General features: G+C 43.8%; 1 protein-coding gene and 2 long non-coding RNA genes across 7 annotated transcripts in view; 1 reads left to right on the top strand and 2 right to left on the bottom strand.

The window, feature by feature from the left end:
• Nucleotides 1-36179, bottom strand: part of LOC150054890 (uncharacterized) — a 38951-nt gene extending 2772 nt beyond the window's left edge. The window contains exons 1-3 of the long non-coding RNA XR_016537670.1: nucleotides 36090-36179; nucleotides 3856-3941; nucleotides 2672-2842 (exon numbers count right to left, since the gene is read on the bottom strand). This is a non-coding gene — a long non-coding RNA (uncharacterized LOC150054890). The remainder of the gene's footprint in view (nucleotides 1-2671; nucleotides 2843-3855; nucleotides 3942-36089) is intronic.
• On the top strand, nucleotides 15702-19078 carry LOC150054891 (uncharacterized). The gene is made up of 3 exons (XR_016537669.1): nucleotides 15702-16082; nucleotides 16560-16692; nucleotides 18810-19078. It is a non-coding gene; the product is annotated as an uncharacterized LOC150054891 (long non-coding RNA).
• A 39691-nt stretch (nucleotides 36180-75870) lies between the features above and the next one.
• Papola (poly(A) polymerase alpha) lies at nucleotides 75871-137891 on the bottom strand. Of its 5 annotated transcripts, XR_016537602.1 has the most exons (23): nucleotides 137664-137891; nucleotides 126659-126832; nucleotides 125598-125664; nucleotides 123444-123525; nucleotides 122683-122792; nucleotides 122112-122165; nucleotides 118335-118446; nucleotides 117629-117718; nucleotides 117401-117539; nucleotides 115702-115774; nucleotides 114510-114630; nucleotides 112556-112640; nucleotides 106958-107011; nucleotides 106362-106481; nucleotides 104589-104698; nucleotides 98491-98612; nucleotides 92254-92396; nucleotides 89787-89887; nucleotides 89294-89514; nucleotides 83980-84042; nucleotides 82046-82120; nucleotides 79570-79829; nucleotides 75871-76652 (listed from the first exon to the last, which is right to left on the bottom strand). XR_016537602.1 is itself a non-coding variant. In XM_090344797.1 (22 exons), exons 1-22 carry the CDS (start codon nucleotides 137669-137671, stop codon nucleotides 79734-79736), a joined length of 2220 nt encoding a protein of 739 aa, XP_090200923.1. In that variant the 5' UTR covers nucleotides 137672-137891; the 3' UTR covers nucleotides 79371-79733. The 5 variants fall into 5 exon arrangements, 4 of the variants coding, with proteins under 4 accessions (XP_090200923.1, XP_090200924.1, XP_090200925.1 ...); XM_090344797.1 differs by lacking the exon at nucleotides 75871-76652 and having other exon boundaries at nucleotides 79371-79829; XM_090344798.1 differs by lacking the exon at nucleotides 75871-76652 and having other exon boundaries at nucleotides 79371-79829; nucleotides 89787-89884.
• Between the last annotated feature and the right edge of the window lie 688 nt (nucleotides 137892-138579).

Genomic DNA, 138579 nt, shown 5'->3' with positions numbered 1-138579 from the left:
TGATGTGTAGAATAATTTAGATTCTCTAGCTGTGTGCATACATCATCCCCAACAGTATGGGAAGGAAGGTGGCTGAACTGGGTGATGTTACGCTTGGCACAGGACAGAGGATCTGGGAGCTGGAATCCCAAGCCCTTCGGGTCTGGCTGGCCTGGATAGCATGCTGATCACCCCTAAAAGAACCTCTGGACAGAGCTATCCTCCATTCTCAGCACCTCTACCTCCACCTCCCCTTCTTAAAGGGTGGCTTTCTGGAAAATCCCAACATGTTTGATAAATTTATTCCAGTGGGGAATCCCCTCCCCCTTCCCCATTGAAAGGAAACTACTTCTGGGGTGCACCTATTTAGCAGGCATTATAGGAGGCTAGGCTGGTTCCTGTCTTTAAACCCCCCACCAGGAGAGGGTTTGAAGAATTGCTTGTATCATGGATACCGGAGAGGGGAATTTTAAGTAGGCAGAATGTAATCACCCAAATTGGAATTCAGCCAGGACACTGCCAGGGCAATTACTCCTCTTCGTGTGCTAAATACCAGGGGAGTATAAATGACCCGCACTTCTGCACCCCATGCAAGCTGGGGGACCCTGGGGAACCAGGAGCCCAGAGCCTAGCACAGACAAGCAGCTCCTCCCATGTCGCCTCTAGCACAGCCCCATCTCCAACCGGTTCTGCACAGGTTTCAGTAACTCAGTGCATTTAATGCTGAAGTCAGAAATGAATTTGTGTGTGTGTGTGTGTGTGTGTGTGTGTGTGTGTGTGTGCCTGTGTGTGTGTGTGCCCGTGTGTGCATGTACTAGGTTTTGAACTCAGGTCTGGGCACTGTCTCTGAACTTTTGGGCTCAAGGCTACTTAGTAGTCTACCAATTGAGCCACAGCTCCACTTCCAGACTACTGGTAGTTAATTGGAGATGAGAATCTCAAGGTCTCTCCTGCCTGGGCTGGATTCAAACTCAGTCTTCAGATTTCAGCCTACTGAGCAGCTAGAAAATACAGGTGTGAGCCACTGGCTGTATCACACCAGAAATGCATTCTTCAAATGACAGCCTGGACAGCCTGCACCCATGCCTGGCCCAGGCTCAAGAGCTCCCTGGGTTTTGCATAACAGATCTAGCCAGGCTCCTGAAGTCTCCTAAAGGCAACTTTTTTCTGACTCAAACCCCAAGCTCTCCTCCAGTCCCCAACACTGTCAGGGCTCAGCCTCCCCATCCTGTCTGCTGGAAACACCTGGACTAGAATCCACCCAAGCATTTTCTCTTTGTGGGTTTCTCTCTCCTTGGCAGCGAGGACTTACTGTTTTAGACTTTTCAGTATTGTAAGAAGAACAGCAGTAAACACCTCTGTTATATTTTGTCTTTGCCTACTTTTCTGCTTATGTCCTTGCAATAATTTCCTAGCAATGGAATTGGTGGTTCTAAGGGAATGTACACATTACAGAAGGGTTTATCATCCAGGGTTCCTCTGCACACACCACTGATTGGTTTTGACCTGACCTGACAGTATGGCTCCTCTTCTAAACATTAGCCTCAACCCTACAGACTACACACATCAATGAAAGAAGAGACACCTGAGCGGAGCACTGACGGCTCACGCCTGTGATCCTAGCTACTCAGGAGGTTGAGATCTGAGGATGATAGTTCAAAGCCAGTAGGGGCAGACAAATCCAAGAAATTCTTACCTCCAGTGAACTAGCAACAAAACTGGGAAGTAGAAGTGGAAAGCAGAGGAGTATCTCCAGTGGTAGAGCATCAGACTTGAAAGGAAAAAAAAAATCTAAGCAAGACTATGAGGCCCTGAGTTCAAGCCCAGTCCTTCAAAGGAAGGAAAGGCAGAGAAGAAAGGAAGGAAGGAGGGAAGTGGAGAGGAAAGGAGGGAGAGTGAGAGGAAAAAAGGATGCTAAACTTTGAGAATGGCATGAGCACCTATGATTCCACAGTTGGGTGATCAGAATAATCACCTTCCCTCATGATCTATGATTGAGGCACAGCTGAATCTTGCTTCCAATGTCAGATGGCTATGGCCAAGGGGAAGGAGAAGGAGGAGTTGGGATACCGTGGGGAGGGTGGGGGAGACTTTGCCTTTTGCTCTAATTATGTATTTGCACAAAATACATCAGTAGTACAATTATGTCTGTCTACTGAGATAAGTAACCAGAATAAGAGGGTGAGGGCTTGGGCTCTGGACCGTGTCATCCTCACGTGACCATGAGTCATAGACAGCCTCTTATCTGGGCTCCTTCATCTCCTAATCCATCCAGTGGGGAAGTTGGACAATGGAATTCTTCGAACTCGTTCTGCACAGATTCCTCAGGTCTCTGAGATGTTGTGAGCCAAGACTATTTCTTTCCATTCTCTAGCTGGTCCTTGAAGGCCTCAGGAAGGCCAACACGTTTGTTTCATTTTCAAAGCAAAAAAACAAAAAACAAAAAAATGCCCCCAAACACAAAACCAGAAACACTGAAAATGTCTCTCCTCAGCTGACTGCTGGCCCACCTGCTTCCTATGGCCCCATGTGTCTCTTCTGCCAGGACCCCTCTGACCCCACATCGTGTTAGCCCATAGATGAAGAGAGCTCACGAGACTTTGAGAGGGATTGTTTTTTGAGTGCCCTGTTCAGTAATAGCCAGAAAGTGTTTATTAAACATGATATGCAGCCATTGCTAAGAGAATCTCACCTGTGTACGGAAGCAACATCCAAGCAAACTGAGCGCCAAGGTTGTGACCTTTGATTTCGCTGTGAGTCTTGATCTTCTGATGGAGATGATCTGGCTGAACTTTACTCATAAGCAGCACTGAGAGCCCGATGGTGAGCGCCTTTCAAATTGCCTCGCAAATCTTGCTGTCACCTTTGGCAAGTAGTAGAGCCACATGGAAAGCTTTCCTTGTAATACAGATCACTATAAAGGTAAGGTGCTTCCCAAATACCCTCATGAGTGAAATACAACGTAAGCAAGGGCCAGGGTCACAGCACGGAGGAAATCTGGGAGGAGTAGCTGGGGAACATGACATCGAGGAAAATCTCATTACAGAACAGATTTCATTTCTCTGCCTATGCATTGAAGAACTAGCCAGGAAGAGCTGGGTCTTGAGTACTCTGTGATTTCTACGAGCTCCAGTGGGTGATGGAGAGGGAGAGACAAGCTGGTGGAGGGGGAAATCGGAACAAATACAAAGCCTAATTTTCCATAGGGAGAAAGAAGCAGGATGCAGAGGCTGCCGGAAGCAGCCAAAATGCAAAGGCCATTTCCTGCATGTTGGGTCTAAGATGCCTCTGTGCATTCATGCAAGGGTCCCCCAGGGGCCTGAAGAACAACACTACACACAAGTGATCAAGCAATCAATCAATCCCCGTGGGTCTGAATGGTGCAGCCCTCGCTGCTGGAGGCCCTTCCTCTGCCTCTGTCACCTGCCTTCTTGTCTGCAGGGACCAAATGATCACAGATCTACCACTCTGCCTGAGGCCCAGGTCAGAGAGAAAAGCTGGTACCCAGCAAGTCCTGGGAAACTCATAACATTCTCACCACAATTATACTCGTCTATGACAGATAGATATTGTTATATACTTATTTATCTATCATGTATATGATCTACAGATATAGATATATAGTGATATGGATATACATAGCTGTGTGTGTGTGTCCAGTATATAACCATCATTACAATATCCCAGGTTTCTCTGTCCCTTCCTTCACTGCATGTGTTCATTTTTCAGCTTCTCCATTTCCTTGTTCCTTGTTAGAAGTGCGAAGTCCGCCCTTCTACCCCTCCACCTCCTTGATTCCACCTGCCTGTGTGTTGATGGGTGTGTAGGGGCCAGGATTCCCACCCATTCGAAGGAAGAGTGTGGTTCAAAGCTCACCTGGGCAAAAAAGTGAGACCTCCCATCTCAGCAAATACCAGGGTACTTGGCAGATGCAGGTAGAAAGACTGAAGTCCAAGCCAGATCTACAGAAGAAGAAAAAAGGAAGATGGGGAGCGCGGCAGGGCAGGCTCTCAGGCATACACCCCAAAGACCTATGACCTCCCACTAAGCCCCACTTCTTTTCCTGATTGTCATTTAATATGTTTTCTTGACATAAATATGATGAAACACAAGAATACTAATGCGTTAATCTAGACTTGAGTTTTGTAAACAACAAAACCGCAAGTAAAATGGTTTCCATAAAGAGAACCTGGATTTGATTACCAGTGGGAAGTTGGGAGTCCATTTGCATAAATGTAGTTGGGTTCCGGACTTCAAACAGGAAATGGAGACCCTTCAGTGATTTTTCTCTCATGGATGAACACCACAGCCTCTCTCAGGCTCTTCATTCATTGCTTCCAAGAGTAGGAGGAGTGATCCTTCACAGACTTTGTGCACATTGGCCAGTGGGGACTCACAGCTATAAGCCCCACCTTTTAAAGGGGCCATCAGTTTCTATTAGCACCATGGTCTGGGGACCAGGCATTTAACACACAGGATCTGGAGACCTTCTAGATCCAAACCATATCAATACCATCTAAATCTGGTCTGTTTGGAAAGTTAGGCTGTTCTCTCTCCTGATTTCACCAAAGGTCACTTAACAACTTGGCTTTGTCTGGCTGGCTTGAAGCCTGCACATGTGTGAAAGTCTGTTTTGATGTTCAGGCTGGCATCGGGCCTGGTACAGGAGCCTCATCTGAAGTGCTGGCCTTCCTGGTAACTCTATTGTGTCCCCTGTACAGGCATGTGACTAAGTGAGCACACAAGGACTCAGAGCAGAGCCTGGGTCCAGGCTACTTACTAAGAACAAGCAACCCACTATGCGATGAGAAGTCAACACCATTCTGTCTGCACTGTGGACAGGGGACAGGACTGACCTTCCCTATGCCAGGAGCGGATCTGCGCCTAGCTGACACATTACATAGCTTCCCCTGACTTTTGTAGGTCTAGAACTGACAAAAATACCCAGTGCAAAAGTACTAGGTGCTCAAGAACTGCAGATCTGTGAGTTGAGGAGTCAGAGAACAATGCAGGACCATGTTATTATCACTATTATTAATTATGATCATTGCCAGTACCAGGGCTTGACCTCAAGACCTCACATTTACTCAGCTTGCAAATATAGTTGATACCTGGCCACTTTGAACCACGCCTCCAGTTTGGAATGTTGCTGGTTTATTGGAGATGTAATCTGGAGGAACTTTGTTGAGGAATAGTCTGGCTGCAAAACTCAACCCTCCAAATCTCAGAATCACCCATAGCTAGGATAATAGATGCGCGCCACAGAGCCTGGCAGTACAGGGTACTCTGCTCTGTCATGCATACCACAGAGGGAGAAACTCTGAAATGTACATGGCCCCACTGGCTATAAAAGACCTCCCATGGTCTGCAGGCTGACACACAGTGGCTTAGCCTTGATAGCTACCACACCACACTGGACCCTGGACACCTGTGGGCAGGAAGGAGGGAGACCCAGCCCAGCCCTGCCCCAGTGCCATCTTTACAGCCTCTGCTCCAGCAGATGCTGCCTCCCGGGGCTCAAGGCCCACCGGCCCCTCTCCCCGCACCCCAGATGCCCACTTGCCTCATTCATGTATTATTTATTTAATTACCTTACTGTGGAAGTTGGTGTTTATAATTTGCTACTTTATGTAATGGCCTTCTAATGTGCACACTGCTAAATAATTTAAGCATGTCTTGCCACCGCCTCTCAGGAGCCCCATTCCTTCAGCCTGCTAACTAGGTCAACTACTTAAGTCCAGTCTGGGCACAGGTCCTACTCTTCACAGCCTTGCAGCAGCAGGAGGGTCACCAAGAGGGTGTTCAGAGTCGGGGTCATGGGGTTTGGACTTGACCCGAGGCCAGGGTCTTGAAAGATTGTCTCCAAAGATGCCACATATGGATCCCAAGAATCTGAACATCTCACCTCCGAGGGCAAGAGGGACTTCACAGATGTGACTTGAAATCGAGAGTGGAAGTCGTCCTAGATTATCTGAGTGGACCCCACGGTCCAGGAGCTCTTAGAAGGACCCAGTCCTGTTGACCTTGGTCTTTCTGACTCCCAAAAGTGACAGCAAGTGTTTAAAACCACCAGATTGGCAGTGGTCGGGTATATATCGCCAAGAGAAGACCAGATCACCACGCCTTTTCCCCACACTGGGCTGGGCAACTGCTGCATGAGGGGGGCTTGGGAGTCCACTCCCTGGGCTGGGCCTGTAATGAATGCTGAGCAAGGACAACAGACTCTGATTAGAGACTCATGGTGGCTCTAATCAGACTAACCTGGCAGGTAAATGGGAGAACAGCGTATCTCCACCACTGTGTGGAAAATCCCCACTCCTCTCACCAAGTTCTGGCCAGTAGTGTGTGCATGATCACAAGATCATGCTGCCCCCAGGATCGCCAGCCCACAATCCAGAAAGCAGAGCTGGGGAGGAGGAAGCCTTACGTAGGCTCTTAGAGCAGGAAGACAGCAGCCCCTCAACTTGCAGCTCCGCAACAGGGAGCGCCATGGTGCTCCTTATCTCTTTCTGGGTGCTCTGTATCCCAAAAGTCCCAAAACAGAGAAACAAAGGCCATGAGAGCTCTGGCTCATTCTCACCTTGTTTTGGGTGACAAGGGAGAAAGTATAAGTGAAGACAACATGGTCTACAAAGGACTGAGCTAGATCTTCCCCTGCATCTCCATGCTGCAGTCCCAGTAAGTAGAAACAGGTAAGGGGCACAGTCTCCTGAAGTCTGAAGGAGTTTTGCAGTGACAGTTGGGCCCCTAAGGGCCACTTCCAGGGGTCACTTCTGAGGACTTTATAAGGAGGGTGGGTCCCAGCCCAGTACAGAAGTCTTGTAATCCACAGGTGTTGTGTAGCAAAAGCAAAGCTCACCTTCTTTTTTATTATTTTAATTATCTTTTGGTAGTTGTACAAAGGGGATTGGATTCAACATGTCAGTGTGTGAGAACACTGTGTCTTGATCAGGATCACCACTTTTATCTTCCCCCCTATAACTCACCATCTTTAAACTCACTAATGTAGGGGCCTTCATCTTTGTCACTCTGAAAATGGAACTTTTTCTTGGTCTTCAAACAGCATCCACCCTCCTGTGTGCCGCATGCACACATGCGCGTGCACACACACACACACACACACACACACACACACACACACACTCACTCACTCACTCATGCCCAAATAGACAGTTTTTCAGAAATGAGGATGCAGATGAGAGACTCAAGGACAGGACTTACTTGCCCTCTGTCAATTGACAAGAGAATTTATTCCACATATTCATCCATGAATATTTAGCAAGGCAACAATAACATCCAATGACACCCAGGAGATGCAGAGCACCAAGTGCCTCTGCCAGGAACCTGCACCATGCCGATGTCACTGTTTTTAACTGCTCGGGAGTGTTTGAAATGCCAGAATTTGCTTACAATAATCCTCCCTTCCCCTCTGTCTCTTTCTCTCTTTTTTATATGTGTACCCAGACATCCCTCCCATTTTCAATGCAAACTACCCAACAAACTCATTAAAATAACAAAGTAATCCAAGAAGGGGGAGGCAGGGGGCAGCTACCACAGATTTGAGCAATGCTAATGGTACAAACTAATTTCCAGACATGTCATTCTTTCTCCTCCCACCCTCAGGAAAACAAAATAGATTCCTGAACCATGTTAGGCAAGGCTGTTCTGGGACTGACCAGCAAGGTTTAGCTGGCCAGTAGAAGTCTCTGGGGTGCGTGGGGGGGGGGCATGGTGCAAATATCATGACCCTTATATTAACAAGGGGATTCAGCAGATATGGTAAAGGTGAGGACCTTGAGGTGGGGCAATGCCCTCAGATAATTTAGGTGACCCCTGAGGAAAACCACAGGTGTCTCTATAGGATAACTAGGAAGACTTGGCTAAACCATTCTGAGTGATGGCAGAAGCTGTATGTCCTTTGAAGCTGGAGGAAGATCAATGAGACAAGAATTATCAGCAGCCATCAGAACATGAAAAAGAGAGAAAATAGGTTCAGACTCTCATTGGGAAAGTCCTACCAGAACCTTGACTCTAGTTTCTACTTTTTGTAGCTATCAGTGTGTCAGGGTAAGTTATAAAGGAAAGGTGTTATTTTGGGTCCATGGTTCTGGATGGTGCATCTGGCAAGGGTCTCCTATAACATATATATTATGAGATAATGGAAAGCAGGAAGGAAGAGGAAGGCAAATGAGAGACACGCACAAGGACAGACTCACTCTGTCTCTCTAGTGAGAACAAACCAAGTGCAGGGAGAAAGGCATAAATCCCTGTCCACAACTTAAGTTTTTCTCAGCAGAGTCATAGTGGCAGTGAAGTTTCAAAGGAGATTAGCCATGTTCAAACCATAGTACCTTGTAGCCTCTGGAACTGGAAGAAAAATACATCTGTGTGGTCTTTCGTAATTGAATATGTGATCACTTGTTATAGCATCAATAAGAAATGCATTTAGCTTCTGTGAAGCTACACAGAGCTAGCTCGTGGACTCTGCTTTTGGTGAGACCATTAGAAACCAGCCACATACTCTGTGTGTGTGCGGTCACATATGTACATGTGCACAAATGTGTATATATGTATGTGTTAAAAAAAAACCTCTTGTTCTGGGGGGAGGGAAAGTGGAAGAAACACATGGGAAGGAGTATCAATGTTCAAGAAGTAATGTACCCACTACCTGATGAAATGTAACCGTAACCCCTCTATACATCACCCAGGCAATAAAATATAATTTTAAAAATCTTGTTCTATTAAGAAAGTCAGGACAGACTCTCTTGGGAACTCAAGATCTAAAGAGAAGTGGTGAGAATGAGAACAGAAAAACTATAAAACCAAGCAAACATGATAATCACCTTTCATCTTACTGTTACTTGTATGTTGCTTTGATGAAATTGCTGGTATAAGAACTTAAGAAAAGAAGGCTGTGTTTTGCTCATGGTTTCAAAAGACTTGATTCTTGGTGGCTCAGCCTTATGCTTGGGCAGAATATTGTGGACAGCACAGCAGGTCATGGAGGACCTTCATCACCTTATGGTGGACAGGAAGTGTCAAAAGGCAGGAAGTGCAGAGAGATAGGAAGTGTAGGGACAGGAAGTGTAGAAAGTAGAAAGGAAGTAGCCAAGAAGAAGACACTACCAAGGCATTGTTCCCAGTGAAGAACTTCCTTGAGACAAGTCCCACGTCTTACATTTCCAGAAGCTCTCAATATAGGAAAGCCAGCTGGGGACCAAGTATTCAACACATGAGCCTATGGAGATATTTCAATTCAAACCTGAACGTGTACCCTCCAGAAGTGACCTTCTTAATAGCATGGATCACAAGTTGTAATTGTGGGTATCTTCAGTGATTGTCTTGTTACTGTTGTTGCACTGTCTACCCCTTCCCCAGACCCTGGAGCAAGGAACCCACTTTATTCTGCCTACCTCATCTCAGTGTTATGACTTTACGATGCAATACTGCCACCACCCCTCATCTCATCTCAGCAAATTGTACTATTCTGGGAAGATTGTAGAAACGTTGAAAAAAGTACATTAATGGGGGGCAAGCCCTGGGAGGCATCTTGTCTTTTATCCCCCTTCCCAGTTTCTCTTTCTCCATCAACCATGAGGTGAAGAACCTCTTTCACCACCACAACCTACCACCATGATCTTCTGCCCAAATGAATGAGGTCAAGCAAAACCAAAGACTGAACATCCTGAAGCCATGAGTCAGTGAAGTTCTTCCTCCTCTAAGTTATGCAAAACACAGCTATGCAAGAGCCATCAATAGACCCAGGCTGGTATGTCTGATGTGGAGTGAATTATTATCAATCACATCATTGTGGTTACTGAATGAATGGCCTTTGCTGACAGTTTGGAACATTGGATAGTTTTCTTTCCAGTTTTTTTTTCTGTGAAGGCTACATTTTTTCTATACATTTGAAACTCTTTATACATTTTTGTTCCATTTTCTTCACTTGATACTGTATCATGAGCATATTCTAATGTGTTACAAATCAACACTGGATCAGTGGTGATCTCATAGCTCAGCCAGTGGCTGCTCCTTGTTAGATAACTTTCTTCCTCTTTTTCTTTTCTTGTTCTCTATTATGCAGGCATAAATCTTGGAGGAGGGGTTTTGAAATCCTGGGGCATGAATTCAGGGCCTGTATGCTGTCCCTGAGCCTTTGTGGTCAAGACAAGTGCATTGCTACTTAAGCTCAACTTTAGGCTCTTTGGTGGTCAACTGGAGATCAGAGTCTCACCGACTTTCTTCCCCTGTGTGTCTCTAAACAGAAATCATTAGATCTCAGCCTCCTGAGTAGCTAGGGTTACAGATGTGAGCCACTAGTGTCCAGCAGGCATGAATCTTTATCCTCATCTTGGATTGTTTGCTTGGAGCTGGTTCCTGGAGGTGTCACAGGAACAGAGCACGTTGCCATTTTTAAGACTCACCGTAACTATGAATCCGCATGAATCAAGTCATCTCTATTGTTGAGTGGAGAACCCAGGCCCGGAGGACAGAAGGACATACCATAGCTGAAGCAGGTCCCTCTTCCTCCCAGTTTCCATCTAAGCAGAGAACTATTGCCAGGTGATGGGAACTCAGGTCTGAAATTGCTGTTCACCAGATATATCACCTTTCTTCCAGGAAACAGAATAAGACTGGATGATGATTCCAAGTCCACCTCTACCAAGAAATTTCTAGCAATTCATCTGGAAGACTTATCACTGAAGAGGAAAACCCAACGGAATCCAAGGCAATCCATGCCAGAGGATCCCATGCTGGTTTGAAAGTCACAATTACCAATTTTGAACATTACCCCACTATCACTCTTCTCTCTGCACTTTGTACACCTGCCACATCCACGCGTTTGTTGAGAATGGTTCAGGTCATTTGAGAGATGTGCAAGCCTCTAACACAAGGAATAGACTGACAGAAATGGTTAGCTTCACTTGGTACCTGCAACAAATGCCATTTATGCCAAGTCAATCCTAGCTGTTCAGGAGGCTGAGACTTGAGGATTACAGCTCAAAGCCAGCCCAAGCAGAACAGATGGCGAGAGTCTTATCCCCAATTAACCAGCCAAAAGCCGGAAGTAAAGCTGCAGCTCAAAGCCATCCTTGAGTGGAAAAGGCAAGTGAGAGCTCAAGGCTCTGAGATCAAACCTCAGTACAAGCACAAAACAAAGGAAGAAATGAAGGAAGGAAGAAAGGAAGGGAGGGAGGGAAAAGGAAGGAAAGGAAAGAGGGAGAGAGGGAGGGAGGGAGGAAGGGAAACATAAGAAAGGAAAGAAGAGGGAAGGAAACAGGAAATAAGAGGAGAAATGGAAGGAGGAAGGGGGAAGGAAGAAGGGAAGAAGGAAGGAAGGAGAAAGTAAGAAAGGAGGGAGGGAGGAGAGGGAATATGGTGTAGGGAGTGGAGGCAGCAGTTGTGACTCTGACACGTCAAGGGATGGAGGGAAAGAATGTAGGAGAAAATGAAGACTTGGCTTTATAACCCCCTACTACTGCCAAGGTTTGAGCCCAGTGTCAAGGTAAGTCCGTGGGGTGACGGCTTTGGAGTGTTTGCTTAGACACACATGGCAGGAGACTGTAACTCACACCAGACTAGGGAAGGCCCCAGAAGGACTGATACATTTTATGTGCAAGAAAGAATCAGGGCTGAGAAGCTGGAAGTGAGGGGGACCTGTTGTTGGATTCTGCTATGGAGGGGATGTAATGTCTTTCTCTCGGACACTAGAGAATTGGGCCCAGCAGGAGGGCTTCTGTCTCAACTCTGCTACTGATTGAACTGGCAGAGTCCAGGAGCTTCTGTCCCTGTACCAGCTGGGGGCTGGGGCAGCTGGAGGAGTCCTCAGTGTCTCAGTGGGATGATGATGTCACAGGCTGACTCGCAGAACACAGATCGTCACTATTGTGGGGGTTCCCCTAACTACATGGTATGTGTGCACCATCATGCCTGTAATCCTATCTGCTTAGGTGGCTGAGATCTGAGGATCGAAGTTCAAAGCCAGCCCAGGCAGAGAAGTCCACAATTATCTCCAATTAACTAGCAAAAGAAAAAAGAAAAAAAAAACAAGCTGAGCCAAGAGTGTGAGTTCAAGCTCTAGAACTACCACCTCCCCCCCACCAAAAAAACAATGGAAGGAAGAAAGGCACAGACTTGTTTGAAGACACACAGCTTGGAGGTGCTAGAGTGGGGATTTGAAGACACAGCTGAGTAACTGAGTTCCTAAGAGTTAGCCCTCCTCAAGAATGGGGGAGCCCTAAGAAGATGGAAACAGAGAGCATAACCACGTCCTGCCCAGACCTCCCTGACTAACAGCACAGAGATGCCTGTCTTGTGGTAGGAGAACTACAGCACGCCAGACCCAGATGCTGACTTTCAGGAAAGTCAAATTCCTTCAGTCAGTGGAGAAGCACACATGGTCTCTGTACAGGTAGGGAGCAGGGAGGGCTGGGGGCAGAATAATGGGAAGTCCATTTTCAGATTGGCCAGGCATATTGGGCAGGGTGCTGGAGATAAGGCTTGTTTCTGCATCTCCCCCTGCCAAGCATGCTTGCCCAGGGAGCCCGGTTTGTTGGGGGAGGAGCCTGTCCTGCTGCAGTCATCCCTGTTGTGGGCGGAGTCCAGCCCTGCTGGGGAAGGAGCCTGGGCATGCTGTTCTCAAGGCCCCCCACCTCAAGACATCACCCATGAGCTGCCTTTGACCAAGAGGCTGGATCAGCCTCTGTCCTGGATATGGAAGATCCAGGTGTCTATATTGTCACATCCAGGACAGCACCTGGAACCCTGGCATGAAGCAAGGACAGAGGTGTAGCCTCCTAGGGGCCTCCTCTCCAGCCTTGAGCTTCTATCCAGCTCCAGCCCGGGCCAAGGTTACAGGTATGCCTGTCCAGGCTCCAGTCCTGCCTGCCTTTCCTCAGGTCCGGAAGTCCTCCTCCTCCCTGACCCTCTGTCATGTGCTTCCTACCTGCACTTGCTGGGAAGGGTGGAGGTGGGGGGGGAGGTCTCATCTTTGCAGCTCCTGCTCTGGAATCATATCACATTCAGTAACTGAACAGTCTTCTTCCTCAGTGCAATCATAGAACAAGGAATTTGCTCTTGTTCTCCATGCTCCCCTTCTGGTGCCCCACGACACCTGTGGGGCGTGTAGAACTGTGCAGCCACACAGTGTGGTCTTATTCATCTGCACAACACTCATTGTTTCCTTTGGCCAAGAAAGAACTAGAGTCCAATGCTTTCCCAAAGCTGTACAGCTATGTAGTGGCCTCGAGGGGGCCCAGCCTGAGTTAGTCCCTGCCTAAGCCAAGAACATGCAGCAGTTCTGCCTTGGACAGAGCCCCAGAAGGTGGCTAAGCCAGGCCCAGGCTCAGGTCACCTGCTGGACCTGGCAGTCCCTCACCTGCACCAAGCTGGCATGGCCAGGGCCTCCAGGCCTTCCTTCTGGAAAGCCTGTCCTGCCTTACCCATGGGCGGCCTCAGCCAGCTGCCCTCCACCGTCTGCTGATTCCAAGCTTTTTGGCAAACTGGCACCTAATCAGTCACCATCTGCGCGCAAAGCAAGTCTTGGCTACCTCTTGGTGCTTCTTCAGATCCACTTGAAGTTTGCAAAATGACGCGAGTTCTTGGTGCTAGCAAAAAATGTCAGCTTCCATCATGTCTTATTAAAGCTGAAGATAGGAAAAGGTTTGGGGTAAACAGAGAATCCTAGTTTTCCTGTTTCCGTGAGATGGTTTTCTTCCCTTCTTCCCTCCTTGCTTTTTCCTCCTTTCCTTTCTCCTCTTTTCCCTCCTTATCTCCCTCCCTCCTTCCTTCCTTCCTTTCTTCCTTCCTGCCTTCTTTCTCTCCTTCTTTGTTCCCTCCCTCCCTCCCCTGTACCCCACCTATCCCTCCTTTCACCCTCCCCTCTTAAGGGTAAAGAGGCTTTGTCTTCTGGTAACCAGAGTGAGCATCATTACATTATCTTTCCCTGTTTCTCACCAGGGATTTGCACTATAGAATGTCAGAGTGCTGGGCAGGCTTCCTTTAAGGGTAACTTGTTTGTGTGTGGGGCGGTCCCTGTGTTGGGATCACAATTGTGGAGGTGGTATGAACCACACACTTTACCATGTGACAGGATAATATAGACAGTCTCTAGTTTAATCCTGGTGGTCATTTCTACTTTTCTGTCCACAGGGATGAGTCAATGTGCAGGGGCCTGAGGGTGGGGAAGGTGCCTAAAAAAAGTTGGGGCTGCAGGGCTTTGAAAACCAGTGATTATTACTTGTGTGCACAAGCTGGAGCCGGGGTTTAAAAGAACATGAGAAGAGCTGTCCCCAGTCTCTGGAAGGCCTTGCTTAATCAGGGTAACCCTGGAATAACCAGCCACGCCTCCTGTCATTTCCAGGGCCAGTGTCTGCTCCATTCTCTGCCCTGCCTTCCACTGAGCCTGGGGACATGTGGGTCACAGGAAGCTTTCCCTCTGTGCCTGGCATCCTGCTTCCAGCCTCATTTCAAGGCTCTCCCAGGCCTTTGTGACAATCAGCTGCTCTCCAGCCCAGGGCAGCTGGACCAGCAATCACAGTGGCCTGTCCTGAGGGGCTCCATTTCCCCCTCATCTCCACAATCATGTCCAGATCCCCAGCTTAGACAGTCAGTACTTAGCAAGAGACAAGCATTTATCCAGCTCGGTGCATCTCGAGGACCCCTTGAGACAACAGCCACCCAAGGAGGTCAGAGCAAGTGGCACCTGCAGTGGGCCAGCATCTGGGACAAAGGCCATCACTCTGTCTTCACCTGAACCATCAGAGGTATTGGGTAGAGCAGATGTCTGGTTTACAGTGCCATTTAGCATATAGCTGCTTTGAATGTGGCCATTTGCTGGGAGCGCCCCTGTTGCTATGATCATTACATGACATTTACCATGACTGTCATCACATCATCTCTGCAGTTACCATGACTACTATTGTCATCATCACCACGGTTACCATAACTACTACCATCATCACCACTATGACCACAAGTGTCACCAATACCACCAGAGACACCTTGAGAACTACTGCCATCCCAACCACTAGTTCACTGCCACTACTGGTACTTCTGCCACTCCGCCACTCCTCCTGTTCCTCCTGCCAGTGCCACTGCAGGAGGCAGCAGAGTACCACCATTACAACAATTACTCATGGCTGTATTTGGATCTCAAGTATTCCCCCAAAGGCTCATGATTTAAAGCCTTGGTTCCCAAAGTAGATCTCCAGGGAAGTCTCTGCAAGTGTGTCCCTGACGGAGACTGCAGGATCTAGGCTCTTCTTGCTCTCATTGGCTTTCTGTAGTTCTGTTCTAAAAGGGACTTCTGTTATTATGCACTGCCTCTGCCCCAGCCTCAAAGCAACAGGGGCTAATTGATCCCACATCCATCTTTCCTCTTTGTAAGTGGATGGACTCAGGTATCTTTATTACACTGACAGAGCACTGACTGGTGTTCAGAGGCATCCTGTTGTAGGACCTGCAAGTACTGGTCCTTCTGCAGCCACCAGTGACACCACCACCCTCCACTGTGACTGCTGCTGCTGGTGGTAGAAGAAAAGCAACTTTATTTTTTATTTTATTTATTTATTTATTTATTTATTTATTTATTTATTTATTGCCAGTCATGGGCTTGAGCTCAGGGCCTGAGCACTGTCCTTGGACTTTCTCAAGGCTAGAGCTCTACCACTTGAGCCTCAGCACCACTTTCGGCTTTTTTCTATGTATGTGGTACCAAGGAATCGAACCCAGGTCTTCGTGCATGCTAGGCAAGCACTTTAACCACTAGGCCAAATTCCCAGCCCTGAAAAGCAACTTTAGAAGAAGGTGCTCAAACAGCAACCAAAAGAAAAATGCTGGGTTTGGTGACCAAGCAAATGAGCTCACCTTACTGCACACTTGAGATACCACACTATGGCAATTTGTTTGGGGAACCCATTTTAACTACACAAGCCTAAGGAGGAGAAGCTGGCAACTAAGACATCATTATACTGGGCCACTTTAGATGAGGAAAGACAGCGGCCTATCAGAAGGCTCAAAAGATGCCCTAAGTCAACATTCTCCAGTTCAGAGATGAATTCAAGAGCTGAGGATGGGAAGGAAGACATATCACAATAAGCCTGGTGGATAGGAAGACAGACGAAGGGGGAGAAACCCAAGCATCTGGCTCAGGGGAATGGGTAGTCTCAGCTGGCTCAGGGGAATGGGTAGTCTCAGCTGGCTCAGGGGAATGGGTAGTCTCAGCTGGCTCATTTCCACTGGTAAGAATATTAGACAGCTCTGAACAATTAGGTTGATAAAGGGTTGGTACCATCAGGAAAGATGTTTATGATAAACAGTTAAGAGAAAATGTTTAAGACCCAAATAGTACTTACACTGTGCTTCCTGAGTGTCATAAAATCGGTACACTCACAGACAAATCTTGGAACAAAACACAGAAAAAGGGAAGTAATTGCTGCAGAGATTCAGACAGTCAGACAGACTCAGTTTTTTTTCTCTAATCCTGCTAGCTTATTATTTCATCAATATAAATGAAAAGGAAAGAGAAATGTCATCACAGTCTATTGATAGTTTTCCCTTTCTCCTTGACTGTAATATAGATGTGTCTCTTTGAAGAATTATTCTTTGAGAAGAGGACATCAATTTTAGTCAAACTGGCCCTAACAGACTACTGACTGAGAAAAGGATATAGGATCCATCCAGAATCTGTGTACAAAGGCTCCGTTTCAGCAGGTACAGTGCATATGGTGGGGCAGGTGAGCAGGGGTCTGACCCAGACATTTCAGAGCTGTGATAAGCAAGTATTTCTGTTGGCACTAATGCCAACAACTATTTTAATGCTGTTTGGTTTGGTTTGGTTTTTGGTGAGTACCTAGAAGCACTAGAAGAACATCTAGTTTGACTCATTCACAGATGGGGAAACTGAGGCCACACTTGACTTTTCCAAGGCCACGTTGCCATTTAGTGCTGTGCAGAGACCAGCTGCTCCCAAAATAGTGTCTTCCTCATTCTCTGCAAAGTGAAAAGATCTTCATCAAAAATGGGACCAATCTGAGTCAGGAGGGAAGCCTAGTGGTAGAGTGCTCGCCTAGCATGCATGAAGCCCTGGGTTTAATTCCTCAGTACCACATCCTCAGAAAAAGCCAGAATTGGTGCTGTGGCTCAAGTGGCAGGATGCTAGCCTTGAGCAAAAAGTGTCTGAAGTTCAATCTCCAAGACTGGCAAAAAAAAAAAAAAATGGGACCAGCCTGTGTGTGGCAGAGCATACTTGTAATCCCAGCACTTGGGAAGCTGAGGAAGGATTATCATGTGTTTGAGACCAACCTGGGCTAAAACTCTATCTCAAAAAAAGAAAAAAGACAGGGCTCATGCCTATAATCCTAGCTACTCAAGAGGCTAAGTTTGATGCCAGCCTGGACAGAAAAGTCCATGAGCCTCTTTTTGCCAATCAACCACTAGCAAACCAGAAGTGATGCTGTGGCTCAATGTGGTAGAGTGGTAACCTTACATAAAAAAGCTCAGGGACAGCAAAAACCAAGGCCATGTCTTAGTGTTCCAGCCTTTGCTGGCAGATCTACCTAATGGTTTCAGATTGTTTTTAGAGGGAAAAGTTAAATCTCCTTATTCAGAACAAAAGGAAAGTTATTGTCTCAACGTACTCACTGCCAAAAGAATCATTTATATTTGCTTATTTTCTGCCCTTTCCTAAGTAGATTGAGAGCCATTGACAAGGAAACAATCATTACATTGACCTTAAACTTCATCGCTCGCCTATCCTCCTCCTCCAGAAAGAAGAAATAGCTTATCCCCTAAGGTCTCTGTTGTCACCCTTGACCACAGGTTTATGCAGGGTTTCAAATGACTGACTTGAGAGTCCTTGGCATCTGGCACAGTGTCTGGCACACAGCAGGTGCCACCTAAATGGTTGTCATATGAATGGAGAAATCGTCCTGCTTCCTGACACAGCATCCAAGAGACTAGACAGGCAAGGTGGTCTGCCCTGCATAGGCCCTACCCCAGCCTGCCTTGGGGCTGGCTTCTGGGCCTCTCCTGACCTCCAAGAGGCTGACAGAGGCAGCATCTCCATAAATATACACACACAGCCCTCCAGACCAACAGCCACAGACAAGTCTGCTGATTCCAGAGCCCAGCCAAAGACTGGGGTATGAGTACATGAAGTAAATTGTGTGTGTGTGTGTGTGTGTGTGTGTGTGTGTGTGTGTGTGTGTGTGTGTGTGTGTGTGTGTGTGTGTGTGTGTGTGTGTGGTGGGGGGTGATGGTGGCATCTCCTGGCTCTTGAATCAGGCTGTTTGGAACTTGGGAGTAGGTCAGCGGTAGAGTGCTTGCCTATCCTGGGCAATGCCCATCACTAGAAAAGACTAAGCCAAGTCTTTCACGAATGACCTGTCATTCTCCTGCTCCAATAGCCCAGACCCATCTCTGGAGAAGGCATGAGTTTACCAGACTAAGGAAGAACAATGGGGGCTCAGTGTTCAATCAAAGGGGACCTTGGCCCCAGCTAAGTCACCTGAGAGTACTTCACTTTCCTTAAAAACCACGGGGGAGACGATTCCCCACTCCAGATGGGTAAACTGGAGACAGCAATCATCACACTATAAAGGGACCCATCCACCTGAGTGACGTGGAAGGACCTGGGCTCCATCTTCATGATGATGATGGTGATAACAATCGTGATGGTATTGATGGTGATGATGATAATGATGGGAGTAATAATGGGAAAGATGATGATTGTGATGGAGATGATGGGGGAGGTTTTATGGTGATAATGATGAAAATTATAATAGCGATGGTGATGATGAAGATGATAACATTCTAACCTTCTCCCCCAGGCACTTCCAGGACTTCATGTGTATGCTGTAAGGAACCGGGGCTGCCTAAGACTGGAAGCTGGCTGTAGGGAATGGAAGGCTTGAACATGTCGGGGTGGGTGAAAGAACTACAACTAGATCGCCTGCTACAATCTCCAGGCTTAGTTTCCCCACTTGAATAAAGTAAGCACTCAGGTTTCCTCTAAGTTCAACTTGCTCTGGCACCAGGACTCCTCTTCAAAACAATATTCCCATCCTTGGAGGCTCAGAAAGATACTACAGCCACTCAGAAGGAGGGGCCATCCTGGGCCTTTAGAGAGCTGCTGAGGAATGCCTGAACAAGGGCTTCCATGCTGGAAATGGGTGGCAGGAGCAGGCACTTGTCTGTCAGTGCCGCCTGTCTGTCACCATCTCATCTTCTCCCCCCATTACAGAGGCCTCGGCTGGGATGAAGTCCAGCTCTTAAGTTTCAGCATAGGCTATCTTGACCTGTCACCAGTGGGTTTGGAAAAGGAATCTTCCAATCAGGAAATGCGCGTGGCATGACCAAGGTGACCAGGTGGCAAAATGGACCCAAGGAGAGCACATGGCATAGTACTGAAAGCAGAGAGCTTTCAGAGTCCGAGGTGGATCTGTGTTCTGGCCCTGCCTCCGCCAGTTGCAGCCTTTGGCCAAATGACAGGCCACTGTGCATCTCATTTTCCCCACTGCCAAACCACACACCACCTAAGGCTGATTTGAGAATTAAACTCAAGGTCATGTGCAAAGTGAGCCATATGCATTGTTCAAAAAAATAGAAAACAACCCACCATCATCCTTTTACTTCATCTTATTTACTCTTTCCTCGTGCTCATTGGATTATGGATTTCTTAGAATCTGTATTCAAAAAATACTGATTGAAAAGGTGGGTGGATGGATGGTGTGGATAATGGATTGATGAATAGATCTCTGAATGGATGGATGGGTAGAATGTTGAATAGATAGATGGTGGATGGATGGATGATGATTGGACATATCTTGGTTCAATGTACAGGTAGATTAGTGGGTGGATTGGTGTTTGGATGGATGGATTGGTAGAGAGATGAATAGAAGTAGATGGCTGGGTAGATGGGTGGGTGGATGAATGGAGGAACACATGCTCTCATACATACATTCCCAAAGGTGAACTAGGGCCTTGGACCAACTCTGAATAATGCCATGCTTGCATTTCCCTTCCCATATTTTCAACAACTTCCCTCTACCTCTCCTTTCTCCCAGCTACGACACCCACTCTCTTCTGCGGCCACTAGCGGCCCACTTTCTAGGAATGGTCCTCTCCTTCTCATCTGAGAACACTTAAGAAATGTTCTGAGAAAATTCCTCCAAGTCCAGGGTGTCAGATCTCCCCAGAGTTTATGGTCCTGACCTAGTGCCCAGCACTTTTGCATCTGAGATGCCATCCCCAGGCTCTGAGTCTCATGTCAGGCCTGACCTTTTGGCTTGGCCATTCCATTGGCAGGCCCACGTGCTATCTCCCTGCCTATCTTCTTCTCTGACTCCTGCCCTACTCTGCCATTATCCTCAAAATCTGCTTCCTTCTTCCCATTGGCATGGTCCTGGATTAATTTCTTGCCTTGCTCTAACCTTCAGGGTCTGCCAGTATCCAGGCTTCACACAATATTGACCTTGACACTATGCTTCTGGGTCCTGTGTAGCCTTTGAACACTCTCCTTTGCTCCATCATCCTAGTTCATCCATGTACATCTAAAATCCCACTAGTTCATAAACAGGGACAGAGTTCTGATCCTCCTTTCAAATGAGAACAGTGGGGTCCACAGATGACGAGAAATGATCGATGTCACCAACTTACCTGGGAATGGGATCCCATTCAGTAAGCAGCAGTGGTGTGATCCTGCAAAATGATATGCCCTCCTTTACCTATAGTGCTTCCCAGTTCCAGGCAGTTTCACGGGCTCAGAAAGGGAGGCAGGAAAGGAAGCTGTAGTCCCTCTCTCTCTCTGCCCTAGACATTGAGTTCAAGGTCTTGTGTTCTACCACTTGAGTCACAACTCTAAGTCCATTTGCTCTTAGTTTGCCTTTCAGATAGGGTCATAAAATAACCTTTGAGATCAGTCTGGGCTGGTCTCAAAGCTCCATCTTTCTCTACCTTTAAAGAAGACTGGATCACAGGTGTACCACCAGACCCTTTAGGAATAGAAAAGCATTAGGACAGTTTTAGGTTCACAACTAAGCTAAAAGCAAGGTACAGAGTTCTCATATACCCTCTGCCCCATCTACACAAACCAACCTGACAAGAGTGGTACATTTGTTATAGCTGGCGGGTCTTCCAATGCCTGGGGTAACAGTACCCCAGGGCAAGGTTATGGCTCACTCTGGGGGTGGCATGCTCTCTAAGCAGCCCTATTTCTCAGTTAAGGAAGCAGCAGAATGGAAGGGGAAGCCCAGGTTTAGAATAAGGCAGATAGAGGTTCTTGTCCCCTCCAGGCTGTTTTAAGTTCTTTAAGGTTAAACCTCACCTGTTAAGCCAGGCACTGGTGGCTCATGCCTGTAATCCTAGCTACTCAGGAGGCTGAGATCTGAGGATCATAGTTTGAAGCCAACCCAGGCAAGAAAGTCCATGAGACTCCTATCTCCCATTAACTAGCAAAAAGCCAAAAGTGAAGCACAAAAACTTACAGATAGTAGTGAGTTAAAACAATTTAAAAAAAACAAAACAGTAAGAATCTCCCTGTGACTGCCAGCACACGATGGAGGAAACAGCAGACACTTGGCAGAGGTGATTTCTTGCGGTAGACTCACTCACCTGGACTGAGCCCAGTTCACCTTCTCCGGCCCCTAACCCAGAACATCCTGGCCAGGACCCCCTCCCCACTCTTGACATGGGAGTTGGCTGTGGCTCTATTTGGCCTGCTGGCATATGCACAGGAGTGACTTGGCTAGTTCTGAATATAAACCTTGTGAGACATATGACAGCCCTGTACTTCCCTACAAACCACCTTTCAACCTGGGGGGCCGCTGCCCCTTCTGCCTGGGTCACCAAGGGTCAGATCCGCTTTCATCACCACCACTCTCCCCAGCCTCTACCAAGCACAGCCAGGCGCAACTGCCAGCTAAGCCTGGCCAACATGGCAGGCCAGAGATATTTAAAATCACTGATTTTGGTCTGGGAGGCTCCCCAGCGCCTATCCACTAACATATATCCCAAATTCTAGTCCCCTTCTGCCTAAGAAGCATCCCAGCATGCATTGCTCGGAACACTCAGCCTGGGACAGGACAGCCTGCTCTAGGCCCAAGAAAGCAGCAGAGGCAGAGGCTGCCTCTGTGAGGACAATGCCTCCAGTGGAAGTGCCCGCATTCCTGGGGGAACCACTTCACCCATGTGGTGTTTGCCAGAGCTGCCCACTTCATTTTTCTCCTTGTCAAAAGAAGAAACATTCCAAGTCTTCCTGTGTACATCTGAGTAAAAAACTACCTTCGAACGTGCTTTATCCTCATTACTAAATGCTGAAAGAGCTAAGGGACAGCAACCGGGCTCTGAGTTCAAGCCCCTGTACTAACACAGCAAGCAAGCAAGCAAGAATGAGAGACTGGGGGAGGGAAGGAGGGCGAAAAACACATTCTCTCCTTTCTCCAACCTCCCCCCTCCTTGCTCCTGATTCCCAGGACTGAGCCCTTTTTGGTTCTTCACTCTGATCCCAACCAATTCTGATATGGTTGACCTGGCTGAGGGTCCCCCAAATCAGAGCTGCTAGTTTGTTTGCTTTCTTTGCAGAGTTTCTGAAATCCCTGGTTTTCCTAGTCCTCTGTGGAAACTGAGACAGGTACAGTAGCATGCGAATGCTGGTTAACAGAACCCTGGGACTAAGAGGTGGGAAGGAGTAGCCATGACCATTTCCGGCAGAATCTGCTCCAGTGCTGACCTTCAGATCCAAGGAGTTCCTTTGTGCACTGAAGTATACTTTACAAATCCGTCCTCAAGATTCAAGGAGAAAGAAACTTGGTTATTTTTTTTTTAAAGAATGAGAAACTAAAGGCAATTAAAAAAAAAAAGGGGGGAGACCCATCAAATGTCATTAGACTTCATCAGAAGCATTTCTCATGCTGACAAAAGAGAAATAACAAAGAATGTGTTCCTGTTATTTTTCCAGAGGGACGGTCTATGTGCGGGTGGAGGAGGAAGTTATAAAAGATACTGGGGAAAACGCAATAACTGCATCTTTCAGTGCACCCGAGTCTTAGTCTTTGGGGGGCAGGGAAAGCCACAGTGGAGCACTTTAGATGCCCTACTTAATTTTGAAAGAAAAAGAAAATGATTCTCGATTTCAATGGCAGCCCCATCACAGGCCTCTACCACCACCAGGGCAGGAAATTAGTTACCATGGCAACTTCAGGTTGCATCATTAAGAACTTTGGAAATGGTGAGAGTTGGGTGGCAGAGCTTAAACAAGGAAGGAAGGAAGAAAGAAAGGAAGGAAGGAAGAATGGCAGGGAGGGAGGGAGAGGGGGGGGAAAGGAGGCTTCGAGGGCAAGAGAGATTCAGGAAGGGAAGAAGTAATCTCTAGACTTTTCTGCCCCAGCTGACTTCAAATGGTGATTGTCAGCGCTCGGCCCCCTGAGTAGCCAGGATTACAGGTGTGAGTTACCCATGACACGATAACTTGACCATTTAATTTTTCTTATCCATTAACAGGAAATAAAACAGATCACAAGATATAACCTTTCCTTACTTTACTCTTTATGAGAATTGAGAACAGCTATATTTCAAGCTCCCAGTGTTCTTAAGTAGTTTGATCTTGAGCTCATACACTGGACAAATCATAAAAATCAAACTGTGATCTCCAACTTCTTAACACTGTTCAGTAACTTCACTTTTAAGAAAATTAAATTTATGTCAAAGAAGCATTTTTATTCAAAGGAACATAGATGAGGTAATATGCCATTATGTCTGCAGTAGATAGTTTTGTTTGTGTTGCCTCATGTATAGTGGGATGAACCAAATCCCTAGCCCTATATCTTCTCCTTTTTCTTTTTTTGAGCTCAGGGCCTGAGCACTGTCCTTGGACTTTCTCAAGGCTGGAGCTCTACCACTTGAGCCTCAGCACCACTTCTGGCTTTTCTATGTATGTGGTACTGAGGAATGGAACCTGGGTCTTCGTGTATGTGAGGCAAGCACTCTACCACTAGTCCAAACTCCTGCCCCCCCCCATATTTTCTTAAGAAAGGTCATTTTGGTTCTTTGCCTAAGCTTTCCTAGAGGAAAATAAAGGACCTCAGACAACCAGCAAGGTCCCTGCTTCCCCAGAAAAGCTCTGGAAATTGTGCACTTCCAGTTTTGACATCTGCTGACCATTTGTTGTATGGGTCGTTGGCTCTGTTTGTACTTTTCAGTGCACCCCAGCAGCATGTTACCTTAAATCTTCCAATGGTCATACATCTGTGATCTGTAATAGGAGGGGATATTTCCATACAGACACATAGTCCTGTTTGAACAAATCTATCTCTGCCATATTCCTGTGCCTCCCCGACCCCATACTGCTCAAGATCTTCCTTTTTCCCTTCCCTATCCCACATTCACCTCCCAGACAGTCTTTCATGACCCGTCATCATCATCATCATCATCATCATCATCATCATCTTAGGTCTATATTCCACAAATAAGTGAGAAGCTGCAATACAACCTCTATACTCCACAAATAAGTGAGAAGCTGCAATACAACCTCTAATCATTCGTGGATGGAAACCCATCCATTTTCCGACAAATGACATCAGTTCATTTTTCTTTATAGATGAGTAATGTTCCATGATGTGTATGTATATATGCACAGATATATATCTACAGATATATATATACATGCATGCATACACACATGTAATTTCCTTATGCACTCATTAGTTCTTGAGTGTCTGTAATAAATATGGGTATGATAAACATGGTATATTAATTTACACTACTCCTTTGAATATATGCCCAATAATGGTATGGAAGGCTCGTAGCAAAGACCTATCTTTCATTTTGTGAGGAGCCTTCATGCTGGCTTCCACAGTGGTTGCACTGTTTAGATTTCTACCAACAGTGTATGAGCTTCTCCCCATCCAATCATGGCCAGCATTTGTTGTTTGTTCCTTGATGGCTGCCATCCTGACTACTGTGCAGTGCGATTTTAGTATCATTTTGGTTCACATTCCTTTATGGCTAAGAATGGTGACCATTTCTTCATGTAGCCATTTGTATTTCTTCTGAAAACTGTATGTCCAGTCCACTTACCTTCAAATTGAATTATTTATTCTCTTGCTGCTTTTTTAAACTCTTAGTATATCCTGGATATTTATACTATTGAATAACTTGTGAAGATTTTCTCCCATTCTATGGGCTAACTTTTGATGCTTGTAATTGCTTTATTTTAATTTGATATGGTCCCATCTTGTCCATTCTTTCCCTGATTTCCTGGGCAATTGGAGTTCAATTCCATATATAATTACCTATGCTACCATTTTCCACATTTTTCCTGTCTTACAGTTCTGGGTCTTATATCAAGATCTTTGATCATTCTGGAGTTGATTCTTCTACAGGGTGAGAGGTAGGGGTGTAGGTTCAGGCTCCCACATAATGGATAACCAGTTTCTCAGCCCTGTTTGTTAGAGGTTGTCTCCATCTATAAAAGGTCTTTCTTTGTACTTTCATGGTGATTTAGCAGGAAAGTTCTGAGGAAGCACAAAGGCAGGAGGTCCTTGACGAAGGAGGACACTCAGAGGGAGTTCTGGCCAGGTCTTGTCAGATGGGATGGCTGGGCTGTGCACATGTGAGGAGAAAGAAAAGACCATGGGGAGAAGTGAGGTGGGCACCGGTGCCGCCATGGGACCAGAGCCCAGGACCTGACAAGCAGGAGATGCTCAGCAGATGCGATGCACAATGAAGAGGAACAAGAGACAGTGCTGGCTCTGGAGAGGCTGAGGCAAGAGGACTGTGGAGGCCAGGCTGGGTTGCACAGTAAACTGCATGTGAACTCAGGCTATATAGCAAGACCATATCTCAAAAAGCCAAGGAAGGAAGACAGAGACAGATAGACACATACACGAAGACAGACAGAGACAGAGACAGCAGGAAAGAGCTTTGGTCCAGGTCCAGAGTACCTGAAGCACCAGCACCAAGAAGTTGGAAGCTTAATCTCTAGACATGGAAAGCTCTCAAAAGTTTTTGAAGGAAAAACAACTGGGGAAGGAAGGGGGGAAGTTGTGCTTTGGGACCATTAAAAAAGCAGCCAGGGGTAGTATAGAGTAGAGATTGATATTTCCAAGAGAAATTAAAGCTGAAGATTTATTCTCCCTAACCTCATCAAATGAAGTCATCTAGAAGAAGGATTTCATCAGCTATAAAATGTATGGGATTCTTATGATTATTTATTATAACAATAATGCAAACTCAGGTAAGATTTAGACCTCTCCGTTCAGATTCATTTCCATGTCTCAATCATTTTAACAACCCCTCCTCCTTGCCACCCCCACCCCCAATCCTGAGTTGTGTTTTTACTTCCCCAGGCTGTAACGACAGCTCTCGTACTATTGGGTGCCATGTGATTAAATAGTAATGTCCTGGGCTTTCACCTCCAGGGGAGTTGTTTTGGTGTGACACAGAACAGGCCACAGCAGCATAACGTCACACAACAAAGAACCAAATTCTAGCCAGGAAAGAATCCTTCCCACCAATGGGGCCTGGACACGCCCTCCAAGCCCAGGCCTATATTGGCACCCCTCCCTACCAATGCCCTGTGAGGGAAGGTGGCAGTGAGTGGTGAGGCTGTTGTGGGAAAGTCTGAAGGTGAGCAGGAGGATGCATCAGCAGCTGCATGTGAGCTGCACACTGATTGGGGCCTGGAGAAGATGCTACACACTTCAACCTGTGACACAATGGTGTTAGTGGGTGGCCAAGGAGTAGATGCTCTGGCCTGTGGCCAAATGTCATAAGCTCCTAGAACAGACCTGCCACCCTGGAACAAGGAAGAACAAGGCGAAGCCACACGGGGCAACCACCCCATGCAACAGTGGTGTGTGTTCATCTCCTACGCTAGTGACTGCGACAACAGAAAGGTATTTCCGGGGGCTGAGATCCCTAAGGTCAAGGGCCCAGCAATCCAGCATCTGTGAGGACTGACCGTCTGGTTCGTCGACAGCACCTTCTGCTTTGCCCTCAAATACGGAAGGGCCCTACTGCTTCCCCGGGGCGCCACCCTCCTGACCTAACCACTCCCCAAAGGCCTCCTCTCCTCACCCCATCACGTGGGGGGTTAGGATTCCAGCACACACACATACCCAGAACACAGCAGGCCTTACACTAGAGCCGGTTTCCTTTTCCCCAGAAAGCCTGAGGGAGGGGCCCAGGGGGAAACTGAGGAAGAAGCCATCAATATGGACACCATCAGAGCACAGGTCCTCTTTCTCTTGATGTCTTTGGGGACCCTGAGGGGAGAACAACATGTGCCGGGGTGGGCTCAACCCAGTTTCTCTACCTCAGTACTACTACCCGTGCTCGGGGCCAGGCAGTGCTTTGATGTAGAGAGGCCATCCTGGGCTTGGAGGTGCTCCTGGCTCCCAGACTCTGGATGAAGCTCCCCTGTGCCCTCCACAAACAGGGACAGTCACAAAATGTCTCGCTGGACATTTCCAAATGTCCTCTGAGGGACAAACTCGTACTCAGTGGAGAACCACAGCTCTAAGGCAGTATCCAAACTGCTCAAGAGCCCACGAGCCCTTCCCCACCAAAACAATGCCAGGCACACCTGCAAGCCATGGGTGTCATTTCAACTTTTCTAGCAGGGGGGCTTTCAAAGGAGGGGAGGAATGGGGGAACTGAGTCTTAATCTCATAATGTATACGAAATACTATGGTTGCAACATGCAACCAGATTAAAAATTACTGATGTGATGTCCTTTAATTTTGTCTTTGGGGATCCAGTGTGGATTTTATACCTAAACCATGTTGCCCCTCACGTGTTCGGCAGCTACATGGGCCGGTGGGGGCCGCTGCCTTGGCCTGTATAGGCCGGAGGTGACAGGGACTTTAGGAAAAAGCCATGACACTAGCAAGCAGCAGCCTTGTGTGCAGCTCCGCAAGGGAGGGTCTCTAGCCTGGAACTCCTGCTGAGCCTTGATTGTTCAGGATTACAGGGGCACTGCCAGGCCGAGCAGAGTGGACTCTTGAGTTGTCCATGTTTCACTGCTACAACAAAATGCCCCAGGGTGGGGACTTTATAATAAAAAGAGGTTTATTTAGCTCCCAGTACTGAAGGCTGAAAAATCTGACACTAGCCAGTCCCACTGGCTCTGTCGCTGGAGAGGAACCTTGGCCAAAACCCTTCAGGGTGGATGGCACCATGGTGGGAGAGAGGAAGACATCACAACCCTCTCTAGTGAACTACACCAGATCCCAAAAGAAATGACCTTAATCCCTTTCCTCAAGGGCGTTGTCCCATGTTGGCACCTCTGCCACATCCAGCTTTCACACGCTAGGGCCCAGGCTTCCAATACACGCAGGCCTCTGGGGACACAGCATGAATGTCCCCTTTAGTGTGAACCCCTGAACACCATGTGGAGAATGCACTACACAACTTGAGGGTAGGGATGGGAAAAACTGAGAGGAGGGCAGGAGTGATACTATCCAAAGACATTTGTACTCTTCACCTGATGCATGGAACTCTTACCCCTCTGTCCATCAATAAAAAATAAATAAAAAGAAAGCCCCCTTATCACGGCGTCAGGCAGGCCCTTCCTGCTGTAGAACAAAATGCCACAAAATGGGATGTGATGGAATCCATTCACCTAATAGCCATTTCCTTTTCTTTCCCCCCATGGCCTCAGAGCCACCACGGGGACTCCACAAAGATTCTGCTGACCAGCTTGGCTCTCTGTCCCAGAAACAGCCCATCCGGAGGTGTCAGCCCCCCCCCCCGGCTCTCCTGTTCCAGGCAGGGAGACTCCTCCACTTATGCCCCCACCCCCATCTCACTTTGTTAATAAAAGTGCTCTTCCTCGAGTGCACTGGAAAGGGGAGGGTGGGAGATAACACGTGTGGTGTCTCTGATATTAATAGCACCGAGTGTCACACACTGTGACAGCCAGGCTGGGTACGGACTCGGGCGGGGGGCCCTCCTTTCTGGGAGGCAACGCTCCCCCTTGCAAACAGAAAATAAACACAGCCCTGGAGGAGCACAAATGCCAATATCTGTGAAATTTTGATTAAATAATAGATATGTGTTCAGAGCACTTCTTTATAGTATGTGATTAAGAAAGATAACTAGACATTCTTACAGCCCTGATGATAATAATTATTCCGGCACATAACGTGCAGAATATGACACCAGAAAGGCCATCATTAACCTTTCCCAGGGTTATTTTTTGGGGTGTATTTTTGACACCATGGACACCAGCATTCAGAAACTAAATAAAACTACATAGTTCAGGCAGTTACCCCCGGTGACTGCCCTTATCCAGCCCCAGATCGAGGTGGGGAGGGGGCGGGGAGAAGAGGAGAGACAGAGACAGAGTATGAGGGCCATAAAAAGCCTTTTATACAAAACAGATGCTTGTTTAATATCGAACATCTGGCCAGTCTTATAAAGATTTGTATTAACATTTCTGCAACTGTCAGTAATTCAGAAAACTGACAGAGCGTCCCTGGTTAAATTTTTGCTATAAATAACAACCTTAGACCTAGGCTTTTCTTCTTCTTCTTCTCTAAAATTTTGTTTCCTGCTTGCGTGTAGTTTGGGGGCCCTGACATCTGATAACCAACTCCTCGGCACTTGGGGATGCAGGAGGGCGGGGTGGCTACTCCAGAACCTCAGTTCCCCAGCCTGCCTCTGAGTGCTCCCCAATCCCCCCCACTTCAGCCAGACCTGCCTCAGCATCTGTCACTCAACCTGCCCTCATACCAAGAGGGTCAGTCAGTTTTGCGGCAATAACAAAGTGTCCCCAGATGGAATGGATTTACATGGCCACCATTTCTTTTGTTCGTAACAATGCGTTTGGGGAATTTGGGTTGGGTTGGGCTGTGTCGTCTTTCTGACCCGGTCTGTCCTCCAGTCTCCCGCTGGCCCAGGGCGGTGTCCACCAGGCCCTTCATCTTAGTTTCAAGTGCTTTCTTATCCCGGGGCCTGGAAGCCTGCACACAGCTAAGGCGGGGGCCACACCCACCGGCAGCAGAACACCAGTCTCTCTGGGCCAAGATTCACAGCATCCCTCCGGGCAAAACCTATTGCCCAAAGCAACTCTCCTCCCAGCTCCCCTGTGGTGAGGAAGTTTGGCAACACACCACTGCTCACCAAGGTCACCCCTCTAGAGTCAGCTTGCAGGTGGATGTACTGGGAAAATTCAGCTAGGTTCATAGGTCACTTGTCATGCCATTCAACTCTCCAAGATGATGATTGGCTGCTGGCATGTCCCATTGAAGGTTCCACTTCTGCCTCACCGAAAGTTTCTGGACCAGCATCTGGCTGCTCAGCCAAGAATGGCTGAGGATCTGTCCTTTCTGTCAAGTTCAGCCAACTGACCCTGGCAGAGTGTTCACAGCTGAACATATATTGGTCCTTACTGTCACTGTGCCAACGTGCTGGAGCGTCACGAATTCTCATCCTCATGTTTAGAAGGCCACAGTGCTAGCCAGCATACTCAGCCTTCCCAGCTGGTCTGATGTGAGTATTGTGGAAGGAATGCCATCCAGTAGCACCTCAGCTGAGCCTAGCAGTCCCTGGATGGCATGTGACAATGGCCTGTGGTCATGGTGGGGGGGGGGGGGAGACTGTGATAGTGAAACTGGAAAACCCTGACCTCAGATACCCACAACGAGCACCTGCACTCTGCCTTGACCTATCTCAAAAAACCAACTACACCTGGAACATGCTGGAAAGTTTGCGACACTTTGCTCCTAAGAGAGCAGGACCCACAGGTCTAGGTAGTTACCTCCTGGGCTAAGGAGACCGGGCACCTTATTTAAAGAGGAAGAAATTAACAAGAAAAAGTTTTTGGGGGGGGCTGTCTGCCTTCCAAGGTGGCATTTTCTGGTGACTGGCCCCTGGTGTCTCTCAGCTGAGCGCCATGTCACACATGCCCTGGCGTTGGAGACGCTATAATGGAGTCCTGGTGTCACAGGAACAGGAAGCCAGGGGCACAGGGTATCGGAGCCATGCCTCACCACCCGGGGAGCCATGCCTCACCACCCGGGAGGTGAGCCAACAGCAGGAGCTCTCAGCAACCTCTAGCATTGCCTAATGTGGGACCCTCCCACCTGCCTCTACAGAGGGGGACGGGGGCGGGGGGGGGGGCACACAGGCAGGGGACTTCTTCAAGCCTGAGCTAGTGACATTTCGGGCCAGTTCGACGAGTACATGGAGAAAAGCCCTGGGCCATTCTCAAGTCCTGAGTTTTCTTCCCAGACCCCTGCTTGTAAGAGCTCAGGTATGTCATTTTCGAGCAGCCTGGTGTGGTGGTGCAGGTGACTGGCCGCACAGGGCTGTGGTTAGGGGTTGAAATCTTTCACACCGTGCACCAGAGTTCCCCAGGCTGGTGACAACTGGATGGGGAGTGGCCAACACCCCTTGCATCCATGGTCTTTTTATCCAAAATGACAAGGGCAAGATCCACTTCCCCTGGGTTCTCACAAGCAGCAGCCAGCCTGGCCTGGCCTGGTCCAAGGAGGCCCAGTACACGTTGCTACAGGAAGACACAGAAGCTCAGCTGCCACCAGCAGCTGCCATGCTCCCTCCCTCCCTCCCAGCCTTCTATAAAAGCCTTGGACTCTTCCCTTCCCTCTCCCCTCTTTATCTATCCATAGGCATGGTCCACCTATCCAGCAGACCCACTTCCAGCTGTGGCCCTGTAGAAATGAAGCCCTCCTGTCTTTGGGGCTCCCCAGGACTCCAGGTGATGTCTCCAGACCCTACAAGCAGTCCACGGTGGTGCCAGGAGGCTCCACCATGACCTGGGCATGCGCTCCCAGAGCCTCCTTTAGAAGTTAGAGAATGTCTGGGCCAAGAGTTTGCCTACTGCTAGAGCACTTGCCTAGCATGCACGAAGACCCGGGTTCAATTCCTCGGTACCACATACACAGAAAAGGCCGGAAATGGTGCTGAGGCTCAAGTGGTAGAGCTCTAGCCTTGAGAAAGTCCAAGGACAGTGCTCAGGCCCTGAGCTCAAGTCCAGGACTGGAAAGAAAAAAAAAAATGAATGTCAAGCCGGGCTGGGTGGCTCACACCTGTAATCCTAGCTACTCAGGAGGCTGAGATCTGAGGATCACGGCTCAAAGCCAGCCCGGGCATTAAAGTCCGCAAGACTCATCTCCAATTAACCACCAGAAAACCAGCAGTGGTGCTGTGGCTCAAGGGGTAGGGTGGTAGGCGTGAGCTGAAGAGCTCAGGAACAGTGCCAGGCCCAGAGTTCAAGTCCCATAACTGACAAAAAAAACCCCAAGAATATCAAATGTATCCCAGTGGGCGCAGCACAGGGCTCTGTCCCTGTGTGGTCTTTTAAAGAAGGAGGCAGAGCCTCCTCTGCAAGCTCTGAGAGAAGATGTAATGTGGCTAGCCACTCACACATGAATTTTGTCATTAAGTGTTTAAGTGAAGGGGAGTTGTATGTTCTTCCATCACGTGCCTTACATTGGAGCATAGTGGGTTTCTTCCACCAACCCACGAAAACTTCTCCAGACCTCAGTTTCCCATCTGTAAAACAAGGGGCTGGTGGCCCTCGTCTTCAGTCTTCAGAGCCATCGCACACCATAAGTCTTCGCTGCCCATGAGTAAAACCCCACACCTGAATGCACTGGCCTCTCACTTTTTTCAGAGGCAAGATGTACACAAATCAAATCAAAATATAAATCATCGCACCCTGTTATGGGTTTCACACACAGTTTCTTTTAATAAAATATGCAAATACTTTGCGGTAAATTGATTTCCCAGTTTCATTCTCTTATCTCCACATTTATTATTCATGACTCTTCCATTCCTCACTTGAAGCACAGGGGTGGGGGCAGGGCACAGAGAGTTCTAGAATGTAGCCTTAGCTTGTTTTCTTACAGTTATTAGTAACACGGGATTATATTCTCGGGAATAAAAGTTACAAGAAAACGTTATTTCTGGTCTCAAGCTAAAAACAAGATAGGAGAAAAATCTTCCCTGACCTTAATCCATGGATATGAACCTCCTGGAAAAACTTTACAACCTGTGTGTCTTTGCTGAGGCAGACAATGACAACCTCAGCGATCTCCTGTGTCTCAGGAATTTGGTGAGAGGGCCCAGGTGTGGTGGCACATATCTATAATATCAGCTACTTGGGAGGCAGAGAGAGGAGGATCATGGTCCAAGTTTGGCACAAGGGAAAAGCAGGAGATTCTGTCTGAAAAAATAAACTAAAGGAGGGAAAGTAAAAAAGAAAAAGAGGGAGAGGGGGAGAGGAGGAGGGGGAGAGGGAAGGGGAGGGGGAAAAGGAGGGGGAAGAGGGAGGGAAAGGGGGAGAAGAGGGAAAGTGGGAAAGGGAGAGGGGGAGAGGGAGGGAAAGAGGGAAGGAGGGAGGGAAGTATCTTCTCCCCCCAGCACCATTCTCCTCTAGCCCATCTTGCCCACCATACAACCTGTCCTCTTGGGCTCTCAGGGCTCTCCACAGCTGGAAGCACCAGGCAGATAACTGCTCCAGTACTGCAGTACTGAGGGCCTGTAGCCTCCAGGCTCAGACTTTCCAGACACCCTCACAGTGGGGGGTCAAGGGACTTCCAGACAGATTGGGGGGGACGGGATCAGATGCTATGACAGAAGCACTGAGCATTCCTCGGGTGACCTTTTGGCACCAATGCTCACAGTACAACTCTGTCCTGCAGGATCAAAGAGGACAAGGAGGCTCTGGCCAGCGGGGCACATCTTGCTTGCGGGTGATGCCAGAGAGCAGTCTTGGGGCGAGGGTCTTAGTGGCAGAGAACTTGAAGAGCTGTAGCAGCTTGGGGTCTGTCGGGCTACTGGATGTATCTTATTTCTGACTAGTAGAAGCTAGGCGTGGTTGTGTAGGATATACAAATAAAGCGGACTACAGCTGGCTAAAAATCAGCTCATTTGGACTAGGTTTAAAGCAATCATGTGTGTATGCATTTGTGTTCAGGGTAGTCGAGCTTTTGAGCCACCACAGGAATTTAGTCTCCTTCCTATCTGACCACCAGAGCTGCTCTCCATGGAAAAATCTCCTTGTCCTTGGTGTGTGGCGTCTTAAACGGACCTCATCGCGGTAGGCTGGCCTTCTTTGTACACTGGCACAGGTGATCTAGAGGACAGGTGCAGTGTGCAAGCATGTATTTCCTCTACTTTCATATATTTGTTGGTGTTCCATTGACCAAAGCAAAGCAAGGAAGGAAGGGGATTATATAAGGCCATTGTAACACTCTGTCACAATAGCTAAGCTGCAACCACAAGAAACACACTTTGTGTGTGTGTGTGTGTGGTACTAGGGTTTGATCTCAGGACTTCATGCCTGCTAGACACATGCTCTGCTATATCATGAAGCTATGCTTCCAGCTCTTTTTGTTTTTGCACTGGTTATTTCTGGGTGTGTATTTGTATTTGTGTGTGTATTGGGGGGGAGTATATGCACGTGTGTGTTCCCCTACTTAACCTTTTCACTCAAGACAAGTGCCCGATCGCTTGAGCCACACCTCCTCCACTTCCAGCTTTTTGGTGGTTAATTAGAGACGTCTTCCAGACTTGCCTGCCCAGGCTGGCTTCCAACCTGCATTCTCAGATATCAGCCTCCTGAATGGCTAGGATTGTAGATGTGAGTCCCTAGTGCTTAGCTACAAAGATTTCTGGGGTAAGGTCTTCCTCCCAGACTGGGCAGATGCCTGAGCCACTGTCTGCCTGTTTTAGGCTTCCCATCACAGCTAGAATGACAAACAAACAAACACATGCTATCACACCCACCTGCTTCTAGTCAATCACAACCTCCCAAGAAGCCAGGATTACAGGCAAGGGCCACCTGTGCCTGGCTAAGAACTGATTGTAGAAAAGTCAGTCTTCCTGACAAGGTGAGTTTCCCCCACAGCAGATCCTGAAAAAAAGGATCCTGGCGTGATGGCTTATTGAAAAGTCACCTGAGGAAGCCAAAGGGGAAAGGGACAGGGAAAATGAGACCCACAAGGAATAAATTCAAGGCAGGGAGAGGCCCAGCTGGGACTTCTGATAAGTACATGGACAGGTCCAGAATTCCCCCTAGATCTTGAGGAGGCAGGAGCATTGAGGCCACCTGGCTTGAGTGACAGTCAAGGTGATGGGGACCCTGAGGTAGGACGTTGCCGCTGGACTGAACACAGCTGCCCAGCCTCACGTGTGAGCAAGCCACCAACGGCATCTGATACCCAGTCACCAAGAAATGCCTTCCAATACCAGGTCAAGTGCAATCAATACATACACAGAACTCAAGAGCAAACAGGGAGGATCCCCCCAAACACATACTGCACCCCCAGTTATCAACCTAGGGAGTCTCTAGAGTGTAATGGAGAGAATGACCCACCAGGTTCATTGGTGAAAAGGAAAACAGACTGTGAGTCATCCCTGCAACTGGGCTTCACCAGAAGGGCCTGGGCCCAGAAGTCTGCCTCTTTCCTGGAATTCTCACCACGAAACAAACACTTCCTGGAACCCAGAGGAGCCTCATTGCATTCTTGGCAAGAATGCAACAGCCCCTCGTGGCAGAATTCCCCGTTATGGATAATAACGCTTATGCTAGCCATGACCTGTCTCATTGCTGCCCAAAAGCACAGACTTGCCACATGCCACACGCCTGAAATCAAGAGGCCACTTACAACCAACCAGCTGACCATTTTCTTCCCTAGTGATATTGAAATCCTCTCAGATCTTTGTATCTCAGGCTTGAGGAATGACCGAATGGGAGTTCAACCGGGTTGGCAGGCCTCCCTTCATACAGTATTTCAAATCAAGAGTTGTAGAACATTTCCAAAGCGTGTTTGCAGAGGCATACCTCAGAGAAGCCTCCTTCCAAGACTAGCTTTTCAAAGTTCCGGCTAATATGTTCATTGCACACATATTGTATTATTCAAGAAATCAACTTTTCAAAGTACCTTCCTACTTCTCAGAAAGACAGCTGAGCAAGGCAGCTCTACTGAAGTCAGGTTTCAGTGTACAACAGAAAGCCCAGAACAATCCAGACTAAACAAGTTAGAGGCACATCTCCCTTGTGCGAAAGAAGACTGGAGGGAATTCCAGGCTGTTGAGACAATTCTACCATCACCTAATACCTTGTTTCCCTCCTCAGTTACCTCGAGGTCCATCATGGCTGGAACTCCAGCCATCTTGTCTGCAACTCAGGATGGAGGAGAGAAGAAAGGCAGATGGGCAAATGGGACTCCTTCCTTTCTGCCTTTCAAGACTCCACAGAAGCTCCGCCCAACAACTTCTGCCTGCAGCTTCACTGGCTAGCACTTGTCTCATGACCATTTGTAGTTGCAAGGGAAGCTGGGAAGTGTAGTCTTCTAGTTGGGGCCATGTTGCCCCATAACAGACTCTGTTAGGAGGGAGGAAGGAGAGCTTAGGCATGGGGTAGGCAGCTAGCAGTCCAGACTACACTGAGATTTCTACGACTGGGGATGGAGTCACACAGGAAGGAAGATCTCAGAGATAGATCTGCAGGACACCTCAGGGCCTTTCTCCCTGAGGACATTGTACCTGTGTTATCAGAACCTCAGGAAGCATTGGAGGCCTGGTTCCCACCAGGCAGCCTTGAAGGTCCCAGGAGGCCAGGCGGGGGCCATGGAGGGCTGCAGCCTGAAGACCCTGGGCTCCATCTCCACTCCAGGAGCGAGTCCAAGCCAGGTAAGGACAAGGCCATCACAAGACTCTTGCTCACTTTGCTGCAAGGCCCCCATCAAGGTGGCCAGCCTCCCACTCCCATTAACACGCTGGGGCTGCAGGAGGCCAGCAGGCCTGGTGGTTAATGTAGTCTCCAGGCGGGAGTTTTCTGAAGGTCTCATTCGAGGTCACCGGTGGCCTCTGTGTCCCACAGGCCACGCAGGAATTCAGGCCATGCGAACTGTTCTTAAAAGAGGAAAATTACCCAGAAAGCATCTCCCAAAGAAAAGTGGGCTTTAAGAAAGTTTGTCACACGTTGCAAAGCATTATCTTTTAAGTCCTCCAGCTAGGCTAAAAGCCTATCCCATTTCTCCCTGGGATTTCTAGTGAATTAATAATGCCGCTGATGAATATTCAAAAGTAGGCAGCTATTGTGCCTCCAAGCACATAATTAATTATTCATTACACTTTTTTATTCAGTGAATTAAAAAACACAGGGTGCTCTGGGAAATGAAGTGTACTTCACGGCAGGGGCATAAAATTTCGCACTGCCCCTTTAAGGACTATTATTCTCTATTTGTGGTTACCAAGCAACATAAATGCTGGGCAATTAGATCATGGGTTGTCCCCGAAGACTGATGGGATAATAAGCAGTAGTTAAGTATTAAGTTGACCCAGTGAAGGTCCCATATGAATAAACCTGGGTTGGACCACAGCTGGTGTCTTTTAAATGAAACTTTTACATTAATACTATACAAAAGGTGACTCCTGATCCAGGAGCTCACAGCGACATGACGACATTGGCAAACCCTGCTTAGATTGTGTGTCCCTCTGACACCATGCTCTTGGGAAGTTGTGTAGGCCATGTGCGGTCTGTCCCTGCCTGGAGAGGAGCAACTGAGCTGGGACATCAGGATCTCACCTGGCTGAGATCTCTGGGGGACCTGCAAAGAAGGTGCAGGAGCCAGGAATGAGAGCCGTGCATCTCTCTGGGAGGAGCACAAGTCAGGGAAACCCAGCCTGCCAGGAAGGCCCAGCTGGAACCCAGGTCTGTTCCCTGCTGGAAGCCCTTCCAGCATCCCTGGACTCCAGCAGCAGGATAGCCTCCTCACCTTGGTCTAAGATAGAGTCCTGACTAGCCCAGGGCAGGAGCTCTCAATCAGAACAGTTGTCTAAAGCCCCTGGACACTGAGTTCATAGCCAAGTCACTTTGGTAATTTGAGTTTGGCTCATAGTAGGGTCTCTGAAAATGACTGTTAAAAACCTGAGTATTTGGGAATTTTTTATTTAGCTGCTGTTTTGTTGTAAAAACAAATCCCTTGACACTGTTCTTAAATGCTATATTCCTTAGTGTTGCCAGCCTGTTGTCCAGAAAGTGCACTGCACAAGGGCGCCTGGCTAGCAAAGGCATCGAATGGGCTGGTGAAGACCCCGACTGTCTGGAACGTGAGTGGCAGCGGGAGTGGGCTCTGGAAAAGTCTCACCAGAGGTCCTGCTCGTGATGAAGTCGGCAGTCTGGACAGGCGACGATCATAGACTCTGGAAAAAGTCCTTGGATAGAATCCAGTTCCTGTCCTCGGCAATCACTAGTGTGTGTGGCTGTGTACACTCAAGGACCCGTCACAGGCCCACTGTGACATGGAGAGAAACCCTGACAGCGCAAACTCACAAGATGAAAACCAGGCCATTTGTATAAGTGCGCATTTCAGAGCAGCCCTGTGTAGGAAGAGAAGACAGCCCTAAAGATTTAAACAACCCACCCATCCATCATATGAGCTGGCCAGGATCCCAGCTCCGGACCAGGGCAGACACTCAGCCTACTGGCTATGGAGATCCGGTTGGCCAGAGCTCATCCCTCGGCTGCTCGGTGCTGAGAACCAGGGTGGTGAGCCAGCACTCATCAGGAATCAGGCAACTCCTACCCACCATGCATGTCTGTGTTTGAATAACGGGGATCAGCATGCAGGTGCCCTCTCCTGCCCAAGGCCCACCTGCCTGGAGGTGGAAGCCAAGGGGAAGAAGCAGGAGGCAGAGCCCAAGTAGAGATCAGTGTAGACACAGGGAAGATGGAGCAGGCAATAAGAGACACCAGGCAGGGAGACTTTAGAACTGGACCACACCACCCTGCTCTGGAGGACTTGGACTCCCTGATGGGCAGTGGAAGCTCAGAAACCCACATGGTGATGGTGAGTCCAGGCCCAGTCCCTCAGTCCAGCCACTGACCCAGAACCTTGGACACCTCTTCTACTTCTTCAGGGTCAAATATGAGCTCTAAGCTGGAAGATCTCCCAGGAACACTCCACTAGTCAGTTACAATCCCATGATTCTGAGAATGCAAATGACATGGGTGGAAAACCAAAATAGCTGTACTTTCTGCTACTAAAGTTTAGTAGTGTTGGGTTTTTTTTTATTAAGCTCAAAATGTTCTGTTATCCCCACTGGTGACAGGAGATGATGGTTTTATTGCAGTTGTAGATCACTAATTTTATACACAAAAATGTGAAGGCACAGCTTATCTCCATCTGCAGACACTTGCTATGGCAAAGCCCGAAACAGTTCTCAGCGGAAGATAAAGAATGGCTGTCAGGAGTTGTGTGACAGGAAGCAGAGAAGGCAACCCCCAATGCAATGGTCTCCATTCTAGACAAAGGACACAGTTGGCAAGGCTCTGGATAAGGACTGCAGTATGTCAAGCGGAACAGGTCAGAGGCTAGAAAAATCACAGAAAAGGCCAGAATAATTGTTCCCCACCACACATTACCACCAGCCCACTTTCCATCCACCCCCTGGAAGCCTCCAGCATGGCCGTGAGTCCACTGAATATCAGCATGGCTTCTCTCATTCCTGTGTGTGTTCAGAAGAACAAGACGGTTCCTGTTTTGATCTTGAAGCTTCCAGAAAAGTCATGAGACAGTAAACACTTCATAAAGGCCTGACAGGTGAAAGGATGGATGGGTGGATGGATCTATAGATAGGTGACTGGGTAGATGGATAGGTGAATAATGCGCTGACAGATGATTGGGTAGGTGGATAGGTAAACGGAGCATGGATGGGTAGATAGATGAATGATGGATGCATGGAATGCTGGGTGAATTGGCAGATAAAGATGAATGGGTGGATGGGTGGATGGGTGGATGAATGGATGGATGAGCAGGTGGATAAATGGGTAGATGGATGGATGGGTGGACGGTTAGAGGGATTCTCAGGGCTCTCTCTGTCCATTCTCAAGGGAAGGGTCAGCATTTATAGATTTGGGGAATACTGAAGGTTTTGTTCTTGCTAGGGGTGTTATGAGTCACCTGTGACCGTCTGTTTAACTCCGAGCTCTTATAAACCAATGCTGGTAGGATTGCCAAGAGAGGAACATTGGTTAAAAAAAATGGGGAGCAGGGGAATGGCTAAAAGCAGCCATTGTTGAGTTCTGCAAATCCACTAAAGTCACACCAAATTCAGAACAGTTATTCATGAGAAGCTGTTGAAATTCAGACAAGAACAGAAGACAAGTGGGACAACACTGAGCAAATCAACTCAGGAGTAATAGAGATGGAGAGGAGGGAAAGGGGAATTGTGAAGAAATAATGGTCAAAATGTCCCAAATTTGATGAAGGACGTGGCTTTTCTACAAGCTTAATGAGCCACAGTAGAATAAATACAAAGAGCTCTACTTAGACCTACCATTGGCAAATTGTTGAAAGACAGTGAAAATCTGGAAAGCAGCAAGAGAGAAATCCCTTCTCAGGGGAACCATAGGACAATCAGGGGCACCTTCTTATCAGAAATGGTGCAGTGGAAAGGGGCATCTGAAGTACTGATGGGAAACACTGTCAGCTAAGAATTCTATGTCCACAAAACCCATCTCAAGAAGAAAAGGATCGCTGGGTGGCATGGTGACTCACACCTAGAATCCTAGCTACCCGGAAGGCTGAGATCTGAGGATTGCAGTTCAAAGCCAAACTGGGGCATGAAAATCTGTGAAACTCTTATTTCCAATTAATCACCAAGACAAAAATGAAAGAAAAAAAAAAACCTGAAAGTAGAGGGTCAGGAGTTTGGCCTAGTGGTAGAGTGATTGCCTAGCATACGCAAAGATCCAGGTTCAATTCCTCAGTACCACATACAAAGAAAAAGCCAGAAGTGGTGCTGTGGCTCAAGTGGTAGAGCTCTAGCCTTGAGAAAGCCTAACGTCTGTGCTCAGGACCTGAGTTCAAGCCACAGGACTGGGGATAAAGAACTGAAAGTGGAGCTGCACTCACGTCCTGAGTTCAAGTCCCAGTACTTCTCCACACACCAAAATGATATAAGAACAGAAAACCAAAAAAAGAACAGAAAACAGTAATTATGAAATTGTATAATTGATCTCAGAAAACATACATACAAATATGTATAATTCACGGCAGAGTGAGATAAAGGAGGAGGAAAAGCACCTATGTTAAAGCTAAGATTTTACATGACTTAAGATAAATTAAGAGAAACTAACACAAATTTATATAGACGACAAGGAGCCAAAGAAGAAAAATGGCATGGGACCATTTGTAAAGAAAAGGAAAGACCTAGTAAAAAAAATTACATTAAATGAAGTAAGACCCAGAGAGAGCAAGGATGTGTGTTTTCCCTCATATGTGTAAGTTAGATTTAGCTTATAAATTTATAAGTGAAATACGTTGGGTAGTCTACAAGTGTAGACAAATGTCTTAACTGAAATATGGTAGATTCAAAGGAGAACTTAAGCAGTATAATTTCTTAGAAAGGTAAAGTCAAAATTCAGCAAAATAAACACCAGGAAGCAGGTACATGAAAGGGGTGGGTGGGGTCAAGGGGAAAGGAGCAGATGAAGAGGGGAGAATAACATGAAGAATTAAATGTATATCCTACCATACAAAAGGAGTGAGGGGAAGGCAGACAGGGCAGGAATGGGTGACAGTGTTGAAAGGTGTTGAATGGGTGAAAGTGTTGATCAAGACACATTAGATTTATACATTACTTTGTCAGATGTCAGCACCTTTGTGCAACTACTTAAAGATAACAAAAATAATTAATTAGGCTGGCCATGGTGGCTCACGCCACCTAGCTACTCAGGAGGCTGGCACAAAAGGACCTGAGACTCTTATCTCCAATTAACCACCAGAAAACTGGAAGTGGCACTGTGGCTCAAGTGGTAGAGAGCTAGCCTTGAGCTGAAGAGCTCAGGGACAGTGCCCAGGCTTAGAGTTCAAGCCCCATAATTTACAAATATATATACTCTGCAATATAAACATAGTTTAGGTTCAAGAATCCTAACATATTAAATATAGGAGAGAAAATATATACCATGCAAGCAGTAAATCTAATGTAAGTAGGATAGCTCTCTTAATGCAGACACATTCAGTGGAGGCTGTGCCTTAGGGGAGTGCACTTGACTAGCCTATGCAAATTGTGCAAGGCCCTGGGTTCCATTCCTAGCACACACACACATACTGCAGAACAAAAATGGAAATAGGAACAAAGAAGGATATTTCATAATGACCGAAAAGATCGACTTAGCTCAGTATAATGATGACAAATACACACTTAAGCAATCATGGAGACCCAAAATGTATAAAGCAATAAGCAACAAAATAGAAAGAATATTTATTGCAGCACCATCCTCAATAGGCAAGCAGTAGAAGCAACATGGAAGCAATCTGAATCTCCATCAGCAGAGGGTTCAGTAAAGAACATGGGACACATACATACAGTAAAATATTACTTCACCTTTAACAGCCATGGGCTCTTATTATGTGATACAACATGGTTACTTCTGGAAAACATTATCCTACATGGAATAAGCTGGTCACAAAAATAGTATGGGAAATTCAGGTGCCTGTGGCTCAGGCCTGTAATCCTAGCTACTCAGGAGGCTGGGATCTAAGGATCACGGTTTGAAACCCGCTGGCACAGGAAGACTCATCTCCTGTGAAAACCAGAAGTGGAGCTGTGGCTCAAAGTGTGGAGTACTAGCCTTGAGTGGAAAAATCTCAGGGACAGTGGCCAAGCCCTGCATTCAAAACTGACGGAGAGACCACCACCACCACCAACACCAACACCAACAACAATAAATGATTTCATGTACAGGAGGCATCTAATGTTATCAAAGCCATGGGAACAGAAACCAGGATGGTGGCTCTCAGCACTGGTGTCCCATGGGTATGGAGTTTCCATTTTGCAGAAGGAGAAAGTTCTTTTGCACAATTGCATGCATACATTTATCACTCCTGAACACTTAAAAATATTAAGATAGTAACTTTTATGATGAGCACGGGTGGCTCACACCTGTAATCCTAACTACTCACGAGGCTGAGATCTGAGAATCACAATTTGGAGCCAGCGCTGAAAGATTTGTATCTACAAGGAAATAGCAGAAGGCTGGAATTAGAGAGCACTAACCTTGAGTGGAAAAAAAAAAAACTAAGCAAGAGCATGAGGCCCTAAATTCAAGTCCAACTACCAGCACACACACACACACACACACACACGTGAAGAACATTCAGGGATCCAGTCTGGAGTCACATCAGCCAAGGTGACAAGGAGTCTCATAGGGAAAAACAGACTTCCCCCTTTATTCCTTGTTCTACTTGAAAAAGAGAGTTAGGAGCCGCTCATCTGCATTTCTCTTCAGTTCCCTCTGAGGATATCCTGTTCCCTGTACTTCTGTTTCCTATGCTGAGTGATGTAAGACTGAATCAGTGCCATTGTGACATCCAGGGCTGCCCAAAAGAACCACAGTTGTCCTTAACACACCCCTGACTCTATTTCACTCTCTGCAACTGAATGCAATGGCATACCCAATAAGGGTCCCCCTTACCACGCTGCCCAAACCAGTAAATGCTGTCCCCCTCTCTCTCTACCTTATCTTTCCTCTCTTTCCTTCCTAGCATCTCTCTCTACCTGCAGTGGTTGTATTCATTTGTCTTTCATGTCACCACACCTTCCCTCCCCACAAAAAAAAACCACCAGACCCTTTGGAATGGGACATTTCCACTGTTTTCATTGCAAACTGTTGCAACCATTCAGTGACTACCAAGAGATGTCCATGGATGGATGGATGGATGGATGGATGGATGGATGGATGGATGGATGGTTGGATGGTTGGTTGGATTGATGGATGGAGGATGGATAAATGGATGGATGGATGGTGGATGGAATTGTCTTCTCAAGGTCCCTTTAAATTGTGTGGTCGCTGATGAGACCTGGGAGATTCAGGGAAGGAAGTTCCTGAGATGGCGCTCTCAGATAGGCATGGGACAGAGCATGGTCTCTAAGGCCCCTGCCTCCCCTCGCCCCACAGCACCCAGAGTTCCTGTCGTTCTGCACTGAGACCTTCCCACTCACTGGCCTCTGGTCCTCTTAAGCCAGACACTATCTCCTTTGGAGTAATAATTAAAGTAACATATTTTCCAGCTGTTTTTTCCTAAATTTAATCTGTCCAGGCTCTGATTTGCATATTCAAAGCACTAATTAGCCCCTCAGAGTGCTTAGGCACGAATAGTGCAATAACTGGTCACAGCGCCCCAGAACTCTATCCCAGGAGCTTTGGGCGGGGATCTGGTGGTGGCTGAGCGTGGGCACGGCTGGGCAGCCTCTGGTTCCCAGAACGTGGGGACTGCAGTGCTCCAGGGTGACACATCCCCTCTTTTAAGTGTCTGTTTGATCTGTTCACTCACCTATCGATTTTTGTATTAACGCTTTCAAAGAGTAGGTTTGAACCCCTCCCAGCCACCCAAGGCGCAGAGCCCAGGAAGGATAGACAGCCTTAGAACTGTGGCACACCAGTGAACCCTGAGTCCCCAGCGTGCAGGGCTGTATGCCTTCCAGAAGCTTCTCCCAAGGGCGAGAAGAGCCTATTCCGACCTGCCAGTCCCCTCAAATCATTCCGTTACTGGAATCATTGGAATAGCTAATTGCTATTGTTGTTATTTCCTTGAAATTAGGGGCTGCGGGATGAGAAGCCCTATCAACCCTACGAGCCCAGGAAGGGGAGACTGAGGACTTCAGTGTGTGCCTGTCCATAGAAAGCCTGAGCATCCTAGGAAGTACCTCTGACTCTCTGTCCCCTGCCCCCTGGGCTGAGAGGGGAGAACCTCCCTTTTCCAGCCACTACTCTGGAAGGGAAACTGAGGCCCAAGTACCCTGTCAGGGACCCCACTGGAAATATGGTCCCAGGAGATTTAAAATTCTAGTCTGGCATTCCCTATGTCCTCCCCCAACACACACACCAGGCCCTGGTTTTTTTCATAGGCAAACAGCCCCTCCCCTCACAGCAGGCCTGAGAGCCACTGGGGCCAGGCTGAGTAGAACACAGAGTAGATGGATCCGAGACCGACTCGGTACACATGTCGTGATTTCAGTCTCTTTAAATCAACCTGGAGAAGGGAGAGACTCGCAGCTGAGGCTAACCTCCGAGTGGAGAGCACTTTGGGCATCATCCTTGCAAGCCAGGCAGCTAGTTGAGTGCTCTACGCCATGGAGACTTTGATCGGGTCACCTGCTCGCCTAGTGCCTAAGGCGTGCCTGTGTGTGGTGGGTTGTCTAGTGGAGGCTCCCAGCCAATGACAAGGACTTGAGCTGAGTAGCTCGTGGCTTGGTGGGCACTGGGCAGCCCTGCCAGCCAGACACAAAAGTCCCATTAGGGCAAGACTGCACAGTCCCTTGGACCCAGTGCCCAGGAGGGCTTGAAGGGGCTTTGGGAAGATCGGTAAGTGAACTTCCAAGACCCATCTTGTCTGGTGTAGCCCAAAGGCGCCCATCCCATGCTGGGCAGCACAGCACCCTCGGAGACTCTTGGATTTGGTTCTTGCTCCAGCTCCCAAGGAGCACTGCCAGGCCTCCAGACTCATGGAAGAGAACGCGAAGGTCCACCTCCTCTCCAGAGAAGGAAGGTCTAGAAGGGTGTGGAAGAACGCCCACTCTCCCTATGATCGCCTCCCTGCTCAGGCCCTTCTCTTGCCAGGAGATGGATAAGAAGAAGGATGGGTCTTAGAAAGGGCCTCCATCTTTGGTTCTCTTTCTGTCTTTCTTCTTTCTGGGTGCTTGGTCTCTGGGGAGGCCCCTAGCTCCTCCTAGCTCCTGTGGTTTTCCCCAGAGGGGCAGAGCCGGGAAGGGAGGAATCAGACAAGGCCAAATTAGTGACTTGCTGAAAGTCACACACCCAGGTGCAGATGCAGGGCCCCTCACCCACAGGTGTGCCCACCTGAACCATGCCAGGATGGGAGTTACGCGGTCTCCTGACACCCAAGCCTTGGAAGTTCCCAGCATCATGTCTGCCATATTCTGTCAAAGCAAATCTCCAGGCTGGCCAACAAGCGGGATGGGGAGAAACCACAAAATACCATGGCTATGCGTTTTCATCCAGCCCACAGTGCTCCATAGCACAGCAGTGGCTTTTCTAATGCATGCCTAGATCTAGAGAGACTCTCACACTAACTGACAGGTACAAGGATGTTCATTATCACACCGTTGTGATGGCAAAATTGCACATAAAAATACCCATCACGGGGAGAATGCAGAGATGAAAGATGGCATGTTTATACGCTGGGAAAATATATGGCGAGTTATTAAATAAACTAGATCTCTATTTACAACCTGGATGAACCAAAGGTCATGTGCACTGGAAAAACACAAGTTGTAGAAGTAAATATATCGTATGATACATTTAAGGAAGTGTGTTGCTTTAAATGAACACATCACAGTGGTGCAAGCTTACAAAGCCAAATGTGATATCTCAGTACAAGTGTACCTTGCATGGTGATTGAATTAAAGTGATCAAATTAAATTAAAATGATTAAATTGTCATCCTCAGATCTCAGCTTCCTGAGTAGCTAGGATTATGACACATAAGTTACCCAAGCCTGTCTTAAAAAAAAAAAAATCCAGGTTCAGTGGCTCACACCTGTAATCCTCAACTACTCAGGAGGCTGAGATCTGAGGATCAAGGTTCAAAGCCAGCCCAGCACAAAAGGACCTCTTATCTCCAATTAACCTCTAGAAAACAGGAAGTGGGGCTTGGCTCAAGGGGTAGGAGGGTAGCCTTGAGCTGAAGAGCTCAGGGACAGCGCCCAGGCTAGGGTTCAAGCCCCGTGACCCACACACACACAAAAAAAACCCCACAGTACTGTACATTATTATTAATATCATCATCTAAGAGTACAATAGGACATCATTAGAACTCAAACCCCCTTTCTCTCTGTAACTTTGTACCATTGTCCATCTCCCCAGTCCCACACAGCTTCTCGTTATCACTCTTCTACTCTACTCTGAGATCAACTTTTTAGATCCACACAAGTGAGACCCATCTGTAGTACATTTATTTCTGCAGCTGGCTTATGCCACTTAGCCCAATACCATTTCTGTGCATGCAGGCATGCACATATGGAAAGGAAACTGGATGGGTCTACATCAAGAACTAAGATGTGAGGCTCAGAAGGGAGATCTGCAGTGGGGTGGCATGGAGGTGGTCAGGGCTGGACTGAGGATGAAGAAATTAAAAAAGAAGAAAAAGAAAAATGTCAGGGAACAACACAGTGGGAGCCTGAGAAACCCCTCAATAGTCCTCAGAGGCTAAGCAAGGCTTTGTGGGGATCAGTGATGCCCCCCTCATTGTCATGGGCTAAAACCCATTCCCCTATCCTCATTCTATGCACATGGTGCACAAAGAGCTCCCTCCAAGCATACCATGAGGCACAGGGCAGAAGTCCATCTCCCTCCCGTTCAGCCTGGATGCAGCCCCTCATGTCAATTTGTGAGCTTGCAAATCGGCCCAGAGCTCACACGCCAAAGTCCACCATCCTAAGTTTCAATGGCAGAAAGACATTGCTGAAAATAATTGTGCCTGGCAGCACTGGGTGGCTTCCAAACACTGCCCGGTGTTCCAGTGCCCACTGAATCTTCCGTCGCTCTCCACAGAAGCCAGATGCCTCCATATCCTGCCCAATTAATCTGCATTGAGTTGGACTGCGACGATGTACACTTGAAACAACCTGCTTGGAAAGGAAGGAGCCCAAGGCTGCTTCCTGGTCTCTTCCCTTCTTCCCAGCCTCTCCCTTTTCCCATCTCTTGCCTCAAAGAGCCCTGCTGCTGCCAGCCCCTACAGGTAGATGGTACCAGCTTGTGGCAGAAAACGACAATCCCACCAGCAAGCTGGCAGCTGAGACCCCTGCCCTGCCAGCCATTAGCCGCTGACTGCAGCCTTGCTGGTTCCCACACTGCCTCTCAGGCAGGAGTGTGTGCACTGAGCCCTGACCTGGTTCGTGAAGCTAAAACTGCCCCAGGGTGGGGGAAGGAGGGACTGCTCTTTTCCCCCTCTCTTGTGCTCCCTGAAAATGCTGGGAGAAGCAAAAAAAGGGGGGATGGCTAGAAATCCCTGTGAGGGAGCAAAGGCAGTGCTCACAATCAGATAGTCACCGCGGCCTCCTGGGACCACCCCCACTACTGGCCCTGAAGCCCAAAGGAACATTCTGGAAGATCAAGGAGAATGAGTATGGCAGGCAAACCCTCAGACTCCAGCAAGCCCTCTTCCCTCTCTCTCATGCCCGAGTCCTGCACCCCTTTCCCTGGGGAAGGGATGTCCATCGGGATGTCCCTGCGCCACAGTGAGCACGGGCGACTGCACGTCTACACTGGACATGCTCAGTGTGAGGTGGCACTGTCACATTCTCCAGCCTTTCTCCTCGGAGGCCAAGACCCCAGGGTTCCTTCTGTGGGAATGTCTGTTCCCGTTCACCCCCACTCTTCTCATCCACTCCGGGGAAGAGGCCAGCTCTGAGGGCTGTGGCCTGGAGGTCTCTCAGGAAATAAATGACCCAAGATGGATGCTGCTGTGTTCCTTGGGAACTGCAGGCCATTCCCAGATGCCTGGAGTTGTTTCCATTCATGCTGTTTGGGGGACTTGATCTCTTGTTCCTTTCTTCTCCGCCACCCCTCGGGGAGTGTGCCCTCCCCAGGATGTACTCTGGGCGCTGTGTGTGTGTGTGTGTGTGTGTGTGTGTGTGTGTGTGTGTGTGTGTGTCAGGCTTGAGAAGCCCTGGGGCCTCAGCCCCCTTCCTGATGCCTGAAGCTGTGGACTTCACCTCCCCCCCCCCCCCCGCCCCGCTCCGTCCCTCACTACCCCCAACCCACCTCCACCTCCACTTCCAAGAGAGAGCATCTGTGCCCAGCCTGACCACACACAAAACAATGCCAAATGTTCATTTCCCTTCCCCCCCACCACTCCATGAACTCCCATTTTCCAAACTGTGCATGGAGTCCAGAACGAGGAGGAAAAGGAGGAAGGAGGCAGAGGCGGGAGGAAATGGAATGTTCAATTGTCCTCCAAGATAAATGTCATCAAAGTCAAGCCAGGTTGCCAGGGAAGGAATGACGGTCAGCTGGGCTCCTGGCGGCCTCGCCAGCCACACAGGAACCCAAGGGGCTGGCCTGGTTCAGGCCAAGCTGGCACTATTTCTCTCCACTCACACAGCAAGTCCCTTCTACCAGTAAAGTCTGGTCCTTTGTTTCCCCTCCCCTCTCTCTCCCTCCCTCTGTCCCTCCCCCCTCCTCTCTCTCTCTCTCTCTCTCTCTCTCTCTCTCTCTCTCTCTCTCTCTCTCTCTCTCTCTCTCTCTCTCTCTCTCTCTCTCTCTCTCTCACCCCCCTCCCCTTCCTGTGAATGGTGTGTCCTACTGTGTCTGGGTACTGCAGCCACCCTCCCTGTCAGGCCGTTTCGCAGTGGTACTGTGGCGCCATGGAGAGGAGCTAATTGGATTTGTTGTCACCTCCTGAAGCTGCCAGGAGCTCACGTCTGCTCTGGTTACAGATGAAGACATCACGGTGACAAGCTCAGAGACAGCTCAGCTGGCATCCCAAGGCCACTAATAGAGCCATGTTGATTTAATGTCCGAGTGGAGAAGTGCAGACAAGCTGTTCAAGTTTTCCCTTCCAAACGAAGCAGGGATCCACCATCCGTCATCTGTGGATCAGTAAATACACATCGGTGTGCCTCCAGGACCTGGGAATCCGTGCCACGAAAGAATGACAAACTATTTTAAATGGGAAGATGGGACTTTGAAATGGAACATCTCTCCGGTTTATGCTGCCCTCAGGGAGCCTGGCTAATCCCACTAAACATAAATTTTACTTAACTATGCAATTATGAATGAATCCTATTAGCCGTAATGTCTCATGGTCAAGGTGTGCCCTGGGGCTGCATGGAGGGAGGTCAGGGGGTACAGGGGGACCTGTGAGGGTAGAGAGACCTGTTTGTTTTTAGGGGAACCATTTGTCCACTCGATGGGCCTTTCAAGCTGAGCACCTACTGTGTGCCAGGTCCTGGGTGAGTGAGAGACAGGGCTGCACTGGTGGGAGCTCACAGCCTGGGGCAGGTGGACAGTTGGAAGGGGATAAGACAAGGGCAGAGAGGAGACAGAGGAGAGGTGTCCACTGATTCTCTGTGGACCTCCCTGATGGAAGCACCTCATCTGGGGGGCTTTCCTAGAGCCCCCCTTCCCCAACCCACTGTACTCGGGGCAGTAGATTCCCACCCCTCCCCTCAGTCTGAAGCCAGGGACAGGGTTCTTTCCCAGTCCTCCACTATGACCCATGTACTTCTTCAAGCTTACATGAGCCTAAGGAGCTCTCAGATGTTCTCCCGTAGCGGCAAATCATGGGGTATAGCACCCTAACTCTGAAAGCATCTGGGGTAACTGATCCACACCCACTGTGGGGGCTGGGTCTCGGTGCCCAGCTCTCTGCTTCTCCCCAGCCCTGCACATTCAGCAAGGCCCAGGCTCCAGGCCAGACACCCCACTCACTCTCAAGGACTCACATGGGGGTGTTGAAAACACCTAATAGCCTGGATGGGTACTGCGCAGAGCTGCTTGTCAGCTGCACAGCTTTGGGAGTCCCCTGCCTTCTGCCTCTCCGGGGCATAGATGCTGTTTGTGTCTGCCCAGATCCACTTCTTATTTGGATTGGTCAGTTTGTACAGAAGGCACAGTAGTAACAAACAGTTCCCACCCTCACCGACCTCCATCAGCCAACTCACGTCAGCTTCAGTTTAACTTTGTTCTAGACCCTATCTGGGTCTAGCCTTTATGTGAGGCAAATCATGAAAAGAGGAAGAGAGACCGAAACTGATAACCCCAGTCTCTACTTAGACATGGTTTAGCTCACAGGCCATTGGCCAGAATAAGTCATGTGCCTGACTCGAGGTGAGGTAAGCTCCTTCCACAGGGGGCCCTCAAGTCACGTGGCATGGCCAATACGTGATCTTCCGACAGAAATAGCAAAGAAACTGCAGTGACATCATTTTTTCCCATCTCATCTGGCAGCTCCTGTCAACAGTTGTTGGGTCGGGGGCTGCATACAACCCAAGCCAGGTGCAGCAAACCCATGAGAATTCATTGTTGAGCCTTTCACGTGGACCAAAGGAGAAGAAAAGCATTCGCTTTCACTGGCACCTCAGAGAAGGGGGACTGAACCTGGGGTTCTGGCAGCTGAAATGTTTACATATATCTTTTTTTTTTTTGCCAGTCCTGGGACTTGAATTCAGGGCCTGAGCACTGTCCTTGGGCTTTCTCAAGGCTAGAGCTCTACCACTTGAGCCACAGCACCACTTCTAGCTTTTTCTGTGTATGTGGTACCGAGGAATGGAACCCAGGACTTCATGCATGCTAGGCAAGCGCTCTACCACTAGGCCACACTCTGAACTTACCATCAAGATTCACACAAGTTGACACCTTTCCAAAGAGCTGGAATGAGGACTGGCTGGGCCTGAAGCCCCATTCGCCCAGGTCGTTGACCTCTTCAGTGAGCTTCTACATGGAGCCACATGGAGGCAGACTCCATTCTGACTGCCTTTAAGAGAAAGGACACTGTTGGAATAGAGCACTGCTCTTGGCCAGCCTACCATGACCAGGACTAGGGCCCAGGCTGCTCAGGGCCTGTCTAGACAGCCTGTGTCCAGCATGCGTGGGCACTAGGGAGCCCTCTTTGTCTTGATGGAAACTTCCACTGCTCCTCACTGGTGTCCAGACAACTTGGGCCCCAGAACCAGGTCCCAAAGCCTTGGGTCACTGATGCCAGCGACCTCTGATATCAGATGCATCCTGTGTCAACCTTCTGCCCCTCTTCCCTCCTGCCCAATTCTCAGCATGAGCCAAGACCCCAGAGCCCTGTGGCTGAGATGCCCAAGGCCTTTGCCTCCCCCTCCCTCCCTATCCATTTCACCCAGCTTTCCTACCCAGAGATTAGTAAATATAACCCCACTTGCAGGAAATATGCAAAAACTGTTTATCTTTGGAAACGAAAATATATGAAACTGAGTCATCAGGCAAATTATATGCATCAGTAAGTGATAAATGCTGAGGGCCAGCAATCCTGAAATAGCGCACGAAAGCCTTTCTGCTGCTCCTCGTTCTGCCTACCGAGCACTTTTGAGCCAAGTTCACTGGGGATGATGGCACGCCATGCCCCAGAGAATTTCTCACCAGCCACTTGAGCACCCCTAAGTAAGTCCTGCTGACCACAACCCCAGCCCAAGGTCTCTCCACCCCAGGCCAAGACAATTGGCACATCCCTTCACTCTGATGTGACCCCAAGAACCTGTGGCCTGCAGCCTGGGACCAGATATCCACTATGGGTTCCTTTTCCTAGCCTTCTCTCACAGTACACGAACCTGCAAGTCTGGCTAACAATAGCAGCTCTTCCTCCAATATGGCCACTGTCTAGAAGATTCACTCAACAAACGCCAGTAGAGCAGTGACTGAAAGGTGCTACGCACTGTGACAGGCTTTGGGATGTCGGGACAATTGAGACTGAGTCCCAGGATGGGCAGCGCACGGCCGGCCCAGGGCCTGGAGCACCGTGGAGAAGGTCCCTAGCCAGCAGGAGTGGGCATGCCACCGCTCACCGCCTCTTCCTGGAAGAGCTCTGTGTCCCCTGCCTTTGTAAGTTTGCCTTTGGGATGGAGAGGTCGTGATGTTTGAGTTCAGAGCAATAATAAAGTCTCGGACAGAACCGAACTCCAGTTCCGATGTCCCTACTTGCTTTTCTGTGCCTCAGTTTCCTTAAGTGAGACTGTGAAAAACAGAACCACAGACTCCGGGGATGATTTGGGGATCGTGTGCAGTGTGAGACACACAGTGAGCAGCTAATAAACAATGTGCTGGTTATTACTTAGGAAGACCCGCACGTGGGCTGAAAAGCCACAATGATGTCTGTGACCTCCTCCTGTGGTCACCGGATCCTCTTCCTGAGTCTCAGTGCTGACTGTCCATACTCACCCTCCTCAGAGCTGCATGGATATAGCACCTCAGGGCCAGTCTGTGCAGTGTCTCTGGAGGACACAGCTTTGTTTCCTGTAAAAGGAGGGTCATCTGCAAGTAACAGAAAGATTGGTCAGGATGCTTTCCATGAAGTTCATGAGCCAATCTGCACCAATGCCAAGGTGACCTACTACAACTCAGTCTTTGAAGCCCTGGCCAGGTGGGTAGGGATGGAGCCTGGACACATCTGAGGGGCTAGTAGGAAGAAGTGGTCACACCTGTTGCACAAGTGCTATGCGTATAGGCGTCCCCATCTATCTACAAAGCAGTCCTGGCACTTCCTACAGCATCGGGCACTTCTGGTCTTCCTCTGAGCCTCCTCATCCTCCTTGACCTCCTCTGGGTCTGGGTTGTAGTTGCTGGGAGAAGCATGGGAGAGGAGGGAGCTGTTGCTCCAGCTTCTAGAACCTCCCATCCTCATTGTCTTGCACACCTTTGGCACCCTGGTGGGCCAGGCCTCTGATGGAGTCTCTCCCCATGGTTCTCTCTGAGATGGCATCTGCATGGGCCAACTGGATCCCTAGCTTGGGGCCATCGGATGGGTGTCCTCATGGAGCCACAGCTCAGCCTTAACCCCAGGAGAGCCCTTATCCACCTGGGGCAGCCCTGACACACAGCCATGAGCTCCAGCCTCCTCTAGCCAGCACCCAGCTCTGCCATCCATATCAGCATTAGCCTGGGAGCTATCCGGTGGGCATCTGGGTATGCCAGTCACTGGGGCTACAGAGGCAGCATTCTCTCAAGGGCCCATGAAGATTTCATCAAGGTGTGGTCCCTTGATCATCCACTGGGTCCAAGGCAAAGGAGGGGCCAGAATGAGGCATGGGACAGGGAGAAGAAGCCAGGTCAGGAGGGCTCTGAGCACATTGGGGCTGGCTGGCTCTCCTCTTCTGGGTGGACCCTGAACACCCCAGGAAAGACTACAGGTGATCAGGCTGAAGACGCTGTGATAACTGATGCTTAGAGGCAAGGCAGGGGCGCTGGTGTTGGGCCAAGTACGTGCAGGCTCCAGGAGACAGCTGCCCCCCTCACTGCCTGGCTGCCGATCCCTCTTCTTCCTGTGCCAGTGACCCCTGTAACCTCCAAAGCAGCTTCCATTCCTGCCAGGAGAAGCTCTGAAGTCAAACAAAACCTTCAGAGTCACTGCGGTTTGCTACCACAAGAATCAGAGTGGCTACAGACTCTCAGCTTGGGGACACTGAGGCTCAGGCCTCAAATTGGGCCCATGCCTGCCAAACTTACCAGGCAACGAGTGACAGGCCATAAAGGACCAGAACTTTTGGACATCACCCTTCATCCTCTCTCTTACAGTCCCCTAGTACTTCCCAAATGTTGCCACTCTGCCCTCTCATCGCCCTGGCTCTGGTTTTGGACCAATCCTGACCACCAGGTACTCAGGCTGCTGGAGCAGCATGGGTGATGGGCACAGAGCAAAGGGTGAAAGGAAGAGGCCCCTGGGGAGGCCATGTCCCCATTGTCCCCTCCTGGCATATCCCAGGGGCCTTTGCAACTCCAGGAAAGCTCTCATGTGGTAGGGCACCTCTGCTGTGGCAGTGTGCTGGGGATAGGGAAGCTGCCCCCGCCTCCCCAGATGGAGTGTAAGAAGCAGAAAAATGGCCTCTGGCGTGTTTGCCACTCCTCTCCCCCCCACTTCCCCCTCCTCCCTGCCTCCCCCCCCCCCCCCCCCCGCCAGAGGCACATTTTCGGTAGTACATAAACTCTTGGCAAAGTTGGGTTTTCCATGCTTTGCTGAACTCCTGAACACAGATGTCCCATTTGTGTTTCATTAGTACATCAGCCGCTCTGCGGCTCTCGACCTCTGCACCAGGCAATAATTACCTGGCTCGGACCCATCCCTCACCAGCTGGCCGGGGACCTGCTCTGCCCGACCAGGGCTGGGTCTGCTGTCAGCCCTTTCCAGGCGACTAGAGGGGCTCTCTGTCACAGGGGGATCTCTGCAGCCTGTGTGAGCCAGGGGCACATGGGGAGGGGAGTGCGTGAGCCTGGGGGTGTTTGGAGGACGAGAGAATATATGAGCCCTAGAGGAAGGGCTATGTGAGCCTGAAGATGGGACTCCTAGCAATGTGAGGAGTCTTCCAGATCCCAGCTACTATGGAGAAGGAAGGCAAAGAGGAGGGGCAAAAGGAGAAAGGAGAGGGGAAACAAAGGAAAAGGTAGAAGTGTGGAGGGAGAGGGGAAGGGAGGGAGAGGAGGAGGAGGAGGAGGAGGAGGAGGAGGAGGAGGAGGAGGAGGAGGAGGACAGAAGCCTCGTCTATAGTCAGGCATGCTCAGGGGGTCGGGCAGGCCACAACCTGGATCCTAGCTCTGGGCCCCATAACAGAGGATGCAGAGCAGAGAAGTCTAGAAGATTCCAACAAGACTTCAAGAGCAGCTTTACTGACTTTTTTTTTTTTTGCCAGTCCTGAGCCTTGAACTCAGGGCCTGAGCACTGTCCTTGGGCTTTTTCCTCAAGGCTGGCATTCTACCACTTGAACCACAGCACCACTTCCAGTTTTTTTCTATGTGTGTGGTACCAAGGAATTGAACCCGGGCCTTCGTGCATGCTAGGGAAGCACTCTACCACTAGGCCAATCTCCCAGTGTTTTTTTTTTGTTTTTAAGAAGGCTAGGGCTCTACCACTTTGAGCCATAGCTCCATTTGCATTTGTTAAGTAGTTGGAGACAAGGGTCTCACGCTGGCTTTGAGCCATGATCCTCAGATCTCAGCCTCCTGAGTAGTTAGGATGGCAGGCGTGAGCCACTAGTGCCCAGCTCAAGAACAGCTTTGAGGAAGCTCGGGGCTCCTAGCCCTTGATCTCAGACAGACAGGCCCAGGACTGGATACTGGGACTTGGGCCTCCCTTCCTCCGTATCCTCAGCTGCCAAGGCTCTGCTGCTGGGGTTGTGCAAGGAGAGGGCTGTGCTGGGCCCTGAGGCTCCCAAGCTCAAAAGTCCCCAGGCCCCTGAGGCTGCAGGCGACAGTTTAACCTGAGGATTGAAGGAAATTTGCAGAACCTCATCCAGCCCTGCAATAGCCCTCTCCCTTCCTAGCCCTTTTCCAGGGTGCTGGGTATCACTTGTATGATCCCTGAGGCCTGAGACAGGCATGTTCAAACCAGAAGCCAGAGCTGTGGACGAAGAACCCACAGGGAGAAGGGAAACGAGAAGGGAGCGCCTTTATCTAGTGCCTACTGTATACCTTCTGGGCTCATTTGGTTTTTCTCAACAGCCTGTGGAAAATCTGCTCTCTCATCTCACAGATGACACTGGAATCCCAAGAAGTAACAGGTCCTCAAGTGAACTTAGGGTTCACCCTTGGTCCACCAGCTCCCCAGGCCACCCCGTTCCTGCTCAGGGTGGAGTCTGTGTGTACAGGAGATGGAGATGGAAGTGGCTAAACAGATGCTCCATGGCTTACCATAGTTCACGCAGTCTGAGTTTTCAGTTTTACAGTGGTGACACCTGCAACAGAAATCACACTTCAGAGTTCCAACTTGGATCCCTTCCCAGGCGAATGACAGGGGCTCCAGCTTTCTCTCCTGATACTGGGTAGTGATCACAGCTCCTGGCCAGCTCCGTGATCACCAGGAAGAATAACCAGGGACCCACTGGGCTGTGCCACCAAGACAGGGGATCCACAGGCTAGGAGTGGCACAGGCATTTTTGGTTTGTGATCTTAACTACTGTACTGATAATGGTTTCATCAGACTGCAGTCCCATCACAACCAGAGCAGCAGCAGGTTAAGCATCTTGTTGAGTTGTGCTAGACATTTCTCCAGTGGAGATTCGCCACATGGTGCCCCTCTCTGAATACTTACGACACAGGAAAACATCTTTGGCCATTTCTCTGAGTTAGACTGCTGATACTGTCTTCCAGCTTTTAGCCGATATAAACGTCTTGGTATGCGCTAGTCCAGCTGCTCCTGTGGCCTTGCACGTCTTCGGCTAGTTCTTCATCCACAAATTCATTGTTAAGGGGAAGGGTTCTGCCTAGGCCATGATAGCAAATCTGGAAGCTGTGTGTGACAGACTCCGGTGGAGCATCTGGGGCTGTGAGCCCATGTCTCCCATTCATAGGAGGGCAAGAAGGAAAGGGGAAGAGAAAGAGGAGCAAAAAGGGATAGGAGGATGGAAAAAGAGCAAAGGAGGGACATTTCCTGGCAGAAGTGAAGGACCAGCCCCTCTAGGCATGACAATAAATGCTCACTTGGGGGCTATGATGTAGAGAATCTGGCTCCACCTCCCCTAAGAGTCTCTGGGGAGCTTGGTAGATGAGATAGCCTAAGCCATGAGTGAGAGGCACCCCCTGGGAGATGGAGATAAGGGTCCCAACCAGGACAGTGGGGGAGCTGGCATCACCTCTGTGAAAGGCAGTCAGCTGACCAGTCCTGTCCTGCCAAAGTGGACGCAGCCCCATAAGAACCACCCAGTTGCTCCCGCCTTGATGCCCAGACCCCAAATGGCTTGGTCTAGGGTCGTCTCTCAGGGCAGGCTTGCCACTCTTGTTAATGCCACCTGATTTCAAAGCAGCCCTTTCTTTTCACACCTACAGAGGCTCTTAGTGTGATAGGGATCTCAATAAAATTACAGGGTACAGAGGGCCTGTGCTCACCCTCAACCCCAAATACAAAAGGCACCGAAACCAAGGTGCAAGAGTACAATACAAAAAGAATGGGAAAAACCTACAGTGAAAAAAATACCAATTTTTTGTTGTTGTCGTTTTATGGTCACAGGGCTTGAACTCCAGGCTTGGGTGCTGTCCTGAGCTCTTTTGGCTCAAGGTAATTGCTCTTCCACTTCTAGTCACAGCTCCACTTCCACGTTTTATGTGGTTAATTAGAGATAAAAGTCTTGTGGGATCTAGGATCTCCTAGCAGAGGATCACAATAGCTCCAAAGCTATGTACATATGGTCATGTAGGATGAGATTAAACAAAATGAACTCTAGGATATAGAAACAAGAGCTTTATCTTTGTGATTGCTGTTCTAAATGTACTGAGTGAAGTTATTTCATTTTCCCCCGTATGCCTTATGGTTATTCTCATATAGTTACTGCTTCTGACTTTATTACCTGGCATATTGTATATATGTTTATTTATTTGAAATAGGAACGGGAAGGGGGAAACAAGGTGATTGGGAGGAGGTAAGGAGAGGGAAAGGGGAGCAAAAGCATGAAAAGGGGTATCAATGCTTGAGAAATAATGCACCCACTACCTGAGGAATGTAACTGTAACCCCTCTTTACATTATCCTGACAAAAGAATACAATAAATTTTTTTAAAGTCTTGTGGGGACTTTTCCACTCAGGCTGGCTTTGAATCTTGATCCTCAGATGTCAGCCTCCTGAATAGCTAGGATTACAGGCATGAACCACAGTCACCTGGTAAATATCAACATTTTAAAGAAAGGCAATATCAGCCTCACTCGTGGTCCTTTGGTCCAGGCCCTAAGATGGCCAGAGTTAGTCATTGTGCCTTGGCTTAAATGTTGACATTTTGCGCATCTTGGCTTGTTTTCCACTCATTCTAAATTTTGTAAATATCGTTATAATCCTGTCTCTCTTGATTACTGAGAACCGCCCAGGTTAGGTGGCCTGGGGAGGGAAGGCCTCCACCTTGAAGTCTATAAGAAGATAGAACTTCTGTGCTGGCCGCTGCTGCAGAGCTATGCCTGGTTTGGAGAAGGAAGGTGGGTGATGGAACTATTCTCTCCCTAACCACTGGAGGTTGGTGGATTTCACCATGGTTCCAACACATCCTCAGATCTCTACGTTCATCACTGGATCGTCAGAAGTGACATCACAGCCCAAAGAAAAGCCCCGCAGCTCCCACTCTGAGATTCCAAGAGTAGTGAGGTGCTGGAAGGATGTGAGGAGGGCCAGGAGTGATGCAGGAGACCTGTGAGGCCTAAGCAAAAGCCATGAGAACCACAGCTTCAGTAGTCTGTCCTGGCTGTCAGCCCCTGCTTGCTTTTTCTGTCATGAATATGCTGCTTTTTGTAATCTAGTGAGATATCTCACCCATTTGTCTTCTCAGCTAACTGCCCACATGAGCCTTTTCTGGAAGATACATTCTAGATTATTCCTATTTTCCAAATGGGGAAACTGAGGACTGGAAACTTAGTGATCAACCCAAGGACCTCCAGCTAGAAAGGAAAGGAGCCTAGATCCCAAACCCAAGTTCTTGATTCCAGAGCTGCAGGGCTCTGGTTTCCAAGTGCTAAAGGATGGATGTCCTGCCAATGGCACCAGTTAGCATGAAATGGCCTAGGGTAGTGATGGAATTACCCCAATTTGGGGTGTACTGCTTACAAAAAAGAGTCCTATCGTTATTCAGAGCCGTACACCGTATTTCCAAATGTGGTATCCATTTGTCCTCCATCAATGAGCTGGGGTACACAGATGAAATAGGGCTGACCATGAGGTTCTCATGGCTGAAAGTGGGGAGAAATGAAGGAAAGGGGGAAGGGGAGAAAAAGGTGAGAGGGGAAGGAAAGACTAGTCTGTCTATCCCACTAAGACAAGCCTGCAACAGTGGGAGCCTGTCGTCACCATTGGACACGGCCAGCTTCAGGTCAGTGCTGCTCTTATAGAAACAGAAACTTCAGGAGACGTTGTGTCACGCGATAGTATTTCCTGAGGCAGCAGCCCCTCTTCTGCTCAGGTTAACTCAGCACCTTGTGACCTCTTTAAGGACCTACATCCTTGATGTACTGAGGCTTGAACACAGAGAAACATTACACTTGCTAAGACATATTTGCAGCCATTTTGCTTTCTGGGTCTCTTTGAGTCTAGAGATAACATGATCCAGTTGTCCTCAAGCCATGATTCTCCTAACTCCACCTCCACAGCAGCTGGGATTACAGACGCGTGCCAGCACAGCCAGCTTGACTGTGGTTTCTGCTGCTGCTAGAAACTGCTTTTCCTATCATCACTTTCAGGACATGAAGGATCATTATTTTAAATCAAATAACTTTCAATAAGTCTCATTTTAAGGGTTGGAGGTATGGTTCAAATGAATGGTAGAGTACTTGCCTCACAAGTACAAGATCCTGACTTCAAAATCCCAGTGTCACCAGACACACACACACACACACACACACACACACACACAATCTCCCTTAATTCATTCAGCAACAGCCATCCGTGGCTCTGTGTGCAGTCACTGAATCAAAGCTGACAAATGAAGCTTGGAGACACGGGGGAAGTCTTGTATATACTATTGAATGCAAACAGGAAAAACCCCATGGGTTACAAAACCATATGCGTGGAGCAAGATCCTAATTCCATATTTATACATGGAACACACATACAAGAGAGACTGGGAGGAATTTCAACTGTGTAAATAGCACAAAAATAGACTATATAAGCTGTGGGTGGTAGAATGTGGAGTAATTTCTCTCTTTCTACTCTTTTCCCCTCCCCCCCACACTATCTCTCTGTTTGTCTCTCTGCCTCTTTCTGTGCTAGCCTTGGGCCTTGAACTCAGGGTCTTTCATTTTCACTCCGCTTTTCCTCTGACAGCTAGGCACTCTACCACCTGAGCCATGCTTCCCACCCAGTCTTTTCTTTTGCTGATTAATTGGACATAGAGACTCCTGGATTTCTGAACTGTGATTCTTCAGGTCTCAGCCTACTGAGTAGTCAGAATTAAAAGCATGAGCCACCAGCACCCAGCTAATATTTTCAACTTTCTACTTCTATTTCACATTTTCTACATGCATTATAACAATTACAGAAAATAGGACAAAGAACAAAAGGAAACCCTAGGGAGCACTCAGGAAGTATGAGAGGGGTAAATGGTGAATCTGGTTCCTTTTCCTCACAGACAAGCTCTCAGCCCCATGGAGATGAGTCAAACCAATGTGGCTCTTCTAGTGAGTGCATGCAGAAAACCAAGAGACAGGTTGCAGGGCCTGGCCCTTGACTCTGAGCCAGTGCAAGCCTCTCCCCTCTCTCGTACAGCTTCCTCAGAGTCTCCTCCCTTCATATCCCCATGGCTTTACATCGACAGACCAGAAGCAGCAGATTTCCCAAATGGCCAGGTGTCCCAGCCAAATGCACAAACAGGCTTCTAGAAAGCCCTTGTATTCAGGGAGTTTGGCACGTGGGAGGTTAATTCTCTTATCAAAACTGTACAAAAATCCTAATTTTGCAGAGTGGCAATTTGGGGGAGGAATGGGAAAAAAAAAAAACCTAGCAATAGGGAAAATGTTGGTTATGCAGTGCCAGACACTGAGTTCTCAGGGGATCAATTATAAAAACACTCATTCAGCTATTTCTATTCAAATGAACACCTGAAGAGGAGGCCTGGATGGTTTTAAGTGTGTGGATATTACTGGATAAATGTTAGTCCAATAAAAGAGATCATCATCCCCTATTTGTGTACATTTAAGTTGACACTAAAAAGATCTTTGTGGAGCGTTGCTGTGGCTGCTTTCTCTGCATGCATCTTTTTATCTCCTCATCCCTTAATGCTTTAGCAACTAAAGACACCAAACACAGCTCGGCATTTCTCCTCCTCCTCCTCCTCCTCCTCCTCCTCCTCCTCCTCCTCCTCCTCCTCCTTCTCCTCCTTCTCCTCCTCCTCCTCTTCCTCCTTCCCCAAGATTCATTGACCACGGGCATGAGGGAGATCACACCTCCTCGGGCAGCCCTGGTCCCTGCTTGATAAATGTGTAACGTCCTGCTTGGAGGCAGCGTCATGAACTCCTAATAAGAATGCACGGATCTCTGTTTGAACACAGGCATTTGCATTCGCCCTGCAGTCATACTACATGGACCATTTTTATTCAAACTTTATTTTTCTTCTTCTTTTTTTTAGGTCTAGAAAACTTCCGTATCTCTACTCCCCAGCAACACACACACTCAGACACACATACACACACAGACACACACACACACGCACACCCTTTGTATTCTCCTTAAACAGGGATTAGGACCAGGTAGCCCCTTCCTTACAGCCTCAGGACCAGGGACAGGAGACCCAGGGTCCCTGCCTAACTTCCTCCAGCACTCAAGATTGTGCAGTCATGATCAAGGGTTGTTGGTTCCAACAAGGAAATGCAGAACGAAAAAGAAATGGAACGAGAACAAATAGGAGGGGGGGCGGTGAGGCTCCACAGGCCACCTGAAGAGTGTGTGGAGGGGCGCAACCTGCACAGCAGCTCAGGAATCCCCATGCAGGGCTGGGGAGTGTGCCCAGGGGGACCGGGGTTCATCCTCAATGGTGGACAGGAAAGATAGTCTAGGGGCTGTCATTAATCAAAATGTTTTATGCACGTATGGAAATATTTCTGGAAACTTCTTTGCACAATTAGTATATACGAATTAAAAAAGAAAAACTGCACCATCAGGTTGTGGGTATCCTCAGGCCAAGGGATTATTGGGGAAAGTAAGGGAGGAGAACCATGAGTTCAAGATTACCCTGGGTGACATAGAGAGACCCTGTCTCAAACAACAAAATCAGCCAGCCTTTTTTTTTTTTTTTAAATAGGGTCTCAAGGCCTAGGGTGGCCTTCAGGCTCTATCTTCATGCCTTCTCCTCCAAAGTGCTGGGATTTCAGGGGTGACCCCATCAAGGACTCCCCAAACAGACACTCAATATTGGGGGGAGACTCTCCTCTGCAGCTGTCAGTAGTGTCTAAGCAGTGTGGTCTCAGCATACATGGGGCAAGGGTTCTCTTGCCTTGTTGCTTCTCTGCCAGCTCCTCCTCCTGGGGTCTCTGCCTTTCTACAAGCCTCCCACTCCCATCACCATTGTGGGGCCTTTGTGGTTCCAGCTGGCCCCTGCTCCATTCTGTACTCAGCAGTGCTCCTTCCCAAGAGAACACAGTGCCCAGTTTTGTTTTTGCAAGTGCGTCTTGGGCATTTTCTTGCAAGGGTCAGTTTGTAGGGGCTCAGAACTCTGGAGGAGGGGCAAGGGCTAGTTTCTGGGCTTCCCCACCTGCCAGCCACAGAAGAAGCAGATTCCTTCAGAGCCAGGCAGGGGCTAGCGGAGCACCCATTCCAGGGCTAACAGTGACACCTGCAGTTTAACCCGAGACACATCACACTGCAGGACAGCTGCCCAGAGTGGACAGAGTGGCCATGGGCCTCTCAGCCACTGATACCCCTGGGGCCCAGTGGACCAGGCTTCAGTGAAGGCATCTGATTCTCTGAGCCTGCATCAGGAGGCAGAAAAGCAACGGGTCTCTGCACAGAGTCTGCAGGACCCAGCAGTCTGGAAGTCACCTGTTGGCTCTCTTAGCCCAGCCACCCACTGGGGAAAGCCACACCAAGGGGCACCTACCCTCTGGGCAGGACTTGACAGGAACAGGTACCACCTGCCAAGCAGTACAGCCAGTGGCACTCTCACAGGGCTCCTATTCCACCCTGGTTTTACAAATGCTCAGACTGTGGGCCACCGAGGGACCATCCTGGCCAGGCCACCCAGCACCTCTCACTGCTGCACCACGCTTGGGACTGCTGTGGTCACTCAGCCACCCTGGGAGAAGCCTACAGAGCCTCAGACACCCAACTCACCCTCTGTGCATGCACAAGCAGGCTCTCACAGCCAGGGAAGACAGCAGGTCAAAGGTGAATTACATTCCCAGCTCTCAATCCAGTTTGGACAGGCCTGGCTCCATCGCCGTCTATATCCTTATAGGCTCGCCTGTCTGAGAGCCAGGATGCGGGAAGATGGGAATGAAAATGAACCGATGCAAAGATTTCTTTATCACTTTTCTCAATATTTTGCTGATTGCTAGCTCAGTAGCAGATGTGGTATGCTTAATGATGCATAGACAAGAAGCATCCCTAATCCCTAAATGAACTTCTTATCTCTAAATATATACGGAGGGGGGAGCTATATAAACTCAATTTAGCCCCTCTGCTCTTCCCACTCTCAGGATCGGAGGAGTGGAAGGAAAGAGTGGGCACCTAGGAGATGAAGGGGAGGCAGGTGGAGGGTGAGGAGCAGGGAAGGCAGGCTTTGGGGGCAGTCAGCCTCTCCACCCTCCATCTCCATGACAGGTAGTCCATCTCTGCAGGGGCATCTGAAGCACCTCCTCCAAAGAGAACCCACAGTGGCACAAACAAAGGCAGTAGCAACAAAATCTGGCTGTCCACGGACTCGCTGTCATTTCCAGTAAGGCCCCCTAATGGTCCCTAAAGTTGGCTTTGCTACCTCATCGCAGCCTCTGCAAACAAAATCTGTAGTCCAACTTCGCAAAGTTTTTGAAAGCACAAGTCTGATACCACCCTGTGTAGGTGCTAGGCCAGAGCTCCAGGGAGGTTTAGGGTCTGAAGAGGACAGAGCTGCAACTGCAGATGTGCCCCGCAAAGACAGGCACCCTGGGCAGCAGAGAGAAGAGGGACAACACTTGCCACAGCAGCACAACTCACAGCCCAGGAGTGGCCAAAAGGTGTGAAAGAAGGAGCAGCCCCATGGAAAGGCTCAGGGCCAGCTCCCGAGCCTACTGCAAAGGAGGAAGGTAAGGGTGAACAGTCAGAAGGCCAGGACGGGAGCTAGGCCCTCACTGCTGTCTCCATGCTAGAGAGGGGATTCAAGATTTAAGTGCCTGAATCCCAAGAGGTCAGTCCAGGGTCTGGCCAGGTCCCCGTCATCTAGCTGTGTAGCCCAGATGCCCTGCTGCTCGTGGAGAAAACCCAGAAAAGCATAAGACACGGGGGAGGAGAGTGAGATTGTCCACCAGATCCAGGGCCAGTGGAGAGCTTATGCATATGCAGTGTAGGCCTACTCAGAAGGCTTTTCCATTAGCTACGTGGAGAAGCTGTGGCTGGGTTGGGAGAATCTATATTTCACCTTACGTTGCACACAGCTGGGTTCAGACTGGCAGCGGTGCTCATATGCAAATGAGTCTGTATCATCAGTATTCATCAGGACTCTCCCAGAAGGCAGCAGGGGCCAGGATCCCTCTTCCAGAACCAGCAAACAAAGACAGGTGGGAGGAGCCTGCCAGGGAGTGACCAGCTGGTAGGCCAGGGATGGGTGGAAAAGAGGTCAGAGACTGGAGGAGAGAGTAAGTCTTTTTCCAGGAGGAAAGGCATTCTAATAGAGAAGGCTTACAAGCTAAAGGGGCTTGGAGCTGGAAGTTCCTCTAGAAACTCCATCCTACTCTCAGATTTTTTTTGTGCAGGTCTTAGAGTGAGATCTCAGGGCCCCAGCACTGTCCCTGAGCTTTCTCATTCAAGGTTAGCTCTCTACCACTTAAGCCATAGCTCCACTTCTGGCTTTTTGGTAGTTCGTTGGAGTCTCATGGACTTTCCTATCTAGGCTGGCTTTAAATACTGATTGATCCTCAGATCTCAGCCACGTGCGTAGGAGTACAGGAGTGAACCACCAATGCCCAGCTTGGCCTCATTAATTTAAAATACAAAACAAAGGGCCGGGACTTTGGCTAGTGGTAGAGTGCTTGCCTAGCATGCATGAAGACCCAGGTTCCATTCCTTGGTACCACATACATAGAAAAAAAGCCAGAAGTGGTGCTGAGGCTCAAGTGGTAGAGTTCTAGCCTTAAGAAAGTCCAAGGACAGTGCTCAGGCCCTGAGCTCAAGCCCAGGACTGGTAAAAAACAAAAACAAAAACTGAAGCCTAGAGAAATAATCTGCTGAGAATCACATGCCCACCGATACACAAACACAGTTGTTTAAAGTTATTTTTTTTTCCATATAGGAAAGAAAGAAAGAAAGAAAAAGAAAAAAAAAACAACGATCCTGAAGATCCTGCACTGCTTTGTACTACCTGGCATTGAGAACATAACTAAATAAATTCAAAGGAGTGGTCTGGGTCTGCAAGATGCACACATGCTGGGGATCCAGCACTTACCAAGTGTCACCCACTTATTTACTGTGCTAAGATGCTAAAAGTAGGCAATGGCATCTGAGGAGAATGAACAGGTGTCACAGACCAGGTAGCTAGAGTCTCCAATAAGGTGGAAAGACCCCAGAGGGGCCAGAGTTCACAGCATCTTCCCAGCTAACACATCTGCTCCAATTTGCTCCTTCCTTTCAGCTCTGCTCTGAGTCCATTCATCTTCCCTCCCCAGAGTCCCAATGGTTCCTGGGAAACAGTGTAAAAGGCTCACTGGCTGCAACAGACAGGTACAGTACCACTTTCAGAGTTTGACTTGAAGTCAGCTGAGGGCAGTTCAGTGGTAGAGCACTTGCCTGGAACATGCAAAGGCCTGGCTTCCATCCAGGGAGAGGGTAACAAGCGCCAAACCCCAGCTCTTCCCCTACCTGCATCCTTATTAGCAATTATCTATGCTAGACATTGCCATCTACAATCTGGATGCCTCTTATCTGAATTCAAGTCCCAATCTATAAACTATACGAACAAGGCCCATTTATTGCAGGGCATGATCAGGCCCCACTGGGTATAACATGAAGGTAGCTGACGTCGGAGGCCTGTGGGAGAATAGAATGGGAAATGAGCTGTCCAAACAGGTACTCTAGCTAGGTGCTAACCTCTGTGCATCTGCAAAGGACAGGTCAACCTTGGTGCAAAGACTGTGGTGTTTTTTCCCTGTGCCAGGAAGTTTTTTTCATTACTGCTAGGTTCAGAGATTCAGGGCTGGGTTCCAGAGGGAAAGACTCCCTGAGAGCCAGACTCCAGATAAAAGAGCCTTTGCTTGCAGCACAGGCTGTCTGTCCTCCTTCCTGAGTCTTCCCTTCACCCTTGTGAATGCCAGCTCTGAAGTCAGTCTGTGTGGCTCAGAAGGACAAACTGTTAAAGCTGAATGTGAATTTGGCATGCCCCTCCCCTGAATGCTCTTAGCAACCAGCTAAAGAAATAAGAATTAGGGCAGTGATACCATATTCATTTTTTTTTAAATCGAAGTGAATCACAGGCCAAGATTGGTTTCTTGAAATCCCATAAGCTACAGCTTAATTGCCTAAGCCAGCCCTGGCCCGGGCCCATGCTCCACTTCCTTGAGCCACACTCACAAACTCGCTGCGCTGCCATCTTATCCTACAATGCTTGCCATACATAGATTGGGAGGCGATAGACTGGGAGACTGGGTCCCAACATAGGTTTTGACAGGAACCCCTGGGATTTATAAAGACCTTCTCACTGCTAGCCACAATCTCTACTAGCTGGGCTCCCTGTCCCCACATCAGTCTTGTCTTAGTAAGGAAGGAGAGACCACAAGCAGACATGGAGGCTTCGAGTCCCCTGGTGTTCAAGCTACAGATCCAAGAATCTTATCGTCAGAGTCTATCAGCTTAAGAAGTCTAAATCCTGGCTGGCAGGTGGCTTAAGCCTGTAATCCTCGATACTCAGGAGGCTGCGATCTGAGGATCAAGGTTCAAAGACAGCCAGGGCACAAAAGGACCTGAGACTCTTATATTCAGTTAACCTCTAGAAAATGGGAAGTGGGGCTTGGCTCAAGGGTAGGGTGGTAGCCTTGAGCTGAAGAGCTCAGGGGACACAGTGCCCAAGCTAAATTCAAGCCCCATGACCCACCAAAAAAAATGTCTAAATCCTGGTCCTTCACTCTCATGCTGGCACTCTAGGACAAGCCACCAACTGCCTCTGAATTCTTAAAGGTCCTAGATGACACTGGTCCCAAAGGGCTGTTTTGAGATCTAAAAGGTAATATGGAAAGTACCAGAACTGTGCCCGATACAGTCTCTCCATTACCCTATAATACCCTCCCAAGGTGAGCAACTGGCTCACCATTGGAAAACATGGGACCTCGGAAAGTACTGCACCTGTGTCTCCATCTCTAAAGCGAGACCTACCAATCTCAAAAGCTCCTGGGAGGACATACTGAGATAACTGAGGTAAGGCACTTAGTGCCTGTTAAGGACAGGGAGTTGTAGAGAGCTATTACATTCGCCATTACAAGATGGTGCTGGCATCCGCCTTTGTGGTTGCGCCACTGAGTTGTTTGTCTGAAAGTTTCCAGGAAAAGATGTGATTGTTCATGAGCTTTATGCATGATTGGAAGTATGTGTAATGCCATATTGCTACTTGTTTAGAATGTACTATAGAGGTGTACTTATATTATTGGCTATAGAATTGTAAGAAAGCAAATGTGATTGGATGATGGGCCTATAAAAGCCCAGGGTTTTGAGGAAGTCGGGGTCGACCCGGCATAGCTGTAAGCTTGCTGAATAAACTGCTGCTCGAGAAGAAGTCTCACTTGTTGCGTCTTCCTTGCCGGCCGAGGGGATAGCGACAGGGAGTCTTACACACCAGCCATTTTTCCTAGTACTTGCTACTCCTCCATTTACTGAGCTTACACTGCCAAGGATCTTCCACACACATGCACTGTGGCTATAGACATGCAAGACACAGCCACAGCTTTCCAAGGCTGCCTCCCCACAGAGCAGAAGCACACAGAAGCTGTTCTGATTTACCCAGAATGCTTTGGATGATCCTCTCCTCTCCCAGCCAAGGGACCACTAGCTACCTTGCAGGACAGGTAAGGTGGCTTGCAGGGCAAGGATAGAAAGTGAGGAGTGGAGCAAGAGATTCTAAGCTCACAGAAGGCATGCCCAGTGTGTACATTCCATGTAGTAATAGCAGAGACTGGGGCCCAGGAGGGGCTAAGCATTTGGCCACTCACCTCCCTATCTCCCCATCCCTCCAGTGTTCCAGGGAGACATCCAATCCCTGCAATATAGAAACCAAAAGCACAGAGACAGCCCTTCCTGGGGGATCCAGATTCTGGCACAAGTAGAGGCGGGGGTACCTGTTAGTGCTAGGAGGTGGCTGGGGTTTAGAAATCCAGGTTTTTGGGGGTAGGGAGGTGACAACCCACTTTTTGAATCCCCAGGACACAGGAGGAAGAAGGTACATGAACCTCAACTTGGGGCCACACTCTGATCGCCTGCTTCTAGCACAAGCTCCCCAAGCTTTGTCCTCATTTATCCTCCTGGCCCCTCTGTTCCAGCCCCCCACCCACTCGCCACACTGAGAAGCTGTTCACTGTTCACTGTGTACCCCGTTCAGTCTTTTCAGGAAGGCTGTAATTAGCACCAACAGACAGACAAGCAGTGTCAGAAGCCGGCACTTCCCCAAGGCCTGTTTGGGTGTCTTCCTCCTGTCTGTAAGTTGCCAGTCAGGACAGTGGTTTGGGTGAAGGTGTGTGTGGTGGGGTGGGTGGGGGAACAGGAGTTAAGGGGACATGAAAGAAAGTGTTGGTCAAATTATCCATCTCCTTGCCAAGTACAGATGTTGTTCACTTTGCTGCCAAGATCTGCATCTGGGGGCACTGGGGAGGGATTCTCTGTGGTGAAGAGCAAGGCCAAAAATCAATCTTTAGTGTGCCAGAAAGGGTGACTGAGGAGTAGAGCATGCGCGAGACATGCTGGTGAGCTGGAGATGAGAAGGCCGCATGTGTATGGAGAGAGGAACTATGCTTAACAATGAAAATAAGAGTCGTTTCTAGCTTTAAGGACTCACAACAGATGCCAGGGAACACACTCTGTAGACACATGACCTCACAAGAGACAGAACGGAAAGGGCACAGTTCTCGGCCTCCACTGGTTCTAGTGACATATGGACCCCTCCTCACACTCACGTGTGGCCTACAGCCAAATGGCAGAGGAATGAGATGGGGCAGCAGAGCCAGAGGAAGTAAAGCAGCTAACACATGCATGGCAGGTTCACATGCATGGCAGGTCAATTTATATGGCATCTAGCTGATGTATTTGCTCTACAACCCAGCAGCTTACACATTTCAAACATTTTTAATTGATCTTTATTGGTTTAACATTTTTAAGATGCAAAACTTCACAAGAAAGAAAAACCCTATAGCGAGGTACCAGTGGCTCACATGGTAATCCTGGCTACTCAGGAGGCTGAGATGTGAGGATCATGGTCTAAAGCTTGGTCCATAAGACTTGTATCTCCAATTAACTATGAGAAAACAGGAAGTGGTGCTGTGGCTCAAGTAGTAGAATGCTAGCTTTGAGCACAAAGAGGCAAAGGGACAGCATCCAGGCCACGTGTTCAAGCCCCACAATCGACCAAAAAATAGAAATGGTGCTGTAGCTTAAGTGGTAGGGCTCCAGCCTTGAGAAAGTCCTAGGACAGTGCTCAGGCCAAGTTCAAGCTCCAGGACTGGCAACATAAACAAATAAATACTCAAAACAAATCATTGCTAAGTGAATTGGATATAAGAATAACTTTCATCACACTACAAGGGCCTGAACCTTGGAGAACAAATTCAATTCTCAGGTCTCCCTTAAACTGTATTCCAGTACTCACCAATCTCCACAAATCTCTCATCTGCTCACTACTACTCTAGCTTTAAATGGACCCAAACAGAAACACATCCTCTAAAAGAAGATACATATGTAGACTTCATTAAAAGGTCTTCTCACAAAAATATCACACATACTAGAAGGCTACTTCAGAATTCTGAGTAGTGACAATCCAGATGAAATCTAGCTTACCATATGATCCTTGGCAAGGCACTGGGCCAAACTAAAGCTGCTTTCTGACCTGTAGTAGTCACACCATTTACTATACCCCAATTTAATGAGTCATTAGACCTATCACTGCTAGACCTATCCACTAGGCTGAACCTCACTCAGGAGCAGGTAGTCATGTCCATTGCCACCTCCCTGCCTTGGGTGTGGTGTGGCTATGTTTGTCTTACTGCTAAAATGCAAAAAAAACCAAAAACTTTTCAATGAAGATTTTACTTGACTTTATTTTTTTCTCCCTGCTCTGGTCCTGCCCAAGTTTCATAGAGAGAATGAGCAAGGCTAGCTTGCTCAAAACTTCATGAAATCTGTAATGTAATTCAACTGAATAGGTCAAGACAGGCAATGCTCAATGTATACACCAGAAGAAACTTTCCCACACCTCCACATCTTTTGTTCACCAGCGATCTTTCTCTGCCTTTCACTATGTCCTAGGAACCTCTGGTTGAAAGCACTCCAGTTACTCACTGAATTTCTACAAACTTCCTCAAGATGGTAAATGGCTCAGATTATTCAGGCTGCCTCCTTCTGAGATAACACCGTCTTAACTTGGGCCAAAGCTGAAACTGTACAGATGACTTTGGTGAGAGTTACAGCTATGAAGGCCAGCACTCACTCAGCATTACATCACAGTATTAACAGAGCTAACTGGGGTGGAGGAGGATTTTCGCTGCTGTGGTCCACATAGCAAGTCTACAGAGAACACTACCGGAAAGGAAAGAGCCAGGAGCGAGGGTATTAACTGCACAGACCATGAAGCAAGAGAGTGCTGCGACCCAAACCCATCTCATAGAATTGACTTTTCCCTCCCACTGTACAGCAAGTCTATCACCTGTGTTCTACATTCAGCTAGCAGGTCAAGATAGCATAAAGAGCAGCTGTGTCAAACTTGAGATGGAATACATCATGAAATTCATTTCTTGTAAGAAATTAAGCATCTTCACCTCAATGCATTTGCACAAATGGCAGCAAAAGCCGAGACAGCAGATTTTCCATGGGACCCTCATATCTCAAACACCATATGCCCACTGCCCTCTCCCCAAGGGAACTAATAAGTCACTTTTTTTTTCACCAGTCATGGGGATTGAACGCAGGGCCTGGGCATTGTCCTTGGGCTTTCCTCTATGCTAGCGCTCTACCACTTGAGCCACAGCAACATTTCTAACTTTTCTATGTACGTGATGCAGAGGAATCAAACTCGGACCTTGGTGCATACTAGGCAAACGCTCCCCGCTAAAACAAACTCCCTCCACAGTAAGTAAAACACAACTCAGGTCAGCCCTGACTGAAGACGCTGCTCTGGGTACTGCAGTACTGAGTGGTGATCAAGCCAAATAAGCCTGGCCTGTTCAAGTTTTGCTGTTAGACAACTTGGCTACTTCAAGTACTCTGGGCCTCACACACTAGGGGAATGCTGAGTGTATTCCTATTTTACTTTAAATTCAAAGAATTTGTTTTTTGTTGTTGTTTGTAGTCGTTTTTTGCCAGTCCTGGGCCTTGAATTCAGGACCTGTCCTCAGGCTTTCTCAAGGATACAGCTCTACCACTTGAGCCACAGCACCACTTCTGGCTTTTTTCATTATATGTAGTACTGAAGAAGTGAACCCGGGTCTTCATGCATGCTAGGCAAGCACTCTACCACTAGGCCAAAGTTCCAGCCCAAAAAATTCGCTTTTGTACTTAGTTAACACTCTCAACACTTTATGTAAATGGAAAAATCTTGATAAATAAAATATATCCACATCTGAAGTTTTGTTTTTGGTCCATTGTGGGGTCTGAACTCTGGGCCTGAGCTCACCACTTTGATCAACAAGACCACTTCCAATCTTCTGGTGGTTAACTGGAGAGAAGTCTCACAGATTTTTGTGCCTGGGCTGGCTTTGAACCATGATCCTCAGATCTCAATTTCCTAAATAGCTAGGATTACAGGCGTGAATCACCAGTGCCTGGCTTCACATTTGACTCTTTGACCAATAATGAAAAAAGTTACTATTCAGTTTCCTCAAATTAGGAAAAAAACATATATATTCAAAAAAACTATAGTCAAGGCTATGCTATGGACCACATAGGCTAGTCGACTGCAGAGAAGAGGATAGGAGGACGGAAAACTCCCAATGCATAAGAAAACACATAAAACAGACGAACAGCTAAATGAAATGCCAACAACTTCAGTTTCTATTGGTGATAGAAAATGCACAGTAGCAATTAGTATTACTAACTTTAATACCTCAAACCACTATTTGATGTGTCCAGTTTCTTGAGCCTATCACACTTGACTGGAAATTTTTAGGAGGCTATCCTACCCCATCTCTCCTCCTCAAAAGGTTTCCTAGAAAACCTAGTCATTCTCAAAATAAAATTCCATCTCACAAAGTGAAATTAGGTTGGATTTTTGTACTTATGAAGTAGCAGCAGTATTTGACAGTTGCAAAGTGTGTACTATTTTTTGTGTATATATTTGTTGAGAGTCTAAATTGAAGGGAGACACAGTAGCCTAATAGCAAGCAAAGCTTCTAACCGTCTTGGCACGGCGTCCAGGCACGGCGTCCAGCACGGCGGGCTCTCTGCTGGGGGCAGCTTTCTTGGCTGTGAAGGCGGATCATGCCCTCTGTCACTCACAGGGAGCAGTTCTGCCCAACTGTCTCTTCTTGACAACTTCATCATCAATCTCATTATTAACAGCTCTATTGCAGTCAGAAAATGCAAACAAGGACCAATTCGCATGCCAGATTTCTGGAAATCGCATAGCACCAGGCACTACACAGTGTGAAAGTTTGTGAAGAGTGTTGTGCCAAGCGATACGGCATCACAAGGAACAAGCACAAAGTTGGGACATTTTACCTTCTTGTGTTAAAGTAGGTACCTACTTTCTTTTTAAAATTTTTTATTGTAATTAATAGAAGGGTTACATTATATTCGCCAGATAAAAGGTGCATTACTTCACAATCATTGACAAGTACCTACTTTCTTATGGCCAAAATATGATAACTAGATACTTGCTTAGATAGGGAAGGTAGTGAAATGGCAAAGATCAATTTCACCCCCAGAAATAATGCTGTTACTGTACATTCAGAAATCATCTTAAAGCAAAAATTATAGTAGACTTCCCCTCAAAAATCCCCCAAACGTTTGATCTGTTTTAGTGACATTAGAAAACACACAGGACTAAGCTCTACAATGAAGCATTAAGAAACCCGCAAAACAGAAATGTTTGAATTATTCAAACATTATTTTCAGCATGAAATCTGTTGAATCAAAAAATAACATCTTACAAACTAATTAAAAGAAATACATCTAAGGATTTGTGAAATATTATCAAAAGACTCATTTAAAAATCAGAGCACAGGAAGGAGCTTTGGTTCCCAGTAGTACAGCAATAGCCTTGACCAAAAAGGCACAGGGAACATGCTCAAGCCCTGAGTTCAAGCCCTACAATCAACAAAAATTAAAAAACAGCCGGGCACAGTAGCTCACAACTGTAATCCTGGCTACACAGGTGGCTGAGATCTGAGGATCGTGGTTCAAAGACAGCCCAAGCACTAAATTCCATGAGACTCTTATCTCTAATTAACCACCAGAAAATGCGAAGTAGCACTGTGGCTCAAAGAGTACAGCGGTAACTTTGAGCTGAAGTGCCCACCCTCATAGTTCAAGCCTCAGAACTGCCTAAATAAATAAAATAAAAACCAGAGCATAATCAGACAATTAATATGACAAATACCCTCCATGTTAAGTATACATATTGATGCAGAGTTCTACATATTGGAAGGTAGGGCAGTTTCCATGAACCTCCATACATAAATGTGTCCATAATTTTCTTTAGTCTGTTTTAGATGTCATTATTTGACTAGGACATGAACATACAGCATTACTTAATGACTGTAAGCAACATTTGTTTTGCAGATTCGGAGGCTACTCTATAACTCCTGGGCTTCATGGAAGAGGACCTGTGCTATGAAGGCTAGAGTGCCCATCCTCCTCCCAGCAGACGTTCACCCAGTAGAAATATCACATCAACATACCTCTTCCTTCCCCAGTCAACTCTGAAACCCAGTGAGAGTTCAAGATAAATCCATTTACAACACTAAGAATTAACATAATCCAAAACTTTAAGTTAGGAAGAGGTGCTGTGGCTCAAGTGGTAGAGTACTACCCCCAAGCTGAAAAGCTGCCTAAACCCCGAGTTCAAGCCCCACAACTGACAAAAAAATAATAAAAGACAACAACTTTATTAAGTTAGGTGGCTACAGAGTATTATTCTGTCAGGAAACACACATACACTGTTTGGGTTTTTATTTGAATACATTCCACCTCCTACTTACGTGACTTATTAAACATCCCAAATGAGAAGATAAGCAATGGCACTTTCCTAGGTCACATCAAACACTCATCTTCTAGCTGAGCACTGTTGGCTCAGACCTGTAAATCTAGCTACCAAGGAGACCGAGGAGGACTTTCTTGGACAGGAAAGTCCATGAAAGTCTCATCTCCACATAACCACCAGAAAACCAGAAGTGGACCTACCGCCCAAAGCGGCAGAGCACTAGCCTTGAGCAATAAAGCTCAAGAATAGAATGCAGGCCCTGATAATAATAGTAATAACTTTACATACAACTGAAGTGTAAAGCTGATCAAAGTCTTAATTCTACCCTCTAAGGGGAAGTTTGTGAATTGGGAGTGGATGAAGAAAAGGATAAAAAGTACTTTGAATTCCATTTCTTTCAACAAAATCCTTATGTGGTTTGATCAGCTGCTAGTGTTCCAAACTGAGTCAAAACCATGAGTCTGAGAAAGAGCCTGAAATTATTTCATGTGTATGTACATGTGTACGTACGTATATATATATATACACACACACACACACACACTTCTAGAACACACACACACACTTCTAGAATAAAAATATGACAATTTCTGAAATACATGGCTCAGAAATATCTACGCATCTTTTTCACGTGGCACCATTAAAGCTGTATAAAATACAAGATGTTTTTAAAAATAGTTTGAGATGATGGGGCCAGGAGTTTGGCCTAGTGGTAGAGTGCTAGCCTCGCATGCACGAAGACCTGGGTTCCATTCTTTGGTACCACATACATAGAAAAAAGTTGGAAGTGGTGCAGAGGCTCAAGTGGTAGAGCTCTAGCCTGGATAAAGTCCAAGGACAGTGCTCAGGCCCTGAGCTCAAGCCAAAAAAATAAATAAAAAGTTTTGAAAAATACATTATTCATTTCCATTACTGTTAATGATTCTCTAATAATACTTATATTTTCTTTTAGAAACCAAAAAGCAGCTTTAGGCTGAGTATATAGTTTATTTCTAAAGAAGAATGACTATCTAACATGCTCAAGACCATGGGTTCTATCTCCACCTCAACTGAATAAAAATAATACTATATGAAATACTCAAAATGAGAAACTTTATTACTAATCGTAAAAAATAAAAACAGCAAGAAACTGCAACAAATTAACGAGAAAGGATGAACAACTTGATTTGAAAAATACATAAGAATCACATATTATAGTCTTATTCACTTGTCTACATATAAAACTAAAGGCCAGCTGGGTGCCAGTGGCACACATCTGTAATCCTAGCTACTCAGGAGGGTGAGATCTGAGGATTGTAGTTCAAAGCTAGCGAAGAAACAAGTCTGTGAGACTCTTATCTCCAATTAACTACCAGAAAACTGGAAGTGGCCCTGTGGCTCAAATGGTAGAGCATTAGCCTTGAGCTGAAGAGCTCAGGGACAGCACCCAAGCCCTGCGTTCAACTCCCACGACTGACCAAAAACGAATAATAAAAATACTCAAGGCCATGTTTGTTACAAGTCTAACTCATTCAATTTCTTGTGTCAGACAAAATACGATCTGCTTTAAAATTTTGATTTGAAAAGCTAATGAAAAAGAAATCATGCAGAGAAATAAAATACACATTAAGGTTAAAAGGCAACTAATCTTCCTTGTATGATTCAATTTTATTAGAACTAAAATAGGTAAAAGATCCAAAGAACTGTTCAATGCCTTTTTAGAAAGAGTTTATCTTTCAGTTTTTGAGAAAGGATTTTGCTCTGTATTCCAAGCTGGCCTGGAATTATCAATCCGCCTGTCTTAGTCTCCTGAGCATGCTACCATAGCTCTGGCTATCTTCACATTTAAATGCATTTATGTGTACTAGTACTTCCAAGGCTTGATTTGACCTTTCATATACCAATTACTATTTGGAGCTGCTGATCATTTATTGCCACCTCCAACACAGCCAGAATACTATGCAGAACTCTCAAAGTTTTCTGTGTAGAGAAAAGAAGAGGTGTTAATTAGAAAAATAATCCAGAATTTACCCTGCGCCACGGAGTACTCAACTTTCAATGATCATTTTACTAAGTCAGCAAGATGCATAAAATGCCTAAAGGCCATATGGATAATAAAATACAGAAAGTGTGATTTTCAGCCCAATATACAGCTGTCTATCAAGGCAGAAAATGTGTGGCAAGCTCAACTCTGTAGATGTTAATAATGGAGTCATGGGTAGTTTTTCCAGTGCTTTCATTTTTGCTGAGTAAACTCCAAAGTTGGATTATGCTTTTCTAAAAATGTATCCCACACTAAAGTCATAGATAATATCTGAGAAAAACATTAGAATTTGAATTTACAGTATGATATGTGCACAGCTGTGTATTTCCCCAAGTAATAAGTAGTAAGAGCAATACTAGAGCTACATCTTCTACTAACACATACAAGCAACTCACTCCTAAATCCACACCATACAATGTTAAAATTTGGAGTTTAAGAGCAAAATCTGGTTTGGACTTAGTATAATAAGAAATAGGAACCTGGCTAGCTGTGGTCTATAAATTCTAAGTGTATTGAAAAACAACAGTGCCACCTGCTGACATTAGATCAAGTGCCCAGTGCTCTGAAAGCCAGTAGCTTTGCAAACGAACCATACTGGATACTGTCTACATGCACAGGATAAAAACAGAGAAAACACAATGTCTGTCCACAGAGTAAATATCTTAGCGGGTGGGATGGCTGAAAGTGACTTACTGGTAAACTATGTTCACATTTTCCTCCCAACAGATCAATTATATGAAAAACAAAGACTTGGTTATTATGTGAAAGATAATTAGGTTGCTGTTGATGAAACATGTAGCAATAGTAAATATATTTTTAAATCTCCACTCATACTAAGACATGTAAAACCAACCAAGTGTTAAAACATTTACAGAGTACACTCAAAAGAAGTCACCAACTATGAGATTGTGCTGTTTTTTTTTATTGTGTTTTCAATGGAGAAATACATCATCTGTTTACAAAATAGCTCTTGAAAAATACAAGGAGTACAGATACTATAAAACAAAGCAAACTTCAGTCATGAGACACTACGTACATCATGCGAAAGCAACAGTCTGATCTCCAAGTTATGAAAACTAGAATTAAAAAGTCACTACACAGAAAAGGTCCAAGTTTCCAGCCTGGCAAAACTTGGATGCAATTACATGAAACACTTAATAAACTGAATTTTTTTTTTCTCCCCAATGTGTAAACAAAACGACAAGACTAAATCTGTGCCTGGCAATGTCAATCTAACTTTGAAGCTACACGAACACAGACACCTTTACAATTTGCCTGTTAGCTGACCGTCTTTTTTCTTCAGTGGTGAAAGGAAAGGAAAGGTGACTGTGCAGAGCAAAGATGTGGGAAGTAGAAATATCGCAACTAGACATTATAAAGTCATGGTGAAAAGAAAGCCTCAATTAATGCATAGCCTAAGGGGGAAAGGACTACACTCCAACTTTGGAAATTAATTTTAGAATAGGGGAAGAGATTAAGCAATTGCAGGTGAACATGAAAAATGCACATGTAAGAGAATGGAGCACAATGGAGGATTCACAAAACATGCTCATCAGAAAACTGTGATAGGTTTGCTTTATCCAGGTTTATCAATATCTGGCATCTCTCATACTTCATTAAAGATGGATAAGAACTCTGCTGTTTAATTATGATAAATAATTTTTTAAAGAGTTAATAATCTGATAGAACAAAACAAAAGGAGTAGAGCGCTAACTAGATGTCAAGTGCTTGCTAGAAATGATTTTTAGAATGTTTTTGTATGTAAAATTTGACAATTTTGATAAACCAGTTAAAAATAAGAATCGGATTAAAAATCTTAGAGAAAATGTTTTTTTTTTTACCCATATGTTTAAAATGGAAAATCAATTTCTGTAAGATAGGAATAGTATTTCTATGGAGTGTACAAAATTCTTCTTTAGAGCTCAAATGGTCATTCAAGATATACCATGTTTCATGGACATTGCTTTTAGTTATCCTACAGGATTGAGCCAAGGGATCACAATTTTGTGTTCCATACCATGTAGCAACAGGACAGCTGTTTCATGTCATGGCTTAAGAAAATACTGGCATTTTGGTTTTGTGAAGTAAGTTCTACCTTGCGCATACAAAAAGGGAAAGGAGGAGGAAGGGGTGAGGGAGAGAAGATGAAAGGGAGAGGGGAAAGGGGGTAGAGGGGGAGGGATAAAAAAGAGAAAGGAAAGCTTAAAACCCTTTTTGTTTTGAAGAAAACACATTAAAGTGAAAATATGGAACTTCAGTAAGTATTTGCTTCCAGAAAAAAAAACAAACCCACAAAACCTATTTGCTGGTTCATCGCTGATTTGTATGCACTAGAAAATAACTATAAATAACCAGTATCATTTCTGAATCATAACCCCATCAAAACCAAGTATTTTCAGATTCTTCTTTTAATGTCAAATGTATTCCCTACAGTTGGCATTTCAGTTGAAGGGTTACAGCGTCTTCATTGTGACTGGATTAGATGTACTCTGTCCCTTCTTGGAAGTGTAACAGGACACCAATATACAGTAATGTCCAATTTAAGGACTAATTGTAAAGGAAATTCTTTGGGAAAAAATTAAAATCTATCAAGCTGAAAATCTAAAATTAGTTCTACTTCCTAATAAAAAATACATAAAAGTGCATCATTAGAATAAGGAACTCTTATGCCAGTTTGTATTGCAAATTTTCCAAACAATGCATCAAACATACCCAATTCTGATGTCAACTATGGATACAAATATAGCTTGAGGTGTTTTTTTTTTCTTTTTTAAAGGCAGTAATTTTTCTTGAAATAGTAATGCAACTGTTGCTAACACAATAATAATAGTACTCCTGGCTTCACATACTAACCTGGACTTCCAGATCAAGTGCTGATTAGCCCAGTAAGGGAGGTCATCAAAAAAACTAAATCCACTGTCAGCCATGTCTAGTCTTGCTCCTTCCATTCTCCTTGTTTAGCATTGAAGACAACAGGTTGAGCTGGCAGATACTGTTTATGGACCCCTGAGGTTGTTTTACCGATTCAGTCTCAGTTTTATTGAATTCTTGATAACAGGAATAGGATTTGCAGGGAGAGCAGGGATATCAGAAAGGTCTGTACTGGATGTTTTCTAAGAATGAAAGCAAAGAGCACATCAGTGTTCAAATCACTGCAATTTAATAGCAAGATACATTCTACCTGCTAAGAAAACACGGACTCTAGCGTAAGAAAAATATAGAGAAAAATATCCCAAAATGTCAAGATGAAATACAATTAACTATCATTAATCACATCATTTGTATACCTATAAAAACACTTTAATACTTTTACAATCTATAGAAAAATCCTAAGGATTTCCATTATATCTCTTAAATACATTTCTTGTTCTAACACTTACCTGCAATGTATCAAGGTAATGTTAAACTGTGTTTACTTATTATGACAGAACAGCTGTAATATTAAGTGGTATTGGAGCACCCCCGTGTGGAAGAAAACTTAACTTCACCCCAAACACAAAAGCAGCCAGTAGTTATCAACTCAGTATATGTTATTTTCTGACACCTCAAAATATAAAATTAACTCCATACAATTAAAAGCAACTTAACCATCCTAAAGTTTTACGGAAGCTTTTCGTAAAGCCATAACTAGATTAAATCACAGGGCGTATCTGACATCGAAAAATTCAAACATAAATTATAAAACATTATAACTATAAAATATTACAAAAAAAAATTCCAAACATATACAAAGGTATTTCCATGTGTTCACGACCAGCTTCATCAATTGTCAAAGCCCATCAATTCCTTAATTATTCCCAGGAAAATACTATCATTCATCTAAATAAAGATTTACCCCCAAACAGATTCACTGTTAAGGCATTATCTCCTCCCGGAAATAAATATATCGCTTAATATTATAAAACAGAAATTCTTTAAAAAAAATTGCTCATAATTCTGCAAATAAATGGATTTTACATATTCATTATAACTATCAACAAACAAACTTCTAACTGGGTTCTCATGGCTCACTATTGTAATCCTAGCTACTCGGGTGGCTGAGGACCGAAAATTCACGTTTAAAGCTACACTGGGCCAGAAACATCCACGAAATTCAATTTCCAATTTATGAGCAAAAAACTGGACCTTGCCAGCTGAGCAAGCATGGAAGAGGCATGAAGGCATGGGGAAAGGAAAAAGGGGAAGGGGGTAAGGATGATTTAATCATAAAAATACTTAAAATGTATCAATCTGCTCCGTATTAGAAAACTTTAGGTGGCAACCCAAAAGGCATACAAGGACAGTTTAAATTTGAAAAGTTTGTCCATGTAGCAAAATTAAGCACATTTCATGTTAGCCTAGTTACCATTTACATATTTTGTTATATAAAAATGATGAAAGTAAAAAAAGATTCTAAGCATTAAGTAACTTAAAGTAGTATTTATACAGTGCTACAGACTAAGGCCATTATACCATCGAATAGAGCACATTTAAATAACACATTATAACAACTTTGATCCACAAAGCAAAATCATGGTCTAAGTCTAGCAATGGCAGTATTTCAGTTACTTTATAGTTTAACCAATTTGGTATGTACTTATAATATTTATGTGAATTTGATGTATACTCTGAGGTTCAGTCGATTTGAAAAGATTTGGAAAAAAATTCTTTCACAACAAATAATGGTTTCCAAATCACGGCAAAATGATAGTTACTACACTTAAACTAACATTGCAAGCAGAACTACAACAGACTTAAATCAGTGCTGAAACAGAAATACATTTTAAAAATAATAAACCAGGAAAGCTAAGGCAGGAAGATGAGGATTTCAAGGATAGTCTGGGCTACATAATAAGACTTTGTCTCATAGAACTAATTTCTACTAGAAATATTCTTTAAAAAAGATCAGATTAGCCTTGTACACAAAAGTCCTTAAGAATCTCTCCTTTTGATTTAAAATTTCATTCATTAATTTAATATATCAATAAAACACGAAAATTGAGGGCATCTAAATGGTGAGGATTTAAATGATTTACAGTATATAGGGGGATCAATCAGAGGGTTTTGGGGTTTTTTTGGGGGTGGGGGAGGGTCGTGGGTCTATATTGCCAAGCTGGTCTTGAATTTGGGAAAATGGTCATCTCACCTCAGACTCCTGAGTACCTTGGACTACAGCTGTGCACACCAAGCTAGTGATAACACATCAAACAATTCCATCGGATTTACTGCCCTTCCTTCACACTGCAATAAATACATATCTAGATTTTTCACAAATGCTTGTTTTACTTCAATATACTATGCTGATCTTAAGAACATAAACAAAACTCTCATAGATTATTGTACATAGTACCTGAGAAGCCAGCAGAGAAGCTGCTGTCTGAATAGCTTCTGGTTGAGTTGTACTTGTCTCTGTATCAAGTTGTTCCTGTGAGACAAAGAGGGTGGGAGGAGGGAAGAGAGACTTAAGAAAGGATAAAATAACATAACTGGGTTTGGTAGCTAATAAAGACGACAAATCGGAAGACAGGAGGGATCAGGAGAGAGAGATGTGACTACATTACAAAAGCACTCCTTGTTACACAGTATTTCCCTATTTCAGATATTCATAAACTTCTACTTGCTTTCTTAAATTTTGCAAAGTATGGCCAAAATATCCGTATCATTTCAATTTGTTCTAACTTGGACACATTAAGCAAACATTAAAGGCATACAGAGACATACTGCTGGCCCCCAAAACAGTAGTAAAATCCAAAGAAAGTTCTTAACTGTATGAGTAACTGCCCATAACCAGAAATAGAAAATAATTCCTAGATATTTATTTCTGCCTCCTTGTGGCCTCTAATAAGTCTGCTGATTCTACTCTATATGTTAAAAACAAAACAAAGCAACAACAAAAAAATACAAGATCAACTATCTGGGCCTGCACAAATTGTGCAAGCACAAACGAAAATGAAAATACAAAAACTTGAATTTTGCCAGGAGCGGTGCTCAAGCCTGTAGCCTGTAATCCTAGGTACTCAGGAGGCTGAGATTTGAAGATCTTAGTTCAAAGCCATCCACGGCATGATAGACTATGACTCTTGTCTCCAATTAACCACTAGAGGGAAGTGTGACTGTGGCTCATGGGTAAGGCAGTAGCCTTCAGTTGGAGAGCTCAGGGACAATGCCCAGGCCCAGAGTTCAAGCCCCAGGGCTGATTTTAAAAAAACAACAACAACAATCAAAAAAACCCCAAAACAACAACCAAAAAAACAAGTAAACAAACAAAAACACAAAATGTTTCCTTTTTCCCCCGGAAGAATGAAGAATAAACAAGATCAAAGAATGAGAATACTGCCTTTTGGGGAACAAGTTGGCAGCATATTGAGTTTACCATTAAGCATACTATTTGTCTTAGAAAGTCTTCTTTTACTAATTTATTCTAAATAAGCATGAATAGACAGCAGGTATTTTGCTAAAGTCAACACTCTAACAAGAAATACAAATCTATTTTTATGAAAGCAATCATTTAAAAGGGGACTTTTTCTATGATAATGAACTTCTATGCACCAATTAATAATAACTTTGTAGTATATATAAAGACATAAATGTATTTTCTGAGTATCCAAGTGGATTAAAATTAGAAAGCAAAATGCAGTGGTATAAATACACAAATGAGAGAACACTTAAAAATCTAGAAAGATACTAAAAAAGAATACTTGTTAAAATATTCATCATGGGAATTTCTTTCATTTGAAAGATAAAACTTTCTAATATTTCTACCAAAAAAGGGAAATGAAGCTGAAAGTCTTTCAGAATTTAAACAAAACCAATCTCTTCCAATGTACGAACTTTATTCAAGCTCTATGCATCCCAGATTCTAGCCAAAAAAAAAGTGAGTTCTTCAACCCTAACATAGATGACCATTTTACTGTTCACTATCTAGAGTTCTATGTATCCCTCACAGACATATCAAACGCTACTTTCTTCCATGGAGATTTCTGTCATTTCTACCACCCAAAATTCCTTACACTTTCGCTCCTTAAGCTTTGAATTATTTTAGTTCACTTTACAGTTATATATGACATATCTACCATGTTATCTTCTCTACTTAATTGTAAGTAAAAATATGAACCAGATGTCATTCTTAATTAACATTAGAAAGCAATACACAATTATCTAAAAATGATATTGGAAAAAATCTAAAATGTGTCGCACAAAATATAATACAATATTCTACATTTTTAAACCATCTCTGTATTCTTAACTGTGTATGTATTTCTAAAGGCTAAATTGGTATAATACCTTTGTTTCTGTTTTATCATGTCCACTCAAAGCAGGACAGTTAGCATCTTCACTTGTTTCATCCTGTTTTTAAAAAAAAAAGCTTTATTCTCTAAAACGAAAAATTTAGATTATTTGCCAATCAATGCTTTAAATTAGAAAAAATGTTCAAAACTAAGATCAAATATAGCCTTAAAGCAGATTAAAGGGTTCCCCTTTTTAAAAGCTTTCTGGTATTAATTTAACGGCTTCAATAAGTATTACAATTAGAAAGAAAAAAAAATCATGAGAAAAATTATTACTACAGCATCAGCTAAAGTATATTCCCCAAACCACCATGTTTATTTTTGTGTGAGGTAAAGAATACCCTAACCAAACCTGAGGTACTACCATCCTATAGGAACCATATCCCCACAGTTTATGAAATGCTGTCAATTATCATTAGACTTTCTCAACCATATCTAACAACACCAGAACCATGTGTACGCGTGTGCGTGCGTGCATGCACATGCACATGCGCACACACACACACACACACACACACACACACACACACACACACACACACACACAGACTTTTCATGGCAAAATCCATTAACATTCTGAACAATGCAAATATGTATGAGATATGTTCCCCCTTTGGTACTCAAAAGGTACACTAATTTTTCTCAGCTTTATTTGCAGAATAGAACTAAAATTCAATTTTAATAATAGCTTAAATAACAGAAGTAACAGGCAATTTACAATAAAGATTTAATGAAATAAATACTAATTTTAATGAGGATATCTGTATTCCAATAAGTTATAAATCATATCATAACTGTGAATATCTAAACACTGACTAGCTACTACAAGATGGAATTACTAAATATTGGTGATGAATGTATCGGAGCCATCTAAATACTGACTAGCTACTACATTATGGAGTTACTAAATATTGGTAATAAATGTACTAGAGCCACATGTTTTAAGAAGCCTTTTTATAGATGCACACTGAAATATTTATGTTTTAAATTATAAGCCTGGCATTTGTTTAAAACAATGGAGAAAGGAGGGTAAGGGTATACAGATGCAACAAGGCTGGTCATGAGGTAAATTCTGAAGTCAGGTAATAGAAGTATGATAGTTCATAGTAGTTTTGTGTCTGAATCTCCTTGAAAAGATTTTATATAGCCTAGTTCAGTAATATAATCTATGAGATAGAGCAAATAATTTTTATTTTTACGATATGATGTACATTAAGCTGAGCTAAAATCTGGTTACTTAATAAACTGGGCGCTGGCAGCTCATGCCTATACTCCTAGCTACTTAGGAGATCTGAGGATTGCAGTTCAAAGCCAGCCCAGGGAGAAAAGTCCATGAGACTCTCAGCTTCAATTAACCAACAAAATGCCAGCAGTGGAACCATTGCTCAAGTGGTAGAACACTAAAGCTTGCACACAAACACTCAGGCCAGCACCCAGGTCATGAGTTCAAGTGCCAGGTCCAGCACAAAAAAAGAAAAGGAGATAAAGGGGATCAGGAATTCAGCCTAGTGGTAGAGTGCTTGCCTAGCATACACCAAGACCTGGGTTCCATTCCTGGACTACATACACAGAAAAGCCAGAAATGGTGCTGTGGCTCAAGTGGTAGAGCACAAACCTCGAGGAAAGCCCAGGCCCTCAGTTAAGGACCTAGGACTGGCCAAAAAAGAAAAGAAAAGTTACCCTGTTTATTAGATGCATGTATCCCAGAACTCATAGTCATCCCAAGTGCTGGGATTACAGATGTGAAATGCCGCATATACTACATTTAATATCAATACTCACAAATACAAACACAAACACAAACAAAAGACCAACTTTTCCGGGGGTTTTAAAAGTAAGAATATGCTAAAAATAAACGCTGAATTTACTATTAAATTTTGGTTTATCATTGATTCTAGCTACTCCTTCCTTCGAGTAAAATTAGCTCTATGTTCTCTCCATTGGGAAATGGCAATAGCTTACAAAATAACTTAAAACCCTTTTTCTTTTTTTTTTTTTTGCCAGTCCTGGGCTTGAGCTCAGGGCCTGAACACTGTCCTTGGATTTTCTCAAGGCTAGAGCTCTACCACTTGAGCCTCAGCACCACTTCTGGCTTTTTTCGATGTATGTGGTACCGAGGGATCGAACTCAGGTCTTCATGCATGCTAGGCAAGCACTTTAACCACTAGGTCAAACTCCAGGCCCCTTAAAACCCTTTTTCTATGTAAAAGTTCTGTTTGTATTAATTCTAAGGAAATGTAATAAGCAAAATTCTAATGCATAAAATAAAAACAATTACAAGAAAAACAAGAAACCCATATATTTAAGGATATACTTAAAAGACATAAAAACGGTGTCTGGATTTTACTTCTAAAGAATCCAAGGACAAAAGGAAATGGAAAGCTGACAGAATCAAGGTGAGAAATTGACAGTTCATTTTAACTGCAACTGTGTGATAAGCATACAGTGACTCATTTTCACATGTACTTTAAATTTTTCATAGTAAGTTAAAAAAGTTGATCGTATCCTTAAACCATACCAAAAAAACAGTACTATGTTAGCTATACAAATAAAAACATGATTAAAAACACTGTGTTGACATACTTATTACTAAGAGCTCTTGGAGTGCCATTATAACAACTACAGAAATCAACTACACAAATCAAAACTGGCATTAAGCTTACATATCCTTTAATAAGCTAAAAACAAATCTCAATTCCAAAATGTTCTGTCAACTCAAAATAGCATCAACAGGCAAAATGTGAACATTCTTAGGTACTTCAAGAAGCTATCGTGTGGCAAAGGAGCGTTTAATACGATTCTCCAATCTCACTCCCAGAAGGGTTTTGGCTTAGGGTATCTGGAAGAAGCCTTAAAATCTTATGTTAAATAAAATGGTGAACACAGACAGCTCTGTAAATCTTGAGTTTTAGGCCAGTCTAGGAAACAGAATGTAACTCTGCCTCAAGAAAAGAAAAACCTTGAAAACGTAGTTTAACTGAGGCTAAATATCACTGTCTGGGCTGGGGTGGCTCACAAGGTAATCCTAGCTACTTAGGAGGCTGAGATCTGAGGACTTTGGACCTTCATTTGAACCCAGCCCGGGCGTCCCTGAGACTTTTTTTTTTTTTTTGGGGGGGGGGGACGACAAGGGATTTGAACTCTGGCCCTGGGTGCTGTCCCTACCCCTGAGCTCTTTAAAGCTCAAGGTTACCATGCTGAGCCAGAGCATTACTTCCGTTTTCTGGTGATTAATTGGAGATAGTCTCACGAACTTCTTGCCCAGCCTGGGCTGGCTTGGAAACGAGATCCTCAGTTCTCAGCCTCCTGAGTAGCTAGGATTAGGCTCATGAGACTCTTATCTCCAATAAACTACACACAAAAAAGACAGAAGTAGTGCTATGGCTCAAGTGGTATAGTGCTAGCCTTGAGCCAAAGAAGCTCAGAGACAGTGCCCCAGGCCTTGAGTTCAAGCCCAGGCCTGGTAGGGGATCACTGGATAACTACAATAACAGGTTTTTTGTAAACCATCTTGTAAGACATACTTTATGCATCATTCATTCTCATTTAGCACATAAGTGTCAAAATGCATCATTATTAATCTTCAATTAATTGTGGCTATTTCTGAAGTCAATATAAAACAAAAACATTATTAAAGTGACTCAAACAAGTTAAATTTTCACAACTGCAGACCAAAAAAGTGGTCCCCAAGAGAAACCTATGTTCTCTCATTCTAAAGGAAGTTTCTAAATAATTAACTCTTGACCAAAAAGCATAATGAACTTGGTGATTTCTTAACAATCATTTCTGGAACAATAGTGAGGATCTCTAACGCATAAACTACATTAAGAATAACTGCAGAGATGAAATTATTTAATAAGACTACTTCTATGCTAAGACTCATCCCAAAGGTTTTGGTGTTACTGAATAGTAGACCATTTGCCTACCATACCCTATGCCCTTGTTTTGATTCCCCAACACAAAGTCTTTTAAAAATAAGTATGTGCTCTTAATGGTTTTCCTAATTATTTCACAATGTATTTGTGTAAACCAACTACTATAAAAGATGGGCCAGGACTTTGGCCTAGTGGTAGAATGCTTGCCTAGCATGCGCGCAAAGACTGGGGTTCGATTCCTCTGTACCTCATACATAGAAAAAGCCAGAAGTGGTGCTCTGGCTCAAGTGGCAGAGTGCTAGCTTTGAGGAAAAAGCCCAAGGACAGTGCTCAGGCCCTGAGTTCCAGACCTAGGACTGGCACACACAAAAAAGTTAAGGTTAGAGGAACTACTCATTCAAATTAATCTGCTTCTGTAACTCTGTTCAGTCATTTAACATACACACACAAAACACCTCAGTGCTAGAGGTATAGCTCAATTGTAGATAGTGTGCTTAGCATGTTCAAGAGCCTGAAATGGATATCCAGAATCCATGTTATAGTGTAATATCAAATATAGTACAAGAATTCCATTGAATTATAAAGGCAAAAAAGTTGTTCAAAGGGGCCAAAGTAAGTAAAAGTTAATGTACTAAAAAGATTATATATACTTAGAACATTAACATAGGAAACAGGTACAGCTCAGTGGCATAGTATGTGCTTATTAGCATTTTTAAGTGCCTAGGTTCCAGCCCCAACTCAACAAAAAAGGAAAATATTAAAAAAATTAACCTAAGACAGTGATGTTGCTGTTATTATTTTTGGTGGGTCATATGGCTTGGACTCTGCCTTAACACTGTCCTGGAGCTGTTCAGCTCAAGGATATCCCCTTGCCCTAGAGCCAAGCCCCACTTCCTGTTTTCTAGAGGTTAATTGGAGATAAGAGCCTCAGGTTCTTTTGTGCCTACACTGGCTTTGAACCTTGATCCTCAGATTTCAGCCTCCTGAATAGCTAGGATTATAGGCCCAGTTCCTGGCTTAGAAGGCATTATTATTATGAGTACGAAAGGAAAGTAAAAAGAAGGTTCTGGGTGTATGAGTGGCATACTGGTAGCGTGCTTACCTAACATGCAGGGAGTCCTGGGTTTAATCCCTCAGTACCACATACACAGGAAAAGCCAGAAGTGGTGCTGTGGTTCAACTGGTGAGAGCTGGCCTTGAGAAAGCTCCAGGACAGTGCCCAGGCCCTGAGTTCAAGACCCAGGGATAACTACCGCCCACCCCCAAAAAGGAAAATAAAAAGTGGTACTAGACCACTCCAGACACACTAAGAATTTTCTACTGTTACTCCTCACTTTGGGCTGGCAAAGGTTTTCCTCCACTGGATTTACAAGCAGACAAGTGGGTCTTATGATGCTAATATATTTACATGCACGCAGGTACACACCCACATACCTCTTCAATTTTGGTTTTCTTGGGACTTTCTTCTTTATGAGGTGAGGATGTTCTCTTGAATCCTACTATGGGATTAGATATTTTTGTTGCTGCATTTCCTGAAGGTCTAGGTGGTGGGTTTACCAGACGTGTTGAAGAAACAACTCTGGAGACTGTAGGCTTTGGTGGTGGAGAAATGGCTGGTTGTGTGGCAGTTTGAGGAATGCTTTCACTCGATGTACCTAAACAATAAATATATGTATGTCCCAAACCAAAAAGCACAAAGAGAACATATACACAAAACTGTAAATTGTTAAACATACAAATGTATACTGATGAAAATAAATTACAAGTAAAGCTTTTATCTGAATTTTATTTTGTAAATAACTTTACATATGCAGCAAATAAAGGATACTTAAAAACTAAATTCAGATTACTTAACTCCATTTTTCAAAATTAAGTTTAAGCCAATTATTTCTAAGAATCCAAAAGCCCGTCACACCGATCTCCTTACCCCCTGAGCTTTCACTGGAATTTACTTGTGGCACAGAAACTTCACTAGCCTGTATGTTGGTCACAGATGCTGCTGTCACAGCTGGAGCAGGACTGTTTCTGCTAAAAATAGTAGCAATAAAAGAGTATGAAAAGGAAACAGAAGTATAAACTAAAACTTAGTAATTATATTTCATACAGATTTAATGGTCTCTTTGGTTTTACTTCTCATATATATGCTTTAGCAACTGACTTTGATGATAAAATCTACCAACCAATAAAAATATATGCTATTAGGTACTATTAAATATAGTACGTTCTATAAAGATGCAGCAATTCCCATATTTGAAATACGGCCAACAAGAAACAGCATATGTGATTCCAAATACTATTAAAGTTAAAACTGTCACATATGGTCAGTGACTGCTGAGTTTCACAAAAGGATTACTAAAGATCTGTTCTTAACCGATTTACTGATTTGGGTGTAACAGAATCATTTACACACACACACAAGCACACACAAAAAGGGATGGGAGTTTGGCCTCGTGGTATGGTGCTTGCCTAGCATGCAGGAAGATCTAGGTTTGATTTCTCAGTACCACATACATACATAGAAAAGGCCAGAAGTGGTGCTGTGGCTCAAGTGGTAGAGCTCTACCCTTGAGAAAGCCCAAGGAGCATGCTCAAGCTCTGAGTTCAAGTCCTGGGACTGGCAAAAATAAATTTAATTTAAAAAAAAAAAAAAGGAGGTGATCTGAGAAATAGAGATAAATGTCTGCATACAAAAACCTAAGAGTGCCAGTTGTCAGTGGATCACACCTGTAACCCAAGCTACTCAAAAGTCTGTTCAAAGCAAGCCTGGGCACTTAAGTCCTTGACAATTTTGTCTCCAATTAACCACAAGAAAACAGGAAGTGGTGCTGTGGTTCAAAGCACTAGAGTGGTAGCTGTAAGCTGAAGAGCTCAGGAACCATGCCCAGGTCCACAGTTAAAGCCCCACGACTGACAAATAATTAAAAAAACTAAGGGTGCATGAAGGAGCCCTAGAAGCTCATCTAGTTGCCCAAAGTAGAAAACCTTCCCACCTAACAGAAGGCATTTTAAAGTTATCTTACGCTCTCTTTATCCTCTTCTCTAAGTATCTCATTTGCTTTTACATGGGCATCTCAACAAATGACCTTGTTTCCTAGTTCAAACAAACAAGGCCATCAGATAGAAATGGCTTCAAATTTTGAAACATGTCTATCTGTCCTCTGTACAATGAAATTATTATTTTACTCATCGATATCAAAAATTCCAATCCCAACTGGAATTGGGAGGGGTCAAACAAACAAACACAAAAACAAAGAACTGTGTACATTAAATGTAAATCAAGCCAGAATAAAAAAGTCCCCGGTCTCAGAAACGTACCACTCCTACAGGTCCTATCTCCACTTTTGTTTTTAACTAATTGTTACATTAGTGTTAAGCACCCTAACATTCAAACAGACCAAGCAAGAGGTTCTTTCTTTTGGTTTGTTTTCTAACAGTCCTGAAGAAAGGTGACAGCAGAAAGCCTCACTCTTCTCTCAGCGGCTGTTCCCTTGAGGATGAACAATGACGCCCTGAAAGGCGAACACCACACCACTTAGAGGACTGTTTTGCTGTTTGGCATTCGCACAGAACCCCAGAAAGTGGTCCCCTTTAAAGCTATGGAACTCTGGAGTACATGTTGAAGAGTAAATAGTCAAGAGAGCAAATGATACCAACCACAACAGATTAAGATGGCAGAAAGCACTAAAGGACATAGACAATAAATAGTTTTGAAATATTACTCCAAGAAACTAAATCTTACAACTAAATTTGTGAAACATTACCAAATATGTGTGTATGTGTATTTGTATTAACTCCTAAGTACACAAAATCCAATTCTTAAATGTTTGCTTCTTCATCTACCCCATCCAATAGAAACATGTTAATTTACTACTGGAAACTGGAAACTTTTACAATGACAAACTGCCACAGCATGTACAAGAGGTCAGGTCTGATGTCTTTAGATTATGAATGATCACTTTAAAAACAAAGGTACAAAACTCACTGGTGGCTCATGCCTGTTATCCTATCCACTCAGGAGGCTGAGATCTGAGGACTGCAGTTCAAAGCCACCACAGACAGGAAAGCCTCCCTGAGACAATTACCTCGAATTAACCACTCAGAAATTGGAAGTGGTATTGTGGCTCAATTGGTAGAACACCAGCCAGCCTTGAGCACAAGGAGGCTCAGGGACAGCATCTAGGTCCAGAGTAAGCCCCATGAGTGACAACAAATAAGGGGTTATGTTCAAAGTACATTTTCTGCATCTGTGAAAATCTTACAATGAGCGCATTATTTTGTACAATTAATTTATGCCAATAAAAATAAAAATTCAAGTGCCAAGAGGTGGAATAAACTTAACAGGGTAAACAAATGACATTTATGATGAGGTAGCGTCCTTCAGATTTTCTGCTTACCCCTGAGAGCTGCCAGAACTGTTCAATGGACTGGTCTTCATAGCACTAGTAGGTGAAGGCACAGACATGCTGTTATCACTGTCCATAGACAAATCAAGGCTGCTGTCATTCAGAGCTGTTAACTTGACTCCTTCTGTTGAATGCTGTAATCAAAACCGTATTTATTAAATGCCTATATCAACCAGATATTTGAAGCACAAAGAAATCCTTAACTTACGTAAGATTGTTATTAAAAAGCACAAATCAGTATTTTACAAAGAACCCAAGTGCCACAGTTCACTGGAAAGGTAAAGACTTGGGAGTCCTGTGCTTCTTGACTTAGCTACAGTTCAGTGAATGAAAACAAAAACACACAGAGAAACATCTCATAAACAAGAACACTCACTGTAAGACAATGCAAACTAAAAATCACTGTAATGTAAAACCACATGAATCAAACAACTACAAACACATGTATGAAGGAAAAAGTCTTACTAAACATGACATGTTAGAGTCTGGGAGAGTTGCCTAAAGGTAAAGTGCTTGCCTAGCATGCATGAAGCCCTTGGTTCAATTCCTTTCTACTACATACATAGAAAATGCAAGAATTGGTACTCTAGCTCAAGTGGTAGAGCACTAGCCTTGAGAATGCCCAAGAACATTGCTCATGCCCTGAGTTTAAGCCTAGTACTGGCAAAAAAAAAAAAAAAAAACAAAAAACATGACATGTTAGGATTAATAATGCCCACGTCTTGCAAGTGATATTAAAAGTGATTTTCAAAATCATCCTCACAGGGCAATGGTGGCTCATACCTATAATCCTAGCTACTCAGGAGGCTGTGCTCTGAGGGTCATGGTTCCAATCCAGTCCCCACAAGACTCTTACCTCCAATTAAGCACTGAAAAACCAGAAGTGGAACTGCTATTCTAAGTGGTAGAGCCACAAGCCTTAAGCAATACCTTAGGAAAAGTACCTAGACCCTAAGTTCAAGCCCCACAACCAAACAAAATAAACAAATTCCCCCTCTCCCCCACACCTGCTAATTTCAAACTCCTAGGCTCTAAGAATCTCTCTGCCTTGGTCTCCAGAGTGATAGGGTAAGAGAGGTACATTACCTAGTATTTTACTATTTATCCCACACTAAACATAAGAAATTACACAATTTCAAAGAATTAACAAATATAATTTATTACTTATTACTACTGTCAACAAATAAGCCTCTCTTAATGAAAGCAAGAGAATTCCAGTTTTTTTGTTTGTTTGTTTTTTGGTGGGAGGTCTGATAATTGGGCTTGAACTCTGGGCCTGGGCGCTGTTCCTGAGCTCTTCAGCTCAAGGCTACCGCGCTACCTCTTGAGTCACAGTGCTACTTCCAGTTTGCTGGTGGTTAATTGGAGATAAAGTCTCTAGAGCTTTAGTGCCAGGCTGGCTTTGCACCACAATCCTCAGATCTCAGCCTACTGAGTAGCTAGAATTACAGGTGTGAGCCACCACACCTGGCATGAATTATCAAATATAATTTGTCACTCATTACTATTGTCAACAAATAAGCCTCTCTTAATGAAAGAGATTCCCAGTTTTCTAGATCCAATTTACATTTCAAAATGGCATGTTTAGTAGTATTATCTTGTGGAAAAAAAGCAGAAAAATTTTCTGTAAACTATGAACTTAATATCCACATACAGAACTCAATATTGGTACTGATTCTTTAAAATCAAAGCACTTCAAAACAGATAATGCAGGAAAATACCTGTTTCAAAAAGAAAACAAAAACACCATGAATGTTTTTCATGGAGTTAAAGTTGACTGGTGACACAATAATATTAATTTTCACTACCAAGTGCAACTACTATATTACAGATTCCCTTAGCTTCATTGTTCCCCCAGAACATTTAACCTCAGTAACCACTACTGGAACTGTTTGAGTTTCTGGTTTCCTTGCTTGCTTTCTAATTGAACTCAGGTCCTCAAATGTTCATACCACTGAACTATACCTCCAAACCCAAACTTACATTTCATGCTAACACCTCACATTATTGACAAAGACCCATTCCATATATAAATATGGGTGTGGTCTAGGATTCAGTTGCCCCCAAAGCCAAAAAAGGAGTCAGTGAGCCAGTACAGTTGCTCACGCCTGTAATCCTAGCTACTCCAGAGACTAAGATGTGAGGATCAAGGTTCAAAGCCAGACTGGTACACAAAAGGACCTGAGATTATTATCTCCAATGAACCACCAGAAAACTGGAAGTGGTGCTGTGGGTCAAGGGGAAGACAGGAGCCTTGAGCTGAAGAGCTAAGGGACAGCCCCAGGTCCAGAGTTCAAAGTGCCATTTCCAACAAGGAAAAAAAAAATGTGGCAGGGCCTTACAAATGTGGCCCAGTAGCAGAGTGCTAGCCTTGCATGGATGAAGCCCTGGGTTTGATTTTTCAGTACCATATAAGGCCAGAAGTATCACTGTGGCTCAAGTGGTAGAGTGATAGATAGCCCTGAGCAAAAAAGGCTAAGAGATACTGCCCAGGCACCAGGATTCGGGGAGGGGGAAGGAAAAAGAAAAAAATTGGGGTTTGAACTCAGTGCTTAAAGTGCGATGCCACTTGAGCTGTGGCCTCAGAAACTCCCCCCCACCCCTCTGCAAAAAAGCACTCTAATGAAATTAATTAAAACAGATCAAATGGCAGGAATGGTGGCACAAACCTGTAATCCCAACTCTGGGTAGAACCAGCAGTCCCCAGGCCAGCCTAATCGTAAGAGAGAGGCCTTAACTCAAAAACCCAAGTCCAGAAGTAAGAAAAAGGGGTCAAAGAAGTTGAGAATTTGTAAAAGACAGGAAGATATTACTTAGCTGTAAAATAAGTGTCTAATATACAAAATAGGTAATATTTCAAATCCAAAATATTCCCAATTTACTCTTTATCAGACACAAGAAGGATTTGTTCAAGCCCGGGGCGATGGCTCATGCCAGTAATCTTAGCTACTCAGGAGGCTGAGATTTGAGGAACAAGGTAAAAAGCCAGCCAGGGCACAAAAGGACCTGAGACTCTTATCTCCAATTAACCCCTAGAAAACTGGAAGTGGGGCCCAGGGGTAGGGTTGTAGCCTTGAGCTCTCAGGGATAGCACCCAGACCGAGTTGAAGCCCCATCACACTCACACACATACACACGCACGCGAAAGATTTGTTCAATAAGTAACTACACTTATTATACTGAATTCTATGTAGTGTCTAAACTGGCCAGGTGACTGAGTTCACTACTAGGGATGATTTCCAAATGCTTTTCTAAAAAAAATAAAAGATACAAAAAACCCATGTTTCAATCAGACCTCAATCTAACTCAAACTTGTACTTTATGATTTTGAGCAAGTTTCTCAAACTTGCTTCTTCTATAAAAGATAATACCTACACATTAAACTAGAACATTAACTACTAAACAGCTTGATAAGTGCTTTATAAACTAGCTGAATGGAAGCTACAAGTAAATGTTCGTCCCAGACACTTGATACTATTTTAATAAAAATAAATTATTTCAAACATACAAAAAACAAATAAACAGCCAATAAAATGGCAACTTAGATGATCATCATATAGATAAGCACAGAACAAAGGTAGGACAAAAATTGTGTTCCTAGCAACCTCTAAAAAATATTTATTGTCTTGAGGGTTTCAATGGGTTTCTGAAAAATGGGGGATAACATTGGAAGAGATGACACTGACCAAGCTACATTGTATTTATACAATAATTTGTTCAATTGAAACTTTGTAAAACTACTTGAAATAAGGCAAAATTAATAAACATTCGTTTTAAAACCAATTATAACAAAATGAAATTAGTTTCATAAATGTTTTTGAACACTAAAATCCTAATCACAAATAACTGCATATATAACACAGCTACCAAATTTAATAGCCAGCACTGTCAAAAGAAAACATCCTAAGTTCCTCACTTTTCATTTAATGGATTGGAGTGGTGGCATACACTTGGAATCCGGCACTTGGGATGTTGAAACAATAAGATCATGAACTCAAGGAGAATCATAAATTCAAAGTTCACCCGGGAAACACAGGACTCTACTTCAATTAAAAAAAAGTCATTTTATGACAGTTGCTGGCGGGGTTGTGGAGAAAAAGGGATTGTAAGCTAGTTCAGCCACTCTGGAAAGCAGTGTGGAGGTTTCTTAAAGAACTGAAAACAGACCTTCCCAACGATCTCGCCATACCACTTCTGGGCATCTATCCTGAATATCATGATCCAGGATATTACAAGGACACCTGCTCAGCTATGTTAATCTCTGCACTATTCACAATAGCCAGGCGATGGAAACAATGCAGATGCCCTACTGCAGATGAATGGATACAGAAAAATGTGGTATATATACACAATGGAATTCTACATAGCCAACAGACAATACAAAATAATGGCATTCGCAGGGAAATGGATGAATCTAGAGCGAATCATGTTGAGTGAGACAAGTCAAGACCTAAGGAACAAAAGGCGCATGGTATCCCTAATATGTGGCTATTAAATCCAAAGAGTACAAGAGCGAGGACTCAATAAGTGCATACCCAAAGCTATGGACATGGTAATGGAAATATAAACATAACTATATAGACATAAAAACCTATGACTCTATAGACATAATGTTATATTTCTTAAATTAATATGTTTCTATGACATACAAACCCTTAGCCTAATTTTGATTAAGTTCTAAATACTAAGTCCCAGTGATTGTAAATAGAGATTCCCTCCTTGAACACTTGTTTGTTAAACTTGTCATTTAAAATATGATGTAAAAATCAACATTAATAAATTCTTAAAAAAAAAGTCATTTTAGACATCATTACTCCCCAATATCACTATAGGTACTGCTTCACAGTGCAGAAGGCAGAGTAAGCATTTTCTATGTGTTAGGCAGTACATATGGTGACTTATATACCCAGGAAAAAGTATTGTGCCCCTAGTTACTCAGGAGGCTGAGATCTGAGGATCATGGTTCAAAGCCAGCCTGGTACAAAAGGACCTGAGATTATTATCTCCAATTAATCACCAGAAAACGAGAAGTGGGGCTGTTCCTCCAAGGGTAGGGCGTTGGCCTTGAGTTAAAGAACTCACAGATAGTACCCAGGCTCAGAGTTCAAGCCCCATGACCCACAAAAAGGAAGGGGAAAAAATGCCTATTTTATCAATGAGAAAAGTGGAGAAAAAATGTTGGATGACTGTTAGATATAGGAAACAGCAGAGCCTGAATCTATACTCCAAAGTCCTCATGCTTAACTTCAATGCCATCACTTATTGTTTTGATAAACAAAACATCATAAAAGCTTGTTCTTTTACATTAAATTAATTCCTAACTTCCCCACCCCAGGCCTAGCTAATTATCCCTGAATACAGTGATTATCACTGCAGCATTTTTTAAAATATTCTCTCCTAAACTAAATGTGTTTTCAAACTGAAGTAAATGATATATGGTTATCAGAATCCATTTTCCTAATATATGCAGCTCTACTTTATTACTTCCCCTGCTGTGTATCATATGGAATAAGCTATATATTTTTGAAATCACTTAAGAATAAGACTGTTACCTGTATTAAAAAAAAAATCACAATATGTTCTCTGTGAGTATAAAAGGTAAAAAATATCTCTTCATAAGGAAGCATAAACACTAGAACAAAGGAAGGATAAGCACCCAAACATCTGACCCTTCATAATCAGTAACTGACAGTCGTCAGCTCTCCTAATATATCCCAGGCTGGCCTTAAAATCATAATCCTCCTGCATTTGCCTCTTCAGTGCTAGGATTACAGACATATAACAACAATCCAGGCATATTATTTTATCTCTTAAACTATATGTATATATCAAATTCATACACACACACAGACACACACACATCCATTTACATTGAAAAATGCAATTTGTCCATCCACATGTAAGAATATTTGGATTCTGTTTTCTTTTTAAAGGAAAATAATTCAAATGTGGAATTTTTAATGACTAAAAATAAAAAGCTCATTATCAAAGTAAGAATCCAGGTATTAATAAGGATATGAAACTTCACCAGTAAGTAACCTCTCTGAAGTCTGAGGCAAACATAAAAACAAAAAAGCGATAAGAACATGACTTTACCCACTGAAACTATTCCATAGCATAGATGTCTTAACTACTGGTGTTTATTAACTAAACCTAAATTCTGAAATACTGACAGGCTAGATGCATAAAACATATTAGCAATGCTATTTAAATACTTTCTAAATTTACCTTTTTCTTTTTCTGCAGCACATGATTAGGTAGTAGCTGATGGAGTTGCTTTCTTTTTACATGCATTGCAGCAATTTTCATATCCACCTCAAACATCTTGCTGTTTATTGCTTGCCTATAAACTACACAATTAGAAATTGTTACAAAAAAACACAAACATTTTAAGTAAGGCAAATTTAAACTCGGTAGAGAGCATATATATATATATACTGGTGGTATTGCTTTATCATATAAAACCACCAGATCAAATAAATGCAGCCCATGGTACTAACTAGATACTATGTTGGAAATGAACTATACAACTTATAGCTGAGAGAAGTATGCCATTTCCAAAAAGAAATATACTCCTTATTTAAATGTAACTCCTCTGTATGTCATCTTTAAAATAACTTTTTTTTTTTTGGCTAGTCCTGGGCTTGGGCTCAGGGCTTGAGCATTGTCCTTGGACTTTCTCAAGGTTAGCACTCTAAAATAACTATTTTTTAAAAGAGAAAAAAAAATCAGACTAAGGTCTATCCCCAATCTGATATAATTCAGTGCTTTAAGTAGTACCTTAGAGGAAAAGGATTTTTAAATCCATGCCTTTTTTTGGTAAGTCGTGGGGTTGAACTCTGGGCCTGAGTGCTTGTCCCTAAGCTCTTCAGCACAAGCTACCACTCTTGAGCCACAGCACCATTTCTGGTATTCTGATGATTAACTGGAGATAAGAGTCTCAGACTTGGGCCAGGAGTTTGGCCTAGTGGTAGAATGCTTGCCTAGCATGCACGAAGACCCGGGTTTGATTCCTCGGTACCCCACATACATAGCAAAAAGCCAGAAATGGTGCTGAGGTTCAAGTGGTAGAGTGCTAGCCTTGAGAAAGTCCAAGGACAGTGCTCCCGCCCTGAGCCCAAGCCCAGGACTGGCAAAATAAATAAATAAATACATACATACTTGTTAAAAAAAAAAAGAGTCTCAGACTTTTGTGCACCGGCTGACTCTGAACCACAATCCTCAGATCTTAGCCTCCGGAGGAGCAAAGATTATAGTTGTGACCCACCAGCACCCAGCAATCCACGCCGTTTCATGTTACCAGTATAAAGTAAATTTTTGCACCTGCTATGTACCATGTACAACATGTACATGTACAACATGTACAACTTCTTAAAAAGTATACCTAAATATACCTTTGTAAGAATAGGAATGATAAAAATTTGAGTTAAACGGGTGCTGGTGGTTGAGATCTAAGGATCGCAGTTCAAAGCCAACCTGGCTACAAAAAGTCCCTGAGACTCTTATCTCCAATTAGCTATCAGAAAACAGGAAGTGGAGCTGTGGATTAAGTGGCAGAATGCTAGGCTTGAGCTCAGGGACAAAACCTAGGCCCAGAGTTCAAGCCTTGCAACAACAACAACAACAACAAAATACGAGTTAGTATTTTGTTTTATTTATATAATTCAAATAATGAGAGACAAGAAAAGAACTGTGAGAAATGGGCAAGCATAAATTTTCTCCACATAGGAAAATTTAGCCAGTTATCTAACAAATACTGCTACTGAGATTATATTCCAGGAGATAAGAGCAGGAAAGAAAGAAGGCAAAGAACTCTAAAATTACTGAATTAATATTGTAGTGCAGAGAATAGAAAAATAAAAAATATGCTCTGGAGGGCCAGGAGTTTGGCCTAATGGTAGAGTGCCTCACATGCATAAAGACCCAGGTTTGATTCCTTGGTACCATATACATAGAAAAAAGCCGGAAATGGTGTTGTGGCTCAAGCGGTAGAGCTTTAGCCTTGAGAAAGCCCAAGGAGAGTGCTCAGGCCCTGAGTTCAAGGCACAGAATTGGCAAAAAATATATATATAAATATATATATACACACACATGCATGCTCTGGAGAAGTAAGAATGCACAATTAAAGTTATGCACAGAAGCTTAAGATTAACTAAAAATTAAAATAAAACAGGAAACACCAAAAATCAGATGTGCTGAGCTCTAGTGATATATTAGATCAGCAAGCCCAAAAGTTATGAGATTAAATGCCAGTAAACAACACACACACACACACACACACACACACGCATGTGCGCGCACGCATGGGGAGAGAAGGAGATAGGAAAAGAGGGAGAGGGAGAGAGGGAGGGAAGGAAGGAGAGAGAGAAAGAAAAAGAGAGAGAGGAAGAGAGAGAGAGAAGGAGAGATAGAAGGGGGGAGAGAGAAGGGAAGATAGGCAAAGAGGAAGAATGGGGGAAGGATATATCATCTGACCTGAGTGGGAGAATTTACTTTGAATCTTCAAGGAACAATTAAAGAGCCAAAAGAGAATAGAATAGGAAAGTAGAAACCCATAAAAAGTCCCAAACCTCCTAAAAGTGTTCCCTATAATTGGCATTAAAATTCACCTAATGCTGGGTGCTGATGGCGCATGCCTATAATCTTAGCTCCTCAGGTGGCTGAGATCTGAGGATGACAGTTCAAAGCCAATCTGGGCACTAAAGTCTGTGAGACTCTTATCTCCAATTAGCCATTAGAAAACTGGCCAGTGGCATGGTGGTTCAAGGGATAAGGCAGTAGCCTTGAGCTGAAGAGCTCAGAGCTCAGGGACAGTGCCCAGGCCCAGAGTCCAAGCCCCACAACCAACTCACAGCCCCAGCCAAAAAAAAAAAAAAAAAAAAAAAATGTTGAGTGACTAAGAAATGCTGCTCCAAGTAGTACTACTTTTAGTATTTCCTAATAAAATACTACTAAAGATCTGGCTCCAAATCACAGTATGGACTGTGGTTTTTTTTGTTGTGTTTTTGCTTTTTTGGCAGCCTGGGAGCCTGAACTCCAGAGCCTGATCACTAACCTTGGGCTCTCTCAAGGCTAGAATTCTACCATTTGAGCCACAGCACCACTTCCAGCTTTTTTTCTATGTATGTGATACCAAAGAATCAAACCCATGTCTTCACGGATGGCAGGCAAGCACTCTACCACTAGGCCAAACTCCCAGCCCTAGACTGAATTTTAACAGCTTGAATTATAACAGTTGTAAACCCCAAGAATCTCAAAAGAAAACAAATTTCATGATGGATTAATACTAAGTAGGTAAATATAGCAATGATATGTTTCCAATATTTCTAACTAGAAAAACCCAAAAGAGAAAGTTTTAGGGGTAAAAATTTATATTATGAACATATTAAAGAGCTTACTCATTTCCTTTCTAAAATACCTAAAAGACTTGTAAAGTTTTGATGATTCATAGGCACAATTTTTATTAAGTAGTTCAACTTGCAAGCAATGTACAAAACAAATTTTCTATCAGGCATCTCAATTTGTCTGCTCATAATGAAACAAGCAAGCATCAAATTTTTAGTTGACAAACATGATTTTTTTGGTGCTCATGAATATCATCTGAAACATAGTATCTTAGAAATCTGCAGGACTTTTTTTTTGTAGTTATATCCATCAATGTAGACAGTTCAGCCTAAAAAAGAATCATATAGCATTTCCTACTAACAATCCTAAAAGTTACAACCATTAGGCAATCATTTGAATAAGAACTTAATTCAGTCTTACAAGAATGTAATTGCTATGTATAACAAACTCATTGGGCTGGAGGTTGCCCTCAGTGACAGAATATATATCTGACACATCCAAGGTCCTGGATTCTATCCCAAGCACAGAAAAGGGGAAGGGGAAAGGGAAGGAAAAAAAGAGAAAAAGGGGGAAGGAAAAAGCTCACATAATGTTTGGTGGGTTTACCTCCAATTTTTTTCATGTTAACAATAACAACACTGTTAATAGTTATCAGAATCATTACAGACAATACTTATCCCAGTCAAAATTCAAAGGTATACTACTGCTAGTGATTCTTACACACAGGTAACTCACTCTCATGGAGTGTTTTGTTTTGTTTTGGGGGGTTTTTTGGTGGCAGTCCGGGGACTTGAAATTGGGGCCTGTGCTTGGTCCCTAAACTAATTTTGCTAGCTTTACCATTTGGAGAACAGTTTGACTTTCAGCTATTGAAACAGGTTACTGGAGATAAGTGTCTCATGGAGGGGGAGGGTGGGAAGGAAATGGGGACCATGTCATGAGAAAGAGTATCAATGTTTGTGAAGTTATGCACCTTTTATCTGGTGAATATAAGGTAACCCTTCTATTAATCACAATAAAAAAAAAGAAAAAAGAAATTGTCTCATGGACTATTTTGCTCAGGCTGACTTAGAACTGCAATCCTTACATCACAGTCTCCTGTGTGGTTATTATAGGCATTAGCCACCAATGCTGGATTTTTTTGTTGTTTGATTTTTTTTTGTTTGGGAGAGGGGGGTTGTTTGTGAGGCTTGAACTCAGGGCCTAGGCACTGACCCTGAGCTCTTCAAGTCAAGGCTATCACTCTAGCCACACCACCAGCTCTGGTTTTCTGGTGGTTAATTGGAGATAAGTCTTACAGACTTTTGTGCCAGGGCTGGCTTTGAACAGTGATCCTGAGATCTCAGCCTCCTGAGTAGGTAGGATTACAGGTATGAGCCACTGGTACCCAGCTTTGTTTTTTTGTTTGTTTGTTCTGTTTTTAAAGAAAATATCTTACTATGTAACCTAGGCTGGCCAGAAGCTAGTAATCCTTAACTTCCCTCAGGCTCCCAAATAAATGTCAAGATTACAGACTTGTACTAGTACACCTGGTTATCTGGACTTCTTCATAATGTTTTGTAGTATAATTGTACTTAGGCATTATGTTCCCTACTGACCCACTTTTTCCTAAACCTACAAACCTAAGATATCAAAAGCTTAACTAATTATGCACATTGGGACAAGCAATAACTTTTTTTTTTAAAGGAATAGTTAAAACAATATACTAGAATTTAAAAAGATGACTACTATTTCTCAAAATATAGCATACTTGGAATGACTTAAGATACTCTATGTGATGGAATAAAATAAGGTGAGTGACAGGCATTGTGATATACTATTGGGCTAGTAGAAAAGGTTATTTGAATATAACCATGTCAATAATACATAAGATCACTAAGCGACCAGCAGATGCAAAATCTACACTGAGGATATGCTGCACACATGAATGATTTTAGTCTCCCAGACAGAATGGAGCAAGACACTACACGATTCCATTGGAATATTCAGCACTGCTCACTCTCTTTGTCTCTTTCATCTAGTGGTACTAAGGGTTTGGACTCACTATCTTCTGCTTGCTAGTCGGCACAAGGCTGCTCAGTCATTTCTCCAGACCTCACAGATGACAATTTGAAAATTGTGATTTCTAGAACGTCCAATTTAAATCTACAGCTTGAGGCTAACTTTAGTAGAAACTTCAGAAAGTACTTATTTATTTGTCAGTTGTGAGGCTTGAACTCTGGTCCCAGGAACTGTTTCGGAGCTCTTCAGGTCAAGGCTAGAGCTCTACTACTTGAGCCACAGCACTATTCCAGTTTTCTGGTTGTTAATGGGAGATAAGAGTCTCTCGGACTTTCATGACCTGGCTGGCTTTGAACCACGATCTTCAAATCTCAGCCTGAGTAGTTAGGATTGTAGCCTTGAGCTGCCTGCACCTCACCTATATTCTTGTTTCCCCTTTATATTAAAATGATCGTTATCAATTTCTAAGGTTCAAAATGACTAAGGCAGTCAGACTTAAGTCTTATAACCTGTAAGCTGTTTCTAATTCCATAGGAAATTGTAAACAAATTCAATTTAAAATGACTCTACTTAAATTTAAGCTCATTTCCAATAGAGAAAATCATCAAGGTATAAGACATTACTGAAACCATTAAGATATTTTAATGTTTCCTTTTTATTTTATTTTTTAGTCAGTTATAGGGTTTGAACTCTAGGCCTGGGAGCTGTCCCTGCACTGATTTTGCTCAAGGCAAGTGATCTACCACTTTGAGTTCCAGCACTACTTCTGGTGGCTAACTGGATATAAGTCTCACAGACTTCTCTGTCCAGGATAACTTTGAGCCCTGAGCAGCTACATTTACAAGCCTGACTACCAGCACCATGATCATTATACACTAGTCTGGATTTAACTCTACATGGCAAATATCACTAGTAGTTACTGTGTAGATCACGATAAATTCAGACACTAGAATAGTTTATTTAACCAAGAAAAGACATACCTGTATCAGTGAAAGACTGAATGTCATAAGTGAGATCAACACTGAGGTTTTCAGAGTTCTCTGTTTTTTTAAACACCAATCCAATCACCCACATAGTGCGAAATTCTTCCCTGCAAAGAACAGTATTACCAGTTAATGAAAATATAGATCAGTGTGTTTGACAAATCACAAACCCAAACTATGTCAAAGCTTCAAAGTCCTAAACACCCAAATCTTTCCTTTCCATTCCAGTACCTAACCATTCAGACTACAACAAGCATCTACATTTCTTTTAGTGATGATTCTCAAGTATTCAAAGTACAGTAATACAAAACATTATTTCAGGCCAGGAACATGGCCTAGTTAGTGGTAGAGAGCTTGCCTAGCATTCACATAGTCCTGGGTTTAATCCCTCTGTACCACATACACAGAAAAAGCAGAACTGTGGCTCAGATGATAGAGCGCTAGCGTTCCCAAAGTCCAAGGACATTGTCCAAGCTCTGAGTTCAAGCCCCAGGACTGCACCCACCCCTCCCAAAATATTTTCTAATGAAAAATATTTCTAATGAAGAAAGAGAATTTTTCCCCCAAGCCAGGTGCCAGTGGCTCATTCCTATAATCTTAGCTACTCAGGAGGCTGAGATCTGAGGATCACTGTTTAAAGCCAGCCCTGGCACAAAAGTCCATGAGACTCTTTGTGAGACTCCAAGTGGCAGAGTGCTAGCCTTGAGCTGAAGAGCTTGTGGACAGCACCCAAGTCCAAAGTTCAAGCCTCACTCCTCCCCCTGAAAAAGACCCTTAAAACAAAAACGTAAGCTTGTTTTTTTTTTAATGTCTTCCCAAAGGTTCAAATCTATCACAAATTAGATTATTGCAAGATCAAACAAACAACTTCCTTTTATAAAAGGCAAAGAACAATGCCTGCTATAACAGCTATCTTGGCAATTTATGTATAAAACAAGATAAAAAGAAAAAAAAAGAAAAGAAGTATTAAAAGTATCCCTGTAGGCATCAGTGGCTCACCGACTGTAAACCAATTCAATTAACTACCAAAAAAAAAAAAAAAAAAAGAGAGAGAGAGAAAGAGAGAGAGAAAAAAAGCCTAGAAGTGAAACTGAGCGTTAAACAGTAGAGAGCTATCCTTGAATGAAAAAGCTCAAGGATAGCATGTAGGCCCTAAGTTCAAGCACAAAATAAATGATTCCCAACAGTGCTAAATCACAGTTAACTGCAATAGGCATGGCATCATTACAAACTATTATTACAGAAAATTTCTGTACTGATTTTCCCTCAAGAAAATCATGTAGCTGATAACGAAAAACTAAGTTATAAATTGCAAACTGGTTATGGGCTTCATATAAGAATACTTAGACTAGCTATAAAAACAAACTATAAGAACTTCTATGATTCCTCAGTACCACATACGTAGAAAAAAGCCAGAAATGGTGCTGTGGCTCAAGCGGTAAAGTTCTAGCCTTGAGAACGCCCAAGGACAGTGCCCAGGCCCGGAGTTCAATGCACAGGAATGGCAAAAAAAATAAAAATAAAAACTTCTATGACTAAAAGATAGTAAAATGGCCGGGAGTTTTGTCTAGTGGTAGAGTGCTTGCCTATCATGCACAAAGACCCGGGTTCAACTCCTCGGTACCACATACATAGAAAAAAGCCTGAAGTGGTGCTGAGGCTCAAGTGGCAGAGCTCTAGCCTTGAGAAAATCCAAGGACAGTGCTCAGGCACTGAGCTCAAGCCCAGGACTGGCAAAAAAAAAAAAAAAAAGCAAAATGGATTACATACTTGTCAGGATTTTCTTTAGGTGCTGGAAATGACTGGGGATTCACATGAGCCAGTGTAATAAATTCATTCTTCTCCAAGCTTCCAACCAGGATTCGGATTTTTGATTCAACCAAGCCTACCCTGGATAAATGTCACGTAATATTATTAAGTTTTTGTTGTCTTTATTAAAAAAAATCTCAAATACACAAACCCAAGGTTCACATACAAAAGTAATACGTACGTGTCACATATGACTAAAACACATATCAAGGCAGTTCAACTGAACTACTTCCCTAAATATCAAACTAGAAGCCTTAAAATTTACCTAAAAACACTGAGCTAGAAGAAAAGAGAAGTAAGGCACACTTACTTCTCCAAACTGGGAAGGTTACTGAAATGACATGTGAATTTTTTTAATGAAGAACTTGTACAAAATGTGGTAAGTTGCAGGTGAACTCTCCAATTCCAACATTTTCATCAGAAGTTGTAAAGTTCCAATTATGAACACGCAAAACTGAACGGAATAGTGTTAAAGGCTTCCCCCCACCCCACAGCTTCTAGTGTTCCATGGCTGTCTGATTCACTATTTTTTCTACAAAAACTATCTAACTACTCACCATTCTAGGCGTTGTTTTTCCGTTGGTGCACTTGCTAGAAGTACAATATAATGCCTTTGAAGATAAAGACAACATGCTATTTATTTTATTTATGGGCTTTGTGTTGGATATTAAAACCAAAATGAAACATATACTTATACATAACAAAATGGCAGGGAAGACGTCTACAATCTCAATATGTACGTGAAATCACATGAGCCAAAATTGACAATTTTTAATTTCTGCAGGTAAAGTTTGCCTGAAGGTGGAAAAATGATTTTATGAAGAATTACCAAAACAAGTAACTAAATTCAGGAAGTCCGAGCTAATAAATACTAACAATTTTGCTCAGTGACACTGTATTCTACCCATAAAAGTAAAAGGGAGCCATTCACAGGAATATCATATTAAAAGAAAGCTATTTTAATGAAAACAGGGCAGCAGAGCTTTTTTCTTCAAAACAGGGTAGATAAAAACAGCACAACAGAAAACTTCAAAATTAATGTAACTGATGTGGTTTTATAATTTACCGGTATTGAAGCAAACTCAATGCTGAAGCCAGACCAAGACTGACTTTCCAAAATAGTATTAATAGTGTAAGCTTGTGTAATAAGTATCTCTATCTTGAGGAGAAACTGATTTGTATTCAGAAGTAAAACCCAAAATACAGTTTAAGAAAATATCAAAATTATTTTTGTCTTTTAAACATCTATTGTATGTGAAGCATAAAATGTGAATTAATGACACATTCATTTCCCTTACTCATAAAATTCAAATAAACCAATCTACAATGACCTCTATGTGAGTGCTGAAAGTTAAATTTCACATTATTAACTTCATCTCATAAAAAGAGCTGGGGCTCAAGTTGGAGAGTGTTTGCCTTAAGTTCAAACCTCAGTACACAGGAAAAAAAAAAAGCAAAATGACACCACCATCTAGTACAAATACTAGCAGAGTGACAGGAGAAAAAAAAACACCTAATTTCTTCTCAAACTATGAAAACTTAGAAAAGCTTGGTGTATCTCTCACATTACACAATGACATTTTTACCTTAAAACAAGTCTTGAGAGTCAAAAACAAAGAAAACAGGCCGGAAGCATGCTTAGTGGTAGAGTATGCCTAGCATGCATGAAGACCTGGGTTCAGTTCCTCGGTACCACATACATAGAAAAAGCCAGAAGTGGTGCTGTGGCTCAAGTAGTAGAGCTCTACCCTTCAGAAAGCCCAAGGATGGTGCTCAGCCTTTGAGTTTGGTCCCTAGGATTGGCCAAAAAAAAAAAAAAGAAAAAAAGAAAAAAAAAAAAAAAAGAAAGCAAAACAAGTCACTACAAGCCAGACACATAGAGTTCACACCTGTAATCCTAGCTATTCAAGAGGCTGAGGACAACGAATCAAAGCCAGCCTGGAAAGACAAGTCCCTCAGACTCTTCAGTTTCCGATTAGCCACTCAAAAACCAGAAGTGGAGCTGTGGCTCAAAGAGGAAAAGTGCTAGCCTAGAGCAGAACAGCACAGGGACAGTAACCAGGTCCTTGGCCTGCGAAAAATATAAAATGTTTTCCAGCACACTGAAGATTTAATTGTAGGAATTTTAGAAATTTTTAATGCTTTTTCCCCTCTTAAATCACATACTGGCTATTAACTAGATTCATAATACACTTTAAAAGAGTTATAAAGGAGCTGTGGCCCTTGCTATTCAGGAGCATCGCCATTTGGAACTAGGCTGGGCAGGAAAATCTGTCAAATGCTTATCTCCAACTCACCAGCAAAAAGCAACAGGTGGAGCTGTAGCACAAGTTGTAAAGCACTAGCCTCGGGAGGTGGGGTGAAATCTGAGGGATAGCACCCAGCCCCTGAGTTGATACCTTCATGTCTGCAATCAAAGATACTTAAGAGCTAGGACTGGGGCTTAGTGGTAGAGTGCTTGCCTACCATGCATAAAGAAAGCCCTGGGTAAGAAGTAGTGCTGTAGCTTAAGTGGTTCTTTATTCTTACATTTAGCAAATGAGAGTTCTATAAAGCATACTGAATACAAGCAAGCAAGCCAGAAAAAAAAAGTTATCAATAGAAAAATGGAGTGTCATACAAGATACTAGGAGACCCAAACTTGATTTTCTACAAATTTGTACTTTACATGCTAAAAATCAAGAAATGATAGTTTCCAAGGTTCCTATCAGAGCAGAGAGCAATTCTAACCTAGCAATATTTTTATGTTGCTGCACCCAAAAAAAGTATCAATTGCTGGGCCGGGAGTTTGATCTATAGTAGAGTGCTTATCTAGCATGCACAAAGGCCCAGGTTCAATTCCTCGGTACCATGGACATAGAAAAAGCCAGAAGTGGTGCTGAGGCTCTGGTGCTGAGGCTCAAGTGGTAGAGCTCTAGCCTTGAGAAAGACCAAGGACAGTGCTCAGGTCCTGATCTCAAGCCCAGGACTGGCAAAAAAAAAAAAAAAAAAGTATCAATTGCCATGTGTCCAAAGCCTACATAAGATTTAAACCAATGTAATTAATGTTACCTTTCCCCCAAAACTAACAGATTGTCAGTTCCCAATAAAAATTTTTCTTCAAAAACAAAAATGGCCAGAGCCTCGTGCTAAGGGCACTAGGCCTTGAGAAAGCCCAAGGACAGTGCTCAGGCCCTGGGACTGGCAAGAAACAGCAACAACAAAAACCTAAGTTTAGCCAGGTGCAATGGCTCACATCTATAAATCCTACTCAGGAGGTTGAGATCTGAGGACAGCAGTTCAAAGCCAGCAGAGGGCAGTAAACTCTGTGAGACTCATCTCCAATTAACCAGCAGAAAAAACTGGAAGTGGCACTGTGGCTCAAGAGGTAGGGTGGTATCCTTGAGCTAAAAAACCTCAGGGACAAGGCCCAAGTCCCACGACCAATCCAAAAAAAAGCACTTACAAATTCTTTTCAAACCTGGAACTTCGTGCTTGCTAGGCAAGCACTCTACCACTAGGCCAAACTCCCGGCCCTTACATATCCTTTTATATCTCAGAGCTGAGTGACAGTTCACTGCCTTAAATATTATAAAGCAATTGAAAAATTATATACTTTAGAAAAGAACACTTTGGCTTCCCTAATCCCTTTTGTTCTTCAGTGTAATGCCTAAGTATTCACAATTCTTAGTGTTGATTTATTTACTGCTAGTATTGTAAATATCTCAAAAGAGAAGACATTTTCTTAGAATGCTTTAAAACTTTACAGAAGAGCTAGAACAGGTAGCTCATGTCTATAATTCCAGCTACTCAGAAGTCTGAGATATGAAGATTGTGATTCAAGCTAGTACTGGAAGGAAAGTCCATGAGGCCCATCCTCAATTAACCACCAGAAAAACACAAGTGGAACTATGGCTCAAAGTGACAAGAGTGCCACTTATTAATGCAGAGGGGGACAGAGCCCAGGCTCTGACCCAGGACCGACCAAAGAAAATACCCAAACCAAAAACTTTACAGAAGAATTCCACCCCTTTTCACTCAAGGCAAGCTGATGACTCTTTCTGGAAGACGATTGGCTTTTATAAGACAAGTGAAATTTCCTCGATGAGTCTCTCAAAGAATGACAAGTATTGGTCACACAATCTAAAATCCTGCACATACCAAATAGGAATATTTTCAAGTTATGCTATAAATAAGCCATAATCAACTTCCAATTATGAGAACATTTCAGTTGTGTTCTACAGATAATTTATTGAAGATATGTCTTAAAAATTTCAAATTTTTTGCCAGGCACTGTTGCCTCACACCTGTAATCTTAGCTACTCAAAGAGGCAGAGATCAGAGGATGGCAGTTTAAAGCCAACTGACCACTCAAAAACCAGAAAGGGAACTGTAGCTCAGGGGGTAGAAGCACTCACTAACCTTGGAGTTCAGAGACAGGAAATGGGGGTGTGGGGGGGAAGGTCAAATTTGTGAATACCTTCAAAAACTTCAAGACAGTTTATCAACAGTATCTTACCACATTTTCAAATCTAAGTTTTCCTAGAACATAGGTAAAATTTACATTTCCCAAATAAATGTGTTACTACTTTTTTCATACACTTAGTGTTTATAGATATTTTTTCTTTTTGTGATAAGAGTTTAAACTTAGGGTCTTGGACTTGCTAGGCAGGTGCTTACCATTGAACCATATACACAACATTCCTTAGGACTTTTAAAGTAACTAAAAATAAATAAAACCTTTTCAAGGTTCGGTGAAAATATCAAATTTTTTTTTGTCAAAAATTTTCTTTAGAGGCACTAGTTTAAAAAGAAACATTAGGGCCAGGAGTGTGATCTTGTGGTAGAGTGCTCGCCTAGCATGCGCAAAGCCCTGGATTCAATTCTTATAAACCACATACACAGAAAAGGCCAGAAACAGTACTGTGGTTCAGGTGACAGAACACTGGCCTTGAGAAAGCTCAAGGATAGGACCCAGGCTTTGAGTTCAAGCCCCAGGACTGGGAAAAAAATAAACAGTAAATGGGAAGAAGGAAAGTGGGAGAAAAACACGGGCGGGGGTAACAATGTTCAAGAAATACACTCACTTCCTTACATATATAACCGTAACCACAAATTTCAAATAAATAAAAACATTAAGCAAGCTTTGAAAAGAACTAGTCAAATAATATCAATATCATTAGACATGTATTCTTACATGAAGTCATCTCATTATTTTGAAAGAATCCGTGCATTAAATGTTCAGAGATATTTCCTCACTACTTAAAATTTCTGCTAAACCGATACTACAATTTATCAGAAATAACAAAGAGCTAAACTTTTCCTGAACAGTCCTAAACAACTAATAAATTACTGTTGCTTTTGCATGCAAAACAGAAACAAAACACAGAGACATTGTGATGGTCATCATTCTTATTTTTAATTGGGGCAAAGAGTATTAAGCAATCTGGCTTAGTTTATTACAAAACACAATTGAATACAAGATCAGATGGTCAGCAATGTTTCAAGCATTTAAAAAAATAAGGGGGAATTTGGAAAAATCTCTGCCCCGGACAAATAAAGGTTCAGGTCAATATATTGTCTTGTTTAAAAAATAAATTAAAATGTATTATATTGTACATTTTTCATCAAAACCAACAACTAATAAAGCTTTTAACCTCTCCAAAAGTATTAAAACATTATTTTAGAACTATTAGTAAATTATTATGCCCACTAAATGCCAAGAAAACTACTATGGAAATACTTCTCAGGGCTTAATGTTGGGAAGGTATGCTAAGCCAGTGATGTGCTCTAACTATTTAAATATTTAATTTAGTGCAAAATGACATTTTATTTAACTCCACCTGTTATGAAGATTCTTTATGTTAAACAAGTTTCTAGAATTAATAGCTTACCCATTAGCCAGTATGTAAAGACTTGCTGGCATGCCTACAAAACTGACGCTGTACAAAAAGTATTTCAGTTAGAGCAAGCAGGAAAACTGTGGAAGCTACACACTATGTTGACAAAGGAGTTCACTAAAATGTTCTATTATTATGTTCTTTATGAGAGGAAGGAAAATTCTACAGATACTGAAAGAGAAGATCAATGCCACAGTAAATTAGCAAAATGTTATATGCCACTATTACACCATTATAAAGGAAAGTAACATGTCTGACATGCCTTAAAATACATACTTGTACTTTTGAAAGAAGTTTGGAGCTTCAAAAAGCTTGGACCACTCTGCCTTACTCAGCAAAATTTCATCTGTGATAGCAAGACCTAAATTAAAAATATATTAGAATGTTTGCATGCTTTAGTCTATGTTCTACAATTTCAAATTTAACCTTAAATATACCACATGCAGTCACTATGAACTTTGAATAATAATCTTAACAATTGTTATTTAATGGCTTTTTACATACACACTAAAAGGCTGGAAGTTTTTTTAAGAGCCAGATTTCTAGTAAATCACCATTATCCTTAAAATGGCATACTTGAACTTACTTAAAACTGAACCTCTGTAGTCACTTGGGAAGAAAAGATTTTCCTACATATTGCATCTTTTGCCTTTCTAAGAATTTAGCAGCTGTTTCTAGTGGGTCAAGACACATTTTCCCCCAAAACAGCCTTTGGATAAAGGGGAAAACTGTTAATATAAGCTGATAGCACGTATTTTTTCTACGATAATAACTGCTATCAATCTATTGTGTTCCAATTACTTTTCTCAAGAAACAATTGAAAAAGTTTGGGATAGCACCAAGGCTACCTGGAAGCTAACTGGGGCTGGCGCACACCCCCCCCACAAAAAAAATGAAATGAAACAAAAAACCTAGTAAGTAAGCCAGGCACTAGTGCTCATGCCTGAAATATTGCCCAGGAGACTGAGATCTGGAAGTTTGGAGTCTAAAGCTGGCCAGCCAGCCAAGTTTCAAGACTCCATCTCCAAAATAAACATAGACTAGAAGCCTGGAACTAGTGGCTAACATCTGTAATTCTAACAACTCAGGAGGCTAAGATCTGAGGATCAAGGTCCAAAGTCAGCCTGGGCAAGAAAAGGTCACGAGACTCATATCCAATTATCCGTGGCTCAAAGTGACAGAGTGATAGATAGCCTTGAGCAAAAAGAGTTCAAGTTACCCAAAAGGAAAAAACAAACTAAACATACTAAGCAATGTTGCTCAAATGATAAAGTACCAGCCATGAATAAAAATGCTGGTGGGCGAAAGTGGCTCATGCCTGTAATCCTAGCTACTCAGGAGGCTGAGATCTGAGAATCACAGTTCAAAGCCAGCTCGGGCACTAAACTCCCTGAGACTTATCTCCAATTAACCGCCAGAAACCCAGAAATGGCGCTATGGCTCAAGGGACAGGGTGGTAGCCTTGAGCTGAAGAGCTCATGGACAACACCCAGGCCCACAGTTCAAATCCCATGACCAACGCCCCCCCCCCAAAAAAAATGCTGAGGGAGAGGCCCAGAGATCAAGCCCTAGTTATACTTACTTTTACAAACACACAAGAGTTCACAATAAAGTCTTTTAAAAATGGATCTATTAAAATAATGCGCAGCCAGATGCCAGTGGCTCACTCCCGCTAGCTCACTTGGGCTCACTCCTAGCTACTCAGGAGGCTGAGATCTAAGTATTACAGTTCAAAGCCAGCCCAGGCATGAAAGTCCTGAGACTCTTATCTTCAATTAACCACCAGAAAACCGGAAGTGGCATCGTAGCTCAAGTGGTAGAGCAGTAGCCTTGAGCTGAATAGCTCAAGGACAGCACCCAGGAACAGAGTTCAAACCCCACAACCAACAAAAAATAATAAGTTTGACTACAGTTATGCTCCAAGTTCTGTGAAGAAGGAAGTCTGTTAAGCACCCCTCAACTTACTCAGCTGTCACCACTTTTAATTTTACAAAATAATAATATAGCACTAAACCTGGGCCAAGGCATTGTTAAACATAGTTTTAATGTTGGTTAATCTTCCACCATAGTCAAAAGTGAAACACCTAAAATGAGTGAATTCTCAAATACATAATAAAAAATGTCAAAATCAACTTCAACTTGTATTTCAATTAAACTGCACAGCTGACTATGGGGTCTACAGTATGCAATCCTTCCGGCACAAGGAGAACATAAGAGGATAAACACTTACCTTGTTTAAACTCCTCAACCATGACCATCCGTGTTGAAACGGACACATTGTACGTGGAGTTCTGTTGTGGGTATGCTGGTGTAATTATAGGCATAAGATGGTACCTATCACTGGGGTTTACCTACATACAACAACAGCCAATCAGTTTCTTCAAGTACATATGCAACAGATACTTGGACTTTTTACCCCTTGTTACATTGAATCAATGATTAAATTTTATTTCATTCATAGCTGCAGTTGAGAAAAAACTTTGTAAGGAAAATTCTTTTCATAGGAATTCTTCAGAGAAACATTGAGTTGGCCTACACGAATGGTCTGTCATAGGGGCATAACTATTTTTGGCCACCTTACTAAGGTGCTTGCTATTTTTCCTTTACAACAGAAATTAGGATGCCTACGTAATGACCCTTTAAAAAAAATGTTATGTACATTCCATCTTAGTCTGTATACTAATGGTAAGTCGCATAGTTAAAAAAAAAAAAACCTATAAACTTATCCTCAAAAATCAAATACCTTTGGGCAAAGCACATTCGATATAGTATAGCAGAATTGTAAAAGGTTTTGGTATTGTAATAAAGATAGCAAATATTTTAAAGGAGAATTCTGAAAATCTAGTCTTCCAATCAATGACTAAGGTTCATGGTATAAACACTTAAAATGTATAAGCAGTAATGTCCTTAACTTCACAAGAAACAAAATGAAAGATCTTCTTTAGTCCAACCATGTTTGAACACCTCTGAAATATCTAAACCAACTTTTACAATTAGCTCATAGTAATAGAATACTGAGAAATTGTCTGCCACATGTAAACATTAAGCAACAGCTTTCCTTTAACAACCCAATTTTAACAAAATATTTAGATCAAATAAAAAATACAGGGATTTTTAGTATCCTTTTATTTTTTTTTGAAAGCACAAATGCCCACACAATGTCGACTTAACAAGGTATTTCTATATAGAATTAAAATGTTAGTGAAATTTGTATTCACTCTTTACAAGTAAAAGTGATTTACATGGTACATCATTACGCTTCGCAAACCAGAGGACAAGTATAGATGAGGTTATCTAGAAGTGTAATACGAACATGTCCACTCATTTGTAAAAGGCTAGGCAGTCTCCCTGGAGTTTATGCAGGTGATTGTTACTTGTTATTGCACAGTGTGAATTTGTAGGGGAAAAAATAATACACTAACCCTTGGGTCCCATACAGGCAAATTAAGATTGCATTCTTCAGGCTGTTTCAATAGCACTGGATTTGGCCATTCCCTGTTTAAAAAGATTGTAGCACTTGATAAGACTATTGGATATTATAATCTAAACGTATTTTGTTAAATATACAGCATTTGTGAAAGTGATCCTTCATTCACTTCGGTATATATAATCTTTTATTCCTTTTTGCTGACATAAGATTACTTCAAACTTTTCCTCTACAAAAGTAAAGCAACTGACATCCCTTTCAAACTGGTGTAAAACACCTCTCCCTCTCAGAGAACCAATGAAGCAAAATCTGAAGATACCTCATGTGTCCACGTCAACAGGATAAAATCCAGCCAAATAAAAAACCCTGCCTTCCTAATAATTGCATTTAAAAAATAAGCAATAAACTGGGAAAAAGCAAAGGAATGACACTATCCAAAAAAGAAATGTACTAATAACTGACTTATCAAACAGCAACTCCTCTGCATAACACCTTAATAAAATATTAAAAAGAAAAAGACAATAGTTACTACTGATCATAGTCAAAGAGGCTGAAATGAGAAAAATCAGGACAATTTTTCTCTATCTCATGACTTAACCGTAACTGTATCAAAAATAAAACTGGCATGAACATTCTTTTGAAAACAAAATCTGTAATAAATTAGTTTAGTTCATTATAGAGAAGACACAAAATAGAAAATATTTGCCACCCTATTTATTATCAAGTCGGATTATTAAAAACACTTTGTGGCCAGAAGTGTGGCTCAGAGCAGAAATCCTGCCTAGCAAGCCCAAAAAACTAAGCTGAAGCCCCAGTACTACCAAAGGAAACAAAGAAAAATTATATTAGTGTATGTGTGTAGCCATAAAAGAAATTCTAATATTCTTAAGTCACCTTGTGAAACTCATTACACATTAAAATGTGCTATTAAATTATAAAACAGCAGAACATATATGTAAGGAAGTGTATCCAATGATGATTTTGTTTTTAAAAGCTGCTAGGGAAAATAATTCCTTTTGCAGATGAAGAGATGGCAAGAATAGGAAAAACCTAAATCTCTTGGAATAAATTTGACTAAAAACCAAGAATTATCACTACTTTCAAATCAAAGTAACTACTACAAGATGGCAATAATTTAGAGCTTTTCTTAAAAGAAATGTTTTGAAAATGCAGGTTATCAATAGCCCTTTCCTGCCCCCAAACTTTCCTGGGTTAATAACTAATTCCTAAAGGGTTTCCTACCCCCACCCCCACTCAGGCACTTAGCATTAATATACTTGTAAAACCTTTTTATAAAAATGATACTTTTAATATTTTACCAAGGACAAACAGTTTAAAGAAAAAAGCAAACACAATGACAGAAAGTAATGGCCTGTAGATTTAGAAGCATTCAAGGAAAGAGATGGTGTGTTTAGTTTTATCCAACAGTAACTGATATCCCAACCTACTAAAAATATTGGATTTTAGCAGATATTACAGCTAAAATTCAGAGTTTATTTGGAAGGTAAGTATCTGATTTAGGAAGCTAGCAAAACTAGGAAAAAAGACTGTCGTTCAGTGATTTTCAAGGCTACCTAAATGACTACACCATGAACTAAAATTTGAATTTGAAATCAACTGCAGAAATGTCATAGAAATAAGACTAAACTTCAGTGTCTACAATCAAGTTTATTTTATATAATCTAAACACATACCATTTAGAAAATACCAAGAAAAATTTATGTACAAGAGTTGATGCTATTGCATTTGGATAAAGCTGGCAAGTTCTTGCTACTAGCATAGCCCAGGAAACACCACCGAGGAAACCTAATATATTGGAATAGATGTTGTGCCCTGTTGATAAGGGAAAGCAGAAAGATAAGTTAGTGTTGAGCCAAAGTTTAAACATTTTTAATAAGCTAGCCAACAAATTCTCAACTCACGTTTGGCCCACAGTTTGATAGCTCTCAGAGTTAACCTGAAGTTGTCAATATTTGGTACTAGATGTAAAATTTCATCGGTTACCCTGCAACCTGATTAATAGAGTGAAAAAAAAAGTATTAAGTTATCAAAAGTTGGACAATACTAGCAAGTTTTCTGAGATTGATGTCAAATAAAATAAAAACGTTAATCAGTAATGTTAAACCAATAAAGAGACAAAAAACATTAAGTTTAAAGTATCAATATTAAACCATAAGCACTATTCTAAATAAAATAATACTGGTACCCACACAACCTCAACTTTTCAACCATTTCCTAATTGAAACTTTTATCTTCTCAACAACTATTGTGCAGGAAGTGGTGCTGTGTGGCTCAGACTGGTAGAATGCTAGCCTTTAGCTGAAGAGCTTGAGGATAATACACAGGCCCAGAGTTCAAGCCCCACAACAAAACCCCTTCACCCATCGCCCCCCCCAAAAAGAAATGCATGTTAACCAACTTATGCTAACACAGAGCTGTTCAGAAAAGCCCCCAGTACTCACTACTATTAGTGTGCACAAACATTTATAGTGACAGCAAAGGAAAACCATGCAGGATATATTAGATAAGGTATGCTTAATTGTGTTCAAAAGCAGTTTCTGATTTTAGCAACTGATTACTATCTGATAACATTCCTATTAGAAAAAAGGTAGCAGACTTCTGACATACCATTAAGACTTCGTATACATCTTATATCTAAATTTTTAAGCAGACTGTCATCTCGTAGATCCAAATCTTCTGGAATAGTCTGCAGGGCTAGTCTTGCAAACAAAATATCAATCTAAAAAAAACATAACAAAATTTAACATTCCGTAAATGTCAAGTATTTTTCCAATAGCCCCCAAAAGAATAAAATACTTAGGAATTAACTTAACCAAAGATGTAAAGGAATTATTTAATGAAAACTATAAAAGCCTAATGAAAGAAATTAAAGAGGACACCAGGAAATGGAAAGATATCCCATGCTCCTGGGTAGGGAGAACCAATATTGTGAAAATGGCCATACTGCCAAAATTGATATACAAATGCAATGCAATCCCCATCAAAATCCCAAAGACATTCTTTACTGAAATAGAAGATACAATACAAAGGCTCATATGGAACAAGAAAAGACCTAGAATAGCCAAAACAATTCAGGGCAAAAAGAGCAATGCAGGTGGTATTACAATACCAGACTTCAAACTCTACTCTAGAGCCATAATAACATAACAGCATGGTATTGACACAAAAATAGACCAGAAGATCAATGGAACAGAATAGAAGACCCAGAAATAAAACCACATACCTATATTCAACTTGTACAAAGGAGCCAAAGCTAAACAGTGGAACAAACACAGCCTATTCAATTATTGGTGCTGGCAAACTGGGCAGCTACATGCAGAAAACTAAAAATTGACCCTAGCCTTGCGCCATGTACAAGCATTAACTCAAAATGGATCAAAGACCTCAATGTCACACGGAAAACCTTGAAATTGCTACATGATAGAGTTGGAGAGACTCTGGAACTTATAGGCACAGGCAAAAACTTCCTAAACAGAATCCTAGGGTCACACAGATTGGAGACTCGATAAAATAAAAAGTTTCTGCATAGATAAAAGCATAGCCACTAAAGTAGAGAGACAGCCAGCCAACTGGGAAGATATTTACCAATATTACATCAGATAAATGCTTAATATCCAGTATCTACAGGGAACTCAAGAAACAAATCCCCCACAAACCCAGCAAACCAATCACTAAATGGACAAGGGAACAAAAGAGAGACTTATCAAAAAAAAGAGATTAAAATGGCAGAAAAGCATATGAGAAAATGCTCATCATCCATGGTCATGAAGGAAATGCAAATAAAAAGCTGGCGGGGTTGTGGAGAAAAAGGAACCCTACTGCATTGCTGGTTGATTGTAAACTAGTTAAGCCACTCTGGAAAGCAGTGTGGAGGTTTCTTAAAGAACTGAAAATAGACCTTCCCTATGATCCCACCATACCACTCCTGGGCATCTATCCTGAACATCATAACCCAAAATATGATAAGGACACCTGCTCAGCTATGTTCATCTCTGTACTATTCACAATACCCAGGCGATGGGAACAATCCAGATGCCCTACTGCAGATGAATGGATACAGAAAATGTGGTATATATACACAATGGAATTCTACATACCCAACAGACACAATAAAATAATGGCATTCACAGGGAAGTGGATGAATCTAGAGCGAATCATGTTGAGTGAGATAAGTCAAGACCAAAGGAACAAAAGGCACATGGTATCTTTAATATGTGGCTATTAGAGCCAAACAGTACAAGAGTGAGGACTCAATACTATGGACATGGTACTAGAAATATAACACAACTATGTAGACATAAAAATTTATGATTCTAGGTTGAGAGTTTGGCCTAATGATAGAGTGCTTGTCTAGCATGCACGAAGACCCAGGTTCAATTCCTCAGTACCACATACAGAGATAAAAGCCGGAAGTGGTCCTATGACTCAAGTGGTAGAGCTCTAGCCTTAAGAAAGCCCAAGGACAATGCTCAGGCCCGGAGCTCAAGCCCAGGACTGGCCAAAAAAAAAAAAAATTATGACTCCATAGACATTATATGGCATACAAAGCCTCAGCCTAATTTTAATTATGTTCTAAAATCTAAGTGCCAGTGATTGTATAGAGATCCCCTTCTTGAATACTTGTTTGTTAAATATGTAATTTGAAATATGATGTAAAAATCAATGTTAATAAATTAATAAAAAGTAGTAATTATTACTCTACTTAAATCTATGAAAATGTTCCTTTCCAAGTCTGTATTAATACATTTCACAATATTAAAAAGACGGCATAGCAATAAGAAATGGAATAGAAGTATCTATTCATTTACTCATGGTAAGTTTATTAAATGTATATGCCTAATTAATAAAATTCATTCTTTTTATCTATAGGAATTCTGTGAATGATCATATACTGAAAGGAACACAAAAACAAAGCAATTTTTGTTTTTAGCTCAAAACAGATTCACTTAAAAAAGGAACTCCTGGCAGGGTGACATGTTAGACATGTCATTTGAAATATGATGCAAAAATTAATGTTAATAAATTCTTTAAGAAAAAAAAAGCTCAGGAACAGAGCTAGGCCACAGGGGCACGCCCCAGGACTGGCACCAAAAAACAGAAAAAAATTATTAATATATATATATAGTTGTGTAAGTGGGCCAGGAGTTTAGTCTAATGGTAAAAGTGCTTGCCTAGTATGCATGAAGACTCAGGTTCGACTCCTCGACACCACATACACAGAAAAAAGCTGTGAGTGGCTCAAAAAAGCTGTGAGTGGCCCAAGGACAGTGATCAGGGCCCTGAGTTCAAGCCCTAGGACTGGCAATAAAGAAAAGAAAAGAAAAGAAAAGAAAAGAAAAGAAAAGAAAAGAAAAGAAAAGAAAAGGGTGCCCAGTGTGTGGCTCACACCTGTAATCTCAGAAGGCTGAGATCTGAGGATCACAGTTCACAGTCAACCCAGGCACTTAAGACAGGCACTAAAGACCCTTGTGAGACTCTTATCTCCAATTAACCTCTAGAAAACTGGAAATGGCCCTGTGGCTCAAGGGTGGGACAGTAACATTGAGCCTCAAGAGTTCAGGGACAACTCCCAGGTCCTGGGTAGGGTGGAGCCTTGAGCTGAAGAGCTCAGGAAGAGTGCCCAGGCCCAGAGACCAAACCCCACAACTAACCCTCCCCCCCCCCCAAAAAAAAGGGAAGGGGAGGGAAGATGAGGAGGTTATTCATACCTATATAAAAACAGTCTTAATATAATAAGGATGATAGTCTATGAGACTCAAATCCCAGTCCTTCCAGGAAGGAAAAAAATAAAATCTTATTAATGTCAAGAAACTCACTAGCTGTTTTTCTTTTGTGGGTCCTGGGGCTTGAAATTTGGGCCTGGACACTGTCCCTGAGCTCTTCAGCTCAAAGCTACTGCCCTAACCCTAGAGCCACTGCCCTATTTCCCATTCTCTAAAGATCAATTGTCGATAAGAGTCTCAAGTTCTTGGGGCCGGGAGTTTGGCCTAGTGGTAGAGTGCTTGCCTAGCATGCACAAAGACCCAGGTTCGATTCCTTGGTACCATATATAAAGAAAAAAAGCTGGAAGCGGTGCTGTGGCTCAAGTGGTAGAGCTCTAGCCTTGAGAAAGTCCAAGGACAGTGCTCAGGCCCTGAGCTCAAGCCCAGGACTGGCAAAAAAAAAAAAAAAAAAAAAGTCTCAAGTTCTTTAATGTTGGAACTGGCTTTGAACCTCAATCCTCAGATCTCAGCCTTCTGAGTACTTAGGATTATAGGCGTGAGCCACCACACCCCACTACAACTCACTAATTTTGAGTTTAAAGTAAGCTAAAATATTAACCTGCATTGATCAAAATGCTTACTATTACATACCAACAATTGTACATGTGAATTTATACCTTACCTCTATACCATCAAAACAGAGTTTGATAACTGGTACAAATGCCTCTTCAACAGCCTATAATAAAAGCAAACAAGTTTTATTCACTTAAATATACATTAGCCTCACACTGATGTTACAGCTTTACTGTTGCTGTTTTGTTACTTCAGTATTAGGAACTGACCTCAGTATCTTGAGTATTATTCCAGGGCTTATCACCAACATGGGATTGCTGTTCTACCACTGAGCTACCTATGTCTCTAGCCCTTTTAGTACTTTTAAATACTTGAAATTATTCACACAGACAGGCTCTAGGGTTCAAATCATTAATTGCTGTCATTTATTAGGTATGTGACTATTCTCCTTACTTAGTCTATATACTGTTTGCCTATACTTCCTGATCTGTAAGGAATTCACAGGCTGTGATTTCAGGATTGTTATAAAAGGTGAAAGACAACACACATTAAGTGCTTAAAAATGGCCTGGCAAAATGGAACCGCTCAAAAAAATGACTAAGCATTCCATAAAATTCATCCAATTGACTGTACACAAACGTTTACAACAACTTCCCTATCATCCCCAAACATTTACATACTCTTAAATCTTTTACTTCTTCCTGTAACTTCAACTTATCATAAAAGGAGGTGAAGAAGTCACTTCGATCAACATGTCTTGGTGCAACACACAACGCATCAATATCGGCACCTTAGAGAAAAAAATAAAATTCAATTCCATTAACCATTATTACAATGAAATTATTCTGCATCTTATCACGGTGATATTTAATGTGAAGAATGTTTAACATTACACCAGGAACCTCTAAAACTTCAGTTTTAATTAAAAATTTCAAATAAAGCAAAAATATTTCTAATTAGTGGGCATTTCTCCCCCCTATATTTACTGTGAGGATACTTAGGAAAACAGGCAAGCACATATCAAGTATTATGTCACCATAATTATCAGTGGCCAGAGATATATACTACTTTTTGATAAGTCTACAACAAAAGTATGAGGAAAAAAAGAAAACTCCATTTAAAAGCCATAATTCATTTTTATTGTATTTGAGAATGGAAGGAAATAAGAGTAGCATTCGCCTGTGGGAATCTGAAATGGAAAAAGTTCTATATCTACTTATTCCAGTCTCACTACCTTTTACTAAGGAACTAAAATTGATTACTTAATTATACTACTACTTTGGCCACTGCAGTTAAAGATCATTTTTATCAAAATTGAGACTCTTTCAAGTACCCTTTTTCATGCAAATCTAAGCCTGTACATAGTTTTTAATAAACCAAAAATATTATTGTAATTTCAAGAAAAAGCATATTTATTCAAGATAAAGAAACTAATATTTACCTTTTGTGTGTACCCCTAATCTGTAAGATCCAAATGTAAAGATTTTTCCTCCAACATTTTCAATTACAGATTGTGGAAGATTCTGTTGAAGCAAACAAAGCCATGTTGTCAGTACAGCACAAAGAAAACTGGACCAAATGACACTGTACATTTACTTGTTTGCTGAGACAAGGTCTTAAGATCGGCTTAGGCTGTTCTTAAAATCAAAATCCTCAATACTCAGCTTTCCCCAGTGCTAGAATTACAGAAGTTTACTACTACATGCAGCTTGAAACTTAGAAGGGGGGAGGGAGGAAAAGGAAGGGGAGAGAAGCGGGGAGGGAGGGAGGGAGGGAGGGAAAAAGCGCACTCGCGCACATGTGTGCACAGCAGCAGCCAGGCATCACTGGCTTATGCCTGTAATCCTAACTACTCAGAAAACAGATCCAAGGATCACAGTTCCAAGCCAGCCTGGACAAGAAAACTATGAGACTCACCTCCAGTTAACTACTTAAAAAAGCTGAGTGGAGGGGCCGGGAGTTGGGTCTAGTGGTAGAGTGCTTGCCTAGCATACACGAAGACCCAGGTTCAATTCCTTGGTAGCACATGCATAGAAAAAAAGCCAGAAGTGGTGCTGTGGCTCAAGAGCTCTAGCCTTGACAGTCCAAGGATAGGGCTCAGGCCCTGAGCTCAAGGTGCAGGACTGGCAAAAAAAAAAAAAGCTGAGTGGAGCTGTGGCTCAAGTGGTAGAGTGCTAGACTTTAGCACAAGAGGTTCAGAGACAACCTAGGACTTGAGTTCAAGCCTCAGGATCAGTACACACATATACAAAAGAATGCAAAGCATTAAAAACTTGTTTTCCTATTCCTAGCAATAAGATGAAGTAACAGACGGGGTGCTTCACGAACATAGTGCATAAGGATAACGTTCAATTAAAGAGCAATTTCTAACAAGTTCTAGATCAGTATTTGTTCTACTACCTAATTGCTTGGAACAGCAAAGTCTGTTACTCAGTATCAATCAGAGCATTAAAAAATTACCCTTCAAAGCTAGGCTTGGCGGCTCACACCTGTGATCCTAGCTACTCAGGAGGCTGAGATGTGAGGATCAAGATTCAAAGCCAGCCGGGCACAAAGGACCTGAGACTCTTATCTCCAAATAACCTCTAGAAAAGGAAAATAGGGCTTGGGTCAAGGGGGGGTCAGTAGCCTAGAGCATAAGAGCTCAGGGACAGCCCCCAGGCCCAGGGGTAGGGTGGTAGCCTGGAGCTGAAGAGCTCAGGGACAGCGCCCAGGCCAAGTTCAAGCCCCATGACCCACAAAACAAGTAATACATACATAAATAACTCCTCAGGACCAGGAGCATGACTAGGTAGACTGCTTGCCTAGCATGCATGGAACACTGGGTTCAATCCTCAGTACTACATAAACAGAAAAGGCTGGAAGAGCAACTGTGGCCCAAGTGGTAGAGTGCTAGCCTTGAGCAAAAGAATTTCAGGGACAGTGTCCAGGACCTGAGTTCAGGCCCAGAACTGGCAAAAAAAAAAATAAAAAATAAAAAATAAAATCAAGAAATCCTCAATAACAACACCAACAGAAGTACAAACAAAAATAAAAACATTTGCCAGGCTCTAGTGGCTCACAAACTTGTAATCCTAGCTACACAGAAGGCAACATTCTGAAGATTACAGTTCAAACAAACCCAGACAGAAAAGTCCATGTGAGACTTTTATCTCCAATTAACCACTGAAAAAAATCGGAGATGGTGCCGTGCTGCAAGTGTTAGCGCACTAGCCGTGAGCACAAAGAGGCTCAGATAGTGCCCACCAGGCCCTGAATTCAAGCCCTCAACCAATACATGCATGCATGCATGCATACATACATACATAAATCTACTTAACTAGGGTAACATCTGTTGCTACTCTGAAGAATGAAGAGTTCAAAATTACTAAGACCAACTTTTAAATCATATAACTAAAAGGTACTTACTTCCTAAAAGAACAAAAACCTCAGTTCAGTCTTTCTTGCTTGCAAAATATAAAATCTGTTACCAATAGAATACAATTAACTCCACAATGAAGATGTTAAATCTATGCAATGAAGACCAATGAAGTTATAGATATGCTCATTTAGGTATATAAAAAAAATTATTTTGTATACAAGAAAGGCACCTTACCTTGCTTTCGCTGATTTCTCGTATCCACTCTTTCACTAGGTTATTCAATTTTCCCAAAATTAAAATCCTGTTGAAAAAGCAATTATCAATATCAAACTGATTAAATAATGGGTGCAAATAAATATGTAGCTTCCCATCTTTTACCTTTTTCTTTTGGGGGAGGGGGGGTCTTGGGGCTAGAACTTTTTTGGGCCTGGACACTGTTCCTGGGCTCCTTTCTGCCACAAAGCCAGTTTCAGCTATTTCTGTGATTAACCTGAGACAAGAGTCTCAAGAACTTTTCTGCCTGGGCTAGCTTCAAACTTGACATTAAAATGTCATCCTCAGATCTCAGACTCTTGAGTAGCTAGGATTACAAGCATGTGACACTAGCATCCCGCTTATTTTACATTCTTGAGACCGAGTCTTGCTACATGTAGCCCAGGCTGGCTTCAACTCACGATCCTCTTGCCTCAGCCTCCCGAGTGGTTGGTATATACTATCACACTGGCTTTTAAATTTTACATTGTAGGTGACTAGAAACATACAATATTAGTTATGTATAGTCACTGTTGCACTAGGTAAGCCATTCCCTTTTCTTTTGTTAGTCACGGGACATGAACTCTGAGCCTGAACACTGTCCCTGAGCTCGTCAGCTCAAGGCTACCTCCCGACCCCTTGAGTCACAAGCCACTTCCAGTTTTCTAATGGCTAACTGGAGGTAAGAGTCTCATGGAGTTTAGTGCCCAGGCTGGCTCTGAACCACAATCCTCAGATCTCAGCCTCCTGAGTACCTACAATCACAGGCATGAGCCATAGCACCAGGAAGGCATTCTCTTTCTGACAACTCTACACTACAATAACCAAAATTCCCCTAAGTATACACTTAAACTTTTGCGTTCAAGCCCAAGCAATGTCAAAAACAAGCAAAAATTAAGGAAAGAGAATTCTATGCAAAAAAAAAAGTTAACTAAATATTCTTTTCTGAAGCAGAGGTTTGAGAGAATAACCTAATTTTCTCAGTAGACCATGTATCAAGTTTAACTTCGGTATTACAAATTAAAAATGCACACATCTTTTACCTGCGCTGCAGTTCCTCTTCCTCTTCAAACACCCCAAAGGGCTTCAATGTCTCAATCAGTTTCTGTGTAAGTATGCAGTCAGTCTCCTTGGGGGCTGCTAAGCTGATAGGAGAAGTAATGCCATAGTGCTTCTGTGATGTCTGTGTTTGCTGTGATCCCTGCGTTGTAACTGGACTAAAAATAGAATTGGGTAAAATTACTGACCCAAAATTCTGCAATTTAGAAACAATCCATGATTTAAAATGTTAATTCAGTAAAGAATGCATTTCTAAAGTTGGTTCCATGGCAACCTCCATAGGGTCTCAAGAAATACAAGCTAGTCTTGAACTCATAACCACTGCATCTGGTTCCAAATGTTTACTTTCAAAGACATTCATTTTTGTCTTACAACAAAAAGCTAAATAAAGTAAAAAAAAAAAAAATATTTCCCATCCCAAGGATTTTAACCTTACCATTACCTAAATATTGAAAATAGAAAAAAAAAATTTTAATCTAGATTAAATATATTAACAGAGAAAAATGCAGTACAAAATAAAACTTTTTAAGCTGGGTGCCAGTGGCTCACACTTGTAATCCTAGCTACTCAGGAGGCTGAGATATGAGCATCACAGTAACCTATATAGGAAAGTTGGTGAGTCTTATCTCCAGTTAACAATCAGAAAGCCAGAAGTAACACTTGCTCAAAGTGGTGGAAGTCTCAAAGCTGGGCGACAGTGCCCAAGTCCTGAGTTCAAACCATAGAACTGGCACCAAAAATAAAAATGAAACAAAAATTCTTCTTTGAAATTTTACCTATTGGAGAAAAACAAAATCTTATCTATTAGAAAGGAACCAAAATCTCTGACACTCCATTTCTTTTTTTTTTTTTTTTTAGAAAGATTTATTTTATTTTATTTCACTTTTTGCCAGTCCTGGGCTTGAGCTCAGGGCATGAGCCCTGTCCTTGGACTTTCTCAAGGCTAGAGCTCTACCACTTGAGCCTCAGCACCACTTCCGGCTTTTTTCTATGTATGTGGTACCGAGGAATTGAACCCGGGTCTTCGTGCATGCTAGGCAAGCACTCTACCACTAGGCCAAACTCCCGGCCCCCTGACACTCCATTTCTATCAAAAATGCTACTTTGCCAATGTAAATATGTGGAATGGGACTTAGCTAAAAGGGCACAGAGTATTAACAAAATATAAGTTGAACTTTGAACAGAGATTTACATTTACTATTATATAGTAAGTAACACAATATCCACTAGGTTCAAATCTTCACTATGACTGATGGGCTCTTTTGTCTTCTGATCTCAGCACAGACCTAAAAGATTGCCAGGAAGCTTAGACTGCTCATTATTAAAATGAGCCATTGGGGCCAAGAGTTTGGCCTAGTGGTAGAGTGCTTGCCTAGCATGCAGAAAGATCTGGGTACAATTCCTTGGTACCACATATATACTTATTCTTGGCTTTTTCAGCCAGAAGTGATGCAGTGTTCAGGCCCCAAGTCAAGCCCCAAAGCTGGCAAAAAAAATAAAAAATAAAACTAGCCATTGTGTTATATTAACTTTTGGTCAAGACTTCCTGGTCTATCTATATGTCACCTTTGATTCATGATGGTTATTGAATAAATATAAATCTCATTTATTATCTCTTTCAGCAACTGATTAACTCATGTTGGACTACTCTTCCTACTAAGACAAACTACATGGCTGTGCAAGGCTATGATGTTAACTCACAAAGCTGGAGATCCACATAAGCACCGATCATTTTTCAAAGGTACAAATAAGTTTGATTTTCTGAACCTATGGAGAATCTATGATTAAAATATACACAATAAGTGTAAGTTCAATTTTTCATAATATTTTGGTTACTACATAACATTAACAGTCATCATGCCTTAGGTAGCCACAACACAGCAGCCCAACCATCTGGCAAGCCAGCCAACCACCAGACTTTGTATCTTCCTGCCCATCCTCCACCCACTTATCCTCAGCAACCACTGTGAGGCCAATCAGGGGTCTCATGATCACATGTCATTCATGGCTGCAGGGGTAGCTGCCGGCTCAGCTAAGACACACATTTTAAAGATTACTTGGACTAAGCCTTCAGAGAGGGAAGCTTAGAGTCTGCTGAGCCAGGTGCCCAACATGCCCCCACCTTGTGCTGCATCCCAGCCCGTACTGATGCGGATGGGGACCTGCTCCTACAAAATAAAGCAATCTGTGGATTATTCAACCACTCAGGACTGCTCCCGTTTGAGGATACAGTGAGGGCCTGATCCAACCATGGCCTAAGCTCCTGAACTGAACAGTTCTAGGACTGTTCTCACCTTAGATCCTCATCAACATCAAGATCATGACAACGTGTACCTGAGAGTAAGGGGGGGTGCTTCTCAGCCCACAAATAACACACAAGACACAAATGCATCATTACAAAGTTTATTTTAGAGTACAAAACAAAAAACAACAAAAAGGTTATGGTCAGGAGTTCTTCAAAACTGACACAAGGTCTTCTGGGTGCTGGCGGCTCACACCTGTAAATCCTATATAGTCAGAAGGCTGAGCTCTGAGAATAAGGGTTCAAAGCCAGCCCAAGCACAAAGGTCCCTGAGACTCATCGCTAACCACCAAGAAACACACACAACCACACGCGCGCGCGCGCGCACGTACACGCACGCACGCACGCACACGCACGCACGCACGCACGCACACACACACACACACACACAACCCACAAGAAGTGGAGCTATGGTTCAAGTGGTAGAATGCTTGCCTTGATCTGAGGAGCTCAGGGACAGCGACCAGGCTGTGGAGTGTAAAGACAAGCTCTTGGAGTTAGAAGCTTGGCTCAGGTGATAAGAGTTGTCAGACAATGAGTGAAAGTCATCAGATACAGAGTTCAAATCCTGGTTTCAAACAAAAAGAGAGAAAAAAAAAAACCGAAATGGCCGGGCTCCATCCAGTGGCACACATCTGTAATCCTAGCTACTCAGGACGCTGAGATCTGAGGACTGAGGCTTAAGGCCAGCCTTGGCAGAAAAGTCCTTAAGACTCTTATCTCTAATAAACTACTTAGAAATGGTGCTGTGGCTCAAGTGGCAGAGCTTTAGCCTGAGCAAAAAGAAGCACAGGGACAGAGCCCAGGCCCAAAGTTCAACCTCTATAACTGGCAAATCAAAAAAGGTAGCCTCCAAATACCATTTGATGGATTGACTCCTGCTTTATTCCCTCAAGTCAAGTGAGACACCAGATGCACACAAACAGGCTTGACCACATGCCTGTCCACAGGCAGGTTCCTCGAACCTAGGCTTCCTTGAAAGTCCTGGTCACCCTAGGCAGAACATTCCATTCCATTCCATTCTGGACCTAATCAAAAGTACCTGCCCCTAGCTCCCCAGCAACTACAAAATGATTTTTACTCCTTTGTTTTCTTGTTAAGACCCACATAAACCTGGCCCCAAAACCTAGTACCTGGGACAACCTCCAAACCCCACAGGAAGCTGTGCCCCTCAACAGCAATAAACAGTCCTAACTTGTTGATCAGAGTCCAGCCTATTCCTTTTCCCTAACACTGGAATATGATACTTTCCTTTATAGCATATGATAATAGGTATCAATAAAATATTTACTTATTTTCTGAAATAAGCTTACATTTTCCACCTTTATTCGGGTACAGCTGGTATATTAAAATTCCTAAATATTACTAATGTATATAACTTGATGGAACAGATATACAGTGTGTTTCCATCACAATAATCAAGGTGATCACAACCCAACACCTCATTTCTGTGTGCATTTTTTTCTTTGTTGTAGTTCTCAGCATATAACAAAAGATACTTATCTAGTACAAAATGCCTTGTTTTTGAAGTAGCTGTTACAGTTACCACATAATCTAGTTTATGTATGTATTCTCTTGTGTTGGTCATTGCATCATGGAATTTTTCCAAGTAAATTAGAGTCCATGGTTACACTGAAATTATACTACTTTCCTAAATAATTTTTGAGACAAGGTCTTGCTATACTAGGTAGCTGTGCTGGCCCCAAATTTATACAGCGTTTAGCTTCCCAGAGTGTTGTGATTCCCGGACACTTGTGCCACACCCAAATCTCATGCTTTTAGCATAAGTAAAAGTAAAAATGGAAAGTCCAAAGTTATTTCTAATCTAGAATTATTTCAAGCAAGGAGAGCCTGAAGTGTAAGCAAAAATCACAACTTTACACCTTAAAACAAAGTAAATTTCCATCTCTTTTTTTGTGCATGTCATGCTTCTCTCCACTTCTCTCCATTATGATTGAGTTAAATTCCGTACAGTTTCGCTGGGATCATTAACAATATATGAATATCCATTCCCCTTGGCCTTAATTGCTTTCATCCTAAAATCCAGTTTTCATTAACATACACACACATATACATCAAACCTTGTTGATTTAAATCTTACCAGATAATCATGATACTGGCTCAGGTTTATAAATTCACAAAGTTGCTTGTTCTAATTGGAAAAAATATGTATGTCTACTTAAAGCTCCAAATAAAAATTTGCAAGGAAAAAAGAGGGAAGGCAGAGACAGCATTTGTTTGGTAAGTACAAGACTGGCCTAGAACTCACTGTGTGTCCCAGACTGGCTTTGAAAGGAAATCAACCATATCCACAATGGCATCTGTATTTATTATGTAGCCTTCACATTATGAGTTAACATAATTGTTTCACCCAATTCAAGGGGGAAAAGTATGTAAAATAAACCTAAATCTTTGTGTGTGTGCATGTATGTATACATAAAACATTGAACCCAAGAACATGTATACATAAATCACAACCAAATGAAAACATTTTCTGAGGCTGGGAGTTTGGCCTAGAGTAGAGTGCTTGCCTAGCATGCACGAAGACCTGGGTTTGATTCCTTGGTACCACATACATAGAAAATAGCCGGAAGGGGTGCTGAGGCTCAAGTGGTAGAGCTCTAGCCTTGAGAAAGTCCAAGGATAGGTCTCAGGCGCTGAGCTCAACTCAGGACTGGCAAAACAAACAACAACAAAAAAAACCCAAATGCCAGATGTTTTGAAGGTCCAAAACACCCCAAGTAAAAACATTAAGCATAATTTTATCTTAAATGGAAGAAATCAATTTTCCACTAAATTTTAATTTAATATTAAAAATCAAATAGTGGTAGAATTGGGGAAATGGCTTAGTGGTAGAATGCTTGCCAAGCATGGTAGGCAGGGGGGAGTAGGGACTTTGAGAAATGTCTAAAGGAAGCTGTGTGTGGTGTAGCTCATGCCTGTAATCCTAGCTACTCAGGAGGCTGAGATCTGAGAATCAAGGTTCAAAGCTAGCCCGGCACAAAAGAACCTGAGACTCTTTATCTCTAATTATCACTAGAAAATGGGAAATGGGGCTGTGGCTCAGGGGTAGTAGTAGCCTTGAGCTGAAGAGCACAAGACAGAACCCAGGTCCATAGTTTAAACCCCATGACGGACAAAAACTACTAAAAGCATCAAATACAAAAGGCTGTATAATTTAAATTATACATGTATGTATTATAAATCTATAATGGAAGATAAATCTGCAAGACATCTCTAAAATAGGAAAAATCTTAAATCTTCATATATGAGAAATGTTATACAACAATCCAGACAAACAACCTAAAACTTCTAAATAACTTTAAGCAACCACACACATTACTACAAATACATGCTAAAAGTCAGGTGCTGTGGTACATACATGTATTCTCAGCTGCTCAGAATGTTGGAGGAGGACTACTTAAAGCTGAGCTGCCCAGGAGTACAGGGCCAGCCTGAGCAACATAACGTAAGACTTTACCCAAGACAAAATGAACATGCACAAACAAAAAGCAACAGGAAAAACTTAACTAAGATTTTTTAGTATTATACTTTCTGTATACAAGTATATAGTGTATGTTATCACCAAAGAGATTTATTTATTCTACACAAAAATGTCAACCTGAAAACTGTTTAAACAGGAAAGACAAGTAGGGTATGGTGGTGCATGCCTATAATCCCATCGTGGAGAGCCTGAAGTAGGATTTGCAGTCACTTTGGGCTACATAGGGAGACACCATCTAAAAATAAACAGATAAATACCAAGTCTACTATCAGTGTGAAGAAAGCCATAAATCCAGTTTCAAAGCATCTTTGAGCCCACCCAGTAGAGACCATGAGCACAGCTCAACTACTAAGCATTAAAAAAAAAAAAAAAGTCGGGAGAGGTGGCTCATGCCTGTAATCTTAGCTTCTCAGGAAGCTGAGATCTGAGGATTACAGTTCAAAAGTCAGCCCAGGCACTACACTAAAGTCCAGAGACTTTTTTTTTTGTCAGTCCTAGGCTAGAGATCAGGGCCTGAGCACTATCCTTGGAACTTCTCAAGGCTGGAGCTCTAGCACTTGAGCCTCAGCACCACTTCCGGCTTTTTTCTATGTATGTGGTACCGAAAAATCAAACCTGGGTCTGTGCATGCTAGGCAAGCACTCTACCACCAGGCCAAATTCCTGGCCCCAGTAATGTCCAGAGACTCTTATCTCCAATTAACCATCAGAAAACTGGAAGTGGTGCTACGGCTCAAGGGTATGAGGCAGTAGCTTTGAGCTGAAAAGCTGAGGGACAGAAACCAGGACCAGAGTTCAAGCACCACAACTAATAATAATAAAAAATTTATATGGGGCCGGGTGTTTGGCCTAGTGGTAGAATGCTTGCCCAGCATGCACAAATTCACGGGTTCGATTCCTTGGTACCACATACATAGAAAATAGCCAGAAGGGGTGCTGAGGCTCAAGTGGTAGAGCTCTAGCCTTGAGAAAGTCCAAAGACAGTGCTCAGGCCCCGAGCTAAAGTCCAGGATTGGAAAAAAAAAATTATGGACAAGAAACTCCCATTAAAACAGATATACATGTTACAGTGATTTGATCCCTTTTTGAATTTTGTGATAGATCAATGTGTGTAGATACCAACAGGGGGCAACAGAACAAAACTGGAATACAGTAGGTAATGTGAGGAAATAGCATCCTGTTAGAAGCTATGGAATCAGTTTAACAACAGCTACAAGCGAAATCACAGACTTAAGAAAAAAATGGGTCATGTAGATTTTCACATTCTCATTTTTAAAATAAATTTTTGTAATAGTCAAACAAAACATATGAACATAGCAAAAGCTTATATATAAAGACAATTTTTAAGCTGGCCACCGGTGGCTCAAGACTGTAATATTAACTACTCAAGAGACTGAGATCTGAGGATTTCATGGAAAGTCTGTGAGACTATCTCCAATTCATCACCAGAGCTAATCAAACAAACCCTTCTAGTTCCCAAAAAGAGACAGAATCAGGATGCAGTGTAAGAGTGAGAATGACAGGGCCAGGAGTGTAGCCTAGTGGTACAGTGCTTGCCTAGCACACACTAAGCCCTGGGGGTTTGATTCCTTGGTACCACATACAGAGAAAAAACTGAAAGTGGCTCAAGTGGTAGAGTCCTAATCCTAGCCTTGAACAGTGTCCTAGCTCAAGGACAATGTTCAGGCCCTGAGTTCAAGCCCCAGGACTGGCAAAAAAATAAAAAGTGAGGATACGGCCGGGAGTTTGGCCTAGTGGAAGAGTGCTTGCCTAGCATGCACGAAGACCCGGGTTCGATTCCTTGGTACCACATACTTAGAAAAAGCCAGAAGTGGTGCTGAGACTCAAGTGGTAGAGCTCTAGCCTTGAGAAAAAGCCAAGGAGCTTAAGCCCAGGACTGGCAAAAAAAAAAAAAAAAAGAAAAAAAAAAGTGAGGATACATGGCACAACACCCTGTTGTGTAAAACTTTTATCTAGCTCCGAAGCAGCAATCAAGCCCTGAAAATAAGACAACAAAAATCTATTCTACTTTGCGGGTGGTGTTGAGGTTTGAACTCATGCTGTCCTACTTTCTAGGGGCTCGATTCCTCTGTACCACATACACAGGAAAAGAAGTGATGCTGTGGCTCAAGTGGTTGAGTGCTGACCTTGAGGAACACCAAGAACAGTGCTCTGGCCCTGAGTCCAAGTCCAAAGACTGGCATAAAAAAAAAGACACATCTGGAAAAAGGTAAGTTATTTTTGTGGTTGTCATTACTTGGGAGTTGTAAGGATGAGCCATTGAGAAGTAAGTAAAGGGCAAGGACACTGTTAATACAATATACAAAACAACTTCCTGCAAAGATTTCTAGGGTACAGACTAAGTGAAAAACAGAATAAATTCAGACCTCCAATTTTTTTTTAGTATTTCAGGACCATGACTTCTAAAAAAATATATAGACATTTGATCACAAAATTTTGTAACAGATTATTCTTAAAACTCATCTATAAGGTCCACGTGTAAATTTCACTCACTCACCCAAATTTAACAACTGCACAAGTTTAACAAAATTCAAACCAAGTCAAACACAAAATAGCTAAGAAATAACAATTCAACACATCAAAGAAACAAAATTATTGACTATGTGACTTCCCTCAACATGAGAAACTAATGCCCTCAGTGATTTAGAAGGAAAGAAAAAGTGTTTAGCATTTGGGAGGCTGTAAGTTCAGTCTTCACTATCTTAGGAGAAAAGAAAAACAAGAGCATAAAACAAATAAAGTATGGTGCTTTAGCTCAGAGTCTGAGTGCTGTCCCTGAACTTTTTGGGAGGAAGGAGGCAGTCCTGGGGCTTGAACTCAGGGCCTGAGCACTATCCTTAGGCTTTTTCCTCAAGGATAGTGCACTGTCACTTGAGCCACAGCACTGCTTCTGGCTTTTCTATGTATGTGGTACCCAAGAACTCGAACCTGGGTCTTTGAGCATACTAGGCAAGCACTCTACCACTAGGCTAAACTGGTCCCCTGAACTTTTTGTGTGCAAGGCTCTACCACTTTTGAGCTACAGCTCTACTCCCAGCTTTCTGGTAGTTAATTGGAGAGTCTCAGAGAATTTTCTCTCTGGGCTAACTTTAAACGGAGATCTCACATCTCAATCTCCTCAGTAGCTAGGACAACACCACTCTTAAGAACTAGTTACTTCACCTACACAGAAATGTGGTCTTTTTTTACTGTTTAAAGTGTAAGTTTAACACTAAGTGTCTTTTGGTCTTCCACAGTAAACGTGGTCTTAAAATGGAGTAATGACAAGTGGCTATTCAGTCTAAATCTAAGAAACAACATAAAGGACTTGGATGACATGTGCTGACACTTCCTTTTTTTTTTGCCAGCTTGGGCTTGAACTCAGGGCCTAAGCACTGTCCTTGGGCTTTCTCAAAGCCAGCGGATCTACCCTTGAGTCACAGCTACACCACTTGCAACTTTTTTCCTGTATATGGACTGGAGGAATAGAACCCAGGGCTTCATGCATGCTAGGCAAGCACTCTACCACTAGGCCATGCTACTGGCACTGACACTTTTAGAAAAGTAAACCCACTTGCAAAAGGTTTCTGAAGCAATTAGTCTTCAATGGAAAATTTATCCTTATGCAGCGGCCATGCTGTCAAATTTACATCTTCTACCCTTATGCAGTGGCCATGCTGTCCTTCACTTCAATGTTCTGGGTATGTATGTTACCATGAAGTGAAAACTCAATGGAAACTTCTACCTTCCTTCCTCACAGAATGTCAGGAAAAGCATGTAAGATAAAAATTATCTAACATTATTTGTAAATTGAAGCCATTTCTTTAGTGTGTTCCTTTCCTAACATTTTCAATATAATGACATGGTTAACAGAAAGATTTCTTTCAAAAGCATCAATAAAGTAAGAGCTAACACAAGGTCATCACATGACCTGACTCCAACTGTTTATGTGAATTCCTACTGAATTGAAATCATCACAGAAACCTTGTTTAGCCTGGAGTCTCCTGCTACATCTTTTCATTCCAACAAAGGCTCATTTAACCCCGACAACGTAGATCTCACTATTTTAGTTAATGAAGCCTAACAAATGTTATTTTAGGGGGGAAAAAAAAATCATCTGACAAGCCTCTGAACCAAAACTCAAGGACAAGGCGAGAGTCGCCATGAAGTCATGAAATCCTTTTTAAAGTTATTATATAAAATCCGACAACTGTCATATTAAATCTTGCATCATTTCTCATTCCTATCTGTAGAGACAGACAAGCCCGGTTAACTGACCACATTTTAAAAAGGTCGGACTAAAAAAGTTACTTGGAGTATCTACATTAGTTGTACCTAGAAATCACATACATTTTCATTTGGATTTAACATAAACAAAACTTTGTTTTCGTACCACAAAGGGGGGAAAAAAAAAAAAACATGCTCTTATCCTCCACGAGAGCACTTGACAATCAAAACTAGGCAGAAATGTTTTGATCCCTTAGGCCTCCGCACTGCAGATAACGCAGAATAATAATAATAATAAAGCTGTATTGCACTTTTCTTCCAAATCGTGAGTGTCCAGACATCTCGTTCTTAGAAGAAGAAAGGGAGACGGTAACTTACACAACTTCCCATCTGTGTGCTCGGCCCGCTGGAACGGACGGCGCCTAACTGAAGCAGGTTCCCGGTACAGGCGCGGGGGTACGGGGCCAAGACCGAGGAAAAGGCGAGCGGAACGGAACGTGGCCCCGCATCCAGACTCCACCGGGACCGCCAACACCCGGCAGTCGGGCCGGCGGCATCGGGACCGGGGCGCCCCGGGACGCTCCCGACCGGACCGAGCGGGACCGAGCGGGAGCCGGGGTCCCCCGGCCCGCGCGCGCCCCCATCGGGGGAGGACAAAGTGCAGCGAGCGCCGGCGCCAAGACGGACCCGGCGCGAATCCGCGGGAGCCCGGGCGCCGCGGCGGAGGCGGCCGGGCCGGGCCGGGCGGGAGGGCGGCGGGCGGGCGGCCCGGGCCGGGAGGGGCCGAGGCTCCGCGGGCTCCTCCGGAAGGGGAAGCCCCCGCGGGCCCGGCTGCCCACCAGCCGGGAGACCCCCCCAGCCCCCGCCCGCGGGGCTAGGCCCGACCGCGCGCCCCTCCCCTCCCCCTGCCCGGGCCCAGGTCGGCGTGCGGGGAAAACAAAAACACAAGCACTTACAACGGCATCGTCTCCGGCGCCGGCACCGCCCAGTCACTTCCCCCCCGCAACCGCCGCCGCTGCCGCCCTGGGCATGATCCACTGAGGCGGGAGGGAGGGGGGGGCCTGGCTCAGCCCTGGGTCCAACCCCACTCCCGCACCCGCTCCCGCCGCTTTAAGCGCTTCTCTTCCTTCCCCTTCGTCCCAACATGGCGCCCGAGCGCTACCACAGCAACGTTCTAGAACCGCTGACGTCACCGCGCACACTGGGGGCGCGCTTGCGCACCAGAGGCCGGGCGCCGCGCGGCCTCACGGGAAGTGTAGTTCTAGAGACGGAGGCGGGTCCCTCAATTTCTCCTCGAAACCCGCTCACGTTTCCGCCGTGAGGGTCGGGTGGTCTGTGGGAGCTCGTCTGCGAGGCTCCGAAAGCCTCGTCGTGTCTCTTGACGGGGGCGACGCGGCCAGACGGGCCCGAGAGAGAGGCGGGAAAGACATAGACCCGCCAAACGCCGCTTCCGGCGCCAAGCGAAGTCCCGCCTTCCGGGACGCGGAAGGAGGCGGATCGTAGGGAGGGATCCGGCCCGCGGCGCGAGCACCACGTGCCTCCAGGAGAGCCGGGTTAGCGCCCGTGGGCAGCGCCGGTTCCGGGGCTGGGCCGGTTCCGGGGCGGAGCCCGCGGCGTGCTCCCCACGTGCCTCCGGGCGCGCCCGGGGCAGTGCCCGGGGGCAGCGCCGGCTCCTCGGGTCGTGGGGCCGCCGCCCGTCCTGCAGGGTCCGGGGCGGTCCGCGGGAGGGCGCAGCCCCAGCCCGGCTCCCCGCGGATCCCGACCCGCCGAGGCTCGGCCTTCACGGCCGTGGAATCAGCGAGGACGGCGAGAGGGCGAGCGTTGGCGAGGTCGTGAGCAGGCTCTCTGCGGCGTCGTCTTCCTCGACCTGGC

The sequence above is a fragment of the Megascapheus bottae genome, chromosome 14 (assembly GCF_031878675.1).
Source record: "Megascapheus bottae isolate mThoBot1 chromosome 14, mThoBot2.hap1, whole genome shotgun sequence".
Taxonomy (NCBI): Eukaryota; Metazoa; Chordata; class Mammalia; order Rodentia; family Geomyidae; genus Megascapheus; species Megascapheus bottae.
The sequence above is the reverse complement of the archived record's forward strand: the minus strand, read 5'-3'. Positions and strand labels throughout refer to the sequence as shown.

Excerpts from the sequence above, each read along its gene's own strand:
- Papola (XM_090344797.1), bottom strand. Across the intron at positions 89,515-89,786 it reads TTCCAGTGAAAGCTCAGGGG|GTACATCGAGTGAAAGCATT; the intron begins GTAAGGAGATCG and ends TTTATTGTTTAG. Across the intron at positions 84,043-89,293 it reads AGAAAACCAAAATTGAAGAG|GATGAAACAAGTGAAGATGC; the intron begins GTATGTGGGTGT and ends TTTTAAAAACAG.